This window comes from Candoia aspera, chromosome 1, assembly GCF_035149785.1.
Source record: "Candoia aspera isolate rCanAsp1 chromosome 1, rCanAsp1.hap2, whole genome shotgun sequence".
Lineage (NCBI taxonomy): Eukaryota > Metazoa > Chordata > Lepidosauria > Squamata > Boidae > Candoia > Candoia aspera.
The window spans coordinates 72,947,222-73,091,400 of NC_086153.1; the positions used below are offsets into that span (position 1 = coordinate 72,947,222).

Sequence of the window (144,179 nt, forward strand, 5' to 3'; positions counted from 1 at the left end):
CCTTATGAAGCTTTTCTAAAATATATTTTCTGCTTCGTATATTATGATCTCTCACTCCAGTGCACACAAAATCAGAGGTGCGTAGTTCGCCAGGTGCAATATAATCGGCCTGGTGACTGAATGAACAAATGCCCACCATCTCAACCTATCTCCAGTAATAATCTGTACCTCTTCAAAGAACATTTGAGTGACCTCTTTGATCCTGCCCATCCATTGTATCCACTGTTTTCCCTTTCTTCTTCTTTCCTCAACCTTGCCAAGCATAATTGTTTTTTCTAGTCCATCATGAGCTTGCATCACATGTGGAAAGTATGCAAGTTTTGGCTTGCTGGTCATTGCTTTGAGGGAGTAGTTAAGTCTTTATTTGGTCTCCAAGGTGCCTGAGTGGTTCTTCTTGGATTTCATGGTACTCTTGCTAACCATCTCCAAATCCATTATTTGAAGGCCTGTATCAACTTCCTTTTGCTCTCTCTCAGTGTATATATTTCACAGCTGTGCATGTTAATGTATAATTTCTTACAGAATGTACAAACCTTTTATTCCAGGAATAGGTTTCATTTCTCCTCTGGACTATATCAATTCAGCTGTTCTGGGGATAGTTTCCTGGAAGTTAATCCTTTGAACCTGACTATTTGGTGGTGGTCTAGACATTGTACTTCCTATAAAACAAGGCTGCTAGATGTAACTGGAACCTGGGTTCTAACCTCCCTTCTTAATATGGGGAACCAAGGCCCAGAATTGAGGGGTCAAAAAAAATATCGACCTTTCTTTTCAGCCAGGTATTACACTTACTGAACCCCTAAAGAGACTTCGCTTGAACTGAAACCAAAGAAGGTTTGAGATTTGGGCTTATTTTAAAGTTTCAGCTTCTATTTGCATTTATTCTCAGCCTTTTAGCTGAGGCTGCCATGGGAATTGTTTAAACTAGACCCCCCCTCTCCAAATGCACCCACATAATGGGCAACAACATCTAGAACCAAGTAGCCAACACATTTAAAGGAAGAAAGAGGTATGCCATTATGATATTCTTCCCATTCCCTTCTATATTTGTTTAAAATATCTGGCCTGCATTTGCAAGGAAAGCTTTTTGATATTGAAAATTGGTTTGCAGGCAGTTTCATTTTGTAAGATATGTGTGCATATTAAAAGTTACAGGGCTTATGCATTATTCAGCTACCTTTGTCACAGTGCCACACCCTTCTTTTAGTACCAGTCTTGCAGGGGGAGCATCATTCTGCATTTAAAAAGAGGCGGGAAGAATCTTGAGGAACTGCAGGAAATCTTGTTGCCAAAATTAAGTCTACCTACCCTTTTAATAAAACAAACAGGAGATGCAGTGCTGCAAGGAGAGCTAGGAACCAGATTTTTTAATCAAATGGATACTTGCAAAGGTATGAAAATATTCCTCCCCCCTACACACACACAACCACAGGTTGTTCCTTGATGTCAGTGAAATTATAGAACTGATCATATAAATACTGATCATACTGATACATACTCACAGTTAAAGGCTAGACATATAAATATATATTCTGCCTCATTCTGACCGATTATCATATCACAATAAGCCCTGGCTGTTTATCCATGTTTTGTTGACTAAACCAATGCTGGTGGTCCTACAGGGTTATGTTTAGGGCAGAATTGATGTGCACAGCTGTTTTGGATATCCGTAGATACTCAGTTATTGCACTAAATCCTCAATTTTATTTCCTTTCTTCTTTTCCTTTCCCAGTGTTTTAATTTTTAATTTTTACTTATTTATTTCTTATTCTAGTAAATTGACTATTGATGGTTTGATTCTACTTCTTACGAAACATGGTGGCTGGTGAGTTGAAGGCATCATCCATTATTGGAGGCGGGCAGTGACTTTCTTTTCCTTTTTTTAAAATCTATCTTGTTACAGAGGAAGCTATGGATCCTTTAGAACCCCTTGTTTCTCTATAGCAAAGATTTTCTCTTAAGGAAAGTGAGGATACTTTTTTGAAGGGGGAGAAAAAGATCTCAGAGCTGTTTTTCTTTCTATACAGTAGACAAGCCCAAAGAGGTTGAGGCTGTGCTACAAAGCTCTATAGAATCTGGGTGTCAAAATGGATGTTCTGTGGACTTCCGGAGGAAGACTAGCAGACTGAAGACATGCAACCATAGCGAAGAATGAAGAGCCAGACAAAGGAGAGAACGGGAGATCACCCACAAGCGCTCCAGACAGTTGCTCCTTATAAGTGGGATTTGAGCACTGGGAGACGAGGGGATAGTCATCTTGCTCAAACTGCGCTCAGTGCCTTTGAAAGGACACTAAGTTTGCCTACTTCCTTTTCTAATCACATTTGGAAATTGCTTATTAACTACTTTTCAGCTATTAGAAACCTGTGGATGGACAAGTCTGAAAACACTGGGTGAGTTTGCCTTGAATCTTTAATGAAAGAAAATTTTAACTACAAGCTTAAAAACTTTCTTAAAAATGTCTTAAATAAACAGCAAAAGATTGATTAAAACTTTGTAGAAAGTTTCAAATGGACTAAGGGTCCAGATAAATTTGAAATAAGATTTTGGAATAAATTATAAAAAATCCTTCCTATGGAAAAATGCTTTTGTTTTGATTAAAAAAAATAAGATTTTAAAAATTGGACACAGAGGGAACTTAAGATTTCAATTAAAGGAGAAGAACACATAAACTTGACTGACAGTTACAGAATGGCACAAAATATTCTAACATTGGAAATATTGAAGGATATTTTTGAAAAATTGACTCAGAAATTAATATTAACAATGTCAACAGTGATATCTGTCTCTATGGATAGATTGTGTCTAAAAGATGTTATGGAAGAGGAACAAGTTCTACCTGACAAGACAGAGATTGAGTTGAAAGTGGACTTACAAATGATAGGCTACAAGAATGACATGGAAAAATATGTTACAATGGACATACAGAAGAAACCAGCTGATGTTTTAATGATTAAAAGGGACATACGAACAATAAACCAAGGGAGTGACCTGGATAATGTTTCTTTATTGGACTTACAAAAGAGACTTGTTAAAGCTTTGAAGAATCTCATGAGAAGGGACAAAGAAGAAATGAAAACAAATTGAGTTCTATGACATTATTTGAATGGACTAAAGATTAAGATTGTTAGCAGTAAAAGGAAGGAATATAAAGTTGGTTTATTTGATCAAGGTTAAAATAAATATATTATCATTTCTGGTAGCCCTTAATGAACTTTTGCTGACACCAGGACTAAAATGATGATGCTTTATGGATTTGTTTATAGATAAGAGATGGGATTTGGAAAGAAGAGGTCATTTGTTGTAATTTAAGAGGAGGTGAAAAGTTACTAAAATTGTTTATACTTGTGATGAAGGTTGGGAGTCACTTCTTCATATATTTTTCTTTTTCTTTACTATATTCTTTTTCTTTCTTTCTATTCTTTATGTCTTATTTTTTCCCTTTTGTACCTTTTGCTCTTTCTTTCTATTTTTCTATCTTTCTTTTGGTTTGTATTAGTTTTTACTATTGCAATTATAATCTTTAATAAAATTACTTGGAAAAAAAAGGATGTTCTGTGAGTCTTGGTTACTTTGTCCTGATGTTTACAATTGGCCACAATATATTATTTATAAAGAATATATAAGTTTGAATCTTAGAGCAGAGTATTTATATGAAAGCGTTCTTGAAATTGCAATTTGGTTTACCATTTATTTTCAGAATATGAAATTCTTAGAATACTTGGATGCTGGCTTTGCTGAGAAGAGAGGAGAAAGAAAGTTACTTAGTTGTAATTTCTGCAGACTCCCTTGAGAAAAGTATTTTGTGCAATGCTACATGTGTGTTCCTGAATTGGCATGGATCAATTTCAGGGATATTTCAGGCCATCTGAGAAATTAGTGAGTAATAAAGAAATATATTCTAGCTGTTATGTTTTCCAGGGCTTAGTGGATAAACTAGAATATCTCCCTTTGTCTTCTGATCTTTTTTTTCTCTGAAGTAATCACCAAGTAGGATTGGCATGAAACAATTACTGCCCTCTTTCACAGCAAAGTAATTTGCAGTGGAATCATAAGGCCTGCAGTAACTAATCTTTGCAGACTCAGCAGATGCAAGTGTTCATGTTAGACAAATGTGGGCAGTCAAACAGATGGTTCCAGTTTACGTTCTGTCCCTATGTCTAGCCAAACAATTATTGTCAAGTTGTAAGGATACCGCTTGTTTATGATGGACCTTACTGTACCTACTATTTTTGTATCTCATAGATGGTGACATTTAAAGCTGGAGTTCTTTACATACTTACTTGGGAATAAGTCTCACCAAATTCTAAAAGATCTATCCTCTGTCCAGAAACCTTCTTCAGATGTCTCCAAAGTGGATCAGATGGTGGCAGGACAGAACTTTCTTAGCAGTGGCACCTTATACGCTTGCAGAATTAGATTGTTCTGGAATTAGACTGCTGTTCCTTCACTGCCCACCTATTATGAGACAGTGCATGGATTAATTTGGCAGTGTTGTAATTTAGACTTTTGGACTTGGCCTTTTCTCTGGCCTGTACTGTATATGTCATTTGGCAGCTAGCTGCTGAATCTAAGAGTTTTTCCCTTTCTCGAGTGTTGTTGGCTTCTTTACATCTGAAGTTCTATGGTCTTGTTTCTGCTGTGTGATAGTCAAATAGATGTTGCTGCAAAATAAAAATCTGTGGACATTTTCCTGCAAGAATATATTCAAGCAAAGAATTTTTTGTAATTCAGACAAATTACACACTGGCCTAACAAGAGTCTTCTCAATTTAGAGAAATGTTGGTCTAGTTTGCTAAGTACCATTTCCTAATGCTTGATTTCTGGAGTACACCTGATGAAGTAAACATAGTTGTTTGGAATCTATTACTAACCTGTCTATGGGGTTAGATAGTTCATGACTGTGAATGCCATAATTGGGAAAATACTTTTGCTTTTTCTTTTGGGACAGACCTGCACTTGAAGTGAGAGGCCACTAGCATAGCTATCTTGGTTTTTTCAACAGTACTTATCGGTTGTAGGGACCAGTGCAAGGCTACGTTTGGGATAAAGCTCTTTCTGTGTGTGCTGTGGGGCTGGATTAGAATGTGCTGAGTCAGGACATCTGGTCCCCTATATTAAAGCCATGTGGAAAGCCTTTTGTTCTTACCCCTTAGGCTTTAAAACCTGATAATTAGTAGCTCTTGTTTCAACTTACTGACTGGTTGCAACCTGTTCTGTATCAGGAGCAGACTCAAGGACAACATACCAAACAGATCAAATACTAGACTAAGAAACATGCATCTACATTTGGTTCCATCCTCCTTGAAAGAGTGTCGAAGTTCAGTCCCTTCCATTGGTCATCTCTGTACAGCTAATGTACATTTGGACTATGTTTTAAAAACATCAGATGGATATGATCATTTGAAAACATTACATGGCACATGTTAGAGCAACAACATTTATTAGACCAACTCAAGATAAGTATGTGTGTATGTGTATTTTGCAAGCTTTCAAGATCTCCACACTTTTTCCCATCAGACAAGGTAGTAAATAAAGACTGAAGGAGAGTGGTAGCGCATGGGGAATCCGCATTTTGCTGCAATCTTAAATGAATTCTGAGAGGGGGTTGCAGCAGACATTCAAATGTGATTCTGTCTGGTGCTGAGATGGCTCCAGGTTGAAAGGGCTACTGGAATGAGGAAACAAGCCATTTCATACTTTCAGAATTGGGGGTTATTTCTGTAAAATCATTAGGTAAGTTCTCATACAAGCTGCATCTTGATAGTACAAACAATGGTTATGTGTGTTCCGCATTTTACTTGCAGTTCTAATATTTTGAAGAAGTTGTTCAGTTCTCTTGACGGTTTGACATTTGCCCTTCATACCCCTGACCTGCCATTCCTTATCATGGTGATTAATTCAATTAACCTTTTATATTCCAAAAGGCAGGTCAAAGTGGACATCTTGTCTTAGTCAAGCTCAGGGCCGAGGGACTACATGGACACAGCCATGCAGTTTTCTTGGTAAGAAGCTTTATTAGATTTTTATCCTTCCTTTATTTTTGGTCAAGTACAGGTGGCATACATACCTAATGGTCTTGCCTCTTATTTTCCCCACAACAACAGCCCTGTGAGGTGGGTTGGGCTGAGAGTGACTGGCCCAAAGTCACCCAGCTGGCTTTCATGCCTAGGGGAAGACTAGAACCCACAGTCTCCCAGTTTCTAGCCCAGCACCAAACTGGTCTCTCTTTTCTTTCTCTGGGGAAAGTGGCTTGCTACCTCCAAGATGCTTTTTGAGCTTCCCAGCCTAAGCCCAGGGATTCCCTGCTCGTCTTCCATCCAAGTATTAACCAGGCCCAACCCTGCTAAGCTTCTGAGCCAAGGTGGTGCCAGCTGCTGAGGCAGACCTTTGTAAAAATGCAAGAACTGCAATTTGAAAGAAGGTAGTTGGCCTCCTTTTCTCTTTAAGTACGTGCAGCTAGCTTTGGGAACCTTCCTCGGTCAACCAGTTGCCTAGGAATATGAGGCTACAGTGGTGTTTCCCAGGCTCAACTTTGAATTACCCCCACTTCTACCCGCAGAAGTGAGAAAGGGTAAGGCTTTCATCGTGCGGTCATGGCCACCATCTCGCCTTTTTTGACTCCCCCTGTGGATGCCCCTGCCTGCTGTCACGGTCGTGGAAAGCCTTTAGCAGTGGTGGCCCTAAAACTCATCAGGCAGTAAAAGGTATTCATCCTTTGGCAGTAGGACCAGCAATAATTTTAGCATAAGAAATCCAGCCTTATTGATGGTTTATTGCTCAGGATCTGTCTTTTCTTGAGGAAGCATTTTAGATACATATTTTTAAGTATTTTAAAATAATAGTTCTATTCGTTTTATATCAATAAACATATTTCTTATATCAAACGTATTCTTGTATTAGTGAATAATAAACTGCTACAACTGTGTCTTGATGAGCAATTTCTATTTATTTATTTGTTGCTTTTAAAATAATAACAGAAAAAAAGAGAAGGAATAAAACACAAAAATAAGTTTGATTTAAATACACACACTCTCAAAGAGAAAAAAATGCATAAAAGTGCTTTAAAAAGTAAAAGAAAATCAGAAAAAAAAAGAAACAAAGTATAATATATTGTTATAACAGTTAACAGTTACATCTCTATATATACTTATCTAATCTGCTTTGTATGGGCAAGTATAATGAAATATGGAACTCATTTATACAAAATACAGTAGGCTAAAAAGAATGATAGTTATGTAAGTGTATTAGGAATAAATATATATGTACTTGAATAATATTTACACTTGATGAGCCATTTCTTTCCGAGTGCTCTCCAGCTGCAATTGGCTTCCAATACTGGGGATGATGGTACTTGTAACCAAATAGATCTGGAGGAGACCAGGCTGGAAAAAGTATTTTTGACACTGTCCCATGTGTCTTGTTTACCTTAGTGGTTTAATATAATTTCCCAATAGGTATGGAAGAATGCAGAGCAAAGAATAAGAGTAAAGCAAATTTCCCAGGATTGGTTTTCTGGCCATGAATATTCGTAGTTGTTTTCCCTGTTGAAAGGATATTTTAAATGGAACAGCAGGACTCTGCTGCTTTGTATCTGCTGAAAGCCACATCCCTGATGGTTTCCTTCTGCCACCTGCTGGATATGAGCTATAATCTCAACCAAAGTCTCAGCTGTATAAACTTATATCCATATCTATACCCATCTCACTATTACTCGGTGGGGTGCATAGAATTATGTCAAGAGTAAGAAGTAGAAAGCAAAAGAAATTAAAGACAGAAGATAAACAGAAAGGAAATCTAACTAAAACAAGTTTACACAAATACCTGTCAATATGCCCATCCATACCTTTCTCCCCTTGCAAACCAGCCTTGCTTTCACTATGTCTGTGCTGATTTATAGATTACCCTTTCTTTTTTTGAGCTTTACACCTGTCTTTTTTAAGGATCTTATCAATTCCATCAGACTATGACTTTCATTGTTTTCCTCCCTCTTGACTCCTCCCTCTTGACTCCTTCATTTTTCCTTTGTATATTTGTTTTGTGATTTGGTCCTCATTCGTTCTCTCTATATGATTAAACAATCTCCACATACCTTGTCATACTGATCATTCACTTTTATATTCAGTCTACATTCATTCATCATCCACTCACTGTTGATTCTATCACTTCTTGGGTTACCACCACATTTCTCCAATAACCTCTTTCCACTGCATTCCACTTATTTTTCTGTTTCTTCTGACATGCCCAAAGTGGACAGAAACACTCTTACACCAGTCATTTTTCTTCTTTCAATGAACAGTCATGCCTTTCAACAGACCACATATTACCCACTACCTGTCTACCAGCATTCATAGTTCTTAAAATCTCTCCATCCATTTTCCCATCTTTAGTAAGTGTTCTACTAAGACACAAATTAATCAACTTGCTCTAATTTTTCACGATGTATCTATAACTTATAGTCATTCACTTCATTTTCTCTGTCAAACATAAGTACCTTGGCCTTTGATGCATTAATTTTCAGAGTTGTACTTGTAATTGCAGCATATAATCCCAGCAGCCTTTAAAGAAGCACTTGTGCACCCACTCCTCAAGAAACCATCCCTGGGCCCTACCATCCTGGACAATTTTCATCCAGTCTCACACCTTCCCTTTTTGGGGAAGGTGGTGGAGAAAGTGGTGGCATTGCAGCTCCAGATGATCCTGGATGAAACAGATTATCTAGACCCCTTCCAGTCAGGTTTCAGACCCGGCTATGGGACAGAAACGGCATTGGTTGCACTTATGATCTGTCACAGGAGCAGGATGGAGGCAGTGGATCCATCCTCGCTTTTCTTGACCTCTCAGCGGCTTTTGATACCATCAACCATGGTATCCTTCTGGACCAACTAAGGGAGTTGGGGGCGGGCTGTGTGGCTTTGCGCTGGTTTGCCTCCTTCCTCCAAGATTGGTCTCAGTCAATGTTAATAGGGAATGAGAGATCCACCCCACGGCCCTCCCCCCACTTTGTGGGTTTCCGCAGGGCTTGGTTCTCTCTCCGTTCTTTTTTAACATCTACATGAAACAACTGGGCACGATCATCCGTCACCATGGGATGAGGTATCATCAATAAGTGGATGATACTCAATTATATACCTCCGTCCCGGGTGAAGTAAGTGATGCCGTGACCACGCTCTCCGAGTGTCTGGGGGCTGTGGGGGCCTGGATGGGTAAAAGCAGGCTTTAGCTGAACCCTGGTATGATGGAGTGGCTGTGGATTAATGGCTTCTTGGTTTCTAGGAAATCGTCATCTTTAATTCTGGATGGGGTTGCACTGCCCCAGAAAGATCCAGTGTATAACTTGGGGGCCCTCCTGGACTCACGACTCCTGCTTGAAGAACAGGTGGCAGTCGTGGTCAGGAGGGCCTTTGTACAATTCTGTGTTGTGCACCAGTTATGCCCTTTCCTGGAATGAGAGGCCCTTCAAACAGTCACTTATGCCCTGGTTATCTTTCATATAGACTACTGTAATGTGCTCTACATGGGGCTACCCTTGAAGAGTATCCGGGAGCTACAACTGGTCCAGAACTCAGCCGTGTGGGTAAGGGTGGCATGTATAACACCTTTCCCGAGTGAGCTGCACTGGGTGCCAGTTTGCTTCCTGGTCCAATTCAAGGTGTTGGTTATGACCTTTAAAGCTCTACATGGCATGGGACCAGGCTACCTGAGGGACCGTCTCATCCCCATCACATCGACCTGTCCCATCTGGGCATGCAGAGAGGGCATGCTACAGATGCCACCTGTTAAAGAGTTCCATCTGGCGGGGTTGCAGAAGCGTGCCTTCTCTGCAGTAATGCCTGCCCTCTGGAACATTCTCCCCCCGGAGTTGAGGCAGGTTCCCTTGCTCCTGGACTTCCACAAAAAATTAAAAACCTGGCTTTGCCATCATGCCTGGGGCAGGAAAGGGGATGGCTAGCTCCCTAGAATTGCCCTGTTTTGTTCATGGACAGAGAGAGAATTTTAGCCATCTGGACTCTATTCCATTTTAATATATTTATATTTTATTGCTTATTGATATTATTGTATAGTATTTATAATATATTGTGGTTGAATGTTTTTATTGTGAACCGCCCAGAGTCCCTCCTTGTGGGGGAGATGGGCGGTGATAAATTTGATAGATTATTTTTATTTATTTATTTATTTATTTATCTAACATTAATTTTGTTTCCAGCCAACAACATAACATGTAAAACGACAAACACATTTTGTCCCCAACCACCATCACCTCAAGCACTCCTTATAAAGTTGTCTCTTTGGCTGTTTACTGTATGTATGGATACTGTATCACACATCTTTGGCTTATTCTCTGCTCAGTGCAAACAATTTAAAATTCCATTTGTTCTCACACATGCTTTATTTCCATGATAAACCACTTACTACATTCAGCAGCCAACTTACAACTTCCTATTCAGACAAACCATTCCATAATTCAAGCCTATTCATTTTATCCAGTGTTAACTGGGGTTCATGGAGCACACCCACACTCCAAATCTGTTTTTTCTGGAAAACAGAGAGAGATCTGACTATGACAAGGAATTGAAGTTATCTACCCTCAAATTAAGCCTCCTCTGCTCTGAGTTGAAAACCAAACCTAGTGTGTGGCTTCCCATGATCTGCAACAAGACCATGGTTGCCATGGTAACTGTGAACTCACAAGCTGCCTCTGGATCCACTCCCCAAGAAGGCAAGCTTGGGCAGGGATGCCACTGTGCAGCTGGGCAGTGGATGCTATAATACCAGCAGTCCCATCTTTTCCATTGTAGCCAATCTCTTGAACAGGACCCCACATCTGGTTATCTGAAGAATGATGCCTCTGGCAGAGCGTCCTGAACAGCAGGTACCACTCTCTTCCCTTGCCATGGGAACATGACTGATGCCAGAGCTGAAATCTGGATGGGCACATTTCCAAGTGGAGAATAATGACATAGGTCTATTATCTATCAACCTGATGAATTTTGAAGAAGCTTTAAATTACATCAGAAACGGGCTTTTAGGAAAGATAATGAAGGAACAGTCATTTTGAAGCTGAGAAGATTTGGAGTGAAGGAATTTTCTATAGGTTTGAGAGGGAACAGGGACCCTTGTAAGAGCACCCATTTTTGACTTCACCGTTTTGCTTGCACACACATAAACAGAGCAAATAGTATAAAAACATCATAAATCTCCAGTGCACTTTTGTCCAAAGGAAGCCAAATCCTTTGGCTCCTGGAATTTGGCTCCCTGGAATTTCCTGCTGCTTGGGAAATGGAATAAGAAAGAGCACTCAGTTTGAAAACCTATCTATGGAATAGGAGAAATAGCTAAACGTTTTGACCCATTTATATATCCATGAAGTGATGCATTGTAATCTCTGAAACTGGTATGAACATCAGCCATGGATAACAGGGACTTACAATTGAACATAGCAGCTACTCTCTGTTCAGGTGTAGATGCACACACGTGTACCTGTCCTCATCCCTCAAGAGAGGCACCCTGTTCTCTAACTTTTGATAGCTATCTCCAACTTTCAGTATCTCCAACTGACACTATTTCCAACTCTTACTAGTCATCTATTTAATTAAAGGAAAAAGTTAGTCAAGAATTATTGTATTTATGTTAACATGCAAGTCAAGGAAAGAAATGCTTCAAAATTCATATGAGGCATTTTTTCCAGCCAATAAACAAATGTAATTAATTTGTAATGGACAATTTTACAGCTGGCAGCTATCTACAAAAGAGTACTAACTCCTATTTGAAGTTCTAAGCAATTACTATACACTTGGGTTGTTGTTTATTCATTTAGTCGCTTCCGACTCTTCGTGACTTCATGGACCAGCCCACGCCAGAGCTTCCTGTCGGTCGTCAACACCTCCAGCTCCCCCAGGGACGAGTCCGTCACCTCTAGAATATCATCCATCCACCTTGCCCTTGGTCGGCCCCTCTTCCTTTTGCCCTCCACTCTCCCTAGCATCACCATCTTCTCCAGGGTGTCCTGTCTTCTCGTTATGTGGCCAAAGTATTTCAGTTTTGCCTTTAATACCATTCCCTCAAGTGAGCACTCTGGCTTTATTTCCTGGAGGATGGACTGGTTTGATCTTCTTGCAGTCCAAGGCACTCTCAGAATTTTCCTCCAACACCACAGTTCAAAAGCATCGATCTTCCTTCTCTCAGCCTTCCTTATGGTCCAGCTCTCACAGCCATACGTTACTATGGGGAACACCATTGCTTTAACTATGCGGACCTTTGTTGTCAGTGTGATGTCTCTGCTCTTAACTATTTTATCAAGATTTGTCATTGCTCTTCTCCCAAGGATTAAGCATCTTCTGATTTCCTGACTGCAGTCAGCATCTGCAGTAATCTTTGCACCTAGAAATACAAAGTCTTTCACTGCTTCTACATTTTCTCCCTCTATTTGCCAGTTATCAATCAAGCTGGTTGCCATAATCTTGGTTTTTTTTAGGTTTAGCTGCAAGCCAGCTTTTGCACTTTCTTCTTTCACCTTCATCATAAGGCTCCTCAGTTCCTCTTCGCTTTCAGCCATCAATGTGGTATCATCTGCATATCTGAGATTCTGAATGTTTCTTCCAGCAATTTTAACTCCAGCCTTGGATTCCTCAAGCCCAGCATGTCGCATGATGTGTTCTGCGTACAAGTTGAATAGGTAGGGTGAGAGTATACAGCCCTGCCATACTCCTTTCCCAATCTTAAACCAGTCCGTTGTTCCGTGGTCTGTTCTTACTGCTGCTACTTGGTCGTTATACAGATTCTTCAGGAGGCATACAAGATGACTTGGTATCCCCATACCGCTAAGAACTTGCCACAATTTGTTATGGTCCACACAGTCAAAGGCTTTAGAATAGTCAATAAAACAGAAATAGATGTTTTTCTGAAACTCCCTGGCTTTTTCCATTATCCAGCGGATATTGGCAATTTGGTCCCTAGTTCCTCTGCCTTTTCTAAACCCAGCTTGTACATCTGGCAATTCTCACTCCATGAATTGCTGAAGTCTACCTTGCAGGATCTTGAGCATTACCTTACTGGCATGTGAAATGAGTGCCACTGTTCGATAGTTTGAACATTCTTTAGTGTTTCCCTTTTTTGGTATGGGGATATAGGTTGATTTTTTCCAGTCTGATGGCCATTCGTGTGTTTTCCAAATTTGCTGGCATATAGCATGCATTACCTTGACAGCATCATCTTGCAAGGGAGTAACAGTATAATTTGCTTTGCCAATATTATTAGACTCTGAGATTCCATCTACTTTTCAGATCAATAGTTATTCACCCTAACCATATGGCAGCCATGCTAATGCCAATGGGTCAGACAGAAGAAGTCAGTTTTCATTCCTCTTCAGAGACACAGGTCTACTAAAGAGAAAAAAAATAGTCACCTGAGACCATGCTGTTTTCCCTGTGTGTATGAGTTTACTGAGAAATTTAGAACTGATCCTAAAAGGGTATGTTGAATAAAGTCTGGTTGTAACTGCCTTGCTGTTAGAGATCTCTTCAGTTCAGGAGTTGGAATATTTCACTTACAGTCTCCAGGTTTGTTCCACAATTGCCACCTCTGGGCTGAAATCCAGAGGAATGTTAGTATGACTTTAGTCTGAGTGTTGCATACTGAGGGTATATATGCTATTCCCAATATTTGGAATTTATCAGTATCAAGAATTGTGGATATTTTGCACCCAAAAGAGGGCAGAGGAATCATCATAAACATTGGAAGGATAAATGTACACTTAATTTGCAGCTAAACATTGTTGATATGTGTTGAAAACCATGCAAAAAATTCCCAGGGGTGCTTTGTGAATATTGATGTAGATGAAGGGTCCTTCGAAGTATCAAAGCAGTCATGCCCTCTGGAGGGCTCAGTAGATTGGTTCTGAAGGCTTTCCTTGATTGTCTGAACATCATGAGCATGCAGAGATAAAACTTCAAGGCATATCTTGACATTGCAGGGGATGCAAAATGGTTGCCAAATTGTTGCTGACAACAGATGGAAAAATAAGTGTGACATGTTTCTTTATCCTATACATGAATGAGAACAGATTGGAACAGGGACATGAGCAATGTATGGTGATCATGTCATATTGCATTTCTCAGATATTTCTGAGTAGATGCATTAGGAAGTTGGCTGGTATTAGCCATGGTCTGACATAATGTCTACTGCATCTATTTTTGCTGACATTTCTTGTCTGAGGCAAGAAATGGAGTAATACCCCTGATAAAATATGCACTTTTTGAACATTTCAATTAATGGACTCTGGTGAGTGGTGTACATGCTTGTAAAATGGACATACAAAGGCTATTTGGCAAAGCATGCCTAAAAGTCATTACTTTAAAAGAGGCAAGGACTTTTATGAGAAATGCGTAGTTTATACAGGAAAATCACATTATCTACAGGTTCTTCAAAGATAATAATATGAATGAAACTTTCATTTAAAAGGGCATTTCAATGTTATAGTCCATATATTTAAAAACACAAATTTAAATAGCCTCTGATGGAGTAAGCCATAAATGCTTGAAAAGTTCAGACTTACAGTTTATTACTGTGAATCTATCTATCTTGCTTGCTTGCAGGTTGACATTCTGTCTCCATTATCTACAAGACATGCATATTTTTCCATTTATTAAGAAACAAACTACATTTGTAAGAATAGGAAAAGTTAGGAAAAAAGAGAAATCTTGACAATAGCAACACCTACTGTTGCAAGAATGATACAGCAGGCTCTTCATGATTCCGCTTTGTAACAAATTCTAAAGAACAGATCCCAAACAGAAAAAAAATGTATGGGAGAATGTAATGCACCAGATGTTATCTAGACCCAGTTCAGTCAGGTTTCAGACTGGGCTTCAGTACAGAGGTGGCAATGGTCATGCTTGTCAATGACCTGTAGTGGAGCCTGGATGAGGGTGGTGTGTCCATCCTGGTGCTCCTTGATCTCTCAGTGGCTTGCAGTGCCATCAACCACAGTATCCTGTTGGACAGGCTTCAGGGGCTGAGAGTGGGATGCACTGTTTTACAATGGTTGTCCTCCTTTCTTTGTGCCTGGTTTCAATCAGTGCTGAGAGAGGGCGAGAGGTCGTGCCTGCAGCCCCTTACTTGTGGAGCGCTGTGGGGCTCAACTCTCTCTGCCCTTTTGTTTAACATCTACATGAAACTGCTGGGTGAGGTCACCCAACAGTTTGGGCCCAGGTGTCATCAGTATGCTGATGATACCCAATTATACATCTCAGTCTGACCAAGTGACAGTGTTGAAGTCTTAACCCAGGGTCTGAACAGGGAGGGACAGACCTGGGCTCAGTCCTGACAAGTATGAATAGCTTTGTTTGTTTGACCCTCCTGGTTCTGGGGACATTATACCTTTAGTCTTTAATGGGGTTCCAATTCCCCATGCAAGACTACTGTGCAGTCTGGTGGTCCTTTTGGACTTACAGCTCCTGCTCAAACAGCTGGTGGCAGCTGTGGCCAAGAGGGCCTTTGTACAGGTTTATCTGGCATGCCAGTTGTGCTTGTTGCCAAACCAGGAGGTCCTTCAGACAGTTACTGATGCTTTGATCACCTCTTTATTGGACCACTGTAATACACTGTACATGTCCCCACTGCTTTGTGAGCTGCACTGGCTGCCCATTGGGCTTCCGGGTGCAATTCAAGGTGCTGGTTACAATTCTCTGTCAGATCAGTCTTATAGTAATGTGTTATGATGTCATGTTCACCGTTCCGATGTTTCTGCATCGTAACGGTTCGCTTGCCATGGTGCTGATACGTGTTCTGGCTGGGAGGGTGCTGCTGCGAGCCTTGTACTAAAAACGTGTTGATCTGTGCCAGAAGGAATGTGTTTAGACTATCTCTGAAATGTCAAGGTCTCTTTGCCCGTTGAGCAGCAGAGCTCGTTAGGAGCACCTGGGAATGTGGGGTGAACTGTATGTGAGGGAGGGGCTGGGCTGCTGTTTGTAAGATGCTATTTAGTTTGAGTTTAGGCGCACCTTTCTCATTCTCAGCTTTTTACCTGTTTGCACCCTTTTCTAAATAAACTCAGAACCTGAATTGTCATTTTGAGTCTGAGCATTTTATTTGAATTAAGATAACTATCACATATGAACTGGAAGGGGGTAATTTAAACCTGACTGGCAGACCCCTTCTTCTAAGGGCTCATCATCTTCCATTCTTTTATACCAATAAAGATATAAAAAGGAATGTATTGAGAAAAAAGCAATACTGTACAAGGGAAGTAAACAGTTACATAGAATCCCAAATCAAAGGAATACAATGTAACTGAATTACTTACTTCAGGAATTCTAAAACTTGGCAGTACTGGGGCATTCAAAAATGATAATTTGTACACATTTTCCTTGGAAAGAAACAAAACAATTAAAACCATATGTTTTAATGAAAAAATATGAGCTTGCTTCCTTAATTCTCATTGCATCCAGAAGACAAAAACCCTGTTCTTGCAGGCATATTTACCATGTGAAAATGAGGATCCACTGACCCATTCTTTTTATCTTTTTTATTAGGTTTTGAGAGGAAAGAGAGGCAAGGTTGATTTTTGAATGAGATAAGGAAAACGTGCTTTTGTTATTACTCCCCCCTCCCAATTATTTCACTCACAGAAGTCAGGAAATATTAGAAAAGGATGTTTTCTTTGCCTGGGCTGCTGTGGACACAAGAGACCATACTATTCCTTGCCTTATATCAGGGTTCCCCAAAGTGGTCCATATCGACCCCCAGGGGTCAGTGGGACTATCCAAGGGGTCAATAAATGGCTGGGGTCAATAGATGGTTGATAAATGAGAGGTAAATTGGGGTCAATTAATCTTTTGGGGTCTCTGTAGAGTTCCACATCAGTCCTTAGTCCTGAAGGTGAGGTGGCTAGTGGTGAGATAGTGTTACCCAGGGATGGATGGTCAGCTGCCAGCAAGAGTGGCCTTGAGTTGTGTCTATTATTATTATTTGTGGTATTATTAGTTAAAGTAGTATTTATTAAATTATTTTCATATAATAAAAGTTTGGGGGTTGATGAACAATCTGAAATGTCATGAAGGGATCGATGAGCTGAAGAGTTTGGGGACCCCTGCCTTATATCCACTTTTCTTCCACTAGTCTTAAAATGTTGCAGGTTGCAAAACACCGGGCAGATGGGCAGGCGGTAAATTGCTTTTGATGTTCTGCCATCAAAGCTGCGCCCAACCGAGAGTCTGTAAATTCCTTCCCACTTTTGCAATTTCCTTCTGGCTGCAGTTTCACAAGTCCTCCTCCCTCTGTCCCCCACCATAGCAATTCCTTCTGCAGGGTGAAGATCAGGTCAGATGATCAGAGGTTTGTACAGGAAACTCATTCCCTTCCAGGTATGATTACTCCTCCTTTGAAAAGCAAACACTTAAAACATACACACACAGAGAGAACAATCAGACTTTACAGTATACAGGGCCTTGCATTCAGCATACTTTTGCATCTACCTGGTAATGCTTGTTTGAAAGGATTTACCCTGCTTTTCGTACAACCCCCTTTCCACTGGCTTGTGATCCTGGTGGGGGGAAGGGTCATAACCACTCTTTCAAAATGCTTAGTTTCTACCTATTTGCATATTTTTTGGGTGTCAGTACAAGTTCAAAATTTACTGCAAAAGGAATGAAGGGGAGAATGAAGGAGGAGAGGTGTGTTAATCTGTGGTGGAAAAAAAGAGGAGTCTGGTAGCATCAATGAATGTTATAAAGGGGGAAAGAACAAGGAAGACAGCTTGGTTATGCGGATTGCATGTGAGATAGATTACAAGTACTTGTCAAAGCAATTGTAATGTGTTAAAAACCCATCGTGTTTGTGATACCTTCTGAGATGGCCTGAAGCCTTTTGACTTATGTGAGTCTCCCTTCCTGCACTTCCCTCCAATTTAAGTCTATGTATCTGTCACAGTGATCTGCAGCTCACAAAAACTTATGCTTTTTAATAACAATGTTAGTTAGAAAATGTGCTACTAGACTCCTCCTGATTTTTTGCAAAGAGAATGGTTGGAGATAGATCCTAAGAAATTGTTCAGCTTGAATTTTGTTTGACAGGCCTTTCTTACTCTTTTTCCCCCTTTTCTTTTCTTGGTAGCCTCACTTTTACAGAACATGTGGAAGAAAAGCCAGCTCCCAGTCAATAGCTTGACTACTGCTTTGCCAAATCAAGCAAAACATCTATCTCTGATATCTTAGTTTCTGATCTGCTAGCTCAATCTATCTAAGAGCTGAATACACTCTCCTAACAACATTCTGCTTGTATGATAAAGATACAACTACTTTTGCCAATTATGCTATTATATAAAAAAACTGTACGTTACTGAAAAACCAAGTATGGATTTTGTCTATTTGATCTTAGCATGAGGTCACTATATGCTATGCTATATCAAAGAATAGAGTTTTGTCACAATATCATGACATGGGAAAAACAGAAGAGAAATTATATACAGTATTTTATTTCTCTAACAAGAAATTAGAAACAGTTGAATGCTCGCTCACTTCATGCAAAAGAAATCAGCCACAGAAGAAAAATAAAGTAACGTGTACACAGTTAGTGCAATTATGTCGTTCCTAGAATACTTAAAGGAATTAAGTCAATCCAGCAACCTTCCCCATAAATTGCAAATATAGCCACCTGTTTGTCTAAAAATGGTTTGAGTTGTTGAGCTCCATCTAAGGAATTATAAAAATAATAATGGCAGAATAGAAATTAAATACATAAACAAACAAATGTAGTAAGCTTTATTAGAATAAGCAATTCTTATAGCAATCTAATCTCCACAAGATCATCTTAAATCTTAGTTTGCATATGTTTTGATTTTAGCACAAGGTTGTACTATCTTCACTACAAACTGTGGGGCCACATAAGCTTAGTATGATCGATGTATAAAATATTAGTCTTATGTATAGGATATTGGGACTCACCCAAGGGTTCCATAGGATATGTGACAGGCCTGAGGCAACCCCCGTTACAAGCAGCCCCTATTGTAAGGTATCACAAGCAGACTGATGGGTAAGGTATCATCAGTAAAAACTACTGTACTACTTTGCTTCTCATTTTAGTGCGACTGTGATCTTTGTTCAGCACGAAGCATTTATAAACTCTCCTCTTCCCTAAGTGTGCAGCAGAGAGCGAGCGTGAGAATCTGGGCACGTTCTCTGCAATTAATACTTTTTGCCTATTGATTCCTTACACTGCATAAAGGGTTTCCTTTCCTCGGCTTAATGCACTGGGGTTTCCCATTCTAAACAAAATCCTTGTCCTAGTCCTACTCTGCCCTTAGGTGGTAGGCCGTATCTCATGCATTAGCTAAATTAGCGATACCGTATAATACAACGAGGGGAACGGCTTCGCCAGCTGAATTGCTGCCTCATGGCTGTCTAGTATAGCGAATGGGGAAAGCTCCGTCAAAACAACCCTAGCAACTGCAGCTAGACCTATCATCATGCTAGTCCTTGTTTAGCCACTTTCAGCGCAAAGGCTGCTGGGGAAAAGCACCGGGCAGGGCAGGGCAGGGCAGGCCGCGCGCTAATTGACTGCTAGGCCGCGCGTTCTCCTTCGGCATGGACACGGTGCTGGCCGACGCGCTGCTCTCCCACTGCCCCGATTGGGGCGCGTTGGTACGGGCGGTGTGCGGCGAAGAGGGAGCGCTCTCCCTCGAGCGAGAGGAGGCGCTGCGTTTCCTTTTGGAGCGGGCGGCGCGGAGCGGGCGGCGCGAAGAGGCGCAACGGGCGGCCTGGGAGCTGGCTCTGCATCGCTGCCTCCCGGCGCTTCTCAGTGGGAGCAGCGTGTCGGGGGGCGAAGGCCCGGAGGAGCGGCGGCGACTGATGAGAGCCGCCGGCGGAACCCTGCGTTCCTGCGCCTTGGTTTGCGGACCCCGCTTGGCGGAGCGGCTGGCCAGCGAGGCGCTGGAAACCTGCGTGGGGTCTGAGGGATTGCAAATGGAGGGCAATGTCGAGGTCCTGTGCGCGGTGGCTCCTTGGCTGGAGGACCCCGCGCTGGTTAGACGAACCGTGGCGGCCGCCCTTCAGCTGCTACGAGGAGAGAGGGAAGACGAGCAGGAGGAAGAGAAAGCATTGCTGGTGGGCGGCAGGCTGTTGCCAGCTTTGGGAAGAAACGGCGCCGCCCTGAGTCACGTCTGGGAAGGCCTGGTGCTGTCGCCTCTCGGTGCTCCTTCGCTGATGAAACGGACTCTGCTGGTCCTGAGCGCCCTCTCCGACGTCCTGTTTCCCCGGCAGGACAGCGTCACTGGTGGCGAGACACCTGCGCTGTTGGATGCGAGGCTTTGTTGCAACTTTTGGGAAGTGGTGCAAAAGGGACTGACCGAGAGCGATGCTCTGTGCCGGAAAAGAGCTCGGTATTTGTTGAAGCGAGCCGTGGATTTGTCTGATAAAGTGCTCTTGGAGTGCAGGTGTAGCCTGGACAATGGAAATGGTACCTGTCTAGCATCTGAATGGAATATGCTAGACACAAGGCCTGTTTTTGCAAGCAGTTAGTACGTGAAATGAACGTGAGAAAAGGCATGTTTGTGTTGGCTTTCCAGCCCAAGGCCAGCTGGTCAGGTTTTGGAATGGCACAACAAATTTATTTAAATCTGGAGTAGTATTGTTGTACATTTAAACCTTGCATATGTCACTTGTAATCAGATGACCATCTTAGAAATAAATGATAATCAAGCCCTTTATCCACGATTATCATACTCTGAAATGACTTCCATAAGCAGCTCTGTCAAGTTTGCTGAATTTGGATAGCATTATAATCAGGCAAATTCTGTGGTGGGGATCATTAGGAAAGGACCTGAAAACTTTGTATCATCCAAAATTGTAATGGTCTTCTACAAATCTGTGGCAGATCTGCATCTGGAACATGTACAATTCTGTTTACCACATTTGAAAAAAGGTAAAATCAATCTGGAAACATTGCAGAAGACAGCAGTCAAAACGCTTTACCTGTGTGAAAAGGATAGAGTACTTGAAACTCCTTACTTAGCCTGGAAACCTGCCATTGAGGGGACATTGATTGAGGTGTATAAAATCCTGGATTAGGAGTCCAAATGGCTGGAACTATTTTTTAGTCAAATGTCCTGGATAATGATAAAATCAATAGTAGGTACCTCAGTCAAAAATGGAACATATAAGTCATAGTAAACGTAGATGGGAAAACAGTGGCAATATGCCTCTATGGATTTTCTAAATTTACTCAGATAAGGACAGAAACATGGAACTAAGGATTTATAATATAGATTGTTCAAGAGAGACAATGATTCTTTCCTGTCAAAGATCATGTCACAAGACAATGTGCAGAAGTAGATTAACAGCACTTTTAAAGGTTCCCATGATAAAGGAAGATGGATGGAACTATAAGGAGAGTAAGGCCTATTGCTTCATTGTTCATTCAGTAGCTAGTGAAGTTAATACCTCATTAATAATGAACTTGAGTTTGCATTAAAAACAGCAAATGGAAATGCTGGCCTAAGCTTCAAATAGAATGAGGTGAACAAAAACAGGCGAAGAACAAAAGAAAACTAGTAGTACATCTTTATTGTCACAGCCATTCCATGTCCCATCAAACTTCAATACACTGATCTAGTAGAACTTGCTTCATCCTAGTTCCTGTGGGATGCAGCCTACTTGAGAAATATGTAAGAGGAGTCTATGTGATGGATGCTGGTAAAAAAAGAATTACCTGGTGAATAACAAATGAGGTGCAAGAAAGCCTCCTGTCCAGATTGCATGCAGCTGTTTTATTGGGTTGAGATAGTAATAGTGTTTGAGAAGTCTATAATGCTGGGAAAGGTTGCATTTTTCTTTGTATTACTGACATTAATTTAGGCATAAGCATTATTTATTTATCTTTGCTTAAAAAAAAACATCTGAATTGCTTATCTTGTAGGATCTTGTTTGTTTTGGTGGTGTGCTGAAAGAAAAGATCAATTTACTCAGTTTTGGGAAAATTATATTTTAATAATGGAGACTTTGGAAGGAAATCAGGTAAATACAGTTACAAAGAGCATTTTTTTGTTATAAATACAGAAAATTGAGACAGTTGTAAGACGCAAGAAACAGAGATGACAGCAGAAGTTGAGATGTTAGGACTATTTTATTCCTAAGCAGATATATTACCATTTATAGAAGTTAATGCTTTACCTTCAGGGAATATGGATAGAATTTGAAAATAGAAGGAACAATTCAATCTTGTTAAATATATTTTTTCTTAAAATCTCTTGAAGGGACTTAAAAGCAGAATTACTTAAAAATGTAGAGTTTATAAAGGAAGTCCTCAGTGTGAATTACACTGAAAATTTATGCTAAGATTTTCATGATCACATCACTTACTGTCATGTAGGTCCTAATAGAGATCAATATCTAGCTCTTAACTATAGTTTCATTTTTGATTTATAAAGCATATTAATATAATATTGTCTGTTTTCCAATTTCAGATACATGTTATAAAGCCAGTTTTACCAAAGTTAAATAGCTTGTACGAACTTGCAGTATCAGAAGAAAAAGGTAAGACCTTTTTTTGTAAGATAAGTCCTGTCAATGTTGTTCAATATCAACAAGTAAGTTTTTGAATTTATTTTCAGTACTGCAACTGGCACTTGATTACTCAACTTAGCAGCTTTAGAAATATTTTTAGCCTGTACAGTTGGTAACAACTACATAAATGCAAGCCTTTTTAGGAATACATTCAGTCTTGAAGTTAGTTCATATCATTATTTTCCAGAAATGCATAACTTGTAATGGGGCATCAGAACTTCACCACCACTATCCTTGGTACAACCAGCATAATATGTGACCCATGACTGATTTTCTGCAGAAACATGGAAGGAGATGTTTCTCCATCTTAGTATTCCCTTGTCACAGATTACATTGTTGGCTGAGTGATGTGTAAAATCATTTTAATCAATTTGATATACAGTATATCCCCCCCTTCTATCCACATGGCAGTCATTCTGTGTATTTACAGAATATCAAGACATTTGGTTCACAACTGAGTCATCTGGCCCTCAAAGCCATGGCATGTTCTGGGTTGAAAAAGGAAGAACTGTACCTGTTTTTCTGTCTCTTGTCCATTCTGCAAACTGGCTTGGTTGCTCATGAGCAGCTCCTTAAACAGACTTAAGGACAGGACTTGGTATTGTGTTAAAGCAAACCAGTGTAGACCTAGAAGCACTAAGAGTCTTGCGGCTCTGAGGGCAGGAGTAGTCCCAAGGGCTGCTCAGAAATCTTGCTGCTTGGATTTCTGCTTCCTAACTTAGCATTTTTGCCAGTTGTCCTAGACCTATTGCAGTGGACCTTGGGCCATTTCAGTATTTTCATATCACCCAGGGCTTTGTCAATATTGCTAAAGCGCAAGTAAGACATAAAATGTCCCAAATTCAGACCCGTCAGTTATCTGAGACAGACTCTTTTAACCCATTCCCTATTCTTAGGTTGATACTGGAGGCCAGTCCAGAATCAATCAGAAGAATATCTGCTAATGATCTCACATGTCACTGTTTCACCATCACAGCAACCACTTCACCCAAACAGAATATCAGTTTAAGAACGTGCCCTGCTGTACATATGAAGCCAAAATTCTGAGCTACCTTCAACTAAGCAATATTCAGCCATTCTGCCACTAATGACTTATAGCATCTTCTGACATCAGCCAACCTTCACTGAGGTGAGATGATTGATTGATAGATAGATAGATACTGTAGCCTGTCTTCATTACTCCTATATCAGTAGAATAATGGTTAGATGATCAGGTGATGTTATAAGTCACTGTTGCTTCTTTAATGAAATCCTGCAGAATAAAAATGTTGAGATTGTCCAGTGCCAGCCCCAAGATTTCCCCAGCTAACCTAGGAAAGAACACTGTTAGCTAGGGAAGTGGATCTCTATACAGTGTTACCCAACTTGACTGGTGATCTCTAAAAGGTAAGGTAAAGGTTTCCCTTGACGTAAAGTCCAGTCGAATCCGACTCTAGGGGGCGGTGCTCATCTCCGTTTCTAAGCCTTGGAGCCGGTGTTGTCATAGACTGTAATGATTGCATAGACACTTCCGGGTCATGACATAGACACTTCCGGGTCATGTGGCCAGCATGACGACTCGGAACGCCGTTACCTTCCCGCCGAAGCGGTACCTATTGATCTACTCACATTTGCATGTTTTCGAACTGCTAGGTGAGCAGGAGCTGGGACGAGCAACGGGAGCTCACCCCGCCGTGCGGTTTCGAACCGCTGACCTTCCGATCGGCAGCTCAGCGGTTTAACCCAATTAAATAGCATCCTGAATTTTTACTTGATGACAATCGCCGCATAATTTTATTTATTTATTTATTTATCAGATTTGTCACCGCTTATCTCCTTCCCCCAGATTGATAGATATTAATTTCCTTCCCCCATATGGATAGATACAAATCTGTCAGTTTTTTCTAGGCCCAATTCAAGGTATTGATCTTTCATCTTTAAAGTTTTGATTAGTTTAAGATCTATATAAGTGACTGTTTGTCTTGTGTAAATCAACCACACTATTAAGATGGGCAGAAGAGATCCTTTTCAAGCTGTCTCTGTCTTTAACATTGTTTTTCATTATAGATTGCCTTGGTGATTTTTCTTACAATTTCTGTAACTATATAAAATAATTAGCCCTTGCAGACTAAATTATTTGCACAGGCACACAGTCAAGGAAAATAGCTTATGCAATGGGTACACATTTATTGTTTAACAACAGGCTGTTGGATATTCCATCCATCATGGCATATGTGCATTTACAAAAGAATGTTTGAGAGTGAAAACAAGACATTGGCAAAGGAAAGTGTTGTTCACTTTCTTGAACTCTGGCAAACAAAATGTCTTCCCCCATCACAAGGATTTTCGGAGGTAAGATTTTCTGCTCATCCATATAAGGTACTTTTTATTATTCCTCTAAAGAAGGCCTACCTATCTGTTGCCATTATCCCCTTGGGAAGAAACGTTTTAAGCCTTTTTATGTAGCTGATTCATAATTCCTTTATTTATTTTTCAACAGTTGAAGCCAGTGTTCTGTAAAATCTTACCTGAAGATTTAAATTGTTCCCTATTTAATCATATGCATATGTTTATATCTAGATAGATATCTACTGTAGAACAAATAAAATACAATTAATGTCTGTTTTATTTCTTTTAATGCAAATCTGATTTCTTTTGTTTAGTTCATTATTGGCCCTTTAATGGATGCTCTTTCAGAAAGTTCTCTTTATAGCAGGTAAATACATTGTTTAATGAAAAAACTCAGTAAGTGAATTTCTTCAGATGCTGAAAGATAACTTTTTTTTGTTCCAATTTTTGTGACACTTTGGGAAAGAACTGCATATTTGTATCTATCTTTAACAGCAGTTGAACTATAGCCTTTCATTCAGAATAGGTAGCAAAAAAAAATCCTGATAGAATACGGAGGAGAAAAAAAATAACATCCTCATTATCATCCAGTTACATTAATCTTTGGTGCATCTACATTTAATGCAGGGAGAGACAAAGTAAGAGAAAGTCCAGAAAAATAGTTCTCTTGGATGCCACTGTTGCTAGTTAATTGATTACATAGTGCAGAAGTGGCCACATTTATCTGCTTTTTTTTCTCTCTTAGGTTTTGGGGGCTCTGAAGTTTTTAAAACTATACTACCCTCATTTTAAGGCTTATACTTCAGTTTTCATGTGTTTTCCTCCTCAAAATCTTCAATAATTGTGGTCAGAGAGGGTTCCAAGGACTGCAAAAAAAAAAAGGCTTGGGAACAGCAAATTTCTTTCCTTGATTCAGTGAATCAAGAAGTGAGTTTGCTTATTCACAAAATGTTTGGGTGTTCTTTGAGGATAGCTTGCCTCTGGAATGTTGATTTGTTCTAAATTGTGTTTTTGTTTGTTTGTTTCAATAAAGAGGTGTATCCAGGTATCCTCATGTGCAAAGAGGTTGGGGAAGCTGGTGTTATTGCCTGTTCTTACCCTGACAGCCTCCTGCACATCCTCTCTTATGGGTGGGGGATCTCCCTGAATTAGTTGGATGTGGTATGAGGGAAAGGTGAGGATCTTTCCGAACTGCACATAGGCAGCTTTTATGAAAGGGAGCTCTGCTCGTGCAAAAAGCTTGTGTCTAATTTTGAGAAAGTTCTGTCCTCCACAGTTACAGTTACAGTTCACCCACAAGTGAGATGTGTTTCTTTTTAAGGTTGAGAATCTACCAGGGAAAGTAGGATGCACAGAAGGCAGCTTTACAGTCTCTTATCCTGCAGTCAAACCAATGAATACTGTAGAAACTCTTCTAATAATATTTTTATTTATCAGCATGAAATATATCTCTGTTTAGGTTTTGATAATCTGCAAATTTATTCAATAATCCAATAAAATATTGTAATAAAATCAAATTGTAGCCTTGGCACTGAATTTCTTTGGATTATCTCTTTACTTTAACTTTTAACAGGTTGTCAGGTCAGATTATGGGCACTTGTCCACCATTAGGAAAAATGCTGCAGAATTTCATGGCAACTTTCTTCACAAGCCTTCCAGAAAGAGAAAAAGGTACGTGTAGTTAATAGTATTCTTTTGGAATAGCATAAATGGTCAGTTCTCTGCTTCAGGATAACTTATTATTAGTAGCTGCTTTTACTGTCATTTTTGGTAGAAAGGTGGGGTATAAATTTGATGGGGATGATGATGATGATGATGATGATGATATGGGGATGGGTGTTTGTGCAGGGCTTGTCAAGCCATATCGCTAGGTCTGTGAGGCTGGCATAGACTCATATTGCAGAAGATTTTACTGGCATTTACCAAAAATGACATTAGAGGTGCAGTGGCTTTCTGAAAGAGAGAAAGTAACCCTCAAATCATCTGCAGCCCTTTATGACTGAATGTGGTGATTTGGCAGCTGGCTTGATCTTAGCCTGGCATTTTGGCTACTATTTTAAACTGGTTATTCTTTCCATGGTAATGGGGCTCGGAATCTGGGGATGATAGTGAAAGTGCACAAGTGATATTAAACACACAAAATTGGAACAAGTAAAACAGCATACGGTTGTCTAGCCTTGCCCCTGTCTTCTTTACTACCTTCTTTTTCTCAGTTGTCATGTGTGTTTATCCCCCGGGTCAAACAATCTGCCTCTTGGGCTAAGATTAGTAAAGAGATCTGATAGATCTGGGGACTATAATCTAAATTGTGATTGAGAAAATAAACAGTATTTACTCCTATTCACTGTTGAAATTAACTTTTTTTTTCCAGTATGATGATAATCCTATTTTCTTTCTTTTTTTAAGGGAGCTTTTTGTTAAAATTTATTCAGAAGATGAGCAATAGGCACTGGTGTGCTATTCCGGTTTTGTTTCTTTCCATGGCATTGATGCATATACCGCGGTGTAGAGCACTGGATAGTGAAGGGCTCCTTGCACTAAGGTGATGTTTGGAATTTTGTTTCTGTGAATTTTCTGTATCCTTGGTTCATTGTTTAACTTTTCAGAGCATGTATCTGATCCACTTACAGAAATGTTCTGCAGTGTACTATGATCACACACCAGGTTCTCCTACGAGGAGCTGCTCAGTGCTTTCTCCTTAAAGCAGCTATACACTTAATAGATATAGTAAGTATTGTATTACATTTTCAAACAAGTACTCGCTTTAATATACAGAAGGAAAAAATAAAGTGAAAAAGGGCAAAAATATATTATACTGTAATATGTGTAGAAAATAACTGTTTTTAAACAGAGCATTAAATGTTGTCTGTATAGAGTAATAGTCATCATTTTTTCACAGTAAGTATTCCAATCCTGATCGATTTTGTTTTTGTATTTTAGGAAAGGCAATTTGTCACAAAGCCTTAATAGTTTTCTAGTGCTTTGATGGATAAAACTTTCTCCTTTAAAAATGCAGTAGTCCCATTTGTTTGATTACTTCTTGAAAATCCAAATTGAAATATTTCCCCTATTAAAAGTGTTTCTCCAGCCATCAATTCTGCAAAAAACAAACAAGTCAGCTTTCATATGTGTATTTATCATGCATTAAAATGAACAACCGTAGGATTACATTTTTATGACCAAGGTATGGTATTCCAAGTTATTGAAGAAACTCTGCATTTCAGTTTGTTCTCCCTGGTATAAAATATGTCAGAAATGAAGTTGGTCTTACTAATTCAAATGCAGACATACACCATAAATGCGTCAGGATCATTATGGTTTGGGCTCAAGAAAGATATCCGATTGCTGTTTCACTTAAATTTCTTGTTTTTGAAAATAAGTGCAATTCGCTCTTCTATTTGACCATGCAATGAAGCATTGTGTTCCAAACTGCACCACCAGCCTGCATATTGAAGTTTAACGTTCATGAAAGAAAGTATGCTTGTGTGTGCTTCCTCTTTGAAAATGGCCGTGGAGATACATAAATGTAGAATTTTGTCTGAGATGCACGGAACAAATATAGTTCTAATAGTCTAATATGTTCTTGAGTTACTCCATTTCATATAAGCAAAAGAAAGTGAATGGACAAGTGAAACAAAACACTTCGTTTTGCTCAGCAACAAAAGGACAGGACATTTTAAGAGAGACAAAATCTGTTCATGTTGGTTTTTGTAAAAGTAGACACTTTAAAATTTCTGTTAATTCAATAAGAATGATACATTATGATTTTTATATTGTGTTTTAGAGCAAAATGTAATATTAAAATCTACTGCCTCACCTTTATACGATGCCACATAAAATATTTATTTATTATAAATTTAAGTTAGATTGCCTTTTTAAAAAAGTAATATTAATTTTAATTGATTAAAAGCACATTACTAAATAAGGCTTTGCTAAAACTTTGTGTTGTCAGATATGGTTAGAATTGGTATTTCTTGAAGAAAAATATGGCAATGGCAAAAAGTGAAAAAGGAAATGCTACATAAATAAGAGAAAAAAGACAGGCAGCGTGGAAGTATTCTATCTTTAAAGTAATACTTAACACAATATTTATTTCCCCAGGTTTGCAATAAATCCTAATTAAATTTGTTTCTTTAGGAAAAAGTATCACTCTTGGATATTTCAAACTTCATTACGTATCTGAAACCAGAAGAGTCGCTAGGCAGAGGAACTGCTTTGTGGACAATGGTGAGAAGAAATGAAATCATTTATTATACAACTGAGCAATAACTGTTAACCTTGGTGGTTGCTAATCTCATTATGAAGGATTGTATGGTACCAGTGCTCTCTGATCAGAAGCCCATGTGCACAGTAGGATTTTTTCCCATTTTCTTGTTCCTGCTTGTCCAGGTGACCTAAAAAAATGTGTTGATAGGCTTGTAATGTAAAATTAAAACTTAGTTGAATTCAGGTTGAACCAGAGTTCCTGCCCATGCAAGCTTCTTGTCTATGAATTAACATTATTCTTCCCTCCCACTGAGGTTAACATGCTATGTCTCAAGTATCTGAGTATCTGCTGACTCCCTGAGTATCTTTCCCAAGTATCTGCTAATCCTCCAAATGGTTCTTGGGGCAGCAGTGCAGAGAAGGGACATCTGAATCTCATTGTCTAATTAAAGTTCCATTTGTACTTTCAGCTTTTTGATTCTAAACATTTTTGCTGGGGTAACAGCATCCAGCAACACTGATGTATACTACATCTTGCAATGTTGTTTTATTTATTTTAAGTTATATATACCTTCATTTTAGATTTTAGTGCTGCATGTGAGGGTAACACAGTAAGATTAACAAAGCAGTGGTGAGCGTTTGGGCTGAATGGCCATGGTCTAGTTTTCTTCTGTTCTGATGCTTCACTAGCAGCTGTGGCTGGCATCTTCAGAGGCAGAGTGAGCCACTTGATGATGTACTTCTTGGCAACTCACAGGCAACTGAAGATGGTCAAATAATTGGTCGAAGTGAAGGCAACAGCTAAAAAGTGAAAAATAGCTTTTTAATAGATAAGGTTAAAATGGATAAATAAAATGTTTCCTTTTTTCATGGTGCCTAAAGGAACTCAATGTTCATAGTAATTCCACTTAGAGACATTGCTCCATTATAAGAACTCCAGTGTCTGAAGTTTTGGTTTATATAATCTGTACTACTACTAGTGGAAGTTTTAAAATTATTTTCACAATCAAGTCACATCTAATCAATCATAGTAATTCAACCAGACATTGTTAAGCTTCTGTAATGCTAAGAACTCAGAGCTGTCTTATACTGAACAACATTTATACCTTTATTTGTGATTATGATGTAACTTAAACTACTCTAAAAAACTATAATCAGGAAAATATAGTTGCATTTAGTTGTCTATAGAAAAATAATATGAGAGATCAAAAATAGTGTTTCATTTTGTTTTACTCAGCTTTGTGATTGGTTGCACGTAAATGACAAGTATTTTCAAAGGACTTCAAACTGTGAAGTCCCACAGGACAAAACAGCATTAAGTGTTTACGTGCAGCTTCTTGTGGAGGATTACCTGAAAACACCTCTAAGCAATTGTAAGTAGTATGGAATAATATTGCTTGTTAAAGTAGGAATACCTTTATAAAATAGTTGATACCTAATGTTACGGATAATTTTAATACCGTGTGAAATGTTTGGAACACTTATTAATTGACACATATTTTATTTAATATTTATTTAATAAATGTATGTGGCTGCCTGTCTCATATACATGACTCTGGGCATCTAACAATTAAAACAGAGTCAAAACAGTAAAAACAAAAACAAAATTGTAAATAACATAAATAGCATAAAATACCAGCTGAGGACACTCACAACTTCCTACAGCCAGTACAACCACGGAACGGGCTTACCCATACTATCAGGGCCCAGGTTTGATGACAAAACCAGGTCTTTTTGCACCCAGAATCTGTGTGGGGCAGTGCAACCCCATCCAGAACTAGAGATGGAAGGTCCCCAGCGCTGGGGGTCCTAAAACCCAAGGTCCCATGGCCTTACCAGGGTTGAGCTAATGCAGTTTGAAGATGATTTTATGATGATTTTGGTCAAATAATTAATATAAAAATTACATTTAATAAAATCGGTGTTTATTTTGAAAGTTGAAATTCCATTTCAACCCATGATATTTTTATTGAATCCAGCAAACCACACATTTCTTCAAATACACTGAACTGGCATTGTACAGATAGTCCTTGCTTAATGATCATTTGTTCAGCGACCATTCAAAGTTATGGTGGCACTGAATGAACAGTATTTATGTCCAGTCGCTGAAGATATGGCTGTGGCAGTGCCCCCATAGTCATGTGATCAAAATTCAGGCACTTGGCAGCCTGCCTGCAGAGGTGCTTCAACTCCCCCCACCCTCCTATCTCCCCCCATCTTTGCCCTTTTGGCTGCCCTGCAGAACGACACTTTTCAGCAGCAGTGCTGGGGCTGAAGTAGAGGTCTGGGGCCTTCAGCAGTTTCAGCTGTCTGCCACCAGCCCTGGGCCTCTACTTCAGCCCTGGTGCTGCCACCACCAAGGAGTGCCACCTCAAGCTCCTTGCTGTGGCCAGCCACCCCAGCGCCACAGCGCAACGCCCCAGCTGCCCCCGCTGCCCTGTGCTCTGCAGTCCTTGCTGTGCCTAGCTGACCTTCACTGTCTACCTCCCATTGCTGATGAGGCACGCCTGCCTTGGCCCTATTCAAGGCAGCTGCTGGCCATGCCAGGCCTTCTTCTTGAGGCTGCTCGCACCGTTCTCCAAATAGTGCGTGCCATTCTCCAAATTGCATGCGCTGTTCTCGCAATTCTTTGGAAGGCCTCAGAAGCCTTCCTTTGCAGCCAGCAGCTGCCTCATGTAGGGCCAGCAGCGGGAAGAAGATGGCGAAGGTCTGCTGGGTGCAGCAGGGCCTGAGAGCGAAGGGTGGTGGTTGGGCTGGGGCTTTGCACTGTGGTGCAGGGGTGGCTGGCTGGCTGCAGTGTGGGGCTTGAGCCAGCACTTGGTGGTGCTGGGGCTGAAGTAGATATCCCGTGGCGGTGGTGGCTGGCTGAAACTGCTGAAGGCCCATATTTTCAAAAGAGATAATTCTACATAAGACAAAATGAAATTTAGATATTTACTTCTACCAGCTAAATAAGTAATTACTCAAAAATGGCAATTCTTAATTTCTCATTGGGCAGCTAGCATGCTAGGACATGGTTAGCTGCTCATCTTGAAAAAGTCATTAATAAATTTGAATATTAAATTTGATGTTTACAAAACCAAAATGAAAATAGAAATTTCTTGTATATTCACAATAACAATATATGTAATTTTTAAAAAGTCTTTTAAATTCCATGTACAACAGCATTAGTTTTGAGCTAGACTGATGATTATTATTGTAAAATTGTATACTTTAAAATATATTTGTACCTGCATACCTGTCTAACTTTGCATATTCAAAAGCTAGATTTTTTTTTCCACAACAGCAGAAGATTGCCTTATGCCAGACTGGTTTGAGGCTAAACGGGTGGCTACAATGATTTTTCTAGCTGCAGATGTGGAAGAGTTAAGGCATGCACATAAGTAAGTGTAAGATTATTCCATTAGATCCAAAAGAGGCTAACAAGGAGCAATCTCAAGTCAGAACTCAGGGAGGCGTTGTAACTTACTAATATATTTGTTTTCTTGGGTAATATTTAAGGGTTTATCTTCTCCTTCTGCTAATTGATTGTAACATATTCTTAAAATATCTGATTTAAGTCTTCAGTCTTTCTTTTTTCTGTTCTCTTTCTACAAATGATTGCCCTCAGAATTATAACATGCCAAAAATGCGTCAATAGCTGCAGGGTCTTCTGGTGTTGACACCACTCCTCTCAAAATCATATAATATAGGCTGTGGTGACTTTCCCTGCTTGTTGCTATTTGGAAGGTATAGTTGTGTCTTCATGACAATGATTTTAGAAAATGCAGCTTCTCTCTCCAGAGGTCAGCATAATAGACTGTGATTCTCTTTTTATTGTTTATTTTGTACAGTGACAATACCAGCACTGAACTGATTGGCCTGAAGGCTCTCCTAAATCCTTTGCTGGATGTGTTGCTGAAACTTGGCACTAATCCCTACATCTCATCACTGAAAATTGATAAAAGCCTACAGCTGTTATTGAAGCTAATGCAGACTTGTTCAATCAAAAATTCTAGACCAGAAGTTGGTTAGTGGTATCTTCAGTATGTTAACTTTATTAATCTTGATCTTCTAACTGGAATAACAAAATAAAGCCTATGAAAGCCACTTCACCCTTTTTGGATAGATAGGCACACCTAAAATTTTGATCAAATGTCTTGGATTCCATCATCAAATGTTTGCCATTGGTAATAAAGATGAGGTCCCATTCACACAATCACTTTTGTAGTGACCTGACCAGCCATTTCAAAGAAGAGAGAACTGGTAAGCCAAGAATATAAATACCTTGTTCAAGTACCTGAATATAAAGCATGGAATGGGATCTGAGCCTTAACATGCAAAACTTTTTGAATCTACAATTTTCTACTACTATAGAAAGGCCAAGTTTATGGTGCTCCAAGGTACTAAACCATTTCTTTGAATCCCAGTTATTAATCTCCTTCAGGCTCAGCTTCTCTCATCTAAGTAACTCCCCATTCCCATCCATTAAGGCAGACCAACTCTTTCTTTACATTCTCTCCCCCCTTGTTGGGTTGTTTTAAGCAACATTCATTCATTCATTTGTACATCTCATTCTAGGCTCAGATTCCTCTTTTACCTCTCATCCTTCTGGGGTTCTCCTATTACAGGCCTGTCTTGCCCCAGTTGCTCCCCAGTTCAGAAAATTGGATATAGTCTGAAATTTATACAGTCAGTTTTAGAAATATATCTTAAAACATCTTTTGATTTTTATTATGCAGTTGAGATAACCATTCAGAGTAGTTGAAAAAGCTTTATGGAATGCTTGGCTGGAAATTGGGCTGACATCTAACATATTTTATTTATCAGTTTAAAAACATCTAGTTGGGGGTCTAAAGTTTCAGTACCAACCCTCTTCTAATTGGGAGGAGCATCACCCCAAGGGGGAGGACTTTCTGGAACAGATTACAAGGCCCAGGGAGGGGAAGGACAAAGGATATTCTACTTCTCCAGTTTTTATTGATGGAAAACTATTAGCAAAGAAATAATGAAGTTTCACTTTAGTTTCTCCTTACCTAGTTGTATAGTGCATGTTTTACCTGTTTCAGTAGTAAAATGTGATATAAATCAAATTTGTATATAGCTTTAGAAGCAAAGATGTACTCTAAATGTTTTAATATAATGATTCTTTGTATAGATGGAATAATAATAATTCTCCAGAAATCAATTATGCTTGCCACTGAAAGTATTTTGGATTTTCTCCTCAGAAGACTTACTGCAAATGAACTAAATATTGTAAGTATTTAGTGCAGAAACCAGCCTGCAAACACCCGCAGTAAGATGTATTATGAAATGAACTTACTTGGAGTGCTTAAAAAGTCCCCAGTCATTTATAGAATGTAGCAATTTTAAAATCTTTCTGATCTGTAAAATATTTGTAGAAGTATTTCAAATCCAAATACAGTAATTAATGTATATTGATTTATGTAATCTGCGGTGGCTGACTAGCTATTGTAGGGAAATATTATTGCTACTTAATGATATGTCCAGATGATAATATAATGAAATTGTTGGTTACATGCAGACTTAGACTGGTCTAACGTATTTCTTGCTTGCACATCTGTGCATATATCATGAAAAGGGAGTGCTCTGATAGTGTCCCATTGCATCCAAGAATATTTTTAGATTAGGATCCAATAAAATACAGAGAGGCTTTTCTGTGCCAAAAGGCGGTAGCTTTTATACAAGGTGGCAAAGTATTTTGGAAATGGAAAGGCATTATGATATTACAAGACCACAGCTGCCAATCAGGGCTAGAGAACTTAAAGAAAAATGGGCATGCATAAATTAGTTGCTTGGATGATTGCCTCAATATATTGAACTATATAAAGTTTGTGTCTTACAGTAATGTGCATGTTTTTATTGATTTTTTTTGTTATTGGAAAGATGAGTAATAATTTATTACTTCATTTTAGATGTCAGACCTGCAGCACTGTAATTTATATCTAGAAGTGTTGTCAGAGCTAATGAACTTCTGTTCAGTCAGTGGATGGAAAAAAGGACCATTTCTCTGCACTTTTGTCTCATCTCTAATAAATGCTTCTCTCTACAATCTGCAGGAGACGTGTCATAACAAGGTATTGTTGAGCCTACAGTGGCTTATAGTTAAGCAGGAACCAAAGCTTGTATCTATTGGATTTTCCCTGCTGATGCAAACTTCCTAAAAACAGCTACCACTCCTCGATTGTTTATTGGTTTAGTGTCTGCCCCAATGTCAGATAGTAAACCCTAAACAATGTTTGCTAACTGGAAAAACAAATGTAAAAGAGTCTAATGTCATGAGTAAGGATGGTGAGCAGGGGGCTCCCATCCAGGCTGTAAAGCGCATGCGTAGCACTGAGGAATTAGGTAGCCATTCAAAGAGACACAGATCGGGCCCGCCTTAGTCTTTGGGGTTTATATGTCTGGGTTTTTCCCACGCTTCTTCAGTTTGTTAGGATTGATGTCCTAACAGCCAGGAACCACGCTGAGACAAGGAATAGGTCTCTAGTGTTTATTACTGCTACATAACAGAAAATTCTAACAAACTGAAGAAGCGTGGGAAAAACCCAGACATATAAACCCCAAAGACTAAGGCGGGCCTGATCTGTGTCTCTTTGAATGGCTACCTAATTCCTCAGTACTACGCATGCGCTTTACAGCCTGGATGGGAGCCCCCTGCTCACCATCCTTACTCATGACACCTAAGGCTCTTTTAAATTTGCTTCTCCAGCTGCCAAGAGGGTAGAAATGAGGCACATCAGTGGGGGAGGGTAAAAAAAGTCAAGGTAGTGGCTCTGACCATGCAATTGAAGCCACACCATTTTGTTATGTGTTGCCACGCATAAAAAAAGAGGCAGGGCTTCAGTTGAGTAGGCTCAGCCCCCATCATGATGCCCTGCACCTCTGCAGACACCTCTGGTGGAGTCACCCACAGCCATGTATTAACTCTAAAAACCCCCAGCAACAGCTGTTTTTGAGTATCACCATCAGTGAGAATTAGCCAGTAGTTCTACTTAGTACACTTAACCGTAAGCCATGGTAAATATATTGTCAAAATAAACATAGGTATTTTCTCAGAATGGTGCTTCATAAAAATGTTACCTGGCTTAAAAAAAAAACATTACTCTATTTGCAGTATTAAAAATGCCTTTGAAGATATTTTACAAGCTAGAATTTTCTAGTGTGCATCGCTCTAATGGGAATAAAATGACAATAAGTCCCAGTTTTCAATGCTCTGTTAAAATAATTGCAAATCAGTAAATGGGTCAGAAGCCTTAGAATAGTGAAATTAATACCATAAGCTAAGTGATTCTCCTGTGTTTTCATTTGGTTGCATGGGAGCTGCTGTTGAATTGGCAGGGGAACAAAGGAAGTTTTAACATTGCAGTGTTGTGGTAATATGAAAAATAGAAAACATGTTAATACTATGAAATAGATTGTAAGATGATACTGGTATGCCTGATAATGCTGGAGGGTTATCACATGATTATCTGGTATTTTAAAACTTTGTGCACAAATGGATTCAAAGCTTACTAGTTTTTTCTTGATTGTGTATAACTTTAATTGTCAGAAGAATTGGGGTGGATCAAGAATTGTATTTAGCGTAGACCTTTTCAAATCAAAATGACTTCAGTTAGTAATAATAATTGTTAAAACTGTACGTGTTTGGGGAAGAAGGAAGCTTGATTAGGTTCTTACCTCTATCCCACTTGCCAGATTAGGGAAGCTAAGAGTTTAACTTGTTGCTTATTAGAGAGGATAATGCCCATAATATGTATAATGCTATCTATGTTCAAACTAGTAGATATTGTATAGGTTCTTTTTAAAAAACAAATCAGAACACAGTATTTACATCTTCTAGGACGTGAAACTTGAAGAACAGATTCAGAAGGTAGTAAGTATGGCAACATTAAGGGTTGTTTGTGAAATTATTGATCGGAAGCCAGACCTTCAACTTCAATTTCTGCCAGCTGTTGATGCCCTAAAAACAGCTATTTCCAGTGCCCAACTTAACCATCTGTTAAAGAAGCCTAACAACATGGAACAAAATAGGTAAATATGACTGCTTAACAAATATTTTTTTCTACTGAAATATTTTACTATTGCGTTATTATAAATGTAGTTTTTCATTCCTACCTTTAAAAAAACTCAAAATATTCTATAGTCGTTTTTTGACTTTCTAATAGTTGGCATATAGCTATTATCCCTTTTAGGGCTTAGTTAAAACCTGAGAAAATTTATATAAATGTATGTTCTTCTAAATGTGGGTCTGGGGGTTGCACTATTATAGAAATTCCCATTTCTGTTTCTTTTACTTTTAATCTTGGTTTTTAATTTACTCAGCATTGTAGTCTGATTTTTTAAAATACACAGTTCGTCTTCTGTTTAAAGAAACCAGTTTTTAAACATGGACTGAAACTACTTTCAATTTTTACAGTTCACTTGAAGAACCAGCATCTCATCAAGGATGGGGTAAAATTGTAGCACGTTACATACATGATCAGTGGGTTTGTCTTCATTTTGTTCTCAGCAATTACCAAAACCTTTCCAAAGACAAATATTTGGAACAACATTTTTATGATGTTCAAGACTGCAAAAGAATGTTACAATCTGCACTAGAAGCAATAACAATTCTTCCTTCTGACCATGTTTTACCAGTTTTTCATTGCATGAAAATATTTGTTTCCAAGGTAATTCCTATAAAACAGTACAGGGCTTTATTGTATTTTGTATTTGGTCTTGAACTAAATGTGATTTCTTTTTGCCCTTAGCTTTTGGAATCTTCTGAGTCTCTATGCATAGAAGCTTTTGAATTGGCATGGAAAATAATATTTTCTCTTAGCAACACACAACTGATTTTTTGGCCTAATTTAAAAGCTTTTATTCAACTTGTGTTTGATCCTGAACTTCTTGTTACTGCAGCAAAGTTCAAGAGTGAAGCATATTCAAAGATAAAAGAGGTAAAATATTTAAAATTGCAGTATCTTGTGATATTTTTAATGACTGTATTCAGATGAACCTACATAGACTAAAGCTGAAATATGCATCCATCTTTTTTATTTCTCTTTTCCTGAGCTGTGACTCAGAAAGCCTCTGATTCACCAGGAAATGATAAGTATCAGCTTCAGATCAAGCCAGGATACTGAACAACAGATGGAAGCTGCCTCATCTCCATGTTTCACAGACACTGTATTTATTCACAGGCATTTATTTAATTGCAGAATTTAAAACAAGCCATTCTTAATGCAAGCATTTGCACACTGAAGCAATAAAATCCAGACTAAAAATATATGAATATCCCAACAGTAGCAAACAGCTAAAAATGGTTAATTCCGAACTGCAAGAATTTATGGAGAACTCATGTCTCAATAGATACCTCTTCATTTGGAATAGAAAAAGTCTGTGTGAACTGGTGAATTAAGCTTTTTGATTAAAATTTAGTTCTACAATGAGGCTACAACTACAGAAAATTTATGAATTCATTCCAGTTACGCTGTCTAGATATCCTACCTCAGCCTGTACAATATTTCCCTGAAATCTCCATTTAAGGTTGCATCAAGTTTACGTAAAAATAGATTCCAGGGATGAATTAATCTTAGGAAATATTTTTAAATGTTGAAGAACACTATTTACTGAAGTACTGTAACTCCTGGTATATTGCTTCTTCAGTTTATGTTTTATATTCTTTGGTGAAAAGGTACTGATCCAAGTTAGATTGGGGCTTATAGTTAATGTTTTAATGCTGAGAATCTTTATATTTCCCTCTTGAAAGAGCTTGTGAAGGTAGACAGATTGTGGAAGTGATGTTTAGTTTAAATAAGCAAACTAAGAATTCTTTAAATTATACATGCAATTTTTTACATGATATCTAGAGAATTACTTACTAAAATGCTCAAAAATTTCAAGAATATAGGAAGAAAATGTAATTCAAATGGCATCAAGTAAGATTTAATTTCTTAAGTTAACCTGCTATAATAGAAGGACCCAGATATTATATAACTGTTAAAACAAGGCTTATTTATTTTAAGATACTGAAATAATGTGTATGAGGAAACCATTCAGCATCATGCATGCAGATTTCCACTCAAATAATTGGACTTCTCCCCCTTTTAATTTCAACTTTTCCAGATGTGCACTAGAGGTCTCCCAACACCATGGAGTTAGTTTAGGGGAGTTCTGGACAACTACAAAAGGGAAGGGGAATCCATTCCAGGAGATTTTGTTTGACTTGTAGATTGTGAAATACAACTCTGTGTTTTATTCTGTTTTACAGTCAATTACGGTTTTTTTCTTTCTCCCAGATTATGTTTCAGATGATTGAACTGTCATCTACAAAGACTGGAATCTTTAACGTTCTGTTAGGCCATTGCTGTCAGTCTTGGCTATTTCCTCCTCCTGATGAAACAGCTACTGTGGAAAATGCCTTTTCAAATGCTGGCAACTACATTGAACTCCTTATAGAGGCTTGTTTGTTTGGAACTATTTTCAGGCGTGATCAAAGGTAAAAATGCATGCTTGTTACTCACTTTATTTTTATGCTGTCACACACCCAGCAGATGCCTGGCGGGGTCAGGAATAAAATAACCTAACACATTACATTTGTTTTGCTGTGGATTTATGGTGATTGGATGGCTTAATCAATAATAAATTATTAAGTTACAATATTTTAATTTCCTTTTTTGTGTTCACCTTTTAAATGTAAACTAATTTCAAGACTCATTCAGGAGGTGTACGCTTTTGTCGAAAATCTCGGAGATCAGTGTGCGGCAAATGTTGTTACAGAAAGGTCAGTATCGAGTCACCTTGTTTTATAATAGTTAACATTAATCATGTCTGTATTTTTTTTTCATAGAATTAAATCTGTTATCATCCCCAGAAGTCCTTTGTTATCTTCCCCAGAATTCCTTTGCTCACATTTAATTTTAATACAAGGTTCTAATTTATGGCATGGTATGGTATGGTATGCCTATATTGTGTATTTGTGAAAACTGATGTAGCACTTTCTGTTACTAAGTATATTCACTGAAACAACACATTATTCTAAATTCAGGTAACTATGATATGAAAGCTAAATATATCTTAATTCTAGGCTGCTAAGAGCTCATGAAAAAGTGAGAGGCAGATATAATTTCTCTCTAGTTTTGTGAACACCAACTTCAGTATCATAAAAGCTGCACAGTCACTTCCATGAATTCAAAGGACTCCTTATAGAACTAAGGAGACTTCACAGGGAAAAAGTAGTCAATGTCAAAGTAGACATGCTGGATTCCTTTGAATCTACCTGAGGTAGATTTTTAGATCTTGATTCTATGACTTGGTTAATCAGAGATGGAATGCTGAACTAGGTAGATTTTTAGCCTTGTTCTACTTAAAAAGGCTATTGAAGTTTTTTATTGGTATCTTTTGTTTCAATCTTAGTATAGAGACAGTCACTCACTTTTTGTTTTCATAAAGAAATATAATTATTAACTGGTATTAAAAATAGTTAACATTTAAAAGACTCATAAATTCACCATTAATATAAAATGCTAGAAACTTCGCTTTGAGATACTATGGGTATTATATAAAAATATAATCTTGGTACTAAATACTGTTTTGAATGGGTGACTGTAAATATGACGGAGAATATATATTCATGTTATTCTGGTAAATCATATGTAAATGTAAATATGTAAGATTGTAGAATAAATTTAACTGCGTAAGAGTATTTCAGAAAATATTATAAAAGTTAATTCTGATACACAATTACTGTAATGTATTACAGTCAGAACAGAGATGACCATTATGTGCGAGTTTGTGCTATCAAATTTATCTGCTTGCTGGATGAATCAAACATGCAACATAAGAAGTTTATAGAAGATTTTGTCATGAAACTACTTGATAAAGTAAGAATACACTTTAGTGCTCTATATTTAAAAAGCAGTCATCTGGGCAGGGATGTTACTGAATTACCACTTCCCTAAGCATAACCATTCCTTCTCCTCTTTAAAATAGCAGGTAAAGGGTGGGGTTTGGCTGGACCTGGGATCTTTCCTTGATTCCCAGCCATTTTGGATAGTTCCACCCTGGACTATGGTATACCAAGTGGCTCAGTATGGAAAGAAGAATTTGGTCTTGCATGACTGCAGAATTGGGAAGGAGGTAGAACCTCTGTGAGATGCGTTGCACCCTGGTTTTGCAGAGAGACAATGAGAAAGTTGCTTCTTCCCTCTTAGATACTACTAGGAGAGGATCTAACATTTTAGTGTTGTCCTACCTAAAAATGCTATTGAAGTTTTTTTATTGGTATCTTTTGTTTCAATCTTAGTATAGAGACAGTCATTCACTTTCTGTTTTCATAAATATAATTATAAACTGGTATTAAAAATAGTTAACATTTAAAAGACTCATAAATACGTCATTAGTATAAAATCCCAGAGTACCTCCCCCTACATCCCATAGCATGTTTTAATGTTTGCATGCTGTTTCAATAACATTATAAAATAAAGTAGAATTGATTGAACTTTTAATTGATATTAGCTACTTCATTCAATCCTATTTATAAGAGAGTAAGTGAGAGAATATTTTGTAGCATAAAACAGGTAGACTATTGCCTCGTTGTTTGACTGAAATTGGAACCTTCTCTGTACTAAAGTATTCATATTTATATTCCCTGCAGGGTGAATTAATGTCCAAATCAAAAGTTCGTTATTATGTGAACTCCTTACAACATAGAATTGAAAACCGACTGTGGCAGACATTGCTAGTTCTGTTTCCAAAACTTGATGAGGTATGGCTCACATAGAACTTGTTGTTATTAAAACAGTGTTACCGTTTATAACATGGATACATAGTACTATAAGTATATAAGTGTCAGGCCCAGCCCAAGAACAACGAAGAGTCAATCCATTCAAACTCTGGTTCTTTATTTGCTCACACCGTACAGACAGAATCTTGCCAGACTAAGGCTACTCTAACTGACCTAAGGGGAAATAACCTGGGAGAGCTCTTGGGTGGGCTATCCTGAACCTCTTCCATTTTCCCACCATTGCCTCCTGGACTCTGCCTCCGCTTATCTCCTCCACCTCCTTGGAATGTGCTCCCTCCTTCCTGAGAACCAGCGGCACCGCTGAAAACCACCACATAAAACCTTTTTATACTATGATTTCTTCTGAGGATAAATGCAGGTCGTGCCTATTATTTTGTAAATAATAAGTTGCCATCTGAAATTGAGGTCATGGGATCTTCTAATCAATCCTCTAATCCCACTGGTGGAATTCCTCCCTCCCTCATATTGTACACTGAGGGTGGGCATAATCTGCAACTGTTCTATTGATTTGCATTGATTTGTTAGATTTATATCCTGCCTTTCATCCTAGAGCTCAAAGCAGCATACATAGCACTCCCTCTTCCAATTCTTCCTTGCAACACCAACCCTGTGGGGTAGATTGGAATGAGAGAGAATAACTAGCATGAAGTCACCCAGTGAGGTTTTATGGCTGAGGTTAGACTTGAATCTGGGTTTCCCCAGCCCTAGTCCAGTGCTGTAACCACCACACTGTGCCGGCTCATCCATTTTGTTAAGAAACTTACTAGACCTTTCCATATTTCATTGTGATTTACCTGCTGATTATTGGTTAGGTTATAATATACAGTAAGGATCTGCCTGTTTTATTCAATTGGAAACCTGGTTCTTATGTGTAACAATTTTGCTTTAATGGAGGGCAGGCCAAATGCACCCTGCCCAAACTTCAGAGCCGCTGCAAAGTGGCTGCTAGCTTGTAATTTTCAGTAAGATAGAACCATAATGATTAAAGACACGAGAAATTATTAGGTGATTTTCACTCAGTTTAATTTACTTTTTGACTTGGTCACTCCAGCATTTTGAAATACTGGCTTGTTCAAGAAGAGCAACTAAAGAGAGTGTGACCCTTTGCTTAGAATGACAGTGAGTTTCTGCGGAGAAGAAACTGTGTAATTATAGTGGAAATAGTGCAAGATATTGCTAGAAAAAAAATCATTTTTTAAATGTTTGTGTCATCTAGGGAGAGGCAAAATATACAGGAAAACAGCTCTACATGTGGGAACCCGTACCATGTGGTGGTTAAGGTGGGAATAAGGAGATCCAAGTTCTAGGTCACCTTCAGCCATCACAGTTCAACGTACTTCACATGGCGGTGGTTATGGGGAAGAGGGGAGTGCTCAGTACACAATTTCATCTATTCATCATCTATCTACCTGCCTGCCTACTTACCTACCTATCTAATTTACACAGATGCCCATAGTGACTAACCTTAACTCCTGAAAGAAAAGCAGGATATCAATCTGATAAAGTACGGTGAAATAATCTGTACAGTACAACTGATTTGCTTTCTGATATCTTATTTAGGATCTTTTATCAAGAATCGTTGACAGGATTCTTCAAGCTGGACATAATAATAATCAAGCATCAGTAAAGTATTTAATAGAGTGGATTATCATTTTGATTTTACACAAGTTTCCCCATTACCTTCAAAAGTTCTGGAATTGCTTTAATTATGTGAGTAACTAAATAACTAAATAAAGGAGGGATTATTTTTACAAAAGTTGCATTCAAGATTATTCAAAAATATACTCCCTTATAGTTACTGTCATTGAAAATATATGCTTTATTAGAGTAATGGTAGATAGGATTTGATATTAGGAAGACATGAATGATTCTTACCAGACTTAATAAATGTTCAAAAATTGAGAAATACTGAAATTAATACAAGACTTATTTTTCAGGATGAAGACCAATTTAAAACTAGCATTTGCACATTTTTAGCAGTCCTGTCACATTTTGACATAATTCTTCAGAATACATCTGAAAAAGTAAGTGCTTTAGTTTGAAACTAAAAAAATTGATTGCAGGAAATAAATCCTGTGATCTGCTCCTGCTACAATCCAGAGGAGATTATTATAGTATCTTTATATGAGGCTTTCCTTGAAGATCTCTCCTCCTTAAAAATGTAAGAAGACCCCTCAAAGATCTCCTTGGTCTCAATATCTGATCTAGTATCCTGTTTCCTTCAGTGGCCAATTAATATGGGAAGTCTCCTTGTTTCAGCCAGTATGTTCGATCACAACTGTCATGGAGAGAGCATAGGGCCATTGTGGATAGTACCAGGGATAGCCATATCCCTGGTACTATCAATAGGCTTAATTCCATTTTAAAGCTCTAATTCATTGCCTGTTAATACATCTGTTAAATCTGTGCTGATGTGAACAAATGCTTCCCTTTGGCTGACATGAACTTTCACCATTTAGCTTTGTTGTGTGAATCCAGCATTTAATGGGGCTTTTCTCCTTTCCCAAACATTATGTAAGTTAATATACATCTGTCATACCTCCCAGTACCACAAGCACTTGAGAGTTTTTGGAGAGGATAATAATTTATTAAATTTTTACGGAGCCAGTTCATCTAAATTCATGGCAGCTTATGTCAACTTAAATTAATTTTATTTATATATCTTCCTACTTTGCTGGGTAGAGTCAAAAATTAAAGTATGTTTTTCTCCCTCTAGATACCAGCTTTGAAGAAAGCTCTAATTGTTGTTCTACAGTGGTGTTTCCATCACAATTTTAGTATTCGGCTTTATGCTTTAATTGCACTTAAAAAAATTTGGGGAATGTGCAAAGCATCACATGTGAATGATTTTGATACTTTAACTTCAGTTATTGAATGTAGTCTAAATCAAGTGGAACTCATGCATGGAACAGGGTTAGTAGTGCACATTTTTGTTTAAAATATGGTTCTTTTTATTGTCATGAAATGGTAAAAATACTTTTTAGTTTAAGTAAGTTTAGTTTAAATTTACTAGATAAGTATTAACTGTAATGGTAAAGTCGTGAACACATCCAAAGAAATTACAGTGCAATCATAAACACACTTAGGATTAAGTCCCGTAGAAGTCAGTGTATCTCAACTCTGAGGAATTATATTTACCTTATATATCTACCTTTGGATTTTGAATTCTTTATTATGTTTGCAGCCCTTAAATATGTTGTATTTTAGGGGGAGATGGGCGGTGATAGAAATGTGAATAATAAATAAATAAATTTCAACCAGCCTTGCATCCTTGAAATAGAACCGAATATAAATGCATTTATCTTATTTCTTAAATAAAGAGTTGATGCTTAGATTGAAAGTTATTTGCAGTTGAAGAATGTTGTTCACATTCTGCTGCACAGAGGATTGTTTGTTGATCTCAGTGTATGTTATCTATCCTAGAGCATTTCCTCTTTTTCTACCTGTAATAAAATAGAGCTGTGAGAATCATACAGTTTGTTCTGTGAACATAACTCTAAAGAGTGTACTTTGATTAATGTAGCTTTTCTTTGTCATGCGGTTGAGCTTTTCTTTCTTGAAAAGAGGAATGGTACAGGTAGTCCTCACTTAACAATTGCTGTGTTTAGCGACCGTTCAAAGTTATGATGGTGCTGAAAAAGTAACTTTACCCCCAGTCCTCACACTTGTCCCTGTCACAGAGTCCCTGCGGTCACTTGATCGAGATTTGGGTGCTTCACAACTGGTGGGTGTTTATGACCATCGCAGCATCACATGATCACCATTTGCATACTTCACAGCCAGCTTCTGACAAACAGTCAGTGGAGAAGCTGGCAGTAAAATCGCAAGTCACAGTCACATGATGTTGCGCTTAACTGTGGGTGATTCGCTTAATGACTGTGGCAGAAGTGAGGTTGTAAGTCCATCACAGTCATGTGATATCTTGCTTAACTACCACATCGCTTAGCAACGGAGTTGCCACTCCAATTGTGGTAGTTAATTGAGCGCTACCTATAGTGGAATTCATATCATAACAGAGAATTGAGCCATACTGACCCCAACATGATGACTGGTGGTTGTACATTTGTACCCAAAGTATTTTCACAACTCTGTTCTCTGCTTGTACCTATTGGTGACAAACTACATGCTGTTTTCTAAACTTTTAAATACTGTGAACTTTTTCATACTGTCAACTATATTTCATATAATTATGGGACTGTGAATAGCAACCAGAAGTTATCACATAATTGGTACTATAAAAAGTCCTATAGCTAGATGTCAGCATGTGAACTGAAACAAATGATAAAAGAAGGGAGAGCTAAACTGCAATCCAGCAGCAACTTATCATGGAATAAGTCCATTGAATTCAGTTGACAGTGACTTGATGGCACATAATCAGTCAATCCAGGACTGGACTTTTAAACAGGAATCCTGTGTATTGAATTTTTCTTGTTACATCACATCTTAATGCTGTTTTTTTAATCATCTGCAGGAATGCTAAGAAGAATTGGCAGCGCATCCAGAAACACTTTTTCTTTGAACATTTTCATCCACTTAGGGATTACAGTCTTGAGGTAAGCACAGAATTCAGCATTTTTAAAGAAATTGTTTTCCTGCTTGTTTGTGTATCTGCTTTACCATGAGATGGTGGTAATAGACTGTTGGATTTATTTCTTGCAGACTCAGCTTCAAATAGTCCCATAGCCTCATAAAGCACAGCAGGTTGGGTAGGATCCCTTGCTGCCTTAATCTAATTCAATGTTTTTCAAACTTGGCAACTTTAAGATGTATGGATTTCAACTCCCAGAGTTCCCCAACCAGCATGCTGGCTGGAGAATTCTGGGAGTTGAAGTCCACACCTCTTAAAGTTGCCAAGTTTGAAAAACACTGAATTGATCTCACAAATTTGCTATGATCAAAAAATGGGAATAACTGTTTAAGCCTCTGTAAACTCTTTCAGAGAAAGGATAGGATACAAACTGTTTTTTTAAAAATCTAAAACTAAAGTAGCACCGTATTATATGGTATTAAAAAATTCTGCAGCCATTAAGAATAGAAAGGTAAATTTTTACATCTGTCATATGTTAACACCACATTTTTACTGCATAAGCCACAGTGTGCTGCTTCGAGATGAGCCAATTTGTATTATTTTTGCAAAAACATCAAAACTTTGTTCCAGCTATACGCTTACTTTGCACAATATGCCATCTAAGCCATTACTATTTAGAAGTAAACCACACTGAGTTCAGTTGTATCCACTCTCAAACTAAATGAATATAGGACTACAATCTTACTCTGTTTGTATTAGAAATGTTACATCTTGAATCTTACTTTCCAGATCATGGAAATCCTTTCTTTCTTGACTTTAGAGATCAGATATTTTATGTTTTTCAAATCATCTTCTGCAGCCATTAAGAGTTGGAAGCTTGATTTAAACAAGTAAAGTTAGAGGTGCAGAATTTGTATTATATTGTATATAATGTGGGCTGTGGAAAGGGAAAAGTAATTAATTGCTTGTTTTAAAACATTTAACCTTACTTAAATATGCCTACTTGCCTTTAAAGCCAATTGGAATACAGGCGTATTTAATTACCAGTCTGACAGATATACAGGTAGCCCTCACTTAACGAGGCACTGGAAAACTGGTTAAATGGTGCGGTCGTTAAGTGAGTCACCATGTGATTGGACCCTATTTTACAACCATTTTTATGATGGTTTTTAAGTGAATGGATGTTTTTTGCTGGAAACCAGAAAAAAGGTCACAAATTGTGATCTGCATGCTGCAACTTGTAATTGCAAACTGGCTGCCAAGTGCCTGAATTGCGATCATGTAACTGGTGGTGTGATGTTTTGTGATGTTTGTGTGAGTACAGGTCGTAAAGCACTTTTTCCAAGGCTGTTGTAACTTCAGATCGTCCTTAAATGAACAGTCATTAAGCGAGGAATACCTGTAAGCTTTTCTTCCAGCAGAAATAGAATAGACAGATATTCAAATTAGAAATAAGCCAAGCATTTTTGGTTGGCTGCTGCCCCAAATATGTTACATTAAAATGGAATTTGACTCTTGAAAATATTATTTTTTAGACAATATTTTACACGCTGCCACGCCTTTCAGAAATTCCTGAAGAGGAATGGATTTCTCTCTCTAAATTTACAGCTTTCAGAGATATTCCACTGAGTTCAACATTTCCATCCTGCCATTCTCAAACTACACTTCTTGACCTTAAGCCAAATGACTGGACTCAGCAAGATATTGGTAATAATAATGGTGATCATCATAATCTAAACAGACTATATTTGTCCTAAGTACTTAAGTCCTAGAATGCTCAGATTTTTAAGGGATCATTTCATTTAGATAATTACATAATTTCTCTCAGGACTGAATTTAGCTGAGCCAAGTAATGAAAGGCGGTGGATGGATGTTCAAAAAAAAATTATCCCTTGCAAAGCCAGTATTCCTGATTTGGATCTGGAGCTTATATTTCAAGATCGAGCCACTAAACTTGGAAAATCAAACAGGAAATTGATTGTAGTAGCTTCACTCATTGATAAACCCACCAATTTAGGAGGTAAGCTGTTACTCATTATAGCTTTTTTTTTTTTACATTGCATGCCTTATAATTACAAAGTAACAAATCTAGTTTTGTATCCAGCCTAGAAAATAATTTGAGGATTTAAAAAGGGAAAATAGGTTCTTGCATTTTAGTGATCAAACTGGAACACAAAAGAGAAATGTCTTTCATTTTCCTAATTGTGTTAATACCTGTGTTAGAGTATTTCAAGGAATAGTTGTCCTGTGCAATGTGCATCCTTGATTTTAAAGTTAATAGAAAACGATGGTGTAGATTCAGCATCTTGAGTTTATTTTATTTATTTATTGTGCCTTTGGGTCATTGTTGACTCCTGGGGCTGCCTAGACAAGTCCCTGCAGTTTTCTTGGCAAGATGCTGGAAGTGGTTTGCCATTGCCAACTTCCTAGGGCTGAGAGAGTATGACTGGCCCAGGGTCACCCTGGGATTAGAACTCACGGTCTCCCAGTTTCTAGCCTGGTGCCTTAAGCACTACACCACACTGGCTCTCACTGTAGTTTAGATCTGCTTATTTATAACCTCAACATGAATCTTCTTCCTCAGTCCCTGCGTGCACCATTCAGTTGAGGAAATCAATTTCATATTGAAAGAGCTCTGCTTCATTTTTAGGCTTGTGTCGTACTTGTGAAATATTTGGTGTTTCTGCTTTAACTGTTAGCAACCTCCATTATATAAATGACAAACAATTCCAGCATCTCAGTGTGTCTGCTGAACAATGGCTTTCCGTTATTGAAGTGAGTAAAATATACCTTCCTGCTCCATCACATGCATGCAAGTTAATTGCTATACAGTCTCCATCTGGTTCTTATGAAGTTGCATTAAACTTGGATGCTATAAAAAGATCTGCATTAATTTTATAGTATGTATTAGCTGCAGAATTTAAAGAAGCAGTCCAATATAAGCATTTTCATCTCTCTTTGATTTCAGTGGGAAGATTATAGTCATGGGTTTTTCATATATTCAGTTCTGGCTGACAAGGGGAGGAAAGAGTGAGCATAATTGCCCTTACTTTGGGCCTTTTTTAGGGGCAGCTCTTCTGAATCAGATACCAAATTAAATGAAGCTTCAGTTTATGGCTGAAATGCTGTGCATGGCATGGCATCAAGCTAAGAACTTTTCCCATGATTGCATGCTGCTTGAACTAGGGCAGCAGCTTGATCAGTCTAACCAAAAGAAAAGGTTCAGTCTCCATAATATTAGCCTTTTGATTACAGGAGAGAACTGTTCATTCAGAACATGCTATATTCTGCTTTCTGTACTAATGAAAATCACACACTTCTAAACCCTAGTACTAACCTCATTTTTTTTTTCAAAAACTTATAGGTAAAGCCTTTTCAGCTGATTGATTATTTGGAACGGAAGAAAATTGAAGGCTACTCTATAATAGGGGTAGAGCAAACGGCTAAAAGTCGCAGTTTAACAGAATATTGCTTTCCAGAGAAATCCCTGTTGTTGTTGGGGTAATGAAAAATCTAATTCCAATAAATTGTTCAAATATATATTTTGGTAGAGAATGCTGAAAACCATTCAGAAAATGGAAAGAAACAGTTTTGCCATGTACTGCAGTTTTTCCTTAGAGAGCTACATTTCCTGGAGATTAATCTGTTAGGTAGCCTCACACTGACAGTAGATAGATTCAAAAGTTGGCTATTTTCTTGATAGTTATTTTTAATAACTGCCATTATGTTTAATTTCCAGCACCACAAATGATCTCTCTTTAAATTTCTCAAACAATTGCATTGGTCATGCAAAACCAAAATATAAAATTTTTTCTCAGTAATGTAAAGCCCAGAAACATGTTTAAATGCATAGAACTATGGTTAAGTTTTATTAGGAGCTTGAATTGAAAGCCCTGTTTCCCTTTTCTGAAAAATCTATTGCATGGGACTGGGTGGGGAATCAGCGGCTCTTCAGAGAATATATAGCCTTTGGAGTTAAGCTGCCCCCAAGATTATTAATTGGGATTCATGTGCTTCTGCCATTAATGGCTATCTGAAAGGTTGACATGCTTGATGAGCAGTGACAACAGTACAGGGTGGAGAGAAAGATGGCATTTACTAATGAGAGAGATGGCAGTGAGAATTTAGCAAGAAGTAGGGGTTGTGCAAAGCATTCCTTTCTTCCCCCTGCCCCAGTTGAGCTCCATCTTCACAACTCAGTCAAAAATAGAATATGGTACATTTTTTTAAATTAAAAAGAACAGCAACAACCAAACTTCTACCATGAGAAGATGGTATACATGTCTTATCCAGCTGTCCTTTTTACAAAACAGATTTTTCTTGGGTTTACTATGTTCTTATAGGAGAAAAAATAATACAGATGGAAGGAGAGAAAGGAGGAACTCTTGGCAGGAAAAGATTTCCTATCTCTGCAATAAGAATAAAAGGCATGCTAATAAAGCTGGGCCACTTATGTTTGGTGTATCACAGCACATCGTTGATTGTACCTAGCACAAATTCTAAAAAAAAAAAAAAAAGTTTTGAGAGTCCAAATCAGACATTATTTTCAGTGACAGTTCACAAATTGCTACAATAATTTCTATCCATACTAAAGTGGATAAGTCTGCTTGCTTTATTATTTGCTGATCTTTATCTCTAACAGTAAGAACTTCTGCAGTAGAAACTGCACACATTTCAGATTTTGGCTATGGCTTGGACCTCCAGTACAAAGCCTGCTAATATTTGGAGGTGGGGGTGGAAATGGAAACATGCAAATCTGGTCATTGATCTTTCTAGTTTAATACTATCAGCAGTTCTTCAGTGTTCAAGGCAGGTATGGTTTTGGAAATACTTGCATTTGAACTTGATTTTTTTCTGCATGTGTTCTACCACTGAACAATGTCCCCTTTCTGCTAATGTAATGCATGTTTGTTTGATTTTTAAATCAGAAATGAACATGAAGGAATCCCAGCAAATGTAATTCAACACTTGGACACTTGTGTAGAAATTCCTCAGCAAGGAGTTATTCGTTCACTTAATGTCCATGTAAGTGGTGCTCTGCTCATTTGGGAATATACAAGACAGCAGATTGTCAAGGAAAAAGAATAAAGACAAAATGTGTAATTCTTGTTGAAGCTGCTAATTTGATGGTGCTATAAATTCCGAAATGATTAAAGCTACCATTTGAGTATGATTTATATTTTGCATGCCTTCATTTTTAAAAATTAATGTTAAATGCCTTAAACCATGACAATATTAAAATTACTGTTTTTAATGCACACTTTTTGGTGCTAGTGAATTCTGATTATACTGTTGCAGACCCACCTCTTGAAAGTCTTAGAAGTGGCTCTAAATAATTACTCATTTGCAGCAGGGTGGCTGCTTTTGTTGTATGTAGTTCCTGCAACCCTACAGAGCTGTCAAAATATTAATAGTGCAAGCTCCATGCTATTGCTGGTCCACAAAACTATAAACTCATTCCATGAACGTATTTCATCATGGAGAAAATCTGTGTGGTCACTAATGAGTAAAAAATGACTCAGTGGCACATAATCAAGAAGATACTATACACTGCAATATTGCAACTTGGCATTTGACAAATCAGGTCCTTCACTTTGCACTTTGTCAAGGCCATGGAGTTTTCTGGGATTGATTTCTGGGATTTTTTTTTTAACTTCTTAGACTATCATATACTCATATACTTTCCTGACGTTTTCCCAACCCAGCATTAACTCAAACGGATCGGTTCCATTTTCTTAAAACTGGATATATGTCTCTAAATTTAAACTTTAATTCAACATATTAAACAAACTGATCTTCCATGTATCTGAATTGGCCAAAATGAAATATTTAAGAGTGCTGCTATTGATAACAATAAAGATCATTCTTCTCCCTCTTTAAGATGCAATAGACAAAGGACCATTGAAATATATTAGACATTCTATTACACAGGGGGAAACATATTTGGAAGAGGATATTTGCAATGAATTTATGATACAGTATTTGAATTTATACAGTTCATTTATTTTGACTTTATTGATGGTGTAGCCTTTTAGTGATGAAAGATAAGCATACTTTCCTAAGTGCCTCTTCTCTCCAATGAGCATTTCAAATAACGGAAGATGGAGTTTTAAGGCCAGTATGGGATTTATAAACAAGGACAACTTTTAAAATTTACAGGACATTGCCAGTGCTAACATTTATGTTCTTCAACTATGCTGCTCTTCTGCAACTTCCCTTGTGTCCAATATTGTAAAAGTTGTCTAGTTGCTATGACTTCTCCGTTTTCTCTGAAGGCAGAAATTGTCCTGATTCCATTTGTGCTTTATATTGTAAAAAATCTCTTCTTTTGTTAAAGTATTTAACCTGTTTTGAATAAGATCACTTTGTTAGCAAATCAACTGGCTCATTAAAAGTCTAAAGTAATGAAACTAGAAAAAATATTGTACCCATCATAACATTTTAGATTTCATTTATGTTGCTATGTTGAAAACTTAATGCTGAATAAATTGTACCCACATCGGCTTTTTTTAAAAACGTGGAACTACATACTCCTTTCCTGGTTACAAATAAAGGGCTAGGATAAAAGCAAAGCAAAGTCACTGTGCAGGTTCGTACACATGGAAATAGCTAGCCGCAGCTTATGGAGCTAACAGCCTGTAAGCCAGGAAAAGACATTGCTGCTTTACTGTCTCAAGGAAAGGTGCTCCTAGGTGTTGCAGAATACCTCCTTGGAAAGGTTTGCACATGTCTAGTAACTATGTAGAAAGTTGTTAGCTTCAGCAATGATTGAAGCGTTGGCTACAAATTACAGGTGGTCCCTCTGTTCCGGATTAGCAAGCGCAGATAATGAAACCACAAAGAAGAAATCCTTGAAAAAATATAAAAAATACGGACTTCTGGGGAAAAAAATGGCAAGCTGAACTCCCGTGGCGGATGAAGAGCTGGTGAATAAACCGGCTCTTCGTAATTCCTCTCCAGGCAAGACAGCAGTCTCTGGCAAGTTTAGAGCTCTGGGAGACGAGGGAATAGCCATCTTGCTCAAACCATGGTCAGCACCTCTGAAAGGACATTAAGTTCGCAAGCTTCCTTTTCTAATCAGTTTCGGAAATTGCTTGTTAACTGCTTTTCAGCTATTAGGAACCTTTGGATTGACAACCCTGAAAACACCCGGTGAGTTTCCTTCATTCCTTAGCAAAAGTTTTAAATACAAGTTTAAGGACTTAAAAAATTGTGGGGGGGGGAAGGCAGGGGGTAATTAGAACCTTGGTTTTGGAAAGTTACAAATGGACTAAGGGTCCAGATGGATTTGAAATAAGATTTTAGATTTAATTATAAAGAATCCTTCCCATGGGAAGACACTTGTTTTTAATTCTTTTTAAAAAAATGATAGGATGGGACTTTGAAGGTTGGACACCACAGGGAACTAAAAGGAACTAAAGATTACAATTAAAAGGGAACACTTAAATTTGACTTACAAATACAGAATGAAGCAAAATATTTTTAATATTGGACATACTGAAAGAGTGTCTGCCTCTATAGATAGACTGTGTTTGAAAGATGTTATGGAAGAGGAAGAAGACAAGATTGAGCCTGATCTGAAAGTGGATTTAAAAATGACAGGCTATGCGCTATGATATGGAAAAAGATGCTACACTGGATATACAAAAGAAACTGGCTGATGTCTTAATAATTAAAAGGGATATACAAACAATAAACCAAGAGAGTGACCTGGATAATTTTCCTGTATTGGATTTACAAAAGAGGCTTGTTAAAGTTTTGAAGATTTTTGTGAGAAGGGACAAATAAAAAATGAAAACAAATCAAGTTCTAAGACATTACAGGAAGTCCTCATTTAACCATTTGTTTAATGATGGTTCAGACTTATGACAGTGCTGGAAAAACTGACTTATGATCGCTCCTCACACGACAGTCACAGCGTCCCCATGGTCATGTGATCACAATCTGGGCACTTGGCAACCAGTTCACATTTATGACCATTGCAGTGTCCTGTGGTCGTGTGATCGCCATTTTCAACCTTCCCAGCTGGCTTCTGGCAAGCAAAATCAATGGGGAACCATGTGATTCACTTAACCATGTGGCTTGCTTAACACCTGTGGTGATTTGCTTAACAACCACTGCAAAAAGGTCATAAAATCAGGTCAGATTTGCTTAATGACCACTTTGCTTAGCAACTGAAATTCCAGTCCCAACTGTGATCATTAAGCAAGGACTACCTGTATTTGAAGGGACTAAAGACTAAGATTGTTAAAAGAAATGGAAGGAATATAATATTGACTTATTTGATCAAGGTTAAAATAGTTACGTTATTTCTGGTAATCCTTAATGGACTTTTGCTGATCAAAACTGAAACAACAAGGCTTTAAGGATTTGTTTATAAATAAGAAATGGGATATGGGAAGAAGAGATCATTCGTTGTATTTTAAGAGAAGGTGATAAGTTACTAAAATTGTTTATACTTGCGATGAAGGGGAAAGTCATTTCTTTGTATTTTTATTATGTTTCCTTGCTTTTCTATTTTTCTATTTTTTTCTTTTCTGCACCTATTTTTTTCTTTTTATTCTTTTAGTTTTTTAGATTGTATTAGTTTGTATTGTTGCAACTGTAATTTTTAATAAAATTAAAAATATATATATAAAATACATACTTTACATGTGCACAAAAACCATCTACCAGGAGCAAAATAAACAAAGAATGTTCCCAAAGTCCTACTCTAAACAGAAGCACGTGCCAGAAAACATGGATAGAGAAACCCTTTAGTGTAGCTGGTAAGGTCTGGACCATGAATATGAAACCCTGATAAATGAGGATCTCTATACTGCGAATTCTCTTTCTGACAGATTAGGAGAATCCTTGTTTAAGTTCAGTAAAGTGGTGGCAGCAGGAGGTAATGCTGGTCATATCTTCTGGGCTACCATTCAAGCCCAGGAAAAGGATGCAACTCCTGTAAGGAGCTGCTGATAGGCACAGCCCTCTTGAGATCCAAATGTTGTACATCAATCCTCTTCTAGCATTGTGTTGCTGGTACTGTGATTTTCACTGTAAGTAGTATTACTATTATAGCACTGTAATTTATATGGACAAGAAGAATACATTCTGCCCCATTACATCCAATTCCATGTTTATATTCATGTAGAAGATAGATTAATCTCCCAGAAGAATGAATGGAAAGTGAACAAAGGATGATATTTGAGCTGCTTAGAACTGATTGAAAAGAATTATATTATGAAGTACCACAGAGGTGTGTGAAGTTATAATTGGAAGCATGGAAAAGGATGCTTGGTGGAATGAAGAATTCAAAGTGCCTAGTAGATGAGAAAAATGCATATAAAAGACTGCTGCAAAAATGAGGACATGACAAAGACGTATAATATGTATAATGAGAAAAAGATAGTTGCAAATAATGTAACCAAAGAGAGTTTGTTCTTGCATGATCAAGAACAAACAATGCAAAGAAGAAATGGAGCTATTTGGGGAGTGTATGAAAAAAGCTAAAAAGGAACTTCCAGAAGAGTGAATGGAAATAAGAAAAGCGATGAACTGATTTTGAATTAAACTGAAGTGATGTTCAAATGAGTATTTTAGGCATTTGTAAATGATAGCATGTTTAAGAGCAGAACTGAAATGAATGTTATCTTAGAATTCAAGAAAAAATGGGTGAAAGGGTGTCATAAATGCTGTGAGAATGTTGAAAAATGGTAAGGCTTTGGGTGTACATATTGCAACTGGAGAAATGTTAAACTATAGATGTAGTCTGCTTATGGAGTGACTGCACAACATTTAATCTGCCTGACAACTGGAACACTGCCATTCTTCTTCGCTTGTACAAAGGCCAAGAGAACAAGAGTGACTGCAATAGCTCATTTATTAGTGTGCCTGGAAAGGTTTCAGGCAGAATTCTGAAGAGGATCCAGGCAGATGTGTACAGATATGGTGGAAGTAAGGATGGTTTGCAAGGATAGAAAGGAACGAAGGGGGATGGTAAATGGTGGTAGTGTAATTTCAATTTACTTTGATTGCCTTTTTCTGTATCTCCTGACTTTAATTTCTTTTGTTCAATTCTTCTCATTCCTTGCCTGTCTTCTACATATCCCCCCAAAATAATCACATTAGGTATGTACACATAAAAATGAATAAAAATAATTACTTACCCACTGCTGTGGGCATAAATTTTCAAAAGAACCTCTCAATTTGTCACATTTTGATGTATCTTTCATATTTTCATCTAAGCATTTCCAATAGATATCTCTTGCATCCCAGCAAGCTTTTCTTTCTTTCATAGATGGTGCTGACATCTCTGTCACTATTAAAAAAGGGAATATAGATGAAATCATTCTTAAGGTACTTTTGTAATTCTCTAACATATATCCAACAAAAAACTTGGAAGCCTGTCCTCTTCAATTCTTCTAAGTGTGCTTATTTCAATTCTGCACCTGAATGTTGTAGGTGTCTACCTGAAGCAGGGTGTTCTTGTAGTTTACTTACCTCTGAATATGCAAGGGTTTTCAGCCATAGATGGAAAAAAAGATGATTATAAAGCTAATCTGGTAGTAATGACATTTCTATCCCATCTTTTCTTCAAAGAGCAAAAAGTAGCTAACAAGATCCTGTCCGTGGTCCTATTTTATCTTTTCAATAATACTACAGTAGTAATTGGCCAAACAGATTTGAATCTGAGTCATCCCTAGTTTTAATCCAATAATTCTAACCACCATACCACTTTGGTTCTGATTATGTTTAATTACTAAACATCAAAATCTAGCTTAGGACAAGGCTAAACAACCCTGACCTTAAGGCACAATACATGAAAAAGCATATGACATTAGGTGGTCATTCATACATAGGTGAAAAAAGGCAATACAGCAAATTTACATATACTACATCTTTCCTAAACTGGCTTTTGTAACACATTGGATTGCCGTCAGTGGCTATACTCCTTCAAGTATACATATTTTCTTTAAAAAATAATGGGAATTTTTTTGAAGCTTAAATCCCTCTTAAGCTTTCTTAAGGCAAACCATGTAATTATGTCAGTCATAATGACAGGAACAAAGCTGTGTTTGTCCATATCAGTGTTTCTCAATCTTAGCAACTTAAGATATGTGGACTTCAACTCCCAGAATTCCGAAAGAATTAAGTCCACATACCTTAAAGTTGTCAAGGCTGAGAAACTGCTCCTTATAAAGAGGTTAAACCATGAAAAAAGTAAATACATAATACTCTTGTTGGGATGTGTGGGAGAAAAACTTGAGGGTGTCAATCATATACCTGTTCAGGACCTACTGAATTAAATTTGACCTCTGAATAGGTATCAGTGAGGCAGCATTTAAAGGCATATGCTCACAGATGAACAGGAAAAGTTAAACACCATTAAAAGTCCTTCATCTAAGTGTGGCTATTAACAGAATTTAAAAATTGATACAAGCCCATTTAAAAATAGCATTTGTCTTTCACACATGCATAATCAATAGCGAAAGGCCCAAAGCATGATCTTCTACCTAGGTCCTCATAAATAAATTCCACTGTATCTAGTGGGGCTTGCTACCATAAGCATGCAGAGCAAGGGTAGACTACTTGGTACCCTGTGGATGGCTTGGCCTACATGTTCTGTAATCTGCACTACCTGGTGCACATGAGCATTGTGATCTAAAATCTCGAGATACCACCATGTCTACCCCTGACATTCAAAGCACAGCAATAAAGGGAGTATTGCTACTTCAAATGCTGTCAGTCCATCCCAGAGATGGGTCACCTGAGCCTTTATTCATTTTTGCTATTTCACCTTTTCTCCAGCTGCAAGTGAGTTTTGCATTTACTGCAAAGGGTGGATTTGACTTGAGTCTCTCCCAGGCTACTCCACTGCCTCCTGTTCTTGGCCAGTTTGAGTTAGATCATTATAACTAATTTAAAACACACTAATCAGTTATTAATCCCGGAGCCAAACTTGTGTTCAATGAACCAAAAGTAACAGTCAGCAGTTATCACTTCTGAGACACAAAAGAAACCTCGATTCTGGCAGTCGGCTATGCTCGAAGAGTTGCCACCGTTCATAGAGTGGCTTTTCCCGGCTCTCTGCTTCTGTCCTTCTGAAAGTGCGATCTATCTGCAAGGAAGAAAGGAAGAGGGACCTTCACTGAAATGTCTCGAAGCGACGGCGCCAGCTACTTACCACCTTTGGCTGTACGGGGACGTGGAGCCGGTTGCAAACAGCTCCTTCGCCGCTGCTAGAAAAAGCAGCCCAACACTGGGAATATTCTTTCTTTCTTTTTTCTCGGCCACAAAGCCAAAGCTGACCGTGGAAAACAAGGTGCACGTTCCCTGCACAGGGTTCAAGAGACAACGGTCCGGGGGTGGAACAAAAAGAAAAAGCCACCCTCACCGTTGCTGCATCTCCTCGACATCGCACTCGAAAGGGAACCGGCGCCAACAGCAGCGTGCAAAGGGGGCTGCAGCCGGCTCGTGCTACCAGCGCTCTCCTTCGCAAGTCCTGTTGATACTTACCTGCCGCACTTCCGAATCAGCTGAATCCCCCGGACGTTCGTCAGCGGTCAACCACACCGGAAGTGGGTATGCTACTCGTCCAACCGACATGCTGTGCGACCGGCCTAAGGGGGAAGAGGAAGGAGCGTGCGGTGTTCCGTGGTACGCACGCGTATTTGGCCCAAACGACCTTTCTCGAGGAAATGGTCGGCCCCGCCCCTTTTGTGCAGGCTGGAAGGTATGAAGTAACATCAGCAGAAGAGAGTTGCCAGTAGTTGGAAGTTAGAAATCTTGTTTTGTTTGTCAAGGAAACCTGAACGTTTTTTTTTATTTTTTGTTTAAATTTAAAATAAAAAGCGTTATTTTGTTACAAGCTTGCTTACTTATTAAGGTTTATATGACCGCCCAACTCCTTTGGGCAACGTAATACAAACCAAAGAACAAAAATACAGAAGCAAAATAAGCAATAGCAGCTAAAAATAAAAACAAGGAAAAATGTACCTGAGATTAATCTTGTGGTTGAAGTGATGTTGTATTTTTTTTTAACATTACTATTACTACTTTCAATCTGTGTTGATAGTGTTTGTTATTGTTGATATGTCTAATTTTGATAAATTTTCCTTTGTTCTATGATATATATGGTATGTTATTCTGTAAACGGTTTAGAATCATATAATTGAAGTGGCATAGAAGCATTTGTAATAAATTTAATTATCTATTGCGGCCTTGTAATTTAATTAATTTAATAAATACTTCATAGTTCTGATTTTTGTGCTGGGTTAATAACATCATGAATTATGACCAGGTTTCATGCGTTGAGCTAAAAGATTGAAAGCATTTTTCATTCAGCTGATCTGAAAGCTAATGTTTTGCCATTTTCTGTTAAGTACGTTTTATTATTACATTTATATCCACCTTTCCTCTGGGCCTTAAGAGTCTAGTGTTCCACATAGCACAAATAGGATTTCCCCTCATTTTATCTTCATTTAGAACACAGGTATTTCCTTTGGGACAGGTTGGATGGAGAGTGTCGCTGGTCCCAAGTCATCCAGTGAGCCTCATCAGTAAGTGGGGATTTGGACCTCAGGCTCCCTGCTTCCTCACTTAACATCTTGTTGTTTTTTTAGGTACTTCATCTCCCCAGGTTCTAAATCACCTGGACTGGAAAAAAAAAGTAATCACTGATGTAGTGTGGGAAGAAGCTATCCTCTTTCTTCATTTTTTCTTGTTTTTTGGGCTAGATATTGTTGAACATTACTGATGATATGTATCATTTATGTGCAGAAGGCATTCTGAATCTTACAGTTTTTGGAACCTGGGAACTGTTGCATTTAGTTTCATCTTATATGATCTCAGAGGTACTCAATATTGTGTTTTCTCCTTTCAAAAAGGGACTGTAGCTAAAAAGTGGGGTGCAAGCTTTGCATGCAGAAGGGCCTGCCTTCACTCTGGCATTGTCAGCTAAAAAGATCATGTAGTGGATGATGGAAAAGACTTGTGTCTGAAATCATGTATTTGGAAGAAACTTGCTGAGAAGGAAAGGAGGAGAGATCTGAGGAACATCTGCTCTTTCAGAGTCAGTAATGTAGCAACTAGCTGTCTTGTTCAATGTAAAGAAGGTTGGCTGATCCACAAAGTCCAAAGCAACTCTGAGCAAAGAATTAGAACTAATAGATGAAAATCGTAAGTTTATTTTGGCTAAAACAGGAGAAATGACTTAACAAAGAGATCTGTTCTACTGGAAGAATCTGCCTTGGACAAGAGACAGTTGTGGATTTTGTTTTACTGGAAATGTTTAATATATGACTATTTCTTAAGGATGCTAGTTGTACTCCACATTGGGAATCCTGCAATAACTGGTTTGGACTAGATGACCTATGAGATCCTTTCCAATACCATTATTTGCTGTCATCTTCCCATAGATGAATTCCTGAGAAATACTCAGATCTATAGTTAGTATGGATCACATGACCCCGCGTCTTTAATCATTCTTGTTCCTATTTGTATTTGGCTGTCTATAATTTTTTTAGACTGATACTGCCACCATCCTGTTCTATTACAATAAGGAAGACTTTCTAAATATTCATAATTTAACAAGTAGGCAAATGTTTTTCACCCAATGGAATACATGGGATGTTAAATGGTTAATTTTGGCTGGATTGGGCTCAGTTTATAAAATCCTTTATATATCCCTGATTGTAAAACCCTAAAATCAAGGATTAAAAATGAGGAAAATTGTGCAGTGATTTATATATTATTATATAAACTATTTGTGAGGTTGGCTAAATAATGAATTTCATCAATTGCATAAAGTTAATCTTATACAGAGCAGCTGTAAAATTTTTACTTGAATTATCCAAAGTAATTTACATTCCTCTACAAGCTGTTTTTTACAGTGATTAATGACTTCCATATATAATAATAAATTTTTACTTTAAAGTCTCATCCCACCTTATTTACTCTCAAACCAGAGTCTTGAAGCAAAGGTACTCTGTAATTTTTTTCTCATCACTAAATCTGATATTATTCAGGATTTAATATGTAGCTTGATTACCTATAGTATATATGGCTGCATTCTCCAGGATTTTTCAGCTAAAAGGAAAAGTTTAATTCCCAATGTCTTGAATTTATCTTATCTTTCGTCCTTATATTTGCTGAAAAAGGAAACAAATTTCAAGTGTTCAGGCATTTCTCATACTGGGATCCACGCAGGAATAATAAAGAATTTGGATAGGATGGAATACAATACATTTTGATGGGAAAGAAACCATAAGAAAATTCCAAACATAGGAACATTTGAGGTAGATATCACTAAGCTGTAATAGCACCAAATTGCTTTGAGATTTTTGTCAAAATCACAAGACAAAGACATGCTAATCTCCAGGGCTAACATAACTTGGTTAAAAAAAATCCAAAAACTACACGTACAACATTGCCTTTAAGCAGGATGAAAAGAAAATCACTATGAGCACCTAGAGAAAGCTTTTGGCAGTCTTAATACTTGTTTTTCCACTTTTTATTTGATATTTCTGTGCAATATTTTTTAGTAAAACTAATGTAACTCTTTTTAGTAAATAAAAGTAATGTAACTTTTTAGTTAAACTAACGTAATGTAGCGGGCAGGTAACGGTGTTCTGTTCAGTCATGCTGGCCACATGACCACGGAAGTGTCTATGGACAAACGCTGGTTCTTTGGCTTTGAAACGGAGATGAGCACCGCCCCCTAGAGTCAGACACAACTGGACTTAATGTCAAGGGAAACCTTTACCTTTACCTAATGTAACTCACTATAAGACAGGAAGGCAAGCAAAAGCCATTAACTTGATATGAAGTTGCAATAGTTTTTATTAGTTTGTCAAGCAGATAATTGAATCTGAAACTGATTCAGTAAAAAGTTTAGAAGTGAATGCCACCTCCATCTGACCCAAAAATGCCAAGGAGACAACACACACCATTGGGTTATGGCAACATTTAAAAATAATGTTTTCCATTTTGAATGCAGCAATGTAAACTTCAAAAAGAGTAAAGTATCACCGTTGCCTATTTCTTTGCACATACCACATCATCTATCACAGATAGAAATTTAATGGCAAACCAAATTGTACAAGTAAACAGCTTGGTGCTTACAAGTTCTGTAAAAAGTGTTAGGTTTGATGTAAGTATCTTGATGTCCTTTAAAAAAAACAATGAATAAAAGCAAGTGGCAATTCACTTATATTTTCAATAATGTACACAATTTTTCTAAATAGCTTTTGTTAGTTTTTAAGCATGGTTCTTACGTATACGGCTTGATTCTCTCCTCACAGAAATACAGGTCAGGAGTATCTCCATCTCCAGATCTGTATGAGTGGGAAGCAAATCTGGCCGCAACAGAAGACATAGTAGTCCTCAAATGGTCTGCACTCCCAGTAATCAGCAGCTTGAAGTAGGCACTCCCTGATTTCTTTGCGAGTTTCGAAAGCACTGTGTCTGTGGAACACATTCTTCATGTGGAAAAATCAATACAAGCAACTTGCAGTGTTTCCTATTTCTATACAGACAATGGACTAGAATTCTGTAGAAGGCACTGTATTTTCCTTTGCATGATATTAAGCACAGATTGCAGTCATGCACACTTAAATTTGTTCCCCGAGAACTTTCCTTGCACAAGCTCTACTGAGGCAGACAGTGTATGTCTGCAAGAGTAACACAGAGAACAAAGGCTGTGCTCTTGCACTGCTGCCATTCATTTCAGTGGGGTTTTCAAGAGTAATACCTGGGTGATGGTACTTTGGTACTCTTGATCGTTTCTCCCATATGCTTTAGTGCAAACCTAACATTTTTACTTTATTTTAATCTGGCACCAAGTGCACTTATCTTCACAAAACAGTCTCCCACCCTCCCACCCCATCTTCCCCAAAAATATTTTATTTTGGTTCATTTGCAAATGTTTCATGTGCAGCTCTCGTAAAAAATAAGCTTATGACATAAGCGTAATACTTGTTTCTCATTATATATGTGTGTTGTATATTTATATATATATATATATATGTTTATGTGTGTGCATGCACACACGCATAAATCACAGTGTGCAATGTATTATTCAGTACGTAATGTTCAAAATATATGCCCTCCATCTCATGATTTATCAATAAAATCATATATGCAAAGATCGTTAGTTTATACATTACATTCATTTAAAAAGAATTTCATTTTTGATTTTTTAGAGAAGTTCTCCCAAGTGAAAGGTTGAATGTGAAACAGTGCAAGCAATTTAGAGATGCTGAAACTTGATGCCTTGGACTATTATTATCAAAACTGTACATCTGTGTATATTTACTGTATTGAACATATGTGCTTTGCAAGAAAAAAGCTATGAATTATAGTATACAATGTTAAAGAATGTTCATAAAATTATATTAATGTGTGAAAGATGACATGGAGGGGCGTGTTCTTCTACTTTTATTTTGCAATCCTGAAACAATGTCTCCGTTTCCCTCTGGAATCTCTTCCTTCTTTCGCACTTTGAGGCGGGTAAGAAGTTTTATTAGCCACTCATCCCACTCCTCTGGTAGAAGCAGCAGGAGGAAGCCCAAGCCAATTATGACAATGGCAATTACACGGACACTGTTGAAGACAATATCACTCGAGTAGTGATCAACAACTGCATAAAACATTGAACAGATAGCATTATGGACAGAAAAAAACATATTTACTAAGTAGTACATATGCAATAGCAAAAGATCTGGATTTCATTCTCACAAACCAAAAGCCCATAAATGCAGCCAAGAAATATGAACTGAACACTACCAGTGGCAATAGATTTTCTGATCCGAGATCTAGATAGTAACAGATCATGCATCAACCCACTGAGGTTGACTTCTCCTCTTTGAATGGCCTGTGATAGTTGCCCAGGTGAAGGCCACCAGTGTGCTGATGCTCTGCTTTCATACGCAGACACTTGGGCGAGTTCTGAACACAAGTCTAGCATTATTCTGGGACAACAGCAGATACATGACTAAAAAATCTTCCCTGATCAATAGGAGCATGGGACAAATTGGGAGAGAGTACATGGAGAGCATTAGCTATGTTTCCTCCTGCTTCACCTTGCATTGAAGTGTCTTTTTTTTAACAGATTATTGCAAATAGTGCTATAAAGATTGTCCAAAGGATTGCTATAAGATTGATGTCCATCAACACTCCTACTACATAAAAGATGGACATTGGTAGGCACTGATTTTTGTGGTGATCTTGCTATTGATCTTCATAACCAATCTAATTCCTTATCTGGCAGCTCTGGAAATTGTTGGTGGATGTGACTGTGTAATCAGACCAGTTGCCACTTTGGCAACTATTACCAATGAAGCCTGAGATGCGAAATCTAGCAGTCAAATGACTAGTGAGTCTATAGACTGAGCAAATTAAAAGAGCAACAAGCATGCCCCCTCCTTTGCAGTAGCAGCAGGGAATCTATACTTTAGAAACACAACCTTTCCAGAGAAATTGACTTTCTACGCAGAGTGCTAATCTTATTTTTTTAGAGTGGTCTAATGTTCTCTGAAGTGCTCTTTCTCAAGAATATCAAACATACGTTTTGAAAGAGATTGAGCACTGCTTCACAAGAACTGAGGTTCATATGGACCTCAGTAAAATCTAATTTGTGCTTCCAAAAATGCCATAATGCTGATGGTTGCCATGATATAGACAACTTTCTATGGAAGCTAGGTGCCACAATGGTCCAGCAGCCCACCTAGATGGCCACCCAGGGAAGAATTAGGCAACTAGAAGCAGCCAACAGGAGCTGGCCAGATGCATACCAAAGGAAAAGAAGATAACTTCCTTTACTAAACATTAGATACATAAATCATATCTTATATGAGTATTTTGAAATAATGAAGTAGGAAATTAGTACTTTAAATCATCACTTTCCAAACTCCACATGAGAACAGTCCACTACGGAATTTTCCTGTTGTTTGTCCTCTGAAACAAATGGGAGATGCTCTAAAGTTCAATATTATATCTAGAGACAAATTGCAAATAGACTTGAAATCAATCTGTTTGACAAATTAACCTTTACTGTAAAGGCTAATGCTATGAAAGGCTAATGCTATGAAATTAAAGGGGAAAACTAGAGTGAGCATTTGCTAAAATAAAGCTCTGATTCTTTTAAATACAATGTATATTACTTTACATATAAATCATGTACATCCTGATTTATATATCATGTATTAATCAACCTGTACATATATGTCTCTATGACTTAATTAAAAAAAATAAAATAATACTTACTAGCATTTACAGGTACACTTAGTACAATCCCAAGAGATATTAAGGTAGGATATGTAATAGCAATCCCAAAATTTAATAAAATATTGAATGCTGAAATAAAAAATAAAATTATTTCATTTTATAATTACTTCTGTTTTGGTACTAAGTCTGCTTTTTCACAGATTTAACCAGTTTATTGTAAGCAGCCACATTTAGATTGATATAAACATTTGCTCATAAAGATTAAAATATGGTGCTACTGAAAGTAGTAGCTCTGTGTATCACATGTCAAGAAACATATTTAGATCCAGTGCCAACTGCAGGACCGTTCTTATTTAATTTGTTGAAACCTGTACATCCTGTCTTTCCAAATCAAATTTTACTTCAGAAAGCATTCAAACTGCATGTATTTATGGTGAAAATAATTTTTAATCGACTAATTTAAGTCCATTTTACAATGTATCCATGTTGTACACTGACCTTGTTGTTGCATTTATTTTTAATATAAATAGAAGAATATCCAGGAATTATACAATAATTTAACATAAGCAGGATTCAAAAATATTAAATTATGGGAGATTCATTTTAGTCAAAAGGAAATACTCTACAAAGCACCTGCTTAAACTCTAAAGGCCATTAACATATATGATTTTATAAGAGAACTACTTTCATATTGCTTACCAATCCATTATGAGGACCATTACATTGTCATTGAAAGTTTTCGTGTAAGTAAGTCATTTCACCAGAGCATATGCTGATGGAAATCAAAGTTCTCTAACAAGTGGTATTAGAATTATATAATCCTAGAGCTGAAAGAGGCCTTCCTTTAACTCTAACTCTAACCCCCTGCTCAGTGTAAGAATTCACATTAAAGAATCCTAGATAGATCTCCACCTGAGCCTGTCCAGTGAAGGGTAGCCAACCACGTCTTATGATTATTTGTTCCACTGTCAAACCACTGTTACTGTTAGGAAGTGTTTTCTAGCATTCAGTAAGAATCTTCTTTCCTGCAACTTGTCCATTATTCCATGTCCGGCACTCTGGGAACAAGTGAGAACAAGTGACTTTCTTCTATGTGATAACCTGCCAGGTACCTGAAGAGCGCTAACGTATTTTCCTTCAGTTGTATTTTCTCAAGGCTAAAGCCTAATTACATCTAATCATCTATTAAATGTCCAATAATCTATTAAATGCACACATAAACAGATATAGTTATTGATATTGCACTCATTACCATACATTTTACTTGCCATAACAGTGTCAGTGTGACAGGTTATTCTGTCACTTTTCTTTCAGATAAAACATTTGCAGTACCCTCTTAAGTGTCAGGATGGAACTACCATGTTAGTCAAATTATGGAGGATAAGATTACAATGATTGCTAGATATGATTGCTATACATTTCACTCAGTGTTGGAGGCAGTATGCTTCAATATCAGCTGCTGGGCAACACGGGAAACCATGTTAATATCTTAGGAACAGTGCCATAATTATAAAAAATGGATTGCATAGGATTATATTAAATTAGATTGGATTAAGTAGGCTTTGTGAGAGCCAGTTTGGTTTAGTGGTTAAGGCACCAGGGTAGAAACCAGGAGACTATGAGTTCTAGTCCTGCCTTAGGCACAAAGCCAGCTGGGTGACCTTGGGTCTGTCCCCCTCTCTTGGCCCTAGGAAGAGGGCAAGGACAAACCACTTCTGAAAAATCTTGCCAAGAAAACTGCAGGGACTTGTCCATTCTCCGAGAATTGGACACGATTGAACGGATTAAAAACAAAAATGTAGGCTTTAATCATGATCCAGTCTTCCTTTTCCTTAAGACTATCCAACATAATTGTTTACAAGGATGCAGTTATTACATATGAGCAACATTTACTTACTCAATAATAGGACTGAAAATCCACAAATGCTTCCCCAAGGAATGGCATCAAAAGAACTCCAGTATTCAACTTTGGTAAAGTAAAGGATGACAGGAATACAGGTAACAAAAAGGATATTGAAAACAGCTAACACTGACAAAAATAAGGCAGCTTCTCCATACTTAGCACTGCCCAGGAGAAGCTTAAATAAAACCTGTAATGTAAAGAGAAAAACAATCTGAAAAGCAAAAACTATTGTTCATATATGGTAAGAAGTTCTTTAAATGCTTAAGTTAAAGTGCTTTATTTATAGTTTAAAACATGTTTATCTAATGCAGATATGTTATGGAAAAAAGAATATCTGGTTTATACTATTATTCAGAAGTAGCTGGAATGTTTCCAGGTAAACAGCTTCTATTACAATCCACTCTGGATCTATTCTGTCATTTCCAACAAAGATGGAAGACAACTCAAGGAGGGCTATACAGTACTTTGAATGTGGTGTCACCAGGACTTCCTGAAGACTTTTGTAAATTTGTAAGGCAATTACATGATAAAAGTCTTGTTTGGAAGCACTGGAGCACTTCCTGTGTTTAGAAGACCAGCTAGAAAGAGCCAAAGAAATCCACCAGGAAAAATTTTACTAACTGGACCTTTTACTTTATTTATATTTAAGTTTCACAGTAGTACACATAAAAAGGGGCTAAAATTGCTATGTAAATTTCTATAAATAGGTGCAGTGTGGAACAGAAGTGCATTTCAGATTTGTAATATTGAGTTTTGTGCAGTTCCTTAGTCAATAATCAATATAAAGGTTACTTATTTTGTCTGTCAGAAATAAACAGCCAATTCAGAGCCTTTTTTGTAAAACAGCATTCCCAAATAATGTGAACTGGTGGATAAATTGTTTTCAATGCTGTTTAGTAATTGTGCTGTTTGAAATTCTGATTGTTATCTTTCAGTTTTGTTCTCTGTGTTATCAAGATTTTATAACAACTTTGCTATCTTATACAAGCAATCAAACTATAATTACTTCAGCAAACTTTCTGGTAAATGTGGGACACACCTTCCCAGCTACTGCTACAAATATATCCTCTGCAAATTACTATTTCATTTTAATTACATGTAAAACATTAAGGCTGCAAATTTAATCATGTTTTTAATGAAGACATTTCTATATCAGCAGGATTCTCTAAGTTAATGAGTTGGGGTCAGATTTGCCCTTAATTACCACTGCTTTCAATGGAGAAGAATGAGTATATTTTTTCAGTTCGATTTCCATGTCACCTCAATGATATCACTTAGATTAATTTGAATCCTATTCATGTTTAGTAATTAATATTAATTGTGTATTTATTTCTAAAGCACACATTTTTCTGTGTAGCTTTGTGATTATGTCTAAAGTCAACTATTAGAATTATGGAATAACAAACTGCCTTTCAGTTAGAATGTTAATTCCACTTCATTCCCAATGCAGATCATTTCACTGAAATGAAGCCCACCTCACCTTCAGAGAGAAACTGAGGAGATCATCTGATGAACTTCACTGAACAGCCTTTACCAATATTTACTTGTAAACCCCATTGCCAGCGATAGGCCCAGGTGGCAAATGCCAATCCTTGCAGCCACGGATTTTCTCATTATAAGGGGTATATAATGTGGATCACTACATAAGAGTGGAACTGATTCACTAAATGCTTATATGAACTAATGACAAAGAAAAACTCTTGCTGGCACTGGCATTTGTATTTCTATAGTTTATATACTGCGTTAGATACGTAGCACAGAGGTGAACTGTTGGGTTCTTGATGCTTGCTGAGCTTGGTTGTTTTCTTACAGATGATGATGATGCTACCTAGCTTGGTAATGAAACTTCTGCAAGAAAACAACCAAGTTCAGCACGCACACGCATGCGTGCGCACACACACAAGTAAACTATTATTATGGAATATGCAGCAATGTTACCACTATAACTTCCTGTTTCTTGATTTATAGAGAAATGTAAACAGAGAATATCAAAGTGGCTTTGACTAACACAGAAGTACTATGGTGAAGACCCTGCTTTGAACAACAACCAGATCACCATTGGTGATGACAAATTCAGGTAAGTTCTTTGAGTGACTGGCATCTGTAGGCTTTTGATGTGTCAAATGATGGAAGCAGCACAGTACTGCAAGCTCTGCTGGGTGTGTGTGTTTGTTCTCATGCACATACACATGCAACAAAATAATGTACATAGAAAAGGGACCTTGTGCTCTGATTTTGCATTGTTGCTTGTGCCATTCTGCCTCCTTTTCCCCTGCCTTCCACATCAACACCACTGATTCCAGCACAGCCACTGGTATACAGTAATTCCTACATAACCAGTGAAGTACATATATACTAAATCAGTGCACCTGTAATGTTCATCTAGCAGTACCTAATAACTTACTGTATGTATTCTTCTACCAATGACATGTATCATTGCTGTGTATTTATTAATTTACTGGGGCTTACATGCTACTTCAATCCAGCAGGGATTACATTCATACACACACATACAGTACAAGTTACTAATGCCTGGACAGTTCTTGCTGAAATGATTCCTATCCAGATGACATACTTTGATCATTGCCCATAATTTCTATTTTCTTTCCAGCATTTATGGATAGTAAGCAGAATGGCTGCAAATTGTTACAATGAACAGTAGAGGTTCATTTTTTTAAAAACTTTGGGTTAGACTGATGTGCTAACAAAATGCCATTGCAAGGGACCATTTGTTGCTCCCATGTACTTCTCAGATGACTTATTTCACTATGTAAAAGGAAAGCTATAGCAAGTTTCATTTATAGAATATTAATGTAAAACTTGACTTCTATTTTCACACAAACACACACACCAGGTTTGAATGGCTAATTAATTTCAGATGGACTGTTTGTATTTTATCTTCTTTAAAAAAGGGGGAATGATTTAGCCTCTTTAACCTTACTTTTTAAATCTTTGTTTTATTTTGGTTCTTCTACCAGCACTCTGATTTAACACAAACAAATGTCATAGAACAACAGATGCGTATGTTCAGGCAAAGCTGAATGCTGTATTTATATGTCATGCTTCCCATACTGACCAGGCATGTACTTGAAGACTTTACATTTGAGTCACCTAACAAGTATACACAACCTGTTCAGTTTCACTGAATGAAGGCAGGCACTGGAAAAGAACAATGGGAAGATATCATGCCTTTCAATAGCAGAAAAGGCTTTCAGAGAACATATTTTGATCACCAGCTGGTGGCAGACACTTCTTTTCCACTGCAGTATCTGGGGTGAAATTGAATTGTCATTAAACAGTCCTAGGAAGCATAGAAATGTCCATGTTTTCTTAGGTCATTTTTTCATGTAATCTCCTACAAGTCCATTATGGAAGGAGCTGTGGTGCTATTATTTTAAATCGCCCTTCTGTAACTTAATCGCTTCAGACATTGTTGGTTTACAAATCCTATAATTCTTGATTATTGGCTATGTTGTCCAGGCTACCGGGAAACATCTCACTGGGGAAGGCTGTTTAAAGATATGGAAGCCTTCACAAAAAAAACCTAGGGCAGAAATGTTGCAAGTTGGCAGTGCACAAATTTCTATAATAAATCAAGTCAACAGCACAGTTCAGATGAAAAGAGTCAGTTATACACTGGCAGAAATCTAAACTCCATGGTACCCAAATTACATGGTATAAATTACTGTACATAACAAAAGTCATTTTGTTTGAGTTGGGCAGCCCAATGTAACTCCAATAAATAAATAAACTATATAGTAGCCTACAGACCCTCTCCCAACCCCACCCAGAAATATTTTAGAGATATATCATCTTTTATTACAGAACTTGGAAACTCCCAAATTAAAAGATAAACTTCCTTAAAGCAAGTTTTGTTGGGTCAGACTTGGCTTTTACACAATGCCCTCTCAGCAGCATTACTGAACCCCAAATTCTTCCATTCTGCCATTTTGCAGAAGTCACTGATGGGTGTATGAAATAAGAAACTGACATTTCTCTATCATATTTTATCCTGATATTGATTTAACCATAGGCCCAGAGGGAACAAAATTTATGTTAGTGCTGGAAGCAATTTACTGGGCTTTGGATTCCTAAAAATGTTTATTTAATGCCCATGAAGGAATGTAATACTATCTAAACCATAAATGATTAGATTCTAAATATTTATTATTTCCTCAACTCTTAAATCTTTTGTATATTTTGGATACTCTTATTCTTAATAAACAGAGTTGTTAAATTATTTGGTATATAAGCAAATAGACCCTAGGTGATCCGCACATATTACATATTGATATAATATTTCAACTTATGTTAGGAAAGTATAAAATGTAAGGGAACCCACCGATTACTGTGTTGCAAGGCCATTGGGTAGAATGACTTTCATCCTAAACTTTGGTTTTAATTTTTTAAAATTAATTTCTATTCCTTATGGTTGAGAAACTCATAAAAGTATGACTGCAGAATGTGTCCAAATGACACAGAAAGTAATCTGCAAAACTTTCAATTACTTCTTTTGAACATCAATATCCATGAGTTATTGGTAGAGCTATTATATGTAGAGAATGAAGGCAAAGAAGAGGTGCTGGAACACTCCTTTGGGAGAAGGCAGTGATGTTCTCCCCTCCTCCCCCTGCTCAAAAGATCACCCAATCTATCTTTCTTCTTTGTATAAAAAGCACAATTGTGCAACATACTAATGCCTAGAAACAATACCAACTTTGCATAATTATTGGATTAATTTTTGAAAAGCACTAACATTTAGTCATCCTGGATGAATGGGGCACAGAAATTAAAGGCCGTTTCCTCATCCATCCCTTATTTATTTATTTATTAATCAAATTTATCACCACCCATCTCCCAAAAGGGACTCTGGGCGGTTTACAATAAAACATAAATAAAAATATAAAACTATAAAACACTATAATACATAATACAATAAATATAATAAAAACCTCGATGGCTGAAAGTTCTTTATGATTTGCAGGCAGAACAGGGTCCTTCTAAGAAACTAACCATCCCCAGGAATGGCTACTTTCTCTCCCGCCCCAGGAATAATTACGGAATCAGGACTTTAGCCGTTTCCTAAAGTCCAGGAGGGAGGGAGCCAATCTCACTTCCAGGGGAAGGATATTCCAAAGGGCAGGTGCTATTGCAGAGAAGGCCCGCCTCCTGGACCCCACCAGATGGAATTCTCTTGCAGACGGGGTCCGTAGCATGCCCTCTCTGCACGACCAGGTGGGATGGGTTGATGTGATGGGGAGGAGACGGTCCCTTAGGTAACCTGGACTCGTGCCATGTAGGGCTTTAAAGGTGATAACCAACACCTTGAATTGGACCCAGAAGCATACTGGCAACCAGTGCAGCTCGCGGAGCAAAGGAGTGACGTGTGCTGATCTTGGGAAACCCAAGATCGCCCCTGCAGCTGCATTTTGCACCAGCTACAGCTTCCGGATACTCTTCAAGGGTATGACCTATTCTCCCTTGCCTGCTCCCAAAGTGAAAGCATTACCATTAGTGGAGATGTAAACATCTCCACTAATCAGTAGATAAGGTAATCTCTTTCATTCATGCATTCACTTTCCTCCTCCCTCACAGTGGCAACAGGACTGGATTTATCTAATTCTATTATTATTTATTGTGTTATAAACCAGCAACTTGTAAGCAAATTTCCCTAACCAAACTCTAAGCTCTTTTTTTATGTCGTGGAACTGGAAGTACTGGACTGATGCAGACTCTGATCCATCGGCAGCTCCAGGATCTCTTCCTTTACTCAGGGTTTTGTTTTGTTTTTTGCATACAGTGTGAACCAATTTTCCTTTGAACAGTTACCATAGACTGGGCAGTGTTGGGCTTCAGGGTTTAGTGACCGTGGCCTAGACAACTGATTTCCTGATGTTTTGCCAGCAGCTGTGGCTGGCATCTTCAAAGGCAGGGTGGTCTGCGTAACCAGCCACAGTTGCCAGTCAAACATCAGGAAATCAATTGTCTAGACCATGGTCACTAAACCCTGAAGCCCAACCCTGTCCAGCAGATACTGGCTGTGAAAGCCTACAAGTGATGGACTGTGAGGGTGACCTTGGAAGATGTGGGGGGGAGAGATGCTGCCTAGGGAATGATCAGATAAGAGAAAGGAGTCTGCAACAGAAAGAAACTTAGGAAGGGACCACCCTAATTACTCAGGCAGTAAATTGGGAGGGCGGGAGATCTGTACTTTCAGACTTGCAAGATTCTGTTAATGTAGCCTTACAATAAAGTAGGATTAGCTCATCTCATTATGTTCCCTATCTGGTTTTCCTGGGAGGGCTGACACTACATTAGTTCCCATAGGGATAACTAGCTGATTTAACAACCCCATGTGGAACTTTAATTCTGTAGAAGCTCAGTGAAAACATGACTCTGTACAGGATGAACTGAACTGAAAGCAGAACTTGGACACATTCGGTCATCCACTGTTTGGCTGTAGCTCCCAAGATTCAAGCCTGTCGACTAATGAGTTAAGCTCACTACTACACTTACCTTGTAAAGAGCTGACATTGAGGCAGATCCCACAACAAGTGCTATTCCAATAACTGAATGACTGTGGAATCCATCTGCATAAGTCATCATAACTATCCCTGCAATAGCAAGTATAGCAGCGACAATCTATTTGGATACACAGAAGCAAAATGTTAATGGGCCCAAAAGTCCTGCCAGCCCTTGTAACACATTAAACTGTGATCTTTCCTAAGACTTTAGCCAGTATTAAGAGAATTTCTCAAAAGCCTAACTCAAGTGAGTACACTCCAGATGCATCTTACCCACTTTGGACAGGATTACACAAAAGGCTACTAAAGATAAAACCCAAGCCAAAACTAGCCAGGATTTCCACTGTATAGTTATACTGTATACCAACATACCATTATTGAGAAATCTGTTCTTGAACAGTTATGTATATTATCAGATCTATGTTTGCAGCACTGAACTTTTAGAAAAGGCACCTAGAGTAGGACTGTAGAAAAAGTAATATGGAACAGAACAGTACATTGAACATGCTGATTTCACTGAAAAAAAATGTTGGCCGTAATTATACTGCAAATTTAACTACAGAGTAAATGAGCTAGGTGAACACATCATGCGACGTGCTGGGCTTGAGGAATCCAAGGCTGGGGTCAAAATTGCTAGAAGAAACATTAACAATCTCAGATATGCAGATGATACCACTCTGATGGCTGAAAGCGAAGAGGAACTGAGGAGTCTTATGAAAGTGAAAGAAGAAAGTGTAAAAGCTGGCTTGCAGCTAAACCTCAAAAAAACCAAGATTATGGCAACCAGCTTGATTGATAACTGGCAAATAGAGGGAGAAAATGTAGAAGCAGTGAAAGACTTTGTAGTTCTAGGTGCGAAGATTACTGCAGATGCTGACTGCAGTCAGGAAATCAGAAGATGCTTAATCCTTGGGAGAAGAGCAATGACAAATCTCGATAAAATAGTTAAGAGCAGAGACATCACACTGACAACAAAGGTCTGCATAGTTAAAGCAATGGTGTTCCCCGTAGTAACATATGGCTGCGAGAGCTGGACCATAAGGAAGGCTGAGAGAAGGAAGATCGATGCTTTGGAACTGTGGTGTTGGAGGAAAATTCTGAGAGTGCCTTGGACTGCAAGAAGATCAAACCAGTCCATCCTCCAGGAAATAAAGCCAGACTGCTCACTTGAGGGAATGATATGGAAGGCAAAACTGAAATACTTTGGCCACATAATGAGAAGACAGGACACCCTGGAGAAGATGCTGATGCTAGGGAGAGTGGAAGGCAAAAGGAAGAGGGGCCGACCAAGGGCAAGATGGATAGATGATATTCTAGAGGTGACGGACTCGTCCCTGGGGGAGCTGGGGGTGTTGACGACCGACAGGAAGCTCTGGCATGGGCTGGTCCATGAAGTCATGAAGAGTCAGAAGCGACTAAACGAATAAACAACAACAACAAAATGAGCTAGGTAGCCTAAAATTGTCTTTCTTACAGAGAGTTTAGAATACCTATCAGTTTAGGGATGGAGTGGGGAAATGGGACATCTAAATGTTTGAGCACACTTTGGGGATTCTTGGAAGTATACAGTAGGTCTGTTTGAAAATAGGTATAAAATAGGAATAGGAATAAAAATGAACTGCCCCCTAGTGAGAGGGATTGGTTTCATTTCAGAATGGATTATCAGTTGACAGAGACAGGAGGTAGAAAGCACAGGCTCCTAACATCCTATAGGGGAATCACAGATGGGGAGGATGTATACTGTGGCATTATCCTTCCTTCCCTTGTACTAAATGGTAGTGCTGTAGCTGAAGAATCTTTTCATAATGGAAAGGGTTCATATTTGTAGTTGCTGAAATTAATCCATGTGTTATCATTGATTCAGAAGGATAAGCCAATGCTGGAGAAGGAAATAATGGTAATACAGTTTTATAGAAAATGCTGCTTAGCTTTCAGTTGACTGCCTTTTGACACCATGATCCCCACTGACTTCATTATAGCATTGATAGCCTCATTTTGCCAGCTTAAGGACAAAAATGTGCCTTCTGTTAAGCACATACTGTAAGTGAGGTAATTCCTTGGAACCGATCTAATCTTTCGGATGGTCCTTGTACCCCCTAAATTGCAGCACAAACATGCCCTGGTAACTGTTTTGATATCTCATGTCCTTAAGATGTTGCCTCCACTTCTTCCTCAGCCCATAGATAGGGCAGCTTAAAGTTGTCTTCTTCAGCTGTTCCAGTTATGAAATAGTATAATTCTTCTTCTCCTGATAAAGTTTCTGCCATGCACATGGTCTAACATGCTTTCTTGATTAAGTGGGTGATTACACAATCAGGGGATGGGATCTATTCAGCTCCTGTTCGCCGCTCTAGGCTGCAGTAGGCCTGTCTCCCTTCCTCTGGTTGTTGGGACTGCCACCCATGGCCATTTTGGTTGGGGCAACAGGAAAGCCTGTACACCAAGCTTCTGCAGAGGCATCTATCAGCATAATGCCTGAGCAGCACTTTCCCTACCACCTGTAAGGTTTTATGTGGACTATTGCAGCCAGCGCTGCCATTCCCTTGCATCATTATTTGGCAATAGAGCTTGATCATTATCAATTGCCCCCTCCCACTTCACCCTGTGCCCCTTCTCTGTACTTGTTAGCTCAGCTGACAAGTCACAGGCATGGTAGAGGGCACAGGAGAAGTGGGAGGAGTGACCCCAACCCTCTCCTCAATGCCTGTGATGTGTCAGTGGGGAGAAAGGAAAGAAGGAACTGTGCCAGGCAGAAAGAGAAGAGATAGGAAAGCAAACAAGAAAAAGAGCAGGAAAGAAAGGAAAGAGAAGAGAAGAGAAGCAAAGCAAAGCAGGGTTTTGGCAGCTTTTAATAGAATAGGCTTCCTTGATTATATAATTCTAGATATGATCTTCTTTAGTACAAAAATATTTGTACAGATGTTGGTAAATATTTTAAATAGTTACAGAGACATTAAGGTCTTCAATTTCTCCTTATCGTTTTGCTTGCCACACCTGAAGGAGCTTCCCCTCACTATTGATATAACTTGGCAGGTAGAGAATTACAGCTGTCAGAATGCAATGTGCTCTTCAACTTACTCTTAACTGAAAGAAAATATTTAGATTCATACACCACAGCATAGAGGTCTGTGAGAGGGCAAGGGAGGCAAATGTCAAAATGTTCAATGCAATATTGTGATGCAGACTCTTCCCTTATGAACTTGCATGCAACCCTGCAAGACAAATGTCACAATACATGTTCTGTAATTTTGGCATCATCATAATTAAGAATGGATGTCAATCCATCACTGCAGCACCCAGATTTTAAAAAAAAAACATTCAGAGGACAAATTGGAGATCAACCGTGAAAACGCATAAAACTTAAAGGAAAGGACAGTTCAGGACATTTGGTTAATTAGCTGGAGGCCCCACGATCTTAGAGAATGACATTACTGTAGGCTTTTTTATAATAGTAAGTTCCCAGGCTGACTCATAGTATAAGGTCAAACAAGGTGTTAGGGAAAAAAATAAAGAATATGATGTAGCCAATTACTTGAAAATAAAACAAAGGTACAATCAAACAGATTTACAGGATAGTTTAAAAGACATGATAAAAATAACACAGGGCAGAGGCCTGAAAAAGTGCCTCTTGGGTACCTCAGGGTCTAGATAGATACTTCCACTTGTAAAGGAGTGAGAGGCTCCTTTAGCTAGTGTGGTTCCAGACTCTGAAGAGCTTTAAAATGTAAAAGCGGGGAAGCCAGCAGAGATAATGGAGCAATAATATTAGATATTTATATCATCCAGTTCCAGTCGGCTATCTCAAAGCTCAACAGGTTTTATGAATGTGCAATTCATATCCATCAAGTATACGACTAGACCTTATGTAGACACTCTCTTAATCTAAGTCAGATCATTATGAGGGCTGAAATTCATATGGCCCCCAACCTGGCCTTGTTTAAACAAGCTCTTAAAACCTGGCTCTTCCCCCAGGCCTTGACCTAGAGTGGGGAGGATTGATTTGTTAGAATTTATGTTATTTTTCCAGATACTTGCTTTTGCGCTATTTGTATTCCATTGTTTAATTTTATTTATTTATTTGTCGTATTTCTCCACCACCGATCTCATATATCACTCTGTTTTAAATTGTTTTATATTGTATACTCCCCAGAGTTGTGATGAAGTCCAGCAGCTTATATATTTAATAAACAAACAAGCAAATAAATAACTGACACTATCCCAATACCCCCCTCTCCCTCTCCCTCCCCCCCCATATATACAGGTATTCCTCACTTAACAACCACAATTGGGACTGGAATTTCCGTTGCTAAATAAAGTGGTTGTTAAGCAAATCCGACCCAATTTTACAAACTTTTTTGTGAGGGTCATTAAGCGAATTACTGCAGGCATTAAGTGAAGCATGAGGTTGTTAAGCAAATCAAGTGGTTCCCCACTGGTTTTGCTTGCCAGAAGCCGGCTGGGAAGGTCAAAAATGGTGATCATGTGACCACAGGATGCTGCAATGGTCATAAATGCAAACTGGTTGCCAAGTGCCCAATTCATGATCACATGACTATGGGGACGCTGCAACGGTCATAAGTGTGAGGACTGTTCATAAGCTGGGTTTTTCAGCACCATCATAAGTCTGAATCGTCATTAAACGAATGGTTGTTAAGTTAGGACTATCTGTATATCAACACTATCTTGGTTGGTGAAGGCTGATTGCCAGTAAGAGTTAAGCTTTAAACTTAGAAGAAAAATCTGCTTAATAGGAAAAATGAAGAAATATGGAATTAAAATAAGCACATCAACAACAAAGCCAACAAAATGGAAAGCTTAAATTTTGGTTATAAGAGGTGTCACTCTATGAAAACTGAGAGGTCAAAATTATTTAAGAACAGAGATGCCTGTTTCAGGTCATGACTAACTTTTGAAGAAAGAAGGCACAGGAATTCCAAGGCTAAGTTATAATGATAATAATACAGCAATAACAACCTCAAAGCATAACAAGAAATCAGTTTTTAATGCATAAAATTAAATAATTTATACTCTCATTCTCCCATAGGGAAATTGTTAAAAATGTTTAAGCAAAAGATGTGTGCAGGTACCAATGGTAGAAAAAAAGAGAGACTTACCCTCACTCCCATGAATCTGTCCCTGAGAACAATCCACGAAAGCAAGAACACAAAAGCTTTGTTGCAGCAGAACAAAACGGAGACATCCGTAGTGTTTATTTTTTTTATTGCATGTAAGTACAGGTAGTTTGTGAGTGTCCAAAGAACACCGAAAGGTGCTACCTTGGTAAAAAATGCCTTCAGCGTCAAGCCATTGTCTCCAAAAAATCGACAACACTCCCTACAAGAAGAAAAGAATATTAGACCCTAAGGAAGAACTAATCTCAAGAATCCCGTAGCATCTTAAAAGACTAACCTGTTCTGTATCAGCTGCATTGTTAACCAACACTGGATCAAATCAAAGGCCAAGTGAAGCCTCTAGTGCACCCTCAGTCATGGAAACTGACTGGCTAACTTTGGAACACTTATTCTCTCTCAGCCCAACCTACTAAACAGAGGTGTCCTGGCAGAGTAAACTAGGAGGAGGGAACACTACATACATACTTCCTTGAGCCCCTGAATGAAAAGCAGGTTATAAATCTAATCAGTCAGTCAGTCTTAAAAGAAACTTACATCTTTGACTGTAAGCTTTTCTGGCACCAGAACAAATTCTAAACAGCTAAACTTCTGATTACTCCAAAAGAAAAAGGAAAGCAAGTGACAGTGTCCTTCCAAATCACCATCCCTTCACACATAAACACATATGCACATGCGCACATAGACATACACACTGCTCTACTTAATCCTCTTTCGTCAATTGCCTGTACCAACAAGAAGTTCAGAGTCCAAAGAAATCATAACATACTACTTTCTATCTCAACTGAATTTTGGACAGCTAGTTGGGGCAATTGAACAGGCTGTTACATCACCTAACTCCTAGTGTACTTTGAAAGCCAGTTTGGTCTAGTGGGCTAGAAAACAGGAGACTGAGAGTTCTAGTCCTGCCTTAGGCATGAAAGCCGGCTGGGTGACCTTGAGCCAGTCACTCTCTCTCAGCCCAGCTCACCTCACAGGGTTGTTGTTGTGGGGAAAAGAGGAGGAGGAAGGAGTATTTGGTATGTTCCCTGCCTTGAGTTATTTGTAAAAATAATAAAGGCGGGATAGAAAATAAATTTTAAAAAAATCAGTATGAACAATGCCAAGTGTTTCAAGTCTTACTGTTTTTATTAAGCCTATACATGGAGTGTATTAACTCAAAAGTAAAGGCCAGTATCTTTGAATCTAGACAAAATTTAAGGCAATTATGAAATTGTCTTGATTTTTTAAAAAAAAATCTACAAATATAATTGAAGATTTTTCAAAAAGCATGTCATCTGAGTACTTCATCTGTTCTATGTAAAAACAGCAAAACCAATTCAGAAAATTGGTAGACTCTAGGGAAGATCATCTTATCCCAGTCAATAAAAAAACGAATAGCAATTCACACACATACACGCACACACAAAATTTGACAGAGCAAGCCTCATTAAGAAATAATTGGAGTGAGGTACAATAACATGTTTGTAGCAATAAACAAGCCTTATATCAGCAGAAAAGTGTTGTTAATAAGGCTCCCCCGCCCCTTCCCACAAAAGAGGGGAAAGAACTGTTGACTTGTCCTAAAGAGGAAGAGAGAGGCAAGGCCAGTATATAAGTGTAAAGCATATTTGTATCTGTGCCCAGATCAGACCTGTCAACCCAAACCTTCTAAATTTTTTGTACTGAGCAAGAATCTGTACTATACAGACAGGGAAAGGAAGAAATGGATCCCAGTTATAAGGGGAGGCATGTGGATGGATGCTCAAGATGCCCAGATCAGACCTGTCAACCCAAACCTTCTAAATTTTTTGTACTGAGCAAGAATCTGTACTATACAGACAGGGAAAGGAAGAAATGGATCCCAGTTATAAGGGGAGGCATGTGGATGGATGCTCAAGATGCGGTGGCCTGGGCTCTGGCTGATTCCCATGACTGTGAGGGCTCTCAAACCCTCTGTCCACAACCCTGTGGCACCCTCCTGGAAGCTCCTGCAAAGAGCCATCTCTGCATGCGGAAACCAGCCATTTTACTCGAGAGAATTCCTCTCTTCACTGTCCCTTATCAGGGAGGTGTAAGACATAATCCTGTTTCCTTCAGTCACCAGGGCTGGTGGGGGAAGCATGTGCTAAAGGCTAGATCCCTTTCCTAGAATGACTATGCATTTTACATTTCAGTCATATACAGGTAGTCCTTGCTTAGCAACTGCCTCATTTAGGACCGTTCGCAGTTACAATGGTGATGAAAAAGTAACTTTACAACTAATCTTCACATTTACGACCTTTGCAGCTCTGTAAAGCAAAGGAAAGCTGAAGTAAGATCATAAGCACAATCGTGGTTTCACTTAGTGACCGCTTCACTTAACAACCAAGTTGCTGGTCCCAACTGTGGTTGGTAAACGAGGACTACCTGGATCAGAGTCCTACAAGAAAGTTGAAGAGAAGAAAATAAAAAGGAGAAAAAATGAGCAACTGCTTTCTGGAGAAGTTATCTCAGTTGCTTTCTCCAGCCCACGGTCTCATACAAGCACACATACAGCCCCAATCTAAGTCCATGGGATAAAGCAATAACAGAATCTATACTGGAACAAGCTTCACTGATCCCAGCTTGGTATCCAGATTCACTACATTCAGGCTGGGCTACAGTTGGCTGAGCTTTGCCGTGGCTTGATTTGTGGTCAGCCTCATAGAAGGGGAAACAAAGGCCAAAAGATGCAGACAAAATGGAAAGTGCCCTCCCCTCTTGTAAAGGCCCACCTGTGTGAAGAAATCACCTCTCCTGCTTGGCTCTTCAGCATTTGGGCGTTTCTCTGCCCATTACCTGGGAAGGACAGGTCAGCTACTTGTCTCTAAATCTCTCAGTATATGAATCTCTTGAAAGGGAACCTCACCATATTCACTACAGCAGGTGAGAATGCAAATGTCCTTTTCAATGGATTCTACAATGTAAGAGTGGCTTCACATAAAAAGGCCAATTGGTTGGTATTCGTTGGTCTCTTTTTCCATTTTATGATATTAATTATTGAATGAGTCTGGGAAAAACAGAACCACAATCCCATCTTAGAACAAATCAGCAGCATAATACCAAAAAATTAAACAAACCATTCAGTTAGGTTAACAACTCCATATTATGCTGGCTTTTAAAAAATATCAGCTTAAATAAATGCAAATGAATAAAACCAATGTAAGTGCCTGTCAGATGATCATGCCTACCAATAGGAAACACATCTCTTAATATGCTGCTCAAACTGAGGCATTTTTTAAATCAACAAATATCAGCACTTATTTGTCCAATCCTCTTTCAAAGCCATCTAAGCAGAAAACTGTGGAATACATTTGTAATAAAGGTGGGGAAATTCCCCCTCAAGGGAACCAGATACTGACAGGTTTTAAGAAAAGTGGTTATATATTATAAAGACTTAGAATTCTTAATGAACCCATGGTACTCTTCTTAGAAAGGTATTTTTCCCTTTAGCACAGGCCCATTGCAACTTTAAATAAGTGGCTGCCATATTAAAAAAAAATGATGGTTTGATCCAAATTTTCACATGTAGAGAGGAGAAAGTCTAAATGATTATCCTATTTATTTACTATTTATAAACAGGAAGTCATTTCCCTTCCAATGTGGCTGAACTTCAACTCTTATCACCCTGTTAGCATGGCCAATCATCAGTGATGATGTTTAGGTTTGTCTGTCACAATTGCAAAATAAATAATAAATAGTGGTAGTAAAATTTCCAAAACTATTTCAGTGTATACCAAAGGAGATAAAATATTGAAAGCCAGCTGTATTCTTGTGGGCCTAGGATTTGCAAGCAAGGAAGTGCCTTTCCAGATGTTGACAAAACATGCTGAATGCTAACATCCTTAATCATTGGCCATGTTGGGTAAGGCAGCTGGAAGCTGAAGATCAATAACATTTGAAGGGCCATAAATTGCCTGGTCCTGTATGTTCTGGCAAAAGTTGAGCTGTATTATATATACATTTATGGATTCTAAAGAGAATACTGAATGGCTTTATAGATTAAGTGAGATATGACTTAAGGATTCCTGATGTTCTGGTAGACACTAATAATCACTGATAAATTCTGATCTTTATACATTAAAGGTAGCTGAACTTTGACAGCTGAGTTATCATGAAATGAGGGAGAGGTGTGCTATTCCAAGATAAGTAAACTAGATTTTTAGAGATAAGAATGTTATCCTTAGGTCTTTCTCCAGAATTATAACAAGAATTTCATATAGTACAATAACTTTTAAATGCCATGTTTTTATTTAATTTTACTATTTTGATCTTCCCTTCTCATTTGAAGAAACAATTTTTGAATGCTAGACATGTTCTAGCAAATATTTTTCATAGCCAATCCTGTTGTTAATTTGTTGAATGTCAGGTTTCTAGGAAGCTGATTGGTAACATTCTCTTTTTGTTCAAAACCAAACATGTTTAAGGAAAAGGGGAAACAATCAAATGCTAAGAATTGGAGTATGTATATTGCTAATTCATGATACAATGGAAATGAAATCCCTTTACTTTCCTATATAAATGTGCTTTTTTAAAGGCAGTAGAAGAAAAATTATATTCCACTAGATTGTATTACTATTACTGTTATTTTACAAAGCTTATAAACTGCTCCAATCAAAGCTGGCTCTGAGCAGCTTCACAGAGGAACAACTCTGAATATAATCGTGAAATTGAGGTTTAAGCTCTATATGCAATCATTCATTGGACATATGGCTTAGAATAAAATATGAATATTCTGAAGCAAATCAAGTGTACCATCAAACTGTACATTTCTGACTCCCCAAACTGGCATTCCTGATAAGAACAAGAGGTTACTACAGTAAAAACTGGAACATGTTAAGAGCTGCTGGTACTGATTTTTTTTCCCTACAAAGTACACTGTTACAGGCAGGTAGGGTGACAAACTCCTTATTTCCTCAGTGATCTACATGATTAGGCCTTGGGCCAGCTGAAGGCTTGATGAAGGCTTAATAGGCCTAACATGATGGGGAACCTATCACCTCAAATTGCCTTCTCCCAGGAAGCCCCCTGCCTGTTAAGTTACCGGGCAGGCACTGTTCACCAGTAGACCTCTTCAGAGGGTCACCATCTTTGTGGCCTCTTTCATGGGCCCCTCTCAAAGGGGCTTCTTTGGTAGGCCATAAGATCCTCACCCCAGTCTGCTGCAAGGCCTCTTTGCTGGCCTTCAGCTGCTACACTACTTACCACCACAGGGTCTTTCTTGCTGGTCTGCTTCTGCTCTTGCCAGCCCATCAATGAGCCTCTTCAAAGCCTTGCTAGTAGTGGGCTATCCTTTCTATTGCCTCATCTCCATGACATCAACTCCTGCAGTATCAGGCAGACTTACCCAGCTGCTGTTTTCCTTCAACCATTTTAGTTGCTCAGCTTCCATCTCTATTTAGCTTTTAGCTCAAAAAAAAAACAGTCAGTTCCTCATACAGCAGCTCACACTCTCATTACTACCTAGTTGGACTACTGCAAAAAGCTCTATATGGGGCTGCCTGTCCTGATTACCAGGAAACACACTGAGACAATGACTTGGTCTCTAATATTTATTAGTAGTACTTAACAAGAATCCTAACAAACTGAGGAAGCGTGGGAAAAACCCAGCCATATAACCCCCAAGGGTTAAGGCGGTCCCGATCTGTGTCTCTTTGAATGGCTGAACAGTTCCTCAGTGCTACGCATGCTCTTGACAGTCTGGGTGGGAGCCCCCTGCTCGCCATCCTTACTCATGACACTGCCTTTAAAGAAACTACATTTGGTGCAAAATGCAGCTGCCTGATTATTAAATGGTACTAGCATGTTGCACCTATGCTACAAGCCCTGTATTGGCTGCCAAGAGTTTTTCAGGTGTGATTTACAGTGCTGGTTTTAACCGATAAAGCCCTATATAGCTTGGCACGAAGGTATCTGCAGATCTGTCCTCTCCAGTTCAAAGGGATCTGTCCAGTATGCCTGTCCTGGGAAAAACAGCAGGTACAGGTCTCAGGGGCTGAGGCCAGGAGGTGGAATTTGTCATGGTCCTGTGCTTTGAGACAATCTTCCTGTGGATGTCATATTTTCCCCAGTGTTGATCTGCCTTCTGGAAGTTGATTAAAATAGAGCTCCTCTGGAAAGCTGCTTTAGTTTAATGGGATGATGCTATTAAATTGTTGTGCGTTGCTCCATTTATTTTAGAATGGATATTGATTTTATCTTTCCTAGTGACCTATTTTGTTTACTGTGCATGTTTTATTTTCCTACTGTGGTTGTTGAATTATCTTGTCTACTGTTGGGACTCTTTTGATGGCAAGATAGAAAACAAACAAACAAACAAACAAATTCAGCATCTCTTCAGTCAGTTCTAATCTACAGGGGTGGGGGGACTCCTCCCCCACTTTTCTTGGGGCTGGGCTATAAATTCTTGCCTTTTATCTTTCTGGCCTGGTAAAAGTCAAGATTGCAGCCATAATGGCGTGGTTGAAGCTCCACTCATTTTTAGAGCGTGTTGCACATGCGACATATAAAAAACAAGCACAGCTTCAGTTGCATTGTGGCTGCCATCTAGACTTTTTTGACCACAGCCTGCAGACATCCCTGATCAAGTTAGACAGGTGGGGCTGTTTGAAAGGAATGGGGAAGGGCAGGGCTGCAAGGTATTTTTCTTCAGTGCCATGCAAAACCCATCTTTCAGACACATTAATTCAAATCCATATATCTTTTAAATATTTTACTTCCTTTCCTTGGGGGCTATCTCTTCCTTAGTGGCTTGAATCATTCGACAAAAAGCAATTGGATAAGCACAAAAAACAGAGATTATGGTTTCAAAACCTTCAAAATGTTATTTTGACAGTACACCTACTTTGCTTGCTAAGCCTGATCAGGTTTAAAAGAAACCTTTGAACTCTGTCTGGGTTGTTGATGACTTCTGGATGGCCATGACCCACATTTTGAGAACTCCTGCCTTAACCCATAAAGCTAAAAGGCTTGAAATGAAGCAAGAACAGAAACAGCAGAGCCACTAGTCTTTATCTTCAACCTCCTATTTTCTAAAACCCACCCACTTAATTGGACTCCAACACGAATCCTACAAGGGTCAGTTCCACTGTTCTTCGAGTGAATCATTGTTTTCCAGAGCAGTATATGTCAATGCATGTGATGAGAATAAAATATTAAAAACAAGTTTGATTGCTCCTGAACACAAGTGCACGTGCATTTAGATATTGCCCAGAAACAGACTACTCATCTACTGCATCTTTCTGATCAACTGTGAGCTCTTTATGATACAAGCAGCTGTGAACTCTTTATGGTAGTCATGTTTCATGTGTCTGGGAAAATGAAGAGCAGATCACTGAGTGTCAGAACTCCCCGATCAAATGTTCCCAGAACATCTTATCGGACTTGCATCCATCTTCAAGCAACCTGTGTCAGCAGACTGCGCCAGCAGGGAGGGGGAGTTGGACTGGAGTGTGAATCATTTTGCTTGGGCTAGATGCTCCTTGCCCCAAGGTTAACAGGCAGCATACCATTCAAGCCATCTGCTGGCACGGGGAGGGGGGTGCATACCTTTGAGGGTAGTGGGGGGGAATTAGAGGCTTTTGTGATTTTAAACTGCAAAATGTGCAGGAAATGCCATTCGCAACTTTTACCTTGTATCGAACGCTTCACTTCATTAACCAGTTAAATAAGCAAAGGCTTATGGACTGTCATTGAGTGAATGCTCGAGTGTTCTGGTCATTACACTGAGGTTCTAGACAATAACGTCTTTTTCTGATTTTATCTTTATTGTTGAAGTTCTGAACAATTTAACTGTCATTTTTAAAAGAAGATTAAATGCATCGAAATGCATACATTACAATATGAATTCTAAGATACCACAGGATTTTCTTCTCACAGTGTGTAAGCCTCCCAAATATATCCATTGTTTAGCTATACTGACTCTTCACTTGTAACAGTGACCTAAATTACATTATGTAAGAAGTATCTTATGAAAATAAGGTGAAATACTTTTTTTTCAAGTTACATGTTTGCATTCTAATGTAAGGATCAACTGGGTTGACATAACCTTTGAAATTTAATCAATACTTGGATCTAAGCTATGATTCAATCAGCCTTACCTTACCATAAAGAATTCCTATTCAACTGAAAGTTGAATCTTGTCATATTGTGGAAGGGTTTCTTTTTTCTTATTATGTGCATATAATATATTAGGTGCCATGTAATGGTTAATTCCACCACCACCCTTCTCTTCAAGCTCTACACTCCATCTTTCTCACTTTAATTCAAAATAAATCATCTGCAAACGTGGGTGAACAGCCTTCCAAGCACCCAGCAAGTCCCCCATTTGTAGATAGGAACTTGTAGCAGCATCAATAAGAACACATTCTTGTTGCCACATTTTCATTTTATAGAGTATATCCACTCTACAGATGGTACTGTAAAGAGTATATCATCTATCTGAACTGCTGTCTAATCCAAGTCCAGCTTAAAGACAAAGATGTGTAAGAAGGGTAAATGGAGGTCTTGAAACAGGTTCTCAAGAGCAAAATGATAACAGGGCATCCCACCACTGTGAGTTATATTACACATTTCTACTAAAACTAAATGATATCTCTAAATGGACATCTGGTAAAATAAATTTATGTAACTCTTCTGATGATAGCTATGGCAATTATAGGGAAGACCACTTATATTTTGCCGATAAAGCAATAGACAGTTAAATTATGATTTTAATTATCCCAATTAGCCCAATGAACAACAGCAACAAAAAGAGCGCAAGAGAGGGTGTAGATGTCCATTAAAACTAATATTCATTTAGTTTTAGCAGAAATGTGTAATATAAATTCTGCTTTCCTCTACTTCTTTGCAATGTCCTTATCTTCCTTCTATTTTGGCAAATAACTTATAGTCCTTTTTTAAAAGATATTTTAAACAAATAGCTTAATGAAACATCTAAGAGAAGAGAAGAGAAGACAACACAGCAAAATATGACAACTTCCTCTTACCCGTATCTTTGTTGGGGAGATTGTTTTTCAGCTGACTTACAGACATGTCCAACGTAATACAAAGGAAAGAATAAAAAGTTCCAGTTTGTTGCAAACCATGTCAAAGTGAAGGGTGCATCAAATTTTTTAAAGGTCAGTTTTGCTAGCTGGGTTGATCCTGACCAGGAAGAGCAGACACCAAGTACCACCACTACTCCCCAGAAAATTTTCTTAAGCTGGATCACAGAGCAAGTTTGGCAACATCGGCTCCCTCTTCCACCAGCTTCCATCCCAGCTTGTGTCTGAGCTTCTGCTGGTGTTGTGCAATCATGGGAGCGCTCATCCCCTGAGAAAAGCAAAAGAAAGAGGGGGAATGTTAGACTCAGTGAAGTATATTCTGCACCCTTTTATTTTCAAAGCAGAAAATCTGAAATTGCATCATATGTGGATCTCAACTCAAGGAGAGGATGTATCAAATGAAACTGTCCCAATTGGAACTATTTTGAAATAGTTCTATGAATTAAGACATGAATTACACTAGCCTAAGTCAGAAGTGTCTCAACAGACAGCAGCACCAGGCCAAACCTGCTGGGTTCCAAAGGGCCAGACCTGTTTCGATGGGAGACAAACACAAAAGCTATAGGCTAGACTGGGAAGTAAAAAAAAAATCATCTTAGAAAAAGGCAGTGCCAACCCATTTCTGGCCAAGAAAACTCATGGATGTTTTGTGATGTGACCAGGAATCAAGCCCAACTCAAAGGAGACTTTACTTACTTTTAAATCAGAAGCAACTCAACTGAAATTCCCCAGGATCTTATTACTTTGACAAAAATACTACCTAGAAATATATGCAGCAGAATATAGCCATGTTGCAAGCAAAAACTGATTCCAATTCATGAAACATTTTTTGGAGATTGATAGTGTACAGATAACTGATTAAATAGTTCATTTCACACTGAATTAACAATTTTTCTTCTGCAAATCCAAAATACACAACTTGGTATATTGGGCTGTACAAGTGAAGAGAAAGATGAAAAGAATAGGAATGCAAATAAAAGTATCATTGCCAGATCAGCAGATGATTACATTAACTACAAGGATATATTGAAGTAAGTCATATAGCAAGTTGGTAAGTGATATCTGCTATGTCCCTGAATGTTTCTATTATGGGAATGTAAACAAAGCAATATATATATTCTTTTAAAAAATCACTAATAGATGGAAATTGAGTAATCGGTTTACATTTTAAAGGACAATAATTGAGAATGCTTATGCAATATAATGATATCAAGTCGCTTTACTGAACTTCATTAACTCAGATTCTGTTTCCATGGTACAGCTAAGTATTTATGGGCTCAAGCCCAATGCCATGCTTCTTAAAACCTGTTATATTCCTAGTCACGAAAATGAGCAAGTCTGCATACAAGCATTTTTAAAACATCATTATTCTATGTCTACACTGAAGCCAAGTGTTAAATAAAGTGACAGAAGTATTTATAGTGCAGAAGTTGTGTGACACACAATATCTCAAGTATCACTTTACTGTGAAAATGATCTCACACCTGAGGTGTTGAATGTCTTTCTGATCTTGTATTGGAAGGAATAATGGATAATGCCAGACAAAACATGCTGTCCCATTGGACTTCAGAATGTGCTTTTTCATTTGCGTTTCACTGCCACAAAAAAGGAAATAAAAACAGCAGGTGTTGTCTGCACCTAACTATATACTTCAAAATGTAGTGTAAACATACACTCATATCAAAATCATCAATCCTGTATAGTATAGTATGTAGCTCAAGACTTGCACAAAACACTCTGACATCAGAACAGCTGAGCTACAGACAGACAAAAAAAACCTGACATCTGGGAGCAACTTCAAGCAGCTCAGCTGTGTCATTCAGAGTAATTCAAGTTCACTATGATAACAGTATTGATGCTTTTGAATACCATGGATAGCCAAGAAAACAAACAAATGGTTCATAGAACAAATCAATTCAGAGTTCTCACTCAAGGCACAAATGAACAGGCTTAAATTATCATATTTTGGAATCATTATGCAAAGACTTAGCTCTCTTGAGAAGTCTATGATGCTGGGAAAAATAGAAGGAAAAAGAAAAAGGATGTCCAGCAGCAAGGTGGATGGACTCATAGTGGCCATGGGTCTACTGTTGGAAGACATGAAGGACCAGGTTGAGGACAGATCATCCTGGAGAAAATTATGTGTTCTCTATTGAAACCAACTTGATGGCACATAATCAATCAAACATGATACCAATCTAAGGCTGGCTCCACTCCCCAAACTGTAAGCATTTCTGCACGTTGTGCAGCATTCAGTGACTGTCATTATCTTTCCCTTCTTGAGCACTTCCTCCGATGGGCCAAAGGAGTTAAAAACAGCAAGTAGTTGGTGCCTTTTCCTAATCTTTTTCTTTATTTGCCATGGTTTCTTTTCAAGGGTGGGGCACATTAAAATTTATGCCATGTCAGCTGCCAAGTTTCAAAACCAGGAAGAAGGGTGAGGCAGGGGTTCCCATCAGTGGAACCCTAATCCTGCAGCTGTAGAAGAAACATTGCAAAAATATTTCTGCACTGTTTTCTCCAGAGAACAAGCTGAGTCAACAGTTAATTGGCTTGGTTTTCCAAACCCCACAGAAACCCACAATGTTATGGGACATAGGGCAGTACTTTCCTCAGATTGTAACTGTCCAAACATCTGGGACGGGCCTAAATCAGCCAGTAGCATTTTATTTGTTATATTTTGCCCTTCTACATAAAATGGCAATCATGATATGCAACATCATGATGGGATTCCATAAGAATATACATCACTCGTTTTTAAAAATCGAGTAAATCTCCTCCAAACAGCCAATTCTGAAATACAGACTCAGTGCTGATCAAAAGGCCTAGCAACATAAATGGTTTCCATATATGCCAACGACTAGCTCACAGTGGCTCTACTTTAATTTCCTAGGGAATGGGTATTCTACAGTGATTGAGTTGATGGAGGCAAAAAAACAAGGTAGGAAAAAGAGAATGTAAGAAACATTAGAACAAAAATTCAGCAGTACTAAGTGCTGGTTGTACTCAACAGATAAATCTCTGAAGGCTGACTTATGTCTGTACAATGGCCAGATTCACATGTCACGCTAAGCCTGTATGTTTAAACTATGGTTGAATAAACTCTAGCTGGCTTACACATAATATTGATCCACAATGGGTGGATTAACATGCTGCACTCAACCCAAAACAACTAACTGCCCGTGCCACAGCATTCTGCACCAGCGGTAGCTTCCGAATACTCTTCAAGGGTGGCCCCATGTAAACTGTATTGCAGTAGTCCTAGAGGTCACTAGGGCATAAGTGTGTAAGTAAGTAAGTAAGTAAGTAAGACCTCCCAGTCCAGGAACAAGTGCAACGGTGCACCTAGAGCACAACCCGCTGTGCAAAAGGCCTCCTAGCCACCACTGCCGCCTGCTCAAACACAGCTGCCACTTGCTCCTATGTGAAAACTGGCAAAACTATACCATGTGGATCCTTTTCTTGTATTACTTACTTGCCAGAATGAATTGGCTACCATTGACCATCAAAAGAGGAGTGAGATATCTGAAATCCATGATCCCTATCATTAGTAACCATGCCAGTCCTGCCATTACTGAGTAAAGTAATTCTATAGCTGGTCTAGTTCACTTACACTGACATACTAAGTCACTCTTAATAATAATTTATTGAATGAACCACTGTTGGCTGGATTCACACATGTTAAAACATAAATCATGTTTTATAAAAACAATGACTGCATCATATAACAAACCACAGTTGAATGGATATAATATGTGAATCCACTATTATGAGAGAACTAGAGATATACACTATGAACTGGATGCCCCACAAATGCAGCGCTTTGAGGCAAGTTTGACTTGAAAGATTCATCACTCTGAAAACATTTACCTATGTAGTAGTAAAATAAGCCAATCAATTTTGAGACTTTCCCATATGTTATACTATGTCTTGTTTTAAATCAGAGACAGTAGAACATCACTCACTACTGGAGTAGGCAGCTATATTAAATGTAAATAATAATAATAATAATAATAATAATAATGATAATTCTGTAAGGGTCTGTGAGATTGTTAATCAATGAATATGGCATAATCAGTTTGAAAAGGATCACAATTAAGTCTGGTTAAAAAAATAGGAGAATGCATCTGCAGCAATCCATCTTTGATAGGAGCATCACAGATACAGAAAACCCTTTTGTCTGTAAATGAAAAAGTGATAAATTTATGTCTTTGCAATGTACAACAGCTTCTCTCCTAACTCCTTCACCTGGTATTACTCTGGTTTTGTAGCTATATGGTCATTTTTGCAGCAGATTTAATTTCACATTTCTCATCCAAGAATTAGACTTTAAAAATACCTTTAAAGATGCAATTTAACCAGATTCATCAAACAAAACCTGACTATTCCCTGTTGTTTAACTTAGAGGTCAGGCAACTATAGCTAAAATTCAATTTGCTGAAATTCAGGGCAGACCAAGAATTTAAGCATTCTGTTGATGAGACCACTAGCCCTCTAGGAATTGATAGATATTCTGTTTAACTTAAGAGCAAATATTTTATGTGGTGATACTAGTATAGAGAATTCTCTCTTTTATTTGAAATATGTGTAAATAACTATATGTGTGTGGGTATATTCATATTCCAGTCTAGAGGTTTTAATGTTTTAATGATACGGAATTTTAATATTGAATAAATATTTTCAAATAATTTACTAGAATGGAATAAAAGATCCATGCTGAGATTATATCTAAATGATATCTATCAATTCATGTACGATATATTCAGGACCTTTACTACATACTATGATTCTATTCTATTCTATTCTATTCTATTCTATTCTATTCTATTCTTATATTTAACTCCATACATGTGAAGACTCTTATGCAACAGTGATACTCCTCTGTTACTCAGAGGAGCAAGGTGTTAAATCTTTTCTGGCTGCTTGCTCCGCCACCCAAGCTATTTTTTCCCCAAAGCCATTTTAAGATATACTACCCTCAAGGGTAGTGTAAAAAGCCAATTGGAGCAAACTGGCAGGCAGAAAACAGCAAATGCATCCAGCCATTTATTTGTTCTCACTCTTTCCTTCAGCATTATAGGTTTTCCAAAAACAACACTGGGGCTTGCTTGTGCATTTATGGGTGCTGCATGTAGTTATGTTCGTAGACAACATCAAAAAAGTTTGAGTTACAGTTTATGAAGGTATTTAATTCTGCCAAATGTGGCTTAAATCGATTTTGTTTACATGTATAAATGTGACTTCCAGTGCCAGGATGATTTAAAACAAGTCTTTATTTTGGTCACTGTCCAGCATAAAATAACATTAGGTATATAAAAGGTTGATTGTGTTATTACTAATATTGCTTCGTGAGTGACACAGTTAATAACAGAATCATTATTGACTGTCTGAATTTCACACTACAGTACACCTCTCCTCTAACCATTTGGATATGTATATCTGCAACTTTGGATATTAATTCATAATTTTAAGTAGACGGTAGGCCACAAACACTTATGCCAAAACATAAGCATGTTTTTATTGCAAGCCTCCTTTTACTATTTTGCTGAACTTAGTTTGTGAAGAACTTGTGTTGTTGTTGTTGTTGTATGTGCCTTGAAGTCAGTCTTGACTCCTGTCAACATTTCTTGGCAACATTTTTGGAAATGGTTTGCCTTTGCCTTCTTCTTAGGGCTGAGAGAAAATGATTGGTTCAAAGTCACCCCACTGGCCTTGTGCCTAAGGCAGGACTAGCTCATGGTTTTCCCAGTTTCTCGCCTGGTGCCTTTGATTACTATGCCAAATTGGCTCTCTTGTGAAGAACTAGTTCCTGATAAATCAAGCAGTAGATACCTGATCAAACTCATGACAATTAAAATGTATTAATATCTCAGTATGCTATTGGGAAATGAAGTAGATACATGATAGGTACATTTTTTAAAGGAAATACTTAATATAAATCCACAATGAACTCATAGTTCTTAATAAAGATGAAAAGCAGCCTTGGTAAACCTCCAAACAGCAGAGTACAACCCAGTAAGAAAGACCTGTGATGAGTATCATTAATTAAGTTTACCATCAAGAAGTTTAATACAGAGTCACTTGGCAAGTGGGATACCATATAAATTGAATAACTAACTAACTAACTAACTATATCAAATCGAATCTTGGAAACTGAATAAGCCAAACCTCTGGCACTAATTTATTTGTGAATTAATTAGGGTGGAATATATGAGAACTATCTGAAACTCTTGTTCATATAATGCCAGGCTGAGAGACTAACTGTCCTTTTTCTAGATAATATTCACACTGGACTAGCCATCTGTTTATTATTAATATTTGAAGGTACTTTAAATTCTGTCCTAGTGTGAGATATCACTTACAGTCATAAAACTATAAAGTTGTAAAGGTGATGCAGGAATCATAAGAAAAAAACTGTACTTAACACAATGCTCCCAAGTGCACAGTTTGACATGAGAAAAGTAGATAGTTTTTAAAATTGGAACTTTCACCATTGATCAATATGTGTAGTGGCAGAGACTGAGCCATAGAGTGAAAGGCAGGAATTCTTAACCTTATTTTCCAAAAAATTATCTAGGTTTACCTGCTCCATTTTCCTGCCTTGGCACAGCTGCTTAGTAGATGCGTTTACTGAACACCTTCCCCCTGAACATCAGTTGTGGGAGAGAGGTCATCTCAGAGTCTGAGCAGCTATTTGCAAGAAGAAGAAGAGGAAAAGGACAAGGAGGAGGGGGAGGGGAGGGGCGGGAGGTGGAATAGCAGTGATGATAGTGATAAAAAAGAAAAATTAAACTCTGGTATCTCCTCCTGGCCTTTGCAGCTTTGAGGCACATGACCTGAAAAAAACCAGTCCCCCTCATTTTTTGAGGAATATTATTTAAAAATAAATTTTATTAAAGAAAAAACAAAAAAAAAATCCTTTTTGTTATGAGTCACAGGGGCCTGATCCATCAGGCAGCCAGCCTCTGAGGCTAACACAGCAAATAATCAACAGGAGCAGGTGAAATCCAAGACAGGCAATGAGGGACCAGACTGAGGCAGGGAGCCTAACTCCACGATGCATCTGCTGTGTTTGCTTAGCCTGGAACAGGACATTTTTAACTTTAGGTAGTCAAGTGCCCCAAACAGTTACAAGTGGATGCCATATGCCATGTAGCACTGATAATATCACACACAGTGGCTTAAGTTTCTCCAATAAAATGCTGTGGGGAGAGTGAACAGGATTTATGGTTCAAAGCGACTAAGGTGGAACAAAATTACAAAAGCTGAGTTTGCACAAAATGCATTAAACATCATACACAAAAGTTATTAGACACAACTACTAGAAACAAGCAAGCAGGCACAGCCCCAGGAAAAAAAAGCACAAAATCCTGACAGTGCATCCTAACTTATTGATCCTTCTTACTCTTGGATTCAGTATTTACTTGGATAAACATGCTTCTCACTGATTTTCAATTTTTAATCAGGGGCTTAGGAGCAATTCATCCTAACTCCTTTAGCTACAGTGAGGCTTCTTGGTCTCAATCCTGTGCTCCCTCTATCATCTCTATTCTTTAGACAAACTAGCTTAGCTCTATTTACCATGAATCAAAACAGTTTTATTTCTCCGTAGAACGGAGAACTATCCCGTGCTTTTCAGAGCTGGGTTTATCCTTGCTGACTACCTGGAGGTTTCTGGGGCCCCAGTCCAGGGCTTCTTCTCTCCCCTCCATTATCCCTTTTCCAGCAAGCTTTGATCTGCCCAGGTCTCTTTCAAAAATGGTAGGGCTGGGAAAACCCCTTTTGATTCCTGTTCAGGAAAAGTCTCTATTTCCTCTTTCCTTTCTTGAGGCTAGGATTCCAAAAGGACTAAAGTTGTGTTCTCTCTTGCCAAAAAGGATGGGCTGAGGATCATCCTACAGCATATGTGTTATCAGGCATAGTCTACTTAGAAAGCAAAGATGTTGCTCCATATCTGGCCTTCTGGGAGAGTGGAGGCAACTTCTCTGAGTTGCCTATGTGCAGAAGATTGTGGAGTGAATGGGGGAAGATGGTGGAGTGAATGGGGGCTTACTGTTGTTACACCTATGGTTACTTTATGGAGCCATCAGTGAGGCAATATACCTGATGAAAAGAGCTGCAGATTCAGCTATTATTTAGAAATAGGTAGCAATAAAAGCTTATCTGATGGCCCAGCATTTTCCATTCAATCTGTTATAATATTAGTGTCCTTGAATTGCCCTAACAAAGATATTGCCCTATTATAAATCACAGAGTTTTTCTGATGGCAAACCTACTAGTATTTCTTTTTCAGTGAAAAAAGTCATTTAAATTTTCTGTAATTTTCTATATGCAAGCTTGATGAAAATTTCAAAGAAACAGATCTTGTTAAGTGGATGGTAGAGCTACCCATTAAAATTACCCATTAATTTACAGGTGAAAAATCTTCTCAAAGATCCTAAAGAATAGATATCCCAAAGAAAAAGTTTGGTAATCAGCTGAATCTATAGTACTTCCTTAAAAGAATCAGAATTAAAAGAAATGATGCTTGACTCAGGCAATATTTACTTTCTATAACAAATATTATTTCTTCATATACTAAAATATAAGTCTTTTTCATTTTAAAATCATTATGGCAAATAACTAAGAATGCAAGATACTGAAGAACAGGAGTACTGAATCATGCACCTGAAACATTTTTGTTATTTGTTCATTTTCATTTTGTATTTTAAAAAAATACCATAGAGCTATCTACCTTAAAGAAGGGAGATAAAGATATCTAAAACTAAATTGCAACCCTTTCTGGAGAGGGAGGTTCTGGTGACCATCACTCATGCCCTTGTTACTTTGAGACTGGGCTACTGCAATATGTTCCCTTTAATTTAACGGAATGGCTTATTTCATAAGCGATTTCCAGAGTTCCTTCTGGGGAGGCATAGGGATCTTTAGGAAGGTCAGGTATTTCCTGAAAAATAGCTTGCTGATGCTACTAGTTTTGTTTTATTCTATAGCATATAGTTCCTATAAAAATAAAACGCACAGAAAATACTAGGAAGAACAACTGTGTTTTCTAGAGCATATTCATTTATATGCAGTACAACAATGTCCTGTGTAACTGTATCTAAGAATATGCGTAAGGATACGTGGATGTTCCATTGCAGACAAGAGAACTTTGAAAGCATTTCCAAAAAGATTGTGCAAAAAGTGTACTGAAAAATCCAAGACAGAGAATGTTGGAAATATCACTTATCCTGGATCTGAGATGAGTATTTCATCCTTAGCTAGTTTAACTCTGGCAACAAACAAACAAAAGTCCTATTAGGACAAAAGAAAGAAAGTATACGCCCATTGTAAAAAGCCATTTTATGTGAGCCTAAGCCTTACAGGAGCTACGAAAAGCATATCATGTTGATATAAAATGTAGACTCCTTTGCATTAAGCTTGAAGTCTAGTAACTACATGGACACCTCTATATAGTTTTCCTGCCAACAATATATAAGTGAGTTGTCACTGTCTGGGGATGTTTTTTCAATCCCTCAATCTAAGCTACAGGCCTGGGATTTCCTGATGGTCTTTTATCCAAATATTAACAAGATCTGACCCTGCCAGCTTTTCCCCAAAACAGTCAGATCATCTATTGGAGACAGAGACCCAAAGATTAGATCTGCAGACTCATGTTTATGTATGTGAGGTGCTGTTATACATTCTTAATAGTTATGGGAAAACCCCATCTCTAAAATAAGTTGAAGCAGCAGTTGCATACCAGAATGCAGGAAATTCTTATCTTTTAAGGACAAGAAAGGTTAAAGGACATGAAAATGTGTAGTAATGCTGGGGTGCATAATGCATATCAGTGAAAAAAATCTGACACAAGATCCTGTGTCTCTGGTCCAAATAAAAATGTCTTCATGAAGACAAGGGGAGGAGCAACCAGTGATGCGGTTGCTGACTTTCTGTCACATCTTCTATCAAAACCCTCAATATTCCATTCCACAATTCAACAAATAAATAGGAAAGCAACTAATAAAAATGCCTTTGTAGTGATGAGAGTCCATCATTCTATATATATTGAAATATGTCTTCCCATACGTTTCTGTATCCCCCACTCCCACCCCAATAAAACACATATAGGATCTGAAATATTAGACTCACACAAGACACACTTGATAAAAGTGGTGGCTAAAAATGCCTTTCAGTTGATATTATAAATTTGGTTGATGACCCAAATGATCACTTCCCATTCTTCAATTCCAAATCTAAAAGAATGCAAAATGCACCCCATCCCCATTCCTTCCCTTGAAAACAAATGGTATCCTTTCAGGATGGGGTAGTTTTGTGTAGTTCCATGTAGTGACAGTGATGGTTCAAGGCAATTGACTCCTTCCCCAACCTGGCGCCCTCCAGATTTCTCCTGCTGCCTGACATTTGAGAGTTGTAAATCTAGAAGGCTGCAACACAACTTATCTCTGAGTAAATCTGCCCAGGGTGGAGCCTTACACTCCAACAAACCCTTGGCCTGGTAAAGTCTACACTTTTCTTCTTTTATCTCAAAGCCTTTCTCCCCTTCTGTTTTCCTCATTTCTAGATGTACAGCAAGCACCACTGCCACTAAATTCCAACCAATTGTTTTACCTCCCGCCATGCCTTCTCTGTCCAACCATTATCCTTTTCTCACCTTGCCTCTTTCACAGCCATCCATCCCCCAGCGGGTTCTTTCTACCAACCGGAAAAACCAAGCACAACTTGCAAACCTGTTTTCTCTCGGGAGCACAGCACCCACACCACAGCCCTCCCCATTCCCATCCAACTCTCTCCGGGCGCTTTTCCTTCCGGCTCCTCTTTCTTCGCTCCCCCCGGGCGGCGCGCTGCGTGCTGCCTTTTGGGCACCCGCGAGTTCAGTTCCTCAAGTCGCGAAAGAGCACCTCCTCAACTGCTGCTGCAGCCCAGCCTGAATTACGGCGAGGCTCCCCTAGAACAGCGGCGGCGGCTCGCCCCCGAAGCACAGCGTGTCTGGCTGCCAATGTGGACGGCCCGCCTCGGGTCCCGTCGACCGGGCAACGCCGTTAGCGGTCTTCCCAGCGCGAGTCGGTCCGCGTTCCCTCTTTAAAACTGCCGCGAGAGTTTGCGGGCCCTAAAGTATTTCCAGAAGTCTTCTTCCCTCCCAACAGCGGAGAGCAGGAGACGGCGCACTGAGGGTGGGGAGACGGGGCATTTCATTCAGGAATGCAGAATTCTTCCCCCAGAGGCGCTTCCAAGTGGATACCCGCCAAATCACCTCATAGATCTACCCCCAGAGCCTAGAGCGGAGCCTTTACCCATCTTCCAGTGAGCTGCCCTCCTCCAATGCGCCAGGTTCGCACTACCCTCTGCCGCTTGTTTATACCAGGGAAGACCTTGAGCCTGAAGAGAGAACTTACGGCGGGTCGGAGGGCGAGGGGCGCCTCGCCCGCTCACCTCCCTCGAGAAGAACGAGGGAGGGCGAGCAAGGCCGTCCGAAAAGGTGACATTCAGCTCCCCGGAACAGCGAAGCCGCATTGGCGAAAGGGAGCCAAGTCAAGCATGCCTTAATTGCCCCCCCTTCTCCTCCTCCACCAGGAGGAGCGAGGGGACTGCAGCAGGCAGGCCAGCAGCCCATCCATCTTCTCCGACCTCCCTGGGCAGCCTCTCTCCAACGCCGCGCCCGTCCAGGGCACCAGGGCAGGTGCACCTCGGTCTTCCCCTCAAGCGCTCCAAGCTTGCTTTCGCCGCCGCGGCGGGCCGCTCCCCTGCCACTTGGCGACGGCAGCGGCTTTCTCGGCTAGACGAAGAATGCGATCCTACCCACCTCCCCGGACGCAAGGGAGCTTTCTGTCCCGGAAAGCCTGCCCGGTACTGCGCGGAATCCTAGCTCGCGCGATTACCTTCCACTTTGGTGAGAGTAAGAACCGGGCTGTTGCAAGCGCTAAGAGGGGCTACTCTGGCCGAGTGTTTCTTCATGATGAGCCCTTCTGCCAGTAAGAGCCCTTCCGCTGATCGCCTACATCCTGAAGCCGGTGGCGGCTGAGCGCTGGGCTCCCCTTCCCGCGAGCAGACAACCCGCCTCGGCGGCTGCCAGCCTCGCTCACTCTCGAGCCTTCCGCTGCCCCTGCAGCTGTTCGCCACCTCCTATCTCGCACGTTCTCCTTCTGCTGCAAACAAAACGTCATAAGCCAATCCACGCCCCTTCGCCGGCTGCTGGCATCCTGGGGTCTTCCGTGGGAGCAAGGAAGCCCTCAAAACCACACTTCGACGGATACGCCCGCAAGTGTCTGGAACCCACTTCCCTACTAGACTAGAAAGAGAAGGATGTGGTCGGAAAGCCAGAGATGGCCGCGAAGCTGAGAGTTTGCCTCATCTGTCAACTCACGAAGCTTTATGTTTCACAGATCTCTGCAGTATATGAGTCATATTCGCTAAAGGTTATCCCGAAGACACAAAACTCTATCGGTGCCATTTGGCAAACTGCATTTTGAGGGCAGTTTAATTTTAAAAAATACTCTTCCCCTCCCCCCCTCTTTTTTTGTTTCCACTTCTGAAAATCATAACCATAGTATTGGAAGGAGCCAAGTGCTGACTCATACTCAATTCATAATCAATTCCTGTTCTAAGGCTTTTTAGTTTTTTGCAAATATTGTTACCAAGGCAGGTATCCCCTATTCCTGTGGCTCTGATTCATTTTCCAAGTGAAGAACTTTGCATTTGTCTCTGTTAAATTTAAGTGTGATGTTTTCATACCATTTGTTTAACGTAGAAAGGTGGTTCTGAATTTTATATCTGCCTTCCAGGGCATTTGCTCTCTCTCTTGATTGTGTGTCAGCTGAAAACCCTGTGTCTACTCAAATCATTAATAAAAATGTTGATGAATATAAGACTCAGGACTGAACCATCCAGGACTTACACGATTCCTCCCTCCAATCTGATGAGGAATCATAGATGAACACTTTTTGTAGATTTTTGTTCTACCTCTGGTTCCACTTAACTGTCAGGCCATCCAACCCACATTTAACTACTGTCTTGGCTAATTAGAAGGTCATGGGGAACTCTTTGTCAAATGCTTTGCTGAAATTAAAACACATTACGTCCTAAAATGAGACAAGATTGGCAAGCAAGAGATGCTCTGGTGAGAGGGAAGATTTAACAGTGGGTTCATCCTCACATCCTCCTACCTATGGCATTAACATATCCTGGTTAACTGTTTTTGTGTGATGTGTCCTCATGAAGTTTCATCTCATCCCTAGTCCACAAACAAGGTAGCTTAAAGTCATCTTTAGCTGGTCCAGCTTTAAAATAGGGGTTTTGCACTCCTCCCAACATAGTTCTTGCATGTTTCACTGGCACTGTGGTTAATGGAGCTGGGATCTGCTCAGCTCCAATTGGCTTCTTGAGGATGCTGTGGGGTTGCCCCCACCCATCCAATCCCTTGGCATAGCCCTCATAGCTATTTCCCTTTGGGTTGTGGGAGAAACCATGCTTCTGCAGGGGCTGCAGCATTCCCTTGAGATAGCCTTGAGAAAGCTTTGGGAGAGCTCTGATTCTGTTTAAATCAGGAAAGAGTGCTGGATTCTGCTAGCTATGTCTTGCTGGTTCTGTACTAGTGAGCACATTTCAGATTTTCCATTGGTTGCCAACAAGGAGTTTTGCATTACTTACTTTTTATTATGATGGGAGAGGGCACCATTTTGCCTGTTCCTACATCATTTTGCCTATTCATAGACAACTTTTATTGCTGCTGACCATGGCCGCTTGCTTCCAGCACTGCTTCACTTGTTACCAATCACCCCCTCCTGCTTCACCTACACTTCTCCTCCATGCCTATATCCCAACTGGTAGGGAGATGGAGTAATGTGGAAGGAGCACCCCCACCGTGCTCCCCAAAATCCATGCTACAATCTTTTAGCTAGTTGGGCTATTTCTGAACATCAATCTAGCTCTTTTTTGAAAGGGCATTAAATCTATGTCAAAAAAGAGTCTGGCTGAGAGGTTGCAGGCATGAGCATGGACTATAGGGTAAAGTACGAGGGAGTTCTATTGATGCACTAAGAGAGCACCGTATGGCTTCACCCCATGCTTGCAACCTCCTCTGGGCTGTTTTGGAATATGGGAGCACTGGACCTGTTTTCAGAATTAGCCCAGCAGACAGGTCATAGGCACGGTGCACCTCTGCACCGGCAGCCTGCTATTTGGGCCACTTGACAGGTGGCTAAATGCACCTTTCAGAGTATCGTCTCTGCTTGTCAGTCTATCCCACTATAACGTAAAGCAGCCTTTCTCAACCTTTCGACCCTGGAGGAACCCTTGAAATATTTTTCAGGCCTGGGGGAACCCCTGCACATTCAGGCTCAAATATAGGCCAGAAGTTATAAAACTATTATATGTTATATTTAATATAACATAATATTATATTAATATAATAGCATTATGTTATATTAAATATAACATAACACAATATAATAACATAATATACAATATTATTATATTATTATAAAGAGAGCACCAAGGACTCCACAATTACTATATTTGTTTCATGTGTAGGCCTGTATATATGCCTTAACAGTGTTCTTCAACTTAAAATAAAGGATGAAGCTTAAAGAATGCACCACCAGCACCTCCATGCGCCACCAGCAGAAAGCAGGTGCACACAGAACCCCAGCACGAAAGCCCCCGTGGTGTCTCTCTCTCTCGCATGCGCTCTGTCACCCCCTGCTGCTCCTTGCTCCTCTCAGGTTCCGCAGAACCCGGGTTGAGAAACCCTGCCTTAAGGAGAGCAATTGGTGGTTGACTTTCCTGCCAGCAGGTAAGACGAACAATGAAGCTAGGAGAATGTTCTCTCCTTGCCTTGCATTAAAACTGTACAGTATGAAACATCATGAGAAGAGAAGGGGCAGTAGACCATTTGCATGGCAAATCTCTATAGGATAGGAAGACTGATAACAGAAAGCCTGCAGGCGCTCTGCTGACATTAATTTGTCCCAAAGGAGGCATTCCCCATCCAACCCCTCTCGTCCCACTGGCTCTTCGTGTGGATAGAACCCCATTTTTATTTATCCCCAAGGGAGAACAGGGGCCTGCATTGTGGCTAGCACTTCTTTAAGCCAGCATACTTTCTGTGTTGACTCCCACATTGGATAACAGCACTTTAGTGCTAAAGTGTGGAAGAGCCCTTAGGAAAAAAAATGGTCAGAGGTGGGCCTCACCATCCTCCACGGACAAACTCTCATCACTCTTCCTTTTTGTTCAGTCTTGATCACATCCAGCTTCACTACCTCCTTAGCATTTGAACTGCAAGAAAGAAATATTTTTTGCTTCGTAAATTCATGCCTTTTCCTAAAAAAAAAAAAAAAATCTTAGAAAAAAGAGCTAACCTTTTTCCTTTCCCAGTACAGGGTCACCACTAATCCCTAACAGCATGGGGCTCTCCTCTGAACTTATACTTCTTTTTGCTGGGCAGTCCAAGAGTTGGCAAAGGATGAAGCCTTTTAATTGCTCCCCAATATTCCAGGAGGCAAATAAACAATATGGAAACCCTTACTCACCCTGTTTTATTTACTAAACAGGAAAAGACTATGGCAATGATTACTGGAAGGAACTGAACCAAAAATAATAACTAGGGAAGTCAGATTTACAGTTGGCAAAGAAACTTCCACTTTAGCTGCGTGCTTAAACTTGCCTTTCACAACCTGATGCTCCACAGTTCATTCATACATTAAAAAAAACAACGAATTAACTAAAATTTCATGTATAATGAAGACAAGCATCCAAAACCTCACTACAGGCCAAAACTCCATCGAAATGAAATAGTTGTCAGGGCTTTCCTAAATGTTACAAGAGTCAGGCCAACTGTACTTTCAGGGAATTATGTTCCAAAGTATGGGGGTCGGTGCTATTCCCAAGAATGACTGGCCTCAACCCTTGGACCTCCAGTGGGGGAGGACTTCTCAATAGGGTTTGACTCTGTGACTGGGCCAGATGGGTAGACCTTTGCTTGGCAAGGTGGTCCATGATATATCCCAGTGCTTTACAGGTAATAACCAGCACTTTTATATATAAAAGTTGTATATAATGTGCGTGTATATAATTTTTATTGAATTTTAAAAACATAATGAAATTTTCTTAAAAGACATTACGTACTACTAATAGTGAATAACACACACACACACAGTATAACTACCATATTTAACACAAATATGATAGTTTCACAAGAAAAACACTAGTTTTGAATAATGAAGTTTATGTTTAAAAAGAAAAAAAGAACATCTAAACTAAGATAACAAAAGAAGAAAAGGCTGGAAAACAAAGAAAAAGGAAACACAAAAACTTATTAAAAATATCAGCTATTCACATTTCAAAATTATCCTTTTTTTCATTTTATTATCATTCAGTTTTTGAACTGTGAATTGAACCTAGGCCATACAGAATCATGTTGGCTTGCCCCTCCATCAATGCAAAACCAGTTCAATGGCTGAGAGCTGACACATGCCATTAAGGCTGCCTTTGGAGTCTGGCACACAAGCCTTCTTTCTAAAGTGTGTAACCGGCACTTTGGGGCCCAGAACCGTACTGGCAGTCAGTGTAGCAATTTCAAGAAAAGTGTAACTCTTCTGTAGCAGATTTCCCCAGCTAACAGCCTAGCCACCACATTCTGCAATTGCAGCCTCCATGTAGTCTTCAAGGGAGCCCCCCATAGCATGTGACGCAGAAGTCCAACCATTTGATGACCATGGTATGGATCACTATTGCAAGAGCTTCCCGGTGATAGTTTTCAGAATTCCCACTCAGCATATCAGGATGGCACCAGCTTGGGGATGGCTGACTTAAAGTATATCTCCACACAAGTGACTTCAAATTAGTATTTTCATTTTTAGAAAGTATATAAAAATTGTCTACCTTAAAGTGTATAAAAATTGTCTACCTGTATGGCTATATCAGTTTTTTTGCGAAGCACAAAGTTTTTCATTTGCAGGTATCAGACAAACGAAAAGTTCAATAGAAATCTGGACTGCCTCATTATCAGTCTCTTAGTTCTTTAAGAGTAGGCTCATTTTAGTGCTATCAAAGTGAGAATGGGGCTGATCAAGAATCTACTGATCTTCATTCTCCAGTAATGTTAAGAGGATAAAGATCTTCTTCCACAAATTCTTCATTAATTCTGTTTGCAAGACTAGATCCTTCTTTCTGGGCCTGTTTTATTATTGCACTAACCCCAAGATCCATCTGCCTTAAGAATGAATTATTTTCTAAGTATTTTACTTCATTATTCTCAGGGACAGATAAATATTGTCATTCAGTTTGTTCTATTTCATTTCTGCTTGCGGTATCAATTTCCATTTTTCTCTTGTAGCCCCAATTTTACCAAGCTTCTCCCAGCTGACTTGTCCAACTTAAATGTTTTCCTAGCTCTGCCTTTCATGTTCATAATATTTGGAAAAAATACAGAATGTCTTACTCTAATAACTTGCAGGCTATCCTTTAGCCATGGTATTAGTCAGCAAAACCATATTTTCAAATGTACCATCCCTGGCCATCTCTGACTAATAGTTTCCATTTGTTCTTATATCTGGACATAAAAGGAATGGCTTCATCTATATACCTTAACTTACATGTTTTGTAGGATCCCTGCTACTTAAATAAATTTATACTTACTAGAATAGTAATAGGAAGGAAATACTTAAATAAATGTTGTCCTTGAGGGGGTAGTTGATTAGGAGGTGTGTGTATGTATATGTGTGTATATACATACCTACATACATACACACACACCTCCTAATCATATATATATATATATATATATATATATATATATATATATATATATATACACTGTATTTCTTTCTTTTTTAATATAAGGGGATGGAGCAACTGTATTTAGTGATTTTTATAATGTGCCAATGCAATGATTTATAGAAATAATGTGATTTTGGTTTAATATAGAGTAAGAGATTATGGAAAATTGTTGTTTATCCTTGCTGTTAAAAATTGGAAGTCACCACTTTTTGCAACTCAAAAAAATTCTCTTGTGTTTTCACACTTTTTTAGTTTTTTCTTTTTTCTTTCTCTTTGTAGTTTTTTGTTTTTCTGTAGCTTTTATCTTTATTTGAAACTTAATAAAATTCTTATGAAAGAATTAATGTTGTTGTTTATTCATTCAGTCACTTCTGACTCTTCGTGACTTCATGGACCAGCCCATGCCAGAGCTTCCTGTCGGTCGTCAACACCCCCAGCTCCCCCAGGGACGAGTCCATCACCTCTAGAATATCATCTATCCATCTTCCCCTTGGTTGGCCCCATCTTCCCCTTGGTTGGCCTTCCACTTTCCCTAGCATCATCTTCTTCTCCAGGGTGTCCTGTCTTCTCATTATGTGGCCAAAGTATTTCAGTTTTGCCTTTAATATCATTCCCTCAAGTGAGCAGTCTGGCTTTATTTCCTGGAGGATGGACTGGTTTGATCTTCTTGCAGTCCAAGGCACTCTCAGAATTTTCCTCCAACACCACAGTTCCAAAGCATCTATCCTCCTTCTCTCAGCCTTCCTTATGGTCCAGCTCTCGCAGCCATATGTTACTACTGGAATACCATTGCTTTGACTATGCAGACCCCTGTTGTCAGCGTGATGTCTCTGCTCTTAACTATTTGATCGAGATTTGTCATTGCTCTTCTCCCAAGGATTAAACGTCTTCTGATTTCCTGACTGCAGTCAGCATCTGCAGTAATCTTTGCACCTAGAAATACAAAGTCTTTCACTGCTTCTACATTTTCTCCCTCTATCTGCCAGTTATCAATCAAGCTGGTTGCCATAATCTTGGTTTTTTTGAGGTTTAGCTGCAAGCCAGCTTTTGCACTTTCTTCTTTCACCTTCATCATAAGGCTCCTCAGTTGCTCTTCGCTTTCAGCCATCAGAGTGGTATCATCTGCATATCTGAGATTGTTAACGTTTCTTCCAGCGATTTTAACTCCAGCCTTGGATTCCTCAAGCCCAGCACGTAGCATGATGTGTTCTGCATACAAGTTGAATAGGTAGGGTGAGAGTATACAACCCTGCTGTACTCCTTTCCCAATCTTAAACCAGTCCATTGTTCCGTGGTCTGTTCTTACCGTTGCTACTTGGTCGTTATACAGATTCTTCAGGAGGCAGACAAGATGACTTGGTATCCCCATACTAAGAACTTGCCACAGTTTGTAATGGTTCACACAGTCAAAGGCTTTAGAATAGTCAGTAAAACAGAAATAGATGTTTTTCTGAAACACCCTGGCTTTTTCCATTATCCAGCGGATATTGGCAATTTGGTCCCTAGTTCCTCTGCCTTTTCTAAACCCAGCTTTTGCATCTGGCAATTCTCGCTCCATGAATTGCTGAAGTCTACCTTGCAGGATCTTGAGCATTACCTTACTGGCATGTGAAATGAGAGCCACTGTTCGATAGGTTGAACATTCTTTAGTGTTTCCCTTTTTTGGTATGGGGATGTAAGTTGATTTTTTCCAATCTGATGGCCATTCTTGTGTTTTCCGAATTTGCTGGGGAGACTTACCCCATGCATTACCTTGACAGCATCATCTCACAAAATTTTGAACAATTCATCTGGGATACCGTCATCTCCTGCTGCCTTGTTGTTAGCAATGCTTCTCAAGGCCCATTCAACCTCACTCTTCAGGATGTCTGGCTCTAGCTCACTGACCACACCGTCAATGCTATCCCCGATATTGTTATCCTTCCTCTACAGGTCTTCTGTATATTCTTGCCACCTTTTCTTGATCTCTTCTTCTTCTGTTAGGTCCTTGCCATCTTGTTTTTGATCATACCCATTTTTGCCTGGAATTTACCTCCAATGTTTCTAATTTTCTGGAAGAGGTCTCTTGTCCTTCCTATTCTATTGTCTTCTTCCACTTCCATGCATTGCTTGTTTAAAAATAATTCCTTGTCTCTTCTGGCTAACCTCTGGAATTTTGCATTTAATTGGGCATATCTCCCCCTATCAATGTTGCCTTTTGCTTTCCTTCTTTCTTGGACTACTTCTAGTGTCTCAGCAGACAGCCATTTTGCCTTCTTGGTTTTCTCTTTGTTTGGGAGGTATTTTGTTGCTGCCTCCTGAACAATGTTGTGAACTTCTCTCCATAGTTCTTCCGGGACCTCATCTACTAAGTCCAGTTCCTTAAATCTATTCTTCACCTCCACTGCATATTCCTTAGGAATATTAGTGAGCTCATATCTAGCTGATCTGTGGGTCTTCCCTAATCTCTTTAGTCTGATCCTAAATTGTGCAATAAGAAGTTTGTGATCTGAACTACTGTCAGCTCCAGGTCTTGTTTTTACCGACTGTATAGATGTCCGCCACCTTTGGCTGCAAAGGATGTAGCCAATCTGATTTTGGTGTTGTCCATCTGATGAAGTCCACTTATAAAGCCATCTCTTAGGTTGTTGGAAAAGAGTGTTTGTTACGCAGAGTGAGTTGTCTTGGCAAAATTCTATCAGCCTATGTTCTGCTTCATTTTGTTCTCCCAGGCCATGCTTACCTGTAATTCCAGGTGTCATTTGACTGCCCACCTTAGCATTCCAGTCTACTGTGATGAACATAACGTCTCTTTTTGCATGTTGTCCAGTATGTGCTGCAGATCTTCATAGAACTGCTCTACTTCAGCTTCTCCAGCATCTGTGGTTGGGGCATACATTTGGATCACTGTAATGTTAGATGGCTTGCCCTGAATTTGAACTGAGATCATTCTGTCGTTTTTTGGATTGTATCCAAGCACTGTTTTAGCCACTTTACTATTAATTATGAAGGCTACTCCATTTCTTCTGTGGTCCTCTTGTCCACAGTAGTAGATCTGGTGGTCATTCGATGTGAAGTGGCCCATTCCAGTCCACTGACGCCCAAAATGTCTATCTTTAATCTTGACATCTCACCAATAACCACATCCAGTTTGCCCTGGCTCATAGATCTTATTTATACGTACCACTATTACAGAACAGTGCTTTATGTTATCGAAATGGATCTGATGAAATAAAAATATATAATGGTGGCATTTCAAGCACCAAATCTTCTGAAGTTCTATAATGTACAGCCATTTTTCCATGAGAAAGGGCTGACTGCAGAACATCTGAACTCCCTTTTTATATTTTCCTCCCAAAGGGGGCTAAGGGCTCAAGAATTGATTGTTTAGGCCTAGAGCAAGGGCCAAAAAGAACGATCAGGAAATAATCTTTGGTCTTCTCTGTAAGAAATATGCTGATACTTTCTGGAGTTTAGATGAAGCAATAAAATACCATTTTATATTTTCCTTTAAAACATGCCTTAAGCTTCTAAAAACAGTAACTCAGTGCGACTTACAGTATAATTAAACAGCCATAAAGAAAAGGAAGTTGTCAAAGAGGAAGGGAGCTTTCAGAAGGGAATATGCAGTCCACCTTCCCTTAAGCTCTCACAGCAGAGAGATACAGATGTTATATTGTGTTATGCCCCCATATATGGGGTTTTATATTGCTTTATACCCTTGGAGGGTAGGGAAATTTCTCTATTTTATACAGGGGATATCCTGTGTATACAGTGTATATCTCTAACTTAATTTACCCCCAAACTAACTAGATAAAATGTAAAAAATCAGGCATCTGATAAAATGTGTTAGTTGAAAAACATGCTATTAAAAGACATAAACTTTCGTGGTGCATAGGATGAAGTGAGCCACAGCTCATGAAAGCTTATGCTGCTTAATAAAATTTGTTAGTCAGAAAGTGTGCTGCCAGACTCCTCCTGATTTCTTTTTCTACCATAGACTAATATGGTTCTCTTCCTACTGTGTCTACAGAAAATGTATTGATTTAAAAAATGCACCTCAAAGATTAACTGATCTATTTGTATTCCAAAAGTACACAGATTGAGGCATGAACTAAAGGAGAAACTACACTACATATAAACAACTGTTTTACAAAAAGTACACCCCCAGAAAAAAATGGCTCACTAGCTTGGAATTATTTTTATGCTTAGATTCTTTCCAGAGTTTACTCTTTTACTGGATCCCAGATACTTCTATTCAGTTTTTAACCAGCATCCTATAGAGCAGGGTTTCTCAACCAGGGTTCCATGGAATCCTCGGGTTCCGCAAGAGGTCACTAGGGGTTCCCTGGGAGATCACAATTTATTAAAAAAAAAAAATTCAAATTCAGGCAACTTCACATTAAAGAGGTAAGTTTCATTCTTTACTTTCAGTTTAAGAACACTGTTAATGCATATAGACAGGCCTACACATGAAACAAATACAATAATTTTGTAACTTGTGGCCTATATTTGAGCCTGAATGTGCAGGGGTTCCCCAAGGCCTGAAAAATATTTCAAGGGTTCCTCCAGGGTCAAAAGGTTGAAAAAGGCGGGTCTAGAGGAAAAAGCAGTTGGGGGGGGAACAACTCTGAGCCCACATACTATGGATTTTCTACCTTCTCTCTCTTCTCTGATGTTTCTTGACTCAGCAATCCAGCCTTCCAAAGCCTTCCCCCCCCCACCCCCACATTATACAAATGAATTCTATGTAGCTTGTTGCCAAGCCAAGAATGGTTCTTACAGCCGAGCACCACTGGGATCCATCAGAACAGAGGTAAGGTATATAGTTGGCTGTCTTCCAGTTTAGATACAGTATAGTCATATTTTAGTAGATACAATTGCTGAGATAATGGTGATTCCATTAAATGTTTGGCTTTTCTCTGAGGAAAATAAAATGGTTTGTTATATTTGAACAACAAAATAGGAAAGTAGTGGGCTACTGTTTCTTTTGCATAAGTAAATGAGGTCCAGAGACAGTTTAGCACTAAAATGAGCTTAATGGTTTAATTCATCTGGCTCTCTCCTTGTTCCCTGATCGCTAAAGATTTTTTAACAGCAGCTAAAAAGAAATGTTAAAAACAGCAAAAGAATGAAGTAGAGTTGCAGCCAACACATCAGAGAGGTTGGAGTTGGTCAGAAAATGTATTTGCAAGGCTTCTCTTGCAGTAACTGAATTTCTTGACATTACAGGATCAGTATGTTCACAATGACGGAACAAAAACAATACCCTAGAAACTTCCATAAATGTAGATGAAATGCACATACTGTATGTCTGGAGAAGAGGCCTCCAGATTCCCTTTCCAGAGACCCTTCAGGGAGAATCTCTTGGGGACTGCAGAAAAATGGTACCCCTTTTTGGATGATTGCTGCTTTTCCATCTATGGCATTGAGGCAATAGCAGCTGAATTGGTTGTGAGAAAGAAGAGTAGGCTGCAAAATTGGCTACTCTTTGAGTAGAATAGGACACTGAGAATAAAGGACCTAGGATGATGGAGGTCTGAGGAAGAGGAAGCTGTATAAGCACAAGCATATTACAAAGAATTCTTGCCAATAGTCCTTGACTTACAATGTCAAGGAATTTCTGTCACTAAGCAATACCAATCTTTGCAGTCCCCTCTGCAGTCTTTGGTTGCTGCTGTTAACCAAATCCCATGGTTGTTAGGCGAAGCAACTTCCTGCTGTTTTCCCACAACCAAATCAGTGGGGAAGCCGGCAGGAAGTGGCAAATCCCAGATGGCCCACAAGCAGGCTGGTAGGGGGTGTGCGAGGGTGCGAGGGAGGTGTGGCGAGGGTCAGGGAGGGTGTGAGGGGATGCGTGAGGATGCGAGGGAGGCATGGTGAAGATCGGGGAGGGTACATGGGGATCTATAAGTGGCCAGCACAGCACAAGCACAGAGGGGCTGGGGAAGGGTGTGCTGGTGGGGAGACTTACCCCAGCAACTTGTGACCTTCCCTGCCAGTTTCCCCATTGACTTTCTGGGGAAGCTGGCAGGGAAGGTCTCAAATGGCAATCGTGTGATTGCGGGGTCGGTCCTAAGTGCAAACTGGTTTCCAAGAGCCCAGATTGTGATCATGTGACTGCAGGGGTGCTGGGATGGCCAGAACTCTGAGGACCAGTTGTAACCACCATTTGTTCAGTGCTGTTGTAACTTTGAATGGTTGCTGAACGAATGGTCGTAAGTTGAGGACTACCTGTATGTTAGTTTCCTGTAGGGATCGCTTAGAGAAACATACAAACCTGCATCTCAATGTGTACCATAAGCAATGTAGCCGTTCCTCTGGGCACCCACATATACAGTGTGGATTTTGTGTACCACAGTAGATGCCCTCAGGATCCCAGTCTACAGCTTCATCTTTGAAGAACATACTTAGTCTAGATACACTGAAGTAACCGGTGAAACACTGAAAATAACTCCTAGTTCAGGCTATTAATCAACATGGACATTCTGTATCACTTGGATATAAAGGACTTGCAAAAACAAAATATTATTTATTCTGTGCTAAATAAGACAATGCAACACTAGGTATTCTAAGCAGCATTTGCCATGTGCTTAGTTTGCTTATTACCTTTACTAAGGATAACCTTTCTTTCTGAAAATAAGTTTATATTTTATTCCCACTCTCTTGGCTATGAAGAGAGATGTTTTATGCCTTCAAATGATATTCCTTCAAGCCAACTAATGTTGTTTCTCAATATAGAATATTAATTTAGAAGAGAGGGACCATGGCTCAGCAGTAGGGCACATGCTGTACCTGCAGAGGATGCTCTGGCAAAAGGCAGCTGATGAAAGCTTTTGGTAATTCACACTGAATGAATGATTATTTAATGAACACTATGCTATAAATCTTTATCTTTTTTATTTATATGTTTGTTACACATGCATCTTATATATAAAACTGATGTTCCCTGTAGCAAATTTACACGGCAAAGTCTCGTGAAATGGTAGGTGTAGACAGATGTTCAGAAATAAAATACTCTGCCTAGAATGTTGGGCTTATTAACTGGTATCAGGTAATACTATCCAGATGTTATGAAAGGAAGCTTTTCATAACGTTCAATTGGAATCTGCCTTCCTGTCATATAAAAACATTGTTTTGTGCCCTGCAGCCTTGAACAACTGACAACTCTTGTAATTCTTTTATGTGACTTTTCAGGTACTTGACAAGATCATACCTACCCTCAGTTTTCTTTTTTCATGCCTAAACATTCCCAGAACTTTCAGTCTTGTTTCATAGGACTTAGGGATTACTTTGTGACAAGAAGAGTTGTAAAACATAACAATTTTTCTGTTTTGCTCTCATTGCATGTGCAAATAGCCAACCAGTGGCCCTTTTAGAGTGACCCATTCTCTGCCAGGGGGTGGGAGAACTGGGCTGCTATGAGGAGTATTCTAGACATCTGATGGATAAAGTTGCTCAGATTCTGAGTTGGAGCCTGATTGGGTAGGTTTGGTTGAGTTGCCTCAGGTATAGTCTTACTTAGTTATATGGGATGAGTTTGATTGTTTACCTCCCAAGGAAGTGGACAGGGTTTTTGAGACTGTTTAACCTGGCCACCATGTCCTTCCTGGTTGGTGAAAGCCTCCTGGCATGTATCTACATGAACATAATTGATCAATAAAATTTTGAAAATAAAATACTGTTTTGAATAGGGGCCTAAGCTGAGCATTTAACCATATTTTTTAAATGGAAAAACTATTTTGGAAAAGCAGAATACTGATGTATTCTGAGTGCTGAGCCTTATACTTCACTCCTCCAAGAAGTTATTCAAATAAAAATATTTTTAAATTTGAAGATAAAATCTCCTTTGTCCAGGATCAAAATGAAAGCAGGCTAAGTAAGTAATCCCACTGCCTTCAGAAATTATCAAGACCTCCCTTAGATTTTGCTCAACCACCACACAAATTCCAGATTGCACAACACCTTCTGGTGTCTAATGGCTAGCAATTCCAGTGATATATCCTGGTCATTCACAGCTCTTCTCCTTCTGATGATTTAATCTGCATAGTCACCTGACAGAGCCTACTGGAGATGACATATGTTGATGGGGAACAGAGAATGGTCAGCATCCTTTCTTGCACACTCCAGAGGCTGGAAGGCATATGCCAAGCCTGGGCACCAGCTTCATTCATGTTACTGAGGTAAGAACTATATGCTGTTCTGAAGACATTCTCTCCACTTGTTCCAGTCAGGGTTTTTTTCAGTCATTTGATCATCCTGGCATGAACAGTACTGTGAAAGTTTATGAAACTGTGGCTTAATAGTTTGGTCGATCTGGCACCTGGTGGGAAGGATTGTTCTGTTTTTATTCTATTGTTTTTATGGGTTGCTGTGAGCCACCTAGGATCCCTATGTGAGATAGACGGCCATATAACTTCTTCAAATAAACAAACAAACATAAACAAGCACAAGTCCCCTGCCCAAGATAGATTGGGAATGAAAGAAATAATGTAAGAAAGGCAACAGTTGATTATTTTGATTATGATGATCAGTGCAAAAATGAGGGCAATCTCCTTATCACTTCACATTTTTTATCTTGAAAAATTGAAGATCTTCAGAGAAGTTCATTAGAAGTATGTCATCAATCCTTTTAATTTAACCTCAGAGTAATTAATGAATCCATTATTTGCATAACAATCAAAAATAAAAACCTTATTAATTAAAACCACAGCACACATTTATAAGTCATTATTTAGCAAAAAGTTACCAAAGTTGCTGCTTAGTGACATTTGCAAAACATGAGTAATTTCATAATACTAATTCGATTAAATAATGGAAGGTTCTCTAGATGCAAATTAGGTATTAGGTGCTGTCTTTCAAGGACAATATAAAACACAGTCTTGTTCATATCAACAGGCCTCCAAAATAATGTGATCTGATTATAATATAAGTAGTAGATTCCATATATTATTTTTAGAGTTGTCAATTTCAGGCTTAAAAGTTAAATTAGAAAAATTGAATGTAAATCATATTTAAAGTCTGCTCTTCCTTGCTTATGTGGGATCTGTACCCTCTTGCCATAATATATCACTTGGTCTAGGACATGCATGACTCACACGAACACTAAATAATTTACAGTTGACTTTATCAGAATATTATTTTGTTGCTCTATGTAAGGGGAGAGAAGACCCAAGAGTTTTGTGACTACCTGACTTTCACTAAAATATCAGGGATCTTGATGAGATATGAAAGTGACTTATAGGGACTTTAGGGAGTCCACATAAAACCCAGCCTTAATAAGTGTCATTAATTACCTGGGTGAGTCTTAAATATGAGGCTTCTCATGATATAGACAGACATCAGCCTTGGGCTGTCTCTTTCCAGGACTTTGTTTCGTAATTCTTTCCTGATGTTGCAACAGTACACTTATCAACCAGCTACCATATAGGTCAGGAGTCCCCAAACTCTTCAGCTCACTGACCCCTTCATGAAGTTTCAGATTGTTCATTGACCCCCAAACATTTATTATATGAAAATAATTTAATAAATACCACTTTAACTAATAGCATTATGAATAATAAGAATAAGAATATCAACCCCTTGGATAGTTCCATGGACCCCTGGAGGTCGATATTGACCACTTTGGGGAACCCTGATATTGGTGGTAAATTTTTAATGGTGATTCCTTTAACAGAGATTAAACCCAGGAATTCCACCAACTCATCACAAAATAACCCATCTGATCCACAGTATTAGGAAAAATGAGGAAAGGAAGTATCTGTGAATGGGCAATAAAAATGCAATGTAATTAATTATGGTTCCACAAATCTGAACTGGCCCATAAACAGTGCTCCAAGTGTTACCACTTGAATGACATTTTACAGCTATTTTGTCTTTATATCCTTGGTAGACCTTCATGGTTAGAAAAAAATCAATTCCAGGCAAATGGTTGTTAGGGCTGTGCAGCAGTTTGTATTCAAAAGCAAAACAAAATTCCTTTGGAGTATAAGAGGAAGCTCATGAAGCACCTGTTCATAATTCCTTTCTTAGGGATCAGTCTGAGTCTTCACAGAAATTAAATGAAGTCAATGTACCTGAGGGTACACAGATGCAGGCTGAGTCAGCTGAGCTAGCCAAGGTCCTGAGCCCAGCAACATGTTGCAAATTAAGAAGAGCAAAGGAAGCCAAGCCCTCTATTTCAAAGAAAGAAACTTGGCTCAACAAGTTAATCAAACTGGTAGTTAGGGCTATATAAAAGGAACAACTTGAGGAAACACATGAAACCATCAACAACATCTTAAATGGAACAAAATTCACAAGAGAAGAAGAAAACAACAAGACAGTACCCTTCTTGGACATCCTCAGCAATAGAGGAAATGATGGCAAGTTAGAAACACAAGTCTGTAGGAAAGCTACGCACACTAACCAAGTGATCCATTACCAAAGTAACAATCCAACCTTCCACAAGAGGAGCTGTGTAAGAACATTATTCAGATGAGCACTTACACACTGCAGCAACCCTGAACACCAGAAAAAGGAAACAGATCATCTATACAGCATCTTCCAGCAAAATGGATACCTGCTCAACTTTATCAAAAGGTGCCTGACCACTCAACCCAACCAACAGAAACTATGAAAAGGATAAAACTGCCATACATCAGAAACATCTCAGAAACTACGAACACACTGCTACAACCACACAGCATCACTGTAGCACATAAACCAACTAAAACCCTTCAAAACATCCTAAGTAACCCAAAAGACCCAGTAGCCCACGAAGAAAAAACAGGAATTATCTACAACATACAGTGTAAGAACTGAAGCAGCCACTATGTAGGACAGACAGGCAGAAGACTAGCAGAGCGCATCCACGAACACCAACTAGCAGTAAGGAGACACGATGAAAACTCCTTAATCTCACAACACATGGACAGACTCAACCATAGTTTCAACTGGGAAACGGTGAGCATCCTGAACCAAGCCAAATCCAAAAATGCCAGAGAATTCCTGGAAGCCTGGCACTCAGACAAAGCAGCCATCAACAGACATATAGAGGTAAACAACATTTACATACCATTCAAAAGAGACAATAGAAAAGCCAAAAGACCAGTACACCTCCTCGCCAGCAAACAACACCCAGATATGCAAAGATGAACAATCAAACAGGATAATACACCCTAATCAAGGAACTATTAACTCAGTCAATCTAGCCAGCAGCAAACATCAGCCTAATCAAGGAACTCCCAAGGAGAGAACAACACAACACCCCCACCAACACAAGCAGGGCAAGCCACGGTATACAAGCTGAGAGCAAGGCCAACTTCCTCTTCGCACTGAAGATGTTGCCTAGTCTGGCAATGAAATGTCTGCAAGAAAACAACAAGGCTCAGAGAGCACTGAGGACTCCACTATATAAAATCAACAACAACTTTGTGGCAAACAACATTCTAATTCCCTACCTGTGACTTTGCCTGTATGTATGCTGTATGTATGCATGCTGTTAGGGCATTACCTGGACCCTGACTATTCTTGGATCTTCATGTCTCTGGGCTTTTTTGCAAAAGTAAGGTCTTATGCTTGTTCACTATGTAGAAAGCTCTGAGTTTGCAGTGGGCTTTGGGTTACTTCAGTTAAGGATTTACAGCTGCAACAAATACCTTGAGTTTAGACTGGAAGCTGAATCTGCAATTATCTTTAAAGCTGTGCCTGCTCCCACAACTGCACAGCTGTCCTCTTGGTTTCGGAAGTTTTGAATAGGGATGTAAGAAAAGAGGGTGGGATAAAAGGGATTAAGATAAAAAGTGAGACATATAAATTACGAGCATTTGCAGATGATGTGGTATTGACAATACAAGAACCACTGAAAAGGGTGGAGATATTAATGAACAAATTAAAGAAATTTGGTTTATTGGTGGGTTTCAGAATTAATAAACATAAAGCAAAATTGCTAACAAAAAATATGGGGTTGCAGGACCAAACAGAACTGACGATGAAAACCAGATTTAAGATAGATAAAAAAGTGAAATATTTAGGTATTACCTTAACAAATACAAATTGTATGTTGTATCAAAATAATTATGTAAAAATATGGAACGAAGTGAAAAAAGATTTTGTTTGATGGGAAAAATTACATTTATCTCTCTTGGGGAGAATCGCTGTGGTAAAAATGAATATCTTACCAAGAATGTATTATTTCAAACAATACCGGTACTAACTACAGACTTACCATTTAAGCAATGGAAGCAGGAGGTATCAAAATTTATTTGGCAAGGAAAAAAACCTAGAGAGAAGAATAAAATTTTGTGTGATGCAAAAGAGAGGGGAGGTTTAGCCCTACCAAACTTGAAATTATATTTTGCAGTGTCTTGTTTAGTTTGGGCAAAAGAATGGCTAACACTAAGGGATATAAGATTATTAAATTTAGAAGGTCATGACTTGAAATTTGGGTGGCATGCCTATTTGTGTTATAATAAGGTGAAGGCCAATGCAGACTTTAGAAATCACTATATTTGGCATGCCGTTCTAAGAATTTGGAATAAATATAAACCTAGAATATGTCCCATGCTACCTCGGTGGGTATCTCCACAAGAAGCCTTTCACAGAAAAGAGAGGATGGGTAACTATAATCGGATAAGATATAAGGATTTGTTGGAATATCATCAAGGGGACATTAAATTGAAAACTAGAAAAGATTGGACCAGACAAGGTTTCAAGTACCACTGATTTCTATATATGCAACTAGCAAAGATTTAAAACTGATAAGAAACTATATGAATTTGAAAGAGATAAAACTATATCTGAAACAGAATTACTTTCAAACAATGATCACCTTATAACTAAAATGTACAAGTTATTGTTAACATTGGAAATGGAAGACGAACTAGTAAAAGACTGTATGGTAAAACGGGTGAAACATTTTCAATATAACATCCAACTTGCACAATGGGAAAATATGTGGTTAAAGGGCCTCAGGTTTACAATATGGTACGATCTTAGAGAAAATTTCTATATGATGATGTATAGATGGTATTTGACACCAGATAAACTTTCTAAAATGCCTAAAGGAGTATCAAACATCTGCTGGAAATGTAAAAGACATGAAGGAACCTTTTACCACATTTGGTGGTCTTGTAAAAAAGTTAAAGAATGTTGGATGGACATATATACAACCATGTGAAAGATTTTGAAAATGGACATTCAACTGAGACCAGAAATTTTCTTATTGGGGATGATGGACGTATGCCCAGAAAAGGGGCATGGCACTTTAACTTTTTTACATGACAATGGCTGTAAGACTGCTTTTGGCCCAACATTGGAAAGACTGGGCATTACCCACAGCTGAGTGGTTAGTTAAGCTCTCTGAATTAGTGGGAATGGTGAAACTGACAGCTGTTGTAAAAGAAAAAACAGTGATAAAATTTATGGAAGACTGGAAGCCATTCATTGACTTTTCACAGGAAACTGAACATAGTCAAATAGTGACATACGGTTTTGATGATTAGTTATAATTATAGACTATTGGGAAAAGCAGAAGCAATAATATAAAGGTACTACAGATCTTGATGTGTATATACTACCACTTACAGATACCACTTTACGTAACTTCGAAAAGATTTGGAAAAGACAGAATTAAAATAAAACAAAAATATTGTGCCAACAGAAAGTACAGCTGGGAAAAAGTGTTTAGAAAGAATATTCTTGTGGTGCCATCTTGTGTTCAAAAAATAATATAACAGCAACGCTCCCCAGCTTTTCAAACTGAAAGACACAGAAGTACATCATATGTACAAAAGTGCACTTTTCCTGGAAAAAAACTTTTCCTGGAAATAAGTCTCCCCCAGTTTCCTTGATCCTGAGCAAGCACGCATAGAAGGGACTTTTGGATACACCTCTCCTATTCATGCCTAAATCACTGCATCGTTTGCCTGCTGCCATACCCATTGTTTGAATCTAGTGGGGGAGTATATACTTTTTGCTGGGAAATTAATGACCAACTCCCAATTTGTTCTCCCCACTGCTTTGCGCTTTCTGAGCTGCAGATAGGAAAGGTATAAGAAGAAAGAGGAGGAAAGGTGGGTTGGTGGATGTGCAAGATAGAAGGAAGTGTTAAGACTGGGTTGTTTGCCTGCCACTGTCTTGTTACTTGTGTCTAGTGGATGGTGCACATACGTTCTGCTCATGTCTGGTGGCTGTACATATCATTTCATGTGTGACAAACATGGCGAGAGGGAGTTGTAGTAAATCTATCCATCTATCTATCAAATTTTATCACCACCCATCTCCCCCCAAAAGGGGGACTCTAAATAGCTGGAAATCAACCATGAGAGACAGCTCTGGCTTTCTGCAAGCAATTCCACCAATTGCTGCTGTCTTCCTCCCCCCCAAAATAATCTTTTCCCTTCTGTTCCCCATTTCATTCACAGAAATGTAGATACAGAGATTAAAAAGCATGAGTCATACAGCTGGAAATTTAAGCACATCCAGAGCACAGTGTGTACCTCATATTCTCAATATGTGCTGGGGGGGGGTGCGGAGTTAATATTTCTCAAAACTTCTGGCAAGCACCAGGAAAGAACCACCCAGCAGACCCCAGACACTGATTTTTATCATATCAAAATATTTGCTTAGCAGCCTTCTGGAACATTAGTCTCCCACTTCTCCCCACCATATTTTTTGTTCCTGCTTTGGGGCAATTTGCTTTACTGAGCTCTTTTCTGCTGCTTGGAAGTAAATAACATTTCCCTCTTCCCACCCTATATTTTCTTATGTGGGTGAAGTCCCTCTTTTTAAAAAAAATAGGTTTAATACTGTTCTAGAATGGCAGTATTTTGGAATAGCACTCTTCCAAAAGATTAGTGGCAAACTTATCAAAAAGAAGCCCAATCTTTGAATACCCTCCATGCTTGTGCAAAAGATGAACACATTTGGGCAGTTGGTAAATCTGCCAAGAGACCCAGTTCGCTGTAGTGGTTAAAGCACCAGGCTAGAAACCGGGAGAAATAGCTTGCTGCTGCTGCTGCTGTCATTCCACTATATACCTTTTTTATCTGTACATCTATGTGTGTGTCAGCTGAGGACAATACTTAGAAATATGATGAAATTTACTCTAGTCCACCAGTATTTTTGACATGTTACTGCTTTTGTAGCAAAGAATTTGTGTACCTGGTTAGGGTTATCAAGTTGTACTAGAAAGCAAAACAGTTAAATGGGAAGGAAGGAAGGAAGGAAGGAAGGAAGGAAGGAAGGAAGGAAGGAAGGAAGGAAGGACCATTTTCATTTCAGCTAACATATCCTTGAATCATTCATATAAAAGAAAACTCTTTAACAACACATTTTTTGGACACTTCACACTGAGCTTCCCATCTATCACTCCCTCATTTTTGTATATTTAATTTACTAATGAATTTATTTATTTATCTATCAAATTTTATTAACCCCCATCTTCCCCTCAAAGGAGGAACTCCAGGCCACCCAGAACTTATTAGTATAAGGCAGAATTTAATATCTCACGATGCAGTCGTTACTGTCTCCTCTGAAACCCAATGGATGAAGATGGTAATAATCCTTGACACATCAAAAGCGTTTACCAACTCTGTTGACAGTACTCAGAAACATGTTCAGCAACAGGTTTATCATTTATGATTGGCTAGAAAGCATAATAGAGAGAGACAGTTTGGTGTAGTGGTTAAGGTGCCAAGCTAGAAACTGGGAGACTGTGAGTTCAAGTTCTGCCTCTGGCACAAAGCCAGCTGTGTGATCTTGGGACAGTCACTCTCTCTCTCAGCCCTAAGAAGCGGGCAATGGCAAGCCACTTCCAAAATCTTGCCAAGAAAAATGCAGAGGCTTGTCCAGGCAATCACTAGGTGTCAACATTGACTTGAAGGCACACACACAGAAAACATATTAAATTTACAAGTTTGATTCTCATTTTATAAACTAGTTCTCTATACTGTTTCACTGTTTCATATTAGTGAAAATTATTAATCAGGCAGAAATTTTGGAATGGTATTCAACTATTTTGTGATCATTTCATAAACCTGAAGAATAGGAAAAGTAATCAGTTGGATATAATGTGTATAGAGAGAAGTATTGTTCCTGCCTCATAGTGTTAGAATTCAAGCTCTTTCATTTAAACTAAATACAGGGAGATTCAGGATCAGAAATACTTTTTCTCACAGCACATAGGTAAATTGTGGAATTCATACTAGCAGTTGGGCCAACATTGCAGCAGCTAATTCGGATGTTTTTAAAGGGGGCTAAATAGGTTCATGGAGGAGCAGATTCTTAATGACTACTAATATCAGAGATAGTTTATTACCTTTTGAATCAGGAGAGCATTTCATAAATGCTATTTACGGCAAGCATCAGTGAAAAAAAGCTATCGCCTCCAGTCCAGGCTGATGGGCTTCCCAAATTCATCCTGTTGCCAATGTATAACAGAGAATGCTGAATTAAATGGCCCTAGAACAAATAATGAAAAAGAATCCTTCTGTTCTTATGGCCTCAGTATCTTTTGTCCAGTGGACATGATGACTTCTATTCAAATTAAATATGCCTAATTGGAGGGCGGTGGGGAGGCAAAAGAATTTCTGAAATCTACATTACCTTCCATGTTGTGGACTCAATGGCTCAAAATGATACAAATAAATACTAATGTATTATTTTATATAATGGCATAAAATAAACTTTGATGCCTTAGAAGCAATTAAATTCAGGCAATTCCTTGCCATGTTTTCCCATCATTTTAGTTACAGGTAGTCCTTGCGTAACAACCATTTGTTAGTGATGGTTTGGACTTACAATGGTGTTGAAAAAACAACTTGCAACTGGTCCTCACAATTACGACTGTCGCAGCATCCCAGCAGTCACACAATTGCCATTTTCAACCTTCCTGGCTGGCTTCTGGCAGGCAAGCTCAATGGAGAACCTCATGGTTCGCTTAATGACCGTATGGTTCGCTTAATGACTGTGATGATTCTCTTAACAACCACCATAAAAAAGGTCATAAAATCAGGTCAGATTTGCTTAATGAATGCTTCGCTTAGCAACTGAAATTCCAGTCCCACTTGTGGTCATTAAGCAAGAACTACCTGTACTTTGACTATCCAGATATATTCTTGTAAGAAAGCTGTTAAATAGAAAAGATCATCATGATTGTGTAGGAAGTTCTCCTGCATAGGTTTACTGAAATAATGAATCAATCTTTCAGAATAATAGCACAGGAAATACTCTTCTGCAACTCACCCCCTTTTTCTTTGTAAATGAAGGAATACACTGAGGAGACCCATTGGTGTTGGGGGTTTGGATGGTGGGTAATGAACTTTTCTTTGGGGATGATTCAGTTAATCAATCAGTAATCATCCCCTGTTAACTCCAGAAGAATAATGGATGATCTGCATTATGGCTAAATATCTTGATAACTTTTTACTTCACCATGCTGCTTGGTGTGATTTGGTTTTTTGAAGCTTGAACAACTGTTCAAGCATTGTTGTGATTTATTTCATTGTATTGGCCCATAGCGATACCAATTAGCACCAAGATAACATAGAACAAAAACATTCCAAAATAGATAGTCACACTGTAGGTCTCTCTTAAATTTATATACAAATAACATATGTTAATGTTTACAATTTTACTGTATTGATTATGTGGCATCATGTTGTTGTTGACTCTTAGTGACCACATACAACACCTTCTCCTGGGTGATCGGTCCCTAACCTGACCCGTTAGATCTTCCAACAGTGTACCCCTCACCGGTATAATCAACTCCATCCACCTTGCTGCGGGTCCTCTTCTTTCCTTTCACTTTTCCCAACATTATAGACTCCTCAAAAGAGCTAAGTCTTCACATAATGTGTCCAAAATATGATAATTTGAGCTTGGTCATTTGTGCCTGGGTTGATTTGTTCTATGATATATTTGTTTTATTGGCTATCCATAGAGTTCTCAGAAGTCTTCTCCAGGACCAGAGTTCAAAAATGTCAATGTTCTTTCTATCCTGTTTCTTCAAAGTCCAACTTTTGCTTTCGTAGAGCATCACAGGGAAAACTATTGCATGCACATTTCTGATCTTTGTAGGTATAGACATTCCATGGCATCTGAGTATTTTTTCTAAGACTTCATTGCTATCCGACCAAGTTCTAGTCTGTGGCTTTTTTTTTTTTTGACTGCTGGTTCCTTTACTGTTGATAATCAAACTTAAAAAGAAGATACTATCCACCACTTCAATATCTTTATTGTCAAATTAGATGGAGAGATACCACACTCTCTCCCAAGTAGTATCTCAAGATGACATTCATAACCGATTGAGCAACACTAAATCAATTATGCACACACAGAGCAACTTACAATCACAAGGTGTTGCACGGTATCTGCAACAGCAACAAAAGGTGCAGAAAAACAGAATGAACCCAAAACCTTGATAAACAAATACATGCCCAAAGCTCATAAACAGGCAAGGAATTCTGCAGTTATAGCATCTGTGCAGAGAACGTTTTCTCTCTGTGTCAAGAGGCCATTGCTACAGATCCTATTCTCCTGGGCAGGGCATAACAGAAACTGAACACTTAAGTAGCCAGATCCTAAGTCGTATAGGACTTTTTAAGTCAATATAAGCATCTTAAATATTGCTTGGCAGCATACTGTCAGGCAATGAAGTTTTTCAGGACAGGTTTAATAAGTTCCCAGTAGGTTGCCCCTTTTAACAGTCTAATTGCAATGTACTGCATGAATTACAGCTTTGGGGCAATCTTAGTAGCTCCAAATAAGTGCACTGAAACTGATATGGCCAGTCTATCACTCTCCTTTTTTATCCGGGGGGGGGGGGAAGGGACTCTTTAGCAGTTGAGGCTACTTCACTGTTAAAGATAGATCCCATTCTATACACTTATTCCTTCAGAGGCAGTACAACCCCATCCACAGGAGCAGGCAACCTCAGTAATGAAGTGAGGATAGGGTAGGATATCTTGAGATTTTCTTTGTTCATTTGCCATCCCAATATTTACAGGCTATGAATGTTCATTAAACCACACATACAGTGATAACAATTATCTCTATTGTTTTTCTCCCTTATTGTCTAGGAACAGAAACTAGGTTTTTTAAAAAATATTTCGGACATTAGCATTATTTGGAGAGAGGTCTGAATTTGCAAATATGCTCTTCCTCTTGGCCTAACAATTACACCAAATATTTGTAGATTTAAGAAGTCTACCCTAGGAAAAACAGTAACCATAAACTAATAATACTTAGACATTATTTTTTCGCAGGACCTAAAACACTGTTGTAAGAACTATTCTAACTTCACAAAATAGGAATACTAATATTTTCTCTATAGTACAAATACATGAGGAATAGTCATTTGTCTAAAGACATCTAAATAAGTACCATGTGGGGGAGCAGAAAGCTGGGTAAAAGATTTCCTAATTCACAGTTCAAGAATTATAGAAGGAAGTTATAGATAAAAACATCACAGTGTTACTGAACTATTTATTCAGCATACTACTGATGCCGAAAGCTTCTGTTCAGTAAAATAATCAAAACTTGATTTTGGAACTGGGGAAAAGCAAATCATCCATTTGTATAAAATTTTGGAACATCCTTTTTTTTCCTCAAAGAAACCTAAAATGGAAACAAGAAGAAAAGGGGATTTTTTTTTAGAATACAAATAATACTAATATTTAGAATTTACATATTACTAATAAAAAGACTCCTCTGAGCAGTTTCATTTTCTTTCTAGTAATGTAGACAGTCTGAGAGCATAAATAAATAAACCTGTCCCTTTCACTGAGACAAAGGGAAGTTTGTTTTTTATTGTACACAGATTTACTATATCATGCCTTAAATATCTACATATTAAGTTTATAATAAATCTGAGCAGTCAGTGGCATGACCAATTTCCATTAAGCGAACTGATGTAGAAAAAAAAAAGAATGATTAATTTACAGTGTAATGCTTTCCTGAATGAATGCTAGCGATGGGCCATAGGTGTTTGCTGGTGAAGTAACTTGGAGATGATGAGGGTATATTATGAGGAATTGAGGAGGGTCTGGAGGGTCTTCAGCTACCCCCTGAGCTGTGAGCTGGTGCTGGATGGGTTCACAATGGCTGCGGAAGACAGCAACAGGCAGAGCTCCAAGGTGTCCTCCAGGTGACTTGGTAGCCTGCAACAGACCAATCTAAGCAAATTTTTGTAGCTCAGGGTTGAACTGTGGAGTCCTTGGTGCTCTCTGAGCCTTGTTGTTTTCTTGCAGACATTTCAGAAACGTCTCAGAAACCACCAACAGACTGTTACAACCACATGGCATCACTGTAGCACATAAACCAACTAAAGCTCTTCAAAACATATTAAGCAACCCAAAAGACCTAACAGCCCAAGAAGAAAAAACAGGAGTTAAATTACTCTTACTAAGTTAAATCAAAGAACTCCCAAGGAGAGAACAACACCCGCATCAACACAAGCAGGGCAAGCCACAGTATATAAACTGAGAGCAAGGCCCACTCCCTCTTTGCACTGAAGAGGTTGCCTAGTCTGGCAATGAAACATCTGCAAGAAAACAACAAGGCTCAGAGCAGCAAGGACTCCACAGCCTGCAACAGATTGAGAGCTGGACATGACTGTGCAGTTGAATGGGTCATTTGGAGAGCTAGTGGTGAGGCAGTGACAGTGCTGCCAATCAGTTTGATGTTGGGCTGGAAGTACAGCCAATCAGCTGTTAAAGATCAATCAGTGGGGTGGTGGCAACAGAGCAGCAGTGATTCCCAACCGAGTGGCCATGGTAGCATGCCAGGTGGAGACTGATCTCCCAACTGAGAGGTTATGATGATGGCGATCCAGGGATGTCTGCCATAAGTGTTCTGGAGAGTTCAGGCACCTGGGTGGCAGTGCGGAGTAGCTGTGGGAGCTGGATGGGGCCAGTCAGTGGGTATGCTGGAGGTTTAGCTTGAGTCCTATGGCTGCTGCAAGGCTTGTCAAGCCATCTTGTCTTCTGCATGTTGTAGCTGGACTCAGAGGGAAAGGAGAGCATGCCACATGTTCCACCTAATGCCAGCACATCTCTGTACTATTTTCACCTATAATATCCCAAGATTTGGATGAGAAAAGGAGCAGACCTTTGAGCAGCAGAGTGGATGTCAGCAGACAGTGTGAGGGACTGGGTCCTGCTCTCCCTCCAGGTAAGGCGGAAAGGACAGTGGTTCACCTCAGTTTTTTATGCCTCTAGCAGCCCTAATGACAATGGGCATGAACCTGGGGTGTGGTGTGGCACAGTATATGTGTAAGGGTGGTTTTGAGGGTGCTGGGTGGGGTGGGGTCTAAGATGACAGTCTGGGACCAGAGATTGCTGAGTGCTGAGCAGAAGTAATCTGGCAAATCAAATTAGCTAGGTAGCTGAGTTGATTTTGTCATTGCTATGGTAGATCAGGTGTCATGAGCACTGATGGTGAGCAGGAGGGGGCCCCTATCCAGGGGGGAAAACGCATGCGTAGTAGAATTTGAGCTGTCATTCAGAGAGACACAGAACAGATCTGCCTTGACTTTTGGGGTTTATCTGTATGGGTTTTCTCACGCTCCTTCAGTTTGGTAGGATTTTCTGTCTACTGTAGCAGTAATAGAAGACTAGAGACTTATTCCTCATCTCAGCGTGGTTCCTGCTTGTCAGGACATCAATCCTACCAAACTCCTACTCCCATTGAAAGAGGGAGGAAAGAAAAGAATTTTTTTTGGGGGGGGGGAAATGTCTTCGGAAAAGCAGGAACTTCAACAAGCCATTCAACAACTGGCAGCAGCCTTGCAACAACACCAGCAACAAGTAGATCTCCAGGTCAACACATTACAAGTGGCTATGCTACAGCAGTTACAACAAGAAGCTCCTATCATCCCACAACTGGTGCCAGCAGCAGCAGCAGCAGCTCTGCCAGTAGTCTTGAGATCCCAGGGCAGTCTACCAGAGAAGTTTGGAGGAGAAGCAGGACAGTTGAGAACCTTTCTCACACAGTGCACAATGTTTTTCAACAGCAGACTGGCAGAGTTCCCAACAGACCGAACCAGAGTCACTTTTATTTTAAGTCTGCTAAAGGGTCCAGCAGCCAAATGGGCTATTCCCATGGTGGAAAACAACGACCCGATTCTCAATAACTACCAGAATTTTCTGGCAGAGTTCCGAGCACACTTTGACAACCCAATCAGAGAGGTCACTGCCAGCCGGGAAATTCAGAAGCTCAAGCAAGGCAGCAAGAGAGTGGGAATTTACATTGCTGATTTCAAGCTGTTAGCAGGAGATCTGGACTGGAATGAAAGTGCCTTGAAAGACCAATTCAGACGGGCTGGATGAGGAGATAAAAAATGAATTGGTGCGCCAGGTGTCATGACCTCGTTGCAAGGCACAAAGAGCCTCACAACGTGGATCATGATCATTAAGGAAAAGGGGGAAGGAGATAATCTTTCAGGAATTAAACCAAGCACCCAAGGACACCCACACCCATGATCCCATCAACACCTGAAAGGAGGGACGTCAGAGGAGTGAAGATAAGGAGCACATGGTGCCCCGGAGAACTCAACCGTTGCAGGAAGACAAAGAGGACACCGGGGAAAACGCCCACGCAGCCATCAAGGATCCCATCAAGAGGGATCGGGGCATTGAGGGGTGGGGAAGCCCGGGGCCATACAGGGGGGTATAAAAGGGGCACCCCCACCTACCTACCCCGTTCCCGTTTTTCGTTCTGTCAGCTATCATTCCAATAAACCAGAAATCCTTAATACCCATTAAGTGAGTCTGTGTCTTATTGCGAAGCGAGGCTGGCCCTGACATAAAAACGGGAACCCCAAAAAATTTTTTTTCCACCTGGCACCTATCCAACTCGTTTGTGAGGGACCCAGCCAGGCATGGAGAACCAGGAACCGAGGAGGCGCAACCCTTCGGCGCCGGGCGACGAAGCCCCGCTCTCGCAGGGCGGGATGCAGCTGAGGTCCGGGCGATGCAACGCCCCGGTAAGTATGGGACCCAGCTGGGGGGAAGCAGCGGGGGAGGGACCCACCCCGGCGCCCCGGAGCCCGCGAGGCACCGGGGGCGAGACGGGGGGACCCCCTCCAAACCTACAGGCAACCCCGACGGAGGCGCGAGACGAACCGCCACCCTGGGCGCTCGAAGGCGAGGGCGCGCCTGGCACCGCGGCGGGATCGAGGGACGACCCGTCCTCTACCACGGCCAACGGCGAGGGCGAGCGGAGCGGCGAAAACCCCGGCGGGACGCCAGGCATGGCAGAGAGGCTCGGCGCGTTGGAGGAAGGGATGCAGGCGGTGCGGCAGATGCTCCAACAGCTGACGGTGGCACAGGGACCCCGCGACGGAGGAGGCGCAGAGGCAACCCCGGTCGAAAGGCGGCAGGGCGAGTGGGACGGCGGCGACGGCGGCACCCGACCCAAGGAGCCCAACCGACGACCTGAGGCGCACCGGGAGGCGAGGCGGGGTGGAGACCCAGCGGACGGCGGCGACCACGGCGGGACCCGACCCCAGGAGGCCATACAACGAGCGGAGGCGCGCCCGGACGTGAGACGGCGGGACAACCTCGGCGGCGGCGGCGTCCGGCCCCAGGAGCCCACCCCACGACGGGAGATACGCCAGGCTGAGAGGCGGAGGGACGACCAAGCGGGCGGCAACGGCGACGGCGGAGCCTGGATCCAGGAGCCCGACCGAGGGAGAACCCCCCGCCCTCCCCCCCGAGCGACGGGACGAGTACCTTGCGAGGAGACCCAGAGAGAGGCACCGATGCCGCAAGAGAACCGGAGACACCCCGACCCGCAGCAGCTCCGGCAAAACCCGAGGCACGACGCAGAGGGGGCCAGGAGCCAGACCAGGACACCCGCCAAAGACTTTGGCATAAAGTTCGATGGGGACCCCTCGAAACTTTCCTTCTTTTTAACTACCGCGAGGTACTACCTCGAAGAATGGGGTCCCTGCTTCAGAACTGAGCGGGGCAAAATCAATGCCCTGGCTATAAAACTAAAAGGGCGGGCCGCCGATTGGTACGTCCAATTGTGCCAATCCGGCGCCCGGGCGCTGTGGGACAGCACTGAATTCCTGCAGGCACTAGAAAGGCACTTCAGGGACCCCCTGGAGCAAGAAAAGGCAAAAAGGGCGCTAGAGACACTTAGGCAAAGCCCGCGCTCCGTGGCTGAGTATGCCATGGAGTTCCAAGCCCTAGCCGGAAAAGTAGACACGTGGTCTCAATCGACACTGATTGAGAAGTTCAAACATGGACTCAATTTAAACGTCCTCCGGTGGGCACTTGGCCGCGACAACCCCAGCTCCCTCACGGGGTGGATCCAGCTGGCAGCGGAAGCGGAGAACGCCCACGACACGTTCCTCCACGCAAGGAGGGAAACGCAACAGATGGCGACAGCGAGACCCCCACGCACCAGCGCAAGGCAGGTGAGGGCGAGACCCCAACCCTGGAGGGAGGAACGGGACAGACGCTTCGCAAAAGGGCAATGTTTTACGTGCGGCAGGGAAGACCACAAAGCAGCCGCATGCCCCAAAACGACGCCCAGAGAGAGACCAAGGAGGGCACAAACAGCACCAACCCCAGCGCCGAGAAAGCGACCAGCAGCAAAGGGGGAGTACCGACGCAGACACGACCCCTACAGTTCGGAGGGGGAGGACAGCAACCCAGAAGAGGCGGCGGGAAACGACAACCACCTGGCCTAAGGGGCGCCGAAGGACAGGTGGAGAACACTGACAGGCGCTTCGACAAAGGGGTGAGTGAGGAATGCCCCACCCTCTACGTCCGTGTCACCCTCACCCATCGAAATAAAACCGAAAAGGTCTGGGCACTCATTGATTCAGGTTGCTCCAAAAGCCTCATGCACCCTGACCTGGCAGCCGCCCTCGACCTCCGCTGCTATCCACTTCAGCACCATTTGGTGTTCTCGCAGCTAGATGGATCTGCAGCGGGAGGGGGCCCGGTCACCCAATACACCGGAAAAACCGCGCTACGGCTCGGCAGCCACGAGGAAAAATTGGCTTTCATCGTGGCACCGGTGGGGCAACCCCGACTCATACTGGGGATCCCATGGCTCGTGCAGCAAAACCCAGTCATCAATTGGAGAACCAGAGAGATTAAGTTTGCTGACGGGTGCTACCAAGCACCGTCAGGGGACAAGGTTCCCCGAGCAGCCATGGGGGGGGCGACGACGACTGCAGAACACACAGAGACAGCTCTGCCAGAGGGACTGCCAACCAAATACGGGGAGTTCGCCGATGTTTTCGGTGAGAAAGAGGCGGACAAACTCCCCCCCCACAGAAAGACGGACTGTACCATTGAACTGGTCCCGGGGGTACCCCTACCCAAACCAAAAATATATGCTATGACCCAGCGAGAGCTAGCTACGTTAAGGGACTTCATAGACAAAAATCTGGCGAGAGGTTTCATTGAGCCAGCGAACTCTCCAGTGGGAGCGCCAGTCCTCTTTCGCGAGAAAAAGGATGGGACATTGCGGCTCTGTACAGACTACCGCGGGTTAAACGCAGCAAGCATTTCAAATAAATACCCCTTACCCTTAATAAAGGACATTTTGTCCCACTTGGTGAAGGGTAAGGTATTCTCCAAACTGGACATAAGGGAAGCCTACTACCGCATACGGATAAGGGAGGGGGATGAGTGGAAGACTGCTTTCAATTGCCCATTGGGGGCGTTTCAATATAAAGTACTCCCTTTCGGATTGGCGGGGGCACCGGGGGTATTCATGCAGTTAATTAATGAGGTCCTGCGTGACCACCTTTTTAAGGGGGTTTTGGTTTATCTGGATGATGTATTGATCTACACAGAAACAGAACGTGAGCACGAACGCTTGGTAAAGGACGTGCTCAAGAAACTTCGCAAGGCAGAGCTGTTTATAAAGCTCTCCAAGTGCGAGTTTCACAAAAAACAAATTGACTACCTAGGGTATAGGATTTCTGCTAAAGGGATAGAAATGGACCCCAGCAAGGTCCAAGCCATCCTGGCGTGGGAACGCCCACGCACAAGGAGACAGCTGCAAAGCCTCCTGGGATTCACTAATTTCTACAGGGGGTTCACGCCCAGGCTGGCAGAGACTATATTGCCCCTAACTAACCTGCTAAAAACTAAGGGCTTGGGGGACACGCGCAAATCGAGGAACCCGGGGGCGCTACTGAATTGGACAGCTGACTGTCAAACGGCTTTCGAGAGACTGAAAACCCTTTTCACAGCTGAGCCAGTGCTACAGCACCCCGACCCCACCAAGCCTTTTGTGGTGCAAGCAGATGCCTCCGATTTCGCCATCGGAGCCATCCTGCTCCAAAAGGACTCCGACAACCACCTAAAGCCCTGCGCCTACCTTTCCCGCAAATTCTCCGAGACGGAGCGGAGATGGCACGTATGGGAAAAGGAGGCGTTTGCAGTAAAAACAGCCTTGGAAACGTGGCGACACCTGCTGGAGGGGGCCTCCTGCCCTTTCGAGGTGTGGACGGACCACAAGAACCTGGAGGCACTCAGCACGCCAAAACGGCTCAGCCCGAAGCAGGTGCGATGGGCTCAGTTTTTCAGCCGGTTTAATTTCACGCTGAAATTCATACCGGGCAAGAAAAACTTCTTGGCAGACGCCCTCTCCCGACGACCACAGGACGACACGCAAGCCTCCGACATCGTAGGAACAGTATGGACCGAGAAACAGCTCGGCTGCCCAGCTGTCACGCGGAGCCAGACAAGGAATCAGCGCACGCCAGCACGAACGGCGGGGAGCGATCGGAGGGGACGCTCAATTTCACCGAACTGGCAACAAAGACTCACACAAGCACTACAGCAAGATACATGGTTGCAGAATAACCAACAACATGTATCTTTCAAAGACAATCTCGCCTGGAAGGAGAAAGCTTTGTACGTGCCCGAATCACTGCGGGGAGAAATTTTACACAGAGCACACGATGACAAATCTGCAGGGCATTTTGGGTTTGTAAAAACCCTCCACCTAACAAGGAGGCAATTTTGGTGGCCAAATCTTAGAAAGGACGTAAAAGACTACGTAAGCAACTGCCCCATATGTGCTACCACCAAACGTAAAGGAGGGAAACCCCACGGGCTGTTACAGGCGGTAGCCAGCCCCTCCCGGCCATGGGAAGAAATTTCCATGGATTTCATTGTGGACCTCCCACCCAGCCAAAGAAAAACTGTGATATGGGTGGTAAAAGACTATTTTTCGAAACAGGCACACTTCATCCCGTGCGCGACTATCCCCTCCGCACAACAGCTGGCACGTTTATTCCTAACACACATATACAGGATTCACGGCGCCCCCTACAGGTTGGTGACCGACAGAGGCACACAATTCACGTCAAAGTTTTGGCGGGAATTTTTAAAACTAATCGGAACCAAGCAAGCACTGTCCACTGCGTGGCATCCAAACACGGACGGATCAACAGAGATCCTTAACTCAACACTTGAACAGTTCCTAAGGGCATTCATAAATTATCAACAGGACAACTGGGTAGACCTACTACCTTTTGCAGAGGTGGCCTATAATAACGCAGTACACCAGAGTACTGGCCACACCCCTTTTAAGGTGGTCTATGGAAGAGATTTTGTACCGATACCAGAATTGCCGCAACCTGAAACCCTGCCCTGCTCACCAGACGATTGGGCGGCACAGCTGGCAACAACCTGGCCAGTCATCCAGACGGCTTTAGCAGACGCACAAACAACGTACAAAAAATATGCGGACAACCACAGGGCGGAGGCACCGAACTACAAAGTGGGAGATAGGGTCTACCTCTCCACTAAGTTCATAAAGACCTCACAACCATCGAAGAAATTGGCACCGAAATTCATTGGACCTTTTAAAATCATACAGGTAATCAACCCAGTTACGTTCAAACTGGAACTGCCTTACAATTTGAGACGGGTCCACCCAGTGTTTCATTGTGCACTACTGAAACCAACGAGCACATCCAAATGGCATGCGGAAGAACCTCCACCCCCACCCATAATGATAGACAATCAACAACATTTTGAAGTGAAAGAAATACTGGACTCAAGAAAACAAAGAGGAACACTACAATACCTCGTGAGATGGAAACATTTCTCACATCCAGAGTGGGTCCAGGCACGACACGTCATGGCTAGACACCTAACAAGACAGTTCCATGAGGCATACCCAGAGAAACCAGCACCATAGAACATCTTTGGGGGGGCAGTATGTCATGACCTCGTTGCAAGGCACAAAGAGCCTCACAACGTGGATCATGATCATTAAGGAAAAGGGGGAAGGAGATAATCTTTCAGGAATTAAACCAAGCACCCAAGGACACCCACACCCATGATCCCATCAACACCTGAAAGGAGGGACGTCAGAGGAGTGAAGATAAGGAGCACATGGTGCCCCGGAGAACTCAACCGTTGCAGGAAGACAAAGAGGACACCGGGGAAAACGCCCACGCAGCCATCAAGGATCCCATCAAGAGGGATCGGGGCATTGAGGGGTGGGGAAGCCCGGGGCCATACAGGGGGGTATAAAAGGGGCACCCCCACCTACCTACCCCGTTCCCGTTTTTCGTTCTGTCAGCTATCATTCCAATAAACCAGAAATCCTTAATACCCATTAAGTGAGTCTGTGTCTTATTGCGAAGCGAGGCTGGCCCTGACACCAGGGAACACCAGCTACTTTAGAAGGTTTATATCAGCTGTCTGTGGTCATAGACGCCAGGCTAGAAGAGCTCAGACAGATGCAGCCGGGGAGAGGCAGGGGCTTCAGAGCGCTTCCAGGATTTCCAGCTCTCTCTGCAGCATCTCTCTACTCAGGATCCCAGAGGAGCCGATGCAGATCAGGGCGAGCAGGAGACTTACTTCCGAGGCTGAGAGTCAGAGAAGGAGAGAGAGAGCCCTCTGTTTCTACTGCGGAGCCCCGGGGCATATGCTGAGAGCTTGCCCAGCGAGAAACCAAGCAAATTCTGTAAGAGCCCCAGGGCAAGCAGCAGAACCAAGAGCCACCTCCCCCTCTACTTCCAACCAGGGAAACTCCATCAGTCTCCCTCCACAGAGCTCAGCAGGGAGACAATCAATCAATCAAGAAGGGCTCATTCTGAGGATTCCAGGCAATCCTTTTTCTACTTGCCAGTCATAATGCACGTAAACCCAGAGCACCATGTTAAGTTAGAGGCTCTTGTGGATTCCGGAGCTTCCACCAATTTTATTGATGTACAGACAGTACAAGACCTGAACATCCCGACCATGGAATTGCCACGTCCCATAGAAGTTGAGATCATTGACGGCCAGCCCCTCAAGTCAGGGCTGATTCAAAGATTCACAGAACCTTTGCAACTAACAATGGGAGACCACACTGAGTGGATCCAACTTTATGTTACTGCATCACTTAATGTACCTATAATCCTGGGCACAACTTGGCTGAAGCTCCACAACCCATTGTTGGACTGGGCTATGGGAGCAGTTTCCTTCCCAGCTAAGGAATGCTGGCACCACAAGATTCAAGCCACCCTTCTCACTCCAGCAACCAACGCAGTCATCGAAGTGGGGGGGGGGGTGCAGTTGCCTACCAAGTATGCAGATTTCGCAGACATTTTCAGCAAACAAGAGGCCACAGCACTACCCCCCCATAGGGACTGTGATTGCACTATTGAGTCGATACCAGGAGCCAAGATTCCAGCAAGGAAACAATATCCCATGTCACCCAAGGAACTAGCCACCTTGGAAAGATTACTTGGATACTAATCTCCAAAAGGGTTTCATCTGACCTTCTACTTCCCCAGCATCTGCTCCTACATTCTTCGTACCAAAGAAGCCTGACCCGTTGGCACCGGCAGCTCAGGAGGCACCCTTGAGAGTTGTTCATGATTTCAGCTCCCTCAATAAAGTCACGGTCAGGGAAAATTACCTGCTTCCCTTAATAGCTGACCTGCTGGATCGTTTAAAGAAAGGACGCATTTTTACTAGGTTGGACCTCAGGAATGTGTACAATCTGATCCGGATGAAAGAGGGGCATGAATATCTGACTGCCTTCGATACCAGGTATGGAAAATTTGAGTACCTTGTGGTCCCTTTTGGGTTAGCTAATGCTGCCGCCATATTTTCCCGATTTATGAATCAAATTTTCTCTGATTTACTAGATAAGTATCTGGTCATTTGTCTAGATGACTTATTAATATTCTCTGAGGATGCTACCTTCAGCAAAGGATCGTTACCTTGTCATGGTGCTGGAGCTTGAGCACCTCAATGATGCCATGAGCTAAACCGTGAAGGGCCACCCAAGACGGGAAGGTCATGACAGAGAGGTCAGACTAAATATGATCCCTGGGGAAGGTAATGGCAACCCACCCCAGTATTCTTGCCGTGAAAACTCAATGGATCAGTACAACCAGAGATATGTCGGTATACCATCGGAAGATGAGACCCCCAGGTTGGAAGATGGTCAAAATGCTACTGGGGAGGAACAGAGGATGAGTTCAACTAGCCCCAGACGTGATGACGCAGCTAGCTCAAAGCCGAAAGGACGGCTAGCAGCCGACGGTGCTGGTGGTGAACGGCGAATCCGATATTCTAAGGATCAACACACCATTGGAACCTGGAATGTAAGATCTATGAGCCAGGGCAAATTGGATGTGGTTATTGGTGAGATGTCAAGATTAAAGATAGACATTTTGGGCGTCAGTGAACTGAAATGGACTGGAATGGGCCACTTCACATCAAATGACCACCAGATCTACTACTGTGGACAAGAGGACCACAGAAGAAATGGAGTAGCCTTCATAATTAATAGTAAAGTGGCTAAAGCAGTGCTTGGATACAATCCAAAAAACGACAGAATGATCTCAATTCGAATTCAGGGCAAGCCATCTAACATCACAGTGATCCAAATATACGCCCCAACCACAGATGCTGAAGAAGCTGAAGTAGAGCAGTTCTATGAGGGTCTGCAGCACTACTGGACGACACGCCTAAAAGAGATGTTATTTTCATCATAAAATAGTTAAGAGCAGAGACATCACACTGACAACAAAGGCCCGCATAGTTAAAGCAATGGTGTTCCCCGTAGTAACATATGGCTGCGAGAGCTGGACCATAAGGAAGGCTGAGAGAAGGAAGATAGATGCTTTGGAACTGTGGTGTTGGAGGAAAATTCTGAGAGTGCCTTGGACTGCAAGAAGATCAAACCAGTCCATCCTCCAGGAAATTAAGCCAGACTGCTCACTTGAGGGAACTATATTAAAGGCCAAACTGAAATACTTTGGCCACATAATGAGAAGACAGGACAGCCTGGAGAAGATGTTGATGCTAGGGAGAGTGGAAGGCAAAAGGAAGAGGGGCCGACCAAGGGCAAGGTGGATGGATGATATTCTAGAGGTGACAGACTTGTCCCTGGGGGAGCTGGGGGTGTTGACGACCGACAGGAAGCTCTGGCGTGGGCTGGTCCATGAAGTCACGAAGAGTCAGAAGCGACTAAACGAATAAACAACAACACGAGGATGCTACAACTCATGTAACCCATGTACGTAATGTCTTTCAAAGACTGAGAGAGAACAAGCTGTTTGCCAAGCTAGAGAAGTGTGCCTTTGATTTAATGGAATTACATTTCCTGGGCTATAGAATATCAACAGAAGGCATATCCATGGATCCGTCAAAGGTCCAGGCAATTCTCTCTTGGCAACCCCCCCGCAATGTGAAAGATGTACAAAAATTCCTAGGATTTGCCAATTTCTATAGAAGATTTATACATAAATTTAGTGACAGGGCCAAGCCCCTCACACAGCTTTTGAAGAAAGGATCCAGATTCCTTTGGGGGGAGAGAGAGCAAGCAGCCTTCCAAGAATTTAAGCAACTCTTTGCATCCCAGCTGCTTTTAAAGCATCCTGATACCACAAAGCAATTCATAATACATTCAGATGCTTCAGATTTTGCTATTGCTGCTGTTTTATTGCAATATACTGACAAAGTAGGGAAGACATTGCTTCCTTGTGCCTTTTTCTCTCGCACGCTCTCACTGGCAGAGAGAAACTGATGTTTTTAACAAGGAGTTGCTGGCAATTAAAGCAGCATTTCAAGAGTGGAGGCATTGGCTAGAAAGTGCGACCTTTCCTGTGAAGGTTTGCACTGATCACAAGAATTTACAGCTTCTACAAAACACCAGATCCCTCACCCCACGCCAAATCAGATGGAGCCAGTTTTTCTCCCATTTCAATTTTGTTATTTCTTATGTTCCTGGGGTGCAGAACCATTTGGCAGATGCCTTGTCTCAATCCATTTAGGCAACCCCCACTACACACCAGGAGGTCCAGGCTACTATATTACAACCTCACAACTTTGATCAGTCTACAGGGGGGAACCAGACAGAGATTTTAGCAGCAGGCAGACAAGCAGAGGACCTCTTTGCAAGGGTCAAAGCTCAGCAGCAACAGGACCCGTATGCCAGGGCCAGGAGGAATGACCTCCAGAGGGGTCTACAAGACACTGCATCCCCATTTAATGTGGAAGCAGGAATCCTCTGGCATAGTGGGCAATCATACATTCCCTCCTCATTGAGGGAAGAAGTACTGAGACTTTGCCATGACCATCAAATGGCTGGGCACAGAGGTGTTTTCAAAACTCTCCATAGAACTCTGAGAGACTACTGGTGGCCTAAGATGACTGCAGACATAAAGGGTTACGTAGCTTCTTGTCATACCTGTAGATGAGCCAAGCCTCGCAACACCTACCCACCCCCAGTGGGCCTTGGGATATAGTTTCCATGGATTTCATCACTGATTTACCCCCAGTCCAAGGACTGACTTTCATACTAGTGGTGGTGGACCTTTTCACTAAAATGGGCCATTTTATTCCTTGCAAGGGCCTCCCATCTGCGCAAGCCACAGCACAGTTGTTTATGGACCATGTTTTTAGGTATAGAGGTATGATCAATCACTTGGTGAGTGACAGAGGCCCTCAGTTCACTTCCAGGTTCTGGAGGGCCCTTTTCCAGTCATTAGGGGTCCAGATCCACCTATCATCGTCACATCATCCTTCTAGTAATGGACAAGCTGAGAAAATTAACCATTGGTTATAACAGTATTTCAGGTGTTACACCTCTCATTGGCAAGACAATTGGCCAGCCCTGCTCCCCATCTATCTATCTATCTATCTATCTATCTATCTATCTATCTATCTAATTTATCCCCACCCATCTCCTCCCATCGGAGGCCTCTGGGCGGTTTACAACAAGTGATTAAAACCATCAGAATAATACAAAAAATAAAATACAGTAAAAATACTATAAATAGAAATAAAAATAAAGAATAAAAAAATCCAAGCGATGAAACATCTAAAACAGTCCAAGTGTGGGAGGAGTGGTCTATAACAACCAGAATTTACTTATAACAACTCTGTGCAGTCCTCTACCAAGATGTCTCCTTTCCAAGCACTCTATGGGGTTAGCCCTCGGGTGTTGCCCACCTCCTCCTAGCAGGGGACTGTTCCAGCAGTGGCTGATTTTCTTAAAGAGCAACAAGCCACACAGGAGTTGTTAAAGGAACAGCTGAACAGGGCAAAAAAATGCTTACAAGAGAGCTTGTCCTAACAGTCAGGAACCACGCTGAGACGAGGAATAGGTCTCTAGTGTTTATTACAGCTACATAAGACAGAAAATCCTAACAAACTGAAGAAGCATGGGAAAATCCAGACAGATAAACCCCAAAAGTCAAGGCAGGTCTGTTCTGTGTCTCTTTGAATGGCTGCTTAACTCCTCAGTACTACGCATGCATTTTCCCCCCTGGATAGGGGCCCCCTCCTGCTCACCATCAGTGCTCATGACAGAGCTGCAGATGCTCACAGATAAGAGGGGCCAGCGATTGCTGTAGGAGACAAAGTGTGGCTCTCTACCAAGTTTTTGACCTCTACCAGGCCTTCCAAGAAGTTGGACTCTAAGTTTGTGGACCCTTTCACTGTGGTACAGCAGATAAATCCAGTGGCTTATCGCTTAAAGCTGCCAGCATCCATGAAAGTCCATTCTGTGTTTCACAGATCCTTGCTAGCCAAAGACCCTCCCCCAAGTTCCTTACGATTGCAAATGCCCCTCTGGACTCTAGGAGGAGGGGAAGGGGCATCCAATATTTAATACACTGGAAAGGGTACCCTGAGGAAGAGCGCACATGGGAAAATGCCAGAGATGTGCACGCACCAGCACTGGTTCAACGATTCCATCAGCTTTTCCCTCACAAACCCAAGCCTCGCACTCTACCAGAGATTCCTCACTTGGCCGAGCAAGCAGAGGAATCCCAAGCAGAGGAGTTCATAAGTTGGCAACCTCCACCCCTGCCAGAGGCTCTGAGGCCAGAGCGAGAGGAGGAGGGAGAGCTGCAGCCCTCCACCTTGGGCTTGCATTTCCCAAGGGGGAGGGGGGAAGAATCTTCTAATTATCTAGCTATTTTCCAGAAGCAGCCACCTGGGCCAGAAGTGTTATCAGAACTGGAAAGCAGCAGTGATTCGTCCTTGGAGGAGTTTTCCTTTGAAGAATTTCCATAGTTGCCCAGTTCCCATGGGAGCTTGGAGGGGGAGATGGACTCTCATGAGACTTTGGAGGGAGGAGGGAACTCTGGAGAGGAGAGGGCTGAAATGGAATGTGAATCTGGAGGGGAGGGTGATGTCATGAGTACTCAAGGTGAGCAGGAGGGGGCCCCTATCCAGGGGGGAAAATGCATGCGTAGTACTGAGGAGTTAAGCAGCCATTCAGAGAGATGCAGAACAGATCTGCCTTGACTTTTGGGGTTTATCTGTATGGGTTTTCTCACGCTTCTTCAGTTTGGTAGGATTTTCTGTCTACTGTAGCAGTAATAGAACACTAGAGACTTATTCCTCGTCTCAGCGTGGTTCCTGCTTGTCAGGACATCAGGTGTTTTTAAGCTTTTTCAGCTACATAACCTGTTAATTAAGGAAAATAATCCTGGAACCCCTGCTCAAGAGGTGTAGGGCCCTTTCCACTGTCCTGTAGTGACTAAGGGGGAAAAAAAACACCCTCTCCTCAGGCCCATCCCCTGTTAGATGGGCCCTCTGACCTTGGGAGAGGGCAGGGCCTGGCAGAGTTGGTGTACCTGGGGGAAGGTGCAGGCAATAACATCATGGTAGTGATTGGCAGAGAGAGATATGATGGGAGGCAGGGGGCAAGCTGCTCTTGGGGAAGGCAGACTTTGTGCTTCATACCAGTTCTGCACTCCACCCCAAGCTGTGCTTCAATGCCCATTCAATGCACCCTCAGTGGCCTTGGTTTCCAACTCTTGCTATTGAATGCCAGGTGGGCCTGTAATAAGGCCTCTCTCACCCAGGACCTAATAAGGGATAAGAAGGCTGACCTGTTGTGTATTACTGATATCTGGATGAGGGCAGGGGAAGGAGGGGATGGTCCACCTTCTTGGAAATGTGCCCACATTTTTAAGTTTTAGGTGTGGCATCAGCCACAACCCTAGGGCTGAGATTGTGGAGTGGCAATTGTAGAGAGCCATGGAGATGGCCTTGAGGGAAATATTCAGAAGCCATTAGGCAGAAGCATTCCTTCAGCCCTGGGGAAGGAGACAGTATTAGGAAGAGACTTGGGCTGGCTCCTCCCTGACTCAGGGGGGTAGAAGAGGGAGGGGAGGAAAAACACAATCAAACTTGCAAGATTCTGCTACTATAGTCTATTTCAATAAAGTATAGTTCTAGTCTTCCTTTGGAGCCAGTTTGCTGATCTTGTCTACTTTGAAAGGCTGACATCTATAGTCATCTGGGAAACTTTCATGCTTTCAGAAGCATTACTCTGCAGATAACAGAAGATGTGCCTTCTCTGTAATGATGCCTTCCCTGTGAAATAGCCTATGATGGCCCTGATCCTGTCAGTTTTTCTCTTAACATTAATGCTCCTCTTATTTGCCTTCCAGCATTGGTAAAGGTAGGTGAACCCTAAGAGCCAATGTCATTCATTTACACAATTGTTAACTGCATGAATGGTTTTTGAAGTTATTTTGTAGGTACTAGGACCTGAACTAGGATGATCAATACTTCCAAGTATTTTTTATGCAGTAGTATCTAACTCCAACGTAAAGATAATGTATAGTCTGACCCACTGCCCTCTCAGATCAACCTGAGGTTCATGTTCGTGCACAGAATTACTTTCCTCTGCTCCTTCCATGAGAACTGAAAGCAATGGGGATGAAGAGGGAGACATTGCATGGAGCAGCCTTACCCCAGAGATCAGATCAGCAGCCCCTTGGCTCTAATTCAAAAGGCAGTCAAGATAGGGCTATGCCAAAGGTCCTTGAAGGCTGAGGTTATAATATATTGATTGGCACTGTCTGATGATCGTAATAATGTAGATATTGATTTGATTTTTATATGTATTTATTTCATCTGTATTGTTTTATGTTTCTATCACTGTAAACTGTCAGGAGTCCTTAGAACCTCAAGGCATATAAATACAAAACACACCCCCATAAATAAAATGAAATAATTTCTGCCTCACTGGATCCAGCCTTAATATCTTGATATTCAATTCAATCTTTTCCTAATGGCTTATAATTTATAAATCGTGTGCAAAGACTCTAAGAAAATACCCTTTGAAATCTGCACAGCAACCACTCAAGGAATATAATCCAAAGCACTATTTAAAGCTTCAGTAAATTTCTGATGAGGAATAGGAATGACAAAATCTTTAAAAATTCTTTTCAGATTTATAAATTGCAGCTTCGCCATAGCCTTCTGAAAAGAGCATTCAAATGTTGGCACACATACAGTATGTCATAGAAAACAGCCTGTTATATGCTACACTCTCTTTTCATAGCCTAGTGCGATATTTATGTTCAGCACAGCTAATCATCCAGGAAGGGATTACAAAAGGGAATAAAGAATTTCATTCATAAAGGCAGACCTATAATTTTCTGTTAAGTTAAAAAATGGAATACTCTTCTTTATCCAACTTTTTCTTAATTATTGCTTTCCCACTTAATAGCCTTTTCCATCAGCTGTTACTTGCTCTGTGTGAAAAACACCTCAGCAGGTGGCAGCATCTAACTGACTTTGGCTGATCATGGAAGCTAAGGAAGGTTGACTATTTCCATTCTATGTCTCGGCCTGAATTTAGGCTGGGAGGCAAATAGAAAACCCATCTCTTCTAGAATCCTCTGCAGCCAATCCCTCATTATCTTCTCAGCAAACTTGCTCAGAAAGGAAAGGTTGGGAATTGGGCAGATAGTCCCATAACATCTGGATTTTGAGATGGCCTCTTCAAGAGAATACATGCTACCACCTCTTTCAAAGAAGGGAAAACATCACCCTCCATCAGAAAGGCATTGGAACATTAAGCATCTCATGAATCCAGCTGTACCACCTCCCCCAACCTTCTGAACCTTCACATTACAGAGCAGCATACCCACCTCTTCTATAAAGTTAGAAGAATCTTAGGCAATGTTACAAGATATCAGCTCCTTTCACCTGACCTGATTCTGCCCAACTGGCATCAAGACCAAAGAAAATATAGGCAACCATACCTATAACATACCAGAGAAAGCCACAAGTGCCTTGCAAGCATGTTGACCCTCCTTTCACTCCTCAGAAGAATCTGGAGAACCCTGAACAGGGTTGCTGGGCAGGAATCTGCAGACACAACATACTTTGTGGCTTTTATTGCCACTATGTAGGCCTGAACCTGGGCACATACCTGTATTCACTTGTATTGACTTTTAGTCTTACACCATGATTGCTTTAGGCATCCTTTCATGTATTTCCATTCTCATGCTCCTCCGTAAACCAGGGAGACACTTGGGTTCTATGACTGGGAATCTCATCTAGGGCTCTGATTGTTGCCTTATACCAGAGACTGACCAGGCATGAGATGGAACTGCCCACCAAATCATCAAGAAATTTCCCAAGTGCCCTCTGAAAACCATCAGCATCCCCCAGGTGCTTGGGTAGACCATCTGAATGGGCCTATCACCCATGCAGAGGTCCATGACATGCAACCTGACCAGAAAATGATGTAAACACAGCAAAGAAGAGATGTGACCTGAATATGGAGAATGCTGACATCTCATTTGCCCTGAAACAAAAATTGGATCCAACTTACATCCATCTTTGTGAGTTGGGACTGAGCCATAATCCTCAGGGAGGCCATTAAGCCAGCCTGCATTCCTCCTTCAAGGCACAGAATCTGAACACCTCTTAACCAAAAGCCTTGGGGACTCCCAAGATCAGCCCAGAGATGAAGTCC

The 144,179-nt window shown here is 40.0% G+C and overlaps 3 protein-coding genes across 3 annotated transcripts; 1 reads left to right on the forward strand and 2 right to left on the reverse strand.

Moving 5' to 3' along the window:
- The first annotated feature begins 19,539 nt into the window (after nucleotides 1-19,539).
- On the forward strand, nucleotides 19,540-52,909 carry TARBP1 (TAR (HIV-1) RNA binding protein 1). Its single transcript, XM_063306698.1, has 30 exons — nucleotides 19,540-20,451; nucleotides 21,910-22,007; nucleotides 22,457-22,526; nucleotides 24,739-24,887; nucleotides 25,199-25,251; nucleotides 26,458-26,555; nucleotides 27,291-27,426; nucleotides 27,515-27,611; nucleotides 29,022-29,111; nucleotides 30,328-30,463; nucleotides 32,377-32,473; nucleotides 32,924-33,099; nucleotides 34,228-34,325; nucleotides 35,006-35,167; nucleotides 36,934-37,124; nucleotides 37,510-37,762; nucleotides 37,844-38,032; nucleotides 39,374-39,573; nucleotides 39,787-39,858; nucleotides 40,837-40,957; nucleotides 41,731-41,841; nucleotides 43,441-43,590; nucleotides 43,818-43,904; nucleotides 44,597-44,793; nucleotides 46,352-46,433; nucleotides 47,944-48,115; nucleotides 48,237-48,428; nucleotides 49,059-49,183; nucleotides 49,773-49,909; nucleotides 51,337-52,909. The coding sequence occupies exons 1-30, from the start codon at nucleotides 19,581-19,583 to the stop codon at nucleotides 51,494-51,496; spliced, it is 4,770 nt and encodes a 1,589-aa protein (XP_063162768.1). The 5' UTR covers nucleotides 19,540-19,580; the 3' UTR covers nucleotides 51,497-52,909.
- Nucleotides 52,390-56,798, reverse strand: LOC134499842 (cytochrome c oxidase assembly factor 6 homolog). Its single transcript, XM_063306710.1, has 2 exons — nucleotides 56,560-56,798; nucleotides 52,390-52,753 (listed from the first exon to the last, which is right to left on the reverse strand). Exons 1-2 carry the CDS (start codon nucleotides 56,770-56,772, stop codon nucleotides 52,658-52,660), a joined length of 309 nt encoding a protein of 102 aa, XP_063162780.1. The 5' UTR covers nucleotides 56,773-56,798; the 3' UTR covers nucleotides 52,390-52,657.
- A 6,531-nt stretch (nucleotides 56,799-63,329) lies between these two features.
- SLC35F3 (solute carrier family 35 member F3) lies at nucleotides 63,330-100,471 on the reverse strand. The gene is made up of 7 exons (XM_063306722.1): nucleotides 100,097-100,471; nucleotides 88,161-88,485; nucleotides 79,159-79,378; nucleotides 74,037-74,162; nucleotides 67,515-67,707; nucleotides 65,657-65,746; nucleotides 63,330-64,031 (listed from the first exon to the last, which is right to left on the reverse strand). The coding sequence occupies exons 1-7, from the start codon at nucleotides 100,170-100,172 to the stop codon at nucleotides 63,787-63,789; spliced, it is 1,275 nt and encodes a 424-aa protein (XP_063162792.1). The 5' UTR covers nucleotides 100,173-100,471; the 3' UTR covers nucleotides 63,330-63,786.
- Nucleotides 100,472-144,179: the final 43,708 nt, after the last annotated feature.

Coding starts and splice junctions, on each gene's coding strand:
- TARBP1 (XM_063306698.1), top strand. CDS start 19,581: ATGGACACGGTGCTGGCCGACGCGCTGCTCTCCCACTGCCCCGATTGG. Junction 41,842..43,440: donor TGTTTCCAAAACTTGATGAG/GTATGGCTCACA, acceptor TATCTTATTTAG/GATCTTTTATCAAGAATCGT. Junction 49,184..49,772: donor AATGGCTTTCCGTTATTGAA/GTGAGTAAAATA, acceptor AAAAACTTATAG/GTAAAGCCTTTTCAGCTGAT.
- LOC134499842 (XM_063306710.1), bottom strand. CDS start 56,772: ATGTTAGAGAATTACAAAAGTACCTTAAGAATGATTTCATCTATATTC. Junction 52,754..56,559: donor ATTTATGCCCACAGCAGTGG/GTAAGTAATTAT, acceptor TATTCAAAACAG/GTTAAATACTTTAACAAAAG.
- SLC35F3 (XM_063306722.1), bottom strand. CDS start 100,172: ATGAAGAAACACTCGGCCAGAGTAGCCCCTCTTAGCGCTTGCAACAGC. Junction 88,486..100,096: donor TACTCTCACCAAAGTGGAAG/GTAATCGCGCGA, acceptor TGCTTTTCTCAG/GGGATGAGCGCTCCCATGAT. Junction 64,032..65,656: donor AAGTGTACCTGTAAATGCTA/GTAAGTATTATT, acceptor TGTTTTATGCAG/TTGTTGATCACTACTCGAGT.